General features: G+C 40.3%; 6 protein-coding genes across 11 annotated transcripts in view; 4 read left to right on the forward strand and 2 right to left on the reverse strand.

Annotated features, from left to right (window-relative positions):
- Window positions 1-6,923, reverse strand: part of cenpv (centromere protein V) — an 8,525-nt gene extending 1,602 nt beyond the window's left edge. The window contains exons 1-4 of the mRNA XM_062048218.1: window positions 6,768-6,923; window positions 3,429-3,521; window positions 3,249-3,318; window positions 3,061-3,175 (exon numbers count right to left, since the gene is read on the reverse strand). Of these exons, the coding sequence (XP_061904202.1) occupies window positions 3,061-3,175; window positions 3,249-3,318; window positions 3,429-3,521; window positions 6,768-6,772 (283 nt within the window). The 5' untranslated portion in view covers window positions 6,773-6,923. The remainder of the gene's footprint in view (window positions 1-3,060; window positions 3,176-3,248; window positions 3,319-3,428; window positions 3,522-6,767) is intronic.
- ubb (ubiquitin B) lies at window positions 6,521-34,957 on the forward strand. Of its 2 annotated transcripts, XM_062048216.1 has the most exons (3): window positions 6,521-6,687; window positions 7,145-9,205; window positions 32,761-34,957. In XM_062048216.1, exons 1-3 carry the CDS (start codon window positions 6,599-6,601, stop codon window positions 34,823-34,825), a joined length of 4,215 nt encoding a protein of 1,404 aa, XP_061904200.1. In that variant the 5' UTR covers window positions 6,521-6,598; the 3' UTR covers window positions 34,826-34,957. The 2 variants fall into 2 exon arrangements, with proteins under 2 accessions (XP_061904200.1, XP_061904199.1); XM_062048215.1 differs by lacking the exons at window positions 6,521-6,687; window positions 7,145-9,205 and adding an exon at window positions 32,160-32,315.
- Window positions 34,958-45,166: 10,209 nt separating this feature from the next.
- Window positions 45,167-87,204, forward strand: p2rx5 (purinergic receptor P2X, ligand-gated ion channel, 5). 4 transcript variants are annotated; one of them, XM_062048223.1, is made up of 14 exons: window positions 45,433-45,496; window positions 51,573-51,635; window positions 52,103-52,142; window positions 55,659-55,809; window positions 55,940-56,011; window positions 56,092-56,167; window positions 63,814-63,898; window positions 63,989-64,069; window positions 70,192-70,333; window positions 77,526-77,659; window positions 77,730-77,823; window positions 77,899-77,964; window positions 78,039-78,127; window positions 83,467-84,379. In XM_062048223.1, exons 4-14 carry the CDS (start codon window positions 55,672-55,674, stop codon window positions 83,726-83,728), a joined length of 1,239 nt encoding a protein of 412 aa, XP_061904207.1. In that variant the 5' UTR covers window positions 45,433-45,496; window positions 51,573-51,635; window positions 52,103-52,142; window positions 55,659-55,671; the 3' UTR covers window positions 83,729-84,379. The 4 variants fall into 4 exon arrangements, with proteins under 4 accessions (XP_061904203.1, XP_061904204.1, XP_061904205.1 ...); XM_062048219.1 differs by lacking the exon at window positions 52,103-52,142 and having other exon boundaries at window positions 45,167-45,496; window positions 83,467-87,204; XM_062048221.1 differs by lacking the exon at window positions 51,573-51,635 and having other exon boundaries at window positions 45,382-45,496.
- A 13-nt stretch (window positions 87,205-87,217) lies between these two features.
- On the reverse strand, window positions 87,218-90,015 carry emc6 (ER membrane protein complex subunit 6). Its single transcript, XM_062048224.1, has 2 exons — window positions 89,807-90,015; window positions 87,218-87,884 (listed from the first exon to the last, which is right to left on the reverse strand). The coding sequence occupies exon 2, from the start codon at window positions 87,850-87,852 to the stop codon at window positions 87,520-87,522; it is 333 nt and encodes a 110-aa protein (XP_061904208.1). The 5' UTR covers window positions 87,853-87,884; window positions 89,807-90,015; the 3' UTR covers window positions 87,218-87,519.
- A 2,109-nt stretch (window positions 90,016-92,124) lies between these two features.
- Window positions 92,125-114,064, forward strand: shpk (sedoheptulokinase). The gene is made up of 7 exons (XM_062048225.1): window positions 92,125-92,384; window positions 92,478-92,619; window positions 95,823-95,997; window positions 96,075-96,227; window positions 96,368-96,543; window positions 110,476-110,676; window positions 112,098-114,064. The coding sequence occupies exons 1-7, from the start codon at window positions 92,130-92,132 to the stop codon at window positions 112,484-112,486; spliced, it is 1,491 nt and encodes a 496-aa protein (XP_061904209.1). The 5' UTR covers window positions 92,125-92,129; the 3' UTR covers window positions 112,487-114,064.
- An 11,150-nt stretch (window positions 114,065-125,214) lies between these two features.
- The window catches only part of trpv1 (transient receptor potential cation channel, subfamily V, member 1), a 43,822-nt gene continuing 27,555 nt past the window's right edge, over window positions 125,215-141,481 (forward strand). For both annotated transcript variants that reach the window (XR_009826140.1, XM_062046409.1), the window contains exons 1-5: window positions 125,215-125,368; window positions 130,875-131,099; window positions 132,960-133,114; window positions 133,185-133,337; window positions 133,627-133,764. Coding sequence is in view for 1 of the 2 variants with exons in the window: in XM_062046409.1 (XP_061902393.1) it covers window positions 130,891-131,099; window positions 132,960-133,114; window positions 133,185-133,337; window positions 133,627-133,764 (655 nt within the window). In the remaining variant the exon portion in view is untranslated. The remainder of the gene's footprint in view (window positions 125,369-130,874; window positions 131,100-132,959; window positions 133,115-133,184; window positions 133,338-133,626; window positions 133,765-141,481) is intronic.

A 141,481-nucleotide genomic window follows, 5' to 3' on the forward strand; every position in this document is an offset into this window, starting at 1 on the left:
AAAGACAACATTTGATGTTCAAACTGATAAACTTTTTTTTTTTTGCAAATAATCATTAACTTTAGAATTTGATGCCAGCAACACGTGACAAATAAGTTGGGAAAGGTGGCAATAAATACTGATAAAGTTGAGGAATGCTCATCAAACACTTATTTGGAACATCCCACAGGTGAACAGGCAAATTGGGAACAGGTGGGTGCCATGATTGGGTATAAAAGTAGATTCCACGAAATGCTCAGTCATTCACAAACAAGGATGGGGCGAGGGTCACCACTTTGTCAACAAATGCGTGAGCAAATTGTTGAACAGTTTAAGAAAAACCTTTCTCAACCAGTTATTGCAAGGAATTTAGGGATTTCACCATCTACGGTCCGTAATATCATCAAAGGGTTCAGAGAATCTGGAGAAATCACTGCACGTAAGCAGCTAAGCCCGTGACCTTCGATCCCTCCGGCTGTACTGCATCAACAAGCGACATCAGTGTGTAAAGGATATCACCACATAGGCTCAGGAACACTTCAGAAACCCACTGTCAGTAACTACAGTTGGTCGCTACATCTGTAAGTGCAAGTTAAAACTCTCCTATGCAAAGCGAAAACCGTTGATCAACAACACCCAGAAACGCTGTTGGCTTCGTTGGGCCTGAGCTCATCTAAGATGGACTGATACAAAGTGGAAAAAATGTTCTGTGGTCTGACGAGTCCACATTTCAAATAGTTTTTGGAAACTGTGGACGTCGTGTCCTCCGGACCAAAGAGGAAAAGAACAATCCGGATTGTTATAGGCGCAAAGTTGAAAAGCCATCATCTGTGATGGTATGGGGGTGTAATAGTGCCCAAGACATGGGTAACTTACACATATTTGAAGGCACCATTAATGCTGAAAGGTACATACAGGTTTTGGAGCAACATATGTTGCCATCCAAGCAACGTTACCATGGACGCCCCTGCTTATTTCAGCAAGACAATGCCAAGCCACGTGTTACATCAACGTGGCTTCATAGTAAAAGAGTGCGGGTACTAGACTGGCCTGCCTGTAGTCCAGACCTGTCTCCCATTGAAAATGTGTGGCGCATTATGAAGCCTAAAATACCACAACGGAGACCCCCGGACTGTTGAACAACTTAAGCTGTACATCAAGCAAGAATGGGAAAGAATTCCACTTGAGAAGCTAAAAAAATGTGTCTCCTCAGTTCCCAAACGTTTACTGAGTGTTGTTAAAAGGAAAGGCCATGTAACACAGTGGTGAACATGCCCTTTCCCAACTACTTTGGCACGTGTTGCAGCCATGAAATTCTAAATTGATTATTATTTGCAAAAAAAAAAAAAAAAACTTTGTAAGTTTGAACATCAAATATGTTTTCTTTGTAGTGCATTTAACTGAATATGGGTTGAAAAGGATTTACAAATATGCTCCCTTGTGGCGTTTTGTAGCAGACATGTACCGTTTTTTCTGGGCATTTTAGATGCCGTCTTGCAATGCATCTACAATAGAATCCACTTTTGCGCGTTGAAGGTGCCCTAATGGAAGATGCTGGCCACTAACTGCGAACATCTCCTGGAATGTTCCAGGCGCAAGAAAATGCATATTGCACTATATATATGTTGCTAATGTTAATAATAACATATTGTATATGAACAAACCAACTTCATTAAAAAATAATGCCAGCAGATACCAAAACGCATCAATTGAAGTCATTTACAGCTATAAAATTATAAAATGATATTGCTGAATAAACAATATCTTTAATATTTTTATTTTAGACATATGCCTGCGATGAGGTGGCGACTTGTCCAGGGTGTACCCCGCCTACCACCCGAGTGCATCTGGAATAGGCCGGTACATGCACATGCCATTTCTAATACAAAGTAGCGTATAGTTCGAACTTAATCTGTCAGAGATGCAATCGAGGCGCTAAAACTGCGACAACATGGCGGTGAGAAGACGATGTCGAAGTGGAACTAGGTTAATTAGACCCGCCCACAAAACGGCGCATGCTGAAGAGACGGTCAGACAGCGCCTTGAAAATGATCTGTAAAACAAAATCCATGCAAAATTTTGACCAAAGAACCACCATCACATCTTATAAAGGCCACGAGGAAGTGTTTTGAATGTAGAAAAAAAAATCATAACCCTTTTAAGAGACGCAATCCTCTACACACACTTTTCTCCACAAAACTGAAAAAGTGGCTTAAGGAAAATCAGAAGTGTGAGCACTAGAACTGGATGTATAGTATGGACCAATGGGGCCAATTATTTTTAATGTGTTTTTATTTTTGTACTTGTCTTAATCCCTTTGTATGTGTTTTTCACTTTTCTCAACTTTTTTTTAAAAGTCTAACCAGGGACAAGGGATGCAAATTAGCCTGTGGCTATAAGTCTTATGTACTTTGACATCGGTTACCTGTGGGTAGCAATGTTTAATTGTACTGTCCCTGTCAAATAAACGCATAAATAAAAATATAAACATGTTTAGTAAAACACTTTTGCAAGCGCTATCAAGTTTCCACGTGTTTTAGTACACGCAAACCTTTAGTAAATCAGGCCCTAAATATAACGTTGATGGTTTTTGGATGTTTTTAGAGGACTTCATAGGCAAAATAGATTACTTAAAATTACCTGCATTGTTAGCCGCCTCTTGCTAGCATTTTTTTTTTTGCAATTTAGAATGCACAGAAAGAGACAGATGTGCGTTGTCTCACATACAGATTGTGGATAAAAATTCCCCAAAAACATTGCAGTTCCCCTTTAAGATGCTAATACAAATCCGATGTAGGTCAATGCATGCCAAGTTAACTTACCAAAACATCCACATTGTGGCTTAGTGTTACAGTTGTCAAAGCAAATTAGTGTAACAAATAATATATCTTATTTATAATGTATTTATTTTATTGTAGGAACAATAAAAAAGCCAGCTGCGGGCTGAAAATTGGGAAACTCTTGGCAAGCTCTTTGGACACCCCTGCTCTGCACAGTAAATCATTTTGGAAAAACAATAAATAGACACGGCATGTGAAGAGCGTGTGAGTCATGTGGCGTGTCAGCAGGTTTTGCTCGTACCGTATCCATCAGGGTTGGAGCGTGGCGTGTAGAAACTCTGAACCCCACAGTTTCTACAGAAGGTGTGCTTCGCTTTGTGAGTTTCAAATGTATAAGTGGTCAGATGATCCAAACCCTGGCGGGGGAAGGGGAGATATGTTGAAAACATTATGATTATAAATGAAAAAATTGGATGCTGCGTTTCCTACCTGCAAAAGTGTAAAGTTGTCTTTGGGGACAATGAAATGATGATTTTGTTTCTTTGTACAAATACTGCAGCTGAAGATAGGAAAAACAAGAATAATTGAAAAACATATTTGGATTATAGTTTTTTTTTTCCAATTAACAAATGCTATTGATAAACCTAATTCTGTACTGAATGTCCATACTTGCAATGGAACACATGGAGGTCTGGAGAGCTCCACACTTCAAACCTCACAGCTCCACAATGGCAGCCACCAGTATGTTTCACAAGATCCATCCTATAGGAGAAAACAAGAAAAGATTATTATTTCCTACTTAATTGCTCTGGTATTTTTCTTACATCTACAGTGTTTACAAAATAAACATGATTTTATTTACCTAACCTCAGAAAAACAGGTCTGAGGGAGTATGTTGCGAAACGTGTCGTGGGCTCAGACGCCCCACCCGGAACGCGTCACAGTTCGTCACAGTAAATACTATTTGCATAAGTAAGATGTCCTCATTCACGGCAACTGATCATGGAAATGTAAAAGCCTCCAACGTCTTTGTTGTCCACAGCCTTAAAAAAACTATTTTCATATGAAAATTCATGAACTTTTTACAACACAAAGGTAGCAACAGGCCTTTTCCTGGAACACTGAAGAGGCACTGATTATTTCCAGGCAAGGGTCAGGGCAAAGTACAACAGACCCGCACAAACACGTGCCTGCAGGGGTGAACTGGTTCAGCCTGACACACAACTCAGTCTGTGTGTGACGTGGCACATCACGGGTTGGGTGTCATATGACATGCTGCTGGAGGAAATGTTATGACCCAAATGCTGTACATAACTATGAGCTCCATCATATCAGCACAAATAGAAAACCCCTACTTTTTCAATTAATTGATACATTTTTTACGTGAATGACTCTAAAACCAATAGGCAATCAAAACATGTTGAACTCTCTGGAAAAAAATACACAATTTAGCTTTGTGTCATACGTGACAAAGCCAATTGATGTCATATCTAATCTGACCCCCTGGAGTGGAGATATGTGAATTTCTTCCGTGTGAATTTAGTCGCCAGAATTAGACTGTAAAAATAAAAGTGGTACCATTTTTCAGTTCAAATAATACGCTGAAAATACAGCAACTGTAGATTTTACAGCAAAAAAAAAACCTTTCATCTCCGTGACCAGAATTTTACCATGAAAATAATTTACATTTACAGTAATTCGGAGTAAAAACCACAGTCATTATTTTTAAGGCGAAATAACATTTTTTAAATCAAATTACAAATGTACATTCTAAATTTTTTTTTTTTTTACAAATATTAGTATTATATAATTCCCCCAGTTAAAACCTGTTTGAGGGCTCTAGCAAACTCAAACACTTACATCATTTGTACACATGTTCATCATGACAAGACGCGGGGAAATCAACAAAGACCATATACCTGTACAGTACAGTAAGACACACAGGTTGTCGGACATTTTGGTTTTTAGCGCTCAGTTTTGGGAGGATGTGGGCCGGTTAAATTTTAGTAATGTTTTAATCCAGGTTGTGTTTCTTTAGTCTGCAGAATGTGCCGTGGGCGAAATTAGAAAACGAGCTACGGGCCACAGCAGCTTGGACAACCCTGATTTAGAGTTTACACCCTCAGGAATTAGTTTTTCAACATTGCCCTCTAGACATGAAATAACACCCTTTAGTCAGTTTTACACTATTTTAATTCAATATATTAATACTGTCTGAGGCTGAGCCAATCAATGGCCATGATACTGAACAGCGTGCTGATTAGTCTGGTCTTGGTATATACTGTACAAGTCAACTCATGGGATTAATCACAAAAAATGATTGCATTAATCATGTACACACTTAGGCTAATGATTAACCGTGCAATTTATATTGACCATACAAGCTCTCTTATCTTAACCGTTAACAGTCAGTGATCAGGTCAATGCATTCGTCAGTACAAAAATGAGTAAGGAGACTCAGACTGGTGTGCTTGCTGGCAAATTTCACTCCAAAATACAGCCTGAAAGAACTTCAGATAAAACTGTTACCAAGTTTTGGGCAAGTAAATTACATGGATTTAAGTAGAACGTTTAAATACATCCCTGGATGACATTTTTAAAATAAAATTGCATTTGTGTACAAATATTGGGGTCTTTTTTCAAGCAAATTGTAATTATGCAAGCAAGTAATCAACTGTGGTTAATCATGATTATTCCAAATTCCAAAATGTGATTAGTCTGATTTAAAAAAAATAATCATTCGACATCTCTAATATATGTAAACACCAAAACAATCTGCAATATGGTTACGCCGTATTATTTAAAGAGCAAAGTGGTGGTTAGTTGTACAACTAACCACCACTTTGCTCTTTACGTAGTATCAACATTTCCGTTTTTCCTCGCCTTTTTGTCTTGTTTTTGGTTTTCCCATTTTTGCTATTGGATATTTCTTTGTAGTTAATACATTCTTATAATTTGCCCTGAGAAAAAAAAAAAAATGTGCGCCACAATTGGCCCCCGCGCCACACTTTCGAAATCCCTGCTCAAGATGACTGAATTGTGTTCATCATTGGGCTTTTGGTGCCTGCAAAACACGTATTACGTGTTGTAATTAGGCAACATATTCATGTGACATAAACGTGAAATGTGTAAAAGAGGCCGGTAGGTTTTCCCCTGCGCCTAAAATAATCCAAGCAAATGTTGCAACAGCTGCAAGCATGTGATATCCAGGCACGTTTTCCATCTGTTGACTGATCCGTTTTATTGAGATCAAGTTATATCTTCTCATTCTGCATTAGATGTCATTGAGCTAAATTTAAATGTATTTATTATAACAATATACTAAACCAGCTTTGGTACAGTACCGTGTATAATACATATTGGTCTCTTAGCTAATTAAACTGAAGAAAAAAAAATCAGTTTGGTGTCTTTTACCGACATGTTCAAATGGGTGTGGTTAATGAATATAACTCTTTATTCGACGTTTATTGTGTTTAAAGATAGTCATGTAATATTTAGGTCACTTCCTGCTCAGCAACCAATAGCAAACAAAACAAACAATCTTCTGTCCAATCAAACGTCGTGGACGTTGTTGTTGCGTGATCCTTCTCGAAAGTTCCAGAGAAAAGAACCGTAGTGCAATGTATTATTCCGCAAGGCCCCTCGCGTTTAAATGTCTCTTTCTAGTAACTATATTATACATATGTACAACTATACATGAATAAAACATTTTAAGGTGATAGGTGTCGAAATAATGAAAAATACAGCTTGAAATGGTGCGTCCAGAGAAAGATTTAACTATTTTTGGGTGCGGATGAATACAGCCAGATGACGTGGCAGCCTCTTGTATATAAAGGGGTATGCGCTACGTCGCCATTATTCGCATCACACAGAAAAACAGGATCACGACAGCTGCGGTTGAATTCTTCAACATTACTTCGTCGCAATCGTAAGTAATCAACTTTTGTAGTGCAAGGAATTTAAGCCGTTGACTAATGTAAACATAATTGTTTGAAGTTGTAATTTTACCTCATTACGTAAGCGTTAGTGGCTGTCTCGTTGTATAATGTACATTCTCAATTGAAAATTATGTTTAGACTTGAAATATGAATAGTACTTTAATTCCATCGTCGTTGGTACGGCGTTGGTTGGTAATGGTTGGCTGTTGGCTATGACTCGTCATTTCCAGTACTAGCATCCATTAGGGGTGACTGCGGCAGAACAAAAGGGAGTCAACAGCCATTTCAAAATGGCGCTGTCGATCGGAATCTTTGCTAAGTTATAACTTATTTCATGACCTACAACACAAAAACCGACAACCTATTAAAAAAAAAATTGCTGTATTTGTTAGAGCTGTAAATTGGTGATGTAAAATGTTTTGTACCTAATTCTTATTTTGTCTTTAGTTTAAACATGCAGATCTTTGTAAAGACTCTCACTGGCAAGACCATCACCCTTGAGGTGGAGCCCAGTGACACCATTGAGAATGTCAAGGCCAAAATCCAGGACAAGGAAGGCATTCCCCCAGACCAGCAGAGGCTGATCTTTGCTGGCAAGCAGCTGGAAGATGGCCGCACCCTCTCAGACTACAACATTCAGAAAGAGTCCACCCTCCATCTTGTCCTGCGACTGAGGGGAGGCATGCAGATCTTCGTGAAGACCCTCACTGGCAAGACCATCACCCTGGAGGTGGAGCCCAGTGACACCATTGAGAATGTCAAGGCCAAAATCCAGGACAAGGAAGGCATCCCCCCAGACCAGCAGAGGCTGATCTTTGCTGGAAAGCAGCTGGAAGATGGCCGCACCTTGTCAGACTACAACATTCAAAAAGAGTCCACCCTCCATCTTGTCCTGCGACTGAGGGGAGGCATGCAGATCTTCGTGAAGACCCTCACTGGCAAGACCATCACCCTGGAGGTGGAGCCCAGTGACACCATTGAGAATGTCAAGGCCAAAATCCAGGACAAGGAAGGCATTCCCCCAGACCAGCAGAGGCTGATCTTTGCTGGCAAGCAGCTGGAAGATGGCCGCACCCTCTCAGACTACAACATTCAGAAAGAGTCCACCCTCCATCTTGTCCTGCGACTGAGGGGAGGCATGCAGATCTTCGTGAAGACCCTCACTGGCAAGACCATCACCCTTGAGGTGGAGCCCAGTGACACCATTGAGAATGTCAAGGCCAAAATCCAGGACAAGGAAGGCATTCCCCCAGACCAGCAGAGGCTGATCTTTGCTGGCAAGCAGCTGGAAGATGGCCGCACCCTCTCAGACTACAACATTCAGAAAGAGTCCACCCTCCATCTTGTCCTGCGACTGAGGGGAGGCATGCAGATCTTCGTGAAGACCCTCACTGGCAAGACCATCACCCTGGAGGTGGAGCCCAGTGACACCATTGAGAATGTCAAGGCCAAAATCCAGGACAAGGAAGGCATCCCCCCAGACCAGCAGAGGCTGATCTTTGCTGGAAAGCAGCTGGAAGATGGCCGCACCTTGTCAGACTACAACATTCAAAAGGAGTCCACCCTGCATCTTGTCCTGCGACTGAGGGGAGGCATGCAGATCTTCGTGAAGACCCTCACTGGCAAGACCATCACCCTGGAGGTGGAGCCCAGTGACACCATTGAGAATGTCAAGGCCAAAATCCAGGACAAGGAAGGCATTCCCCCAGACCAGCAGAGGCTGATCTTTGCTGGAAAGCAGCTGGAAGATGGCCGCACCTTGTCAGACTACAACATTCAAAAAGAGTCCACCCTCCATCTTGTCCTGCGACTCAGGGGAGGCATGCAGATCTTTGTGAAGACCCTCACTGGCAAGACCATCACCCTCGAGGTGGAGCCCAGTGACACCATTGAGAATGTCAAGGCCAAAATCCAGGACAAGGAAGGCATCCCCCCAGACCAGCAGAGGCTGATCTTTGCTGGAAAGCAGCTGGAAGATGGCCGCACCTTGTCAGACTACAACATTCAAAAAGAGTCCACCCTCCATCTTGTCCTGCGACTGAGGGGAGGCATGCAGATCTTCGTGAAGACCCTCACTGGCAAGACCATCACCCTGGAGGTGGAGCCCAGTGACACCATTGAGAATGTCAAGGCCAAAATCCAGGACAAGGAAGGCATCCCCCCAGACCAGCAGAGGCTGATCTTCGCTGGGAAGCAGCTGGAAGATGGCCGCACCCTCTCAGACTATAACATTCAGAAAGAGTCCACCCTCCATCTTGTCCTGCGACTGAGGGGAGGCATGCAGATTTTCGTGAAGACCCTCACTGGCAAGACCATCACCCTCGAGGTGGAGCCCAGTGACACCATTGAGAATGTCAAGGCCAAAATCCAGGACAAGGAAGGCATCCCCCCAGACCAGCAGAGGCTGATCTTCGCTGGAAAGCAGCTGGAAGATGGCCGCACTTTGTCCGACTACAACATTCAAAAGGAGTCCACCCTGCATCTTGTTCTTCGGCTGAGGGGAGGGCTGTAAACTATTAAATGTTCTGAAAGTAAAATATTGTGCAGTGAAAAAGGCATTTGCTGTTATGACCAAAAGTTAAGTGCATGTTGCTTGAATAAATGATTAAACCTAAACATCTATTGTCTCTTTCTAGAATAGCAAACACTAAAATGGAAAGTTTATATTGGTAAGCTTCAGGTAAGTTTTCCAAATATCTGATTTATACATAGCAATTGCAAAAGTAAATCCTGGCAAAGTGAGTCCTCATAAAACAACAAATGTATTTTTTTCTGACTGCTATTTGGAAACTATTTTAATAGGTTAATAGAATGCAGGCAGTGCAGAAGAATGCTATTTGGCCCTTTGACTTCTTTATTGTCCCCCAATAGCAACATTTAAAATGCACAAAAATAAACTCTTGATTTCCCAAAAGCTGAACATTTTAAAAACCTCATTTTAAGTTTTACCAGATACATTAGGTATATTTGCGCAAAGTATCGCTGCTACTAGCATGAGCTTTACTTTGCTTGGAAATAGATTGTGATTGCACATCAGTTTATATTGTATATTGTGCAACATATTTTTGTACATCAAAACCAGGTTTGGTGGAGATGTTCTATCAGTCTATTTTATACTGCTTGTCACTTGTGGGTGTTGTGGGGTGTCCTAGAGCCTAGCCCAGCTGCTTTCAGGCAGAAGGTGGGGTTCACCCTGGACGAGTCCCCAGCTCATCACGGACAACATTCTCACACACTAGGACCAATTTAGACTTTCTCCCCCCTAATTAACATAGTAAACTTGGTTTATTTCTGCAATGGACAGCCATTGATCAGTCAGTAGTGATAATACAGTGAGAGTCATGTGAAGGTAGAATCTTTTAAGTGGTGGGATGCACTGTGAGCGTGGCCTTCAAGATGAGTGACTCATTGGCATGGTAAGTGCAGTAGTGCACTCCTAACAGGTTTATGTGTGGAACGCAACTCATCAGTTATCTGAACAGGAGATTTGGAGTAATAAGAGGTGTGGTGTTGTGGACGGACAAATGTGATTTTCAGGTGTCTTAAGCTATTGCAACTTCATTGTAATGTTTATTATGATTCTGACAGTAACTCCATGTTAAGCGGACAATCGATGTGCATAAAATAGCATCTGCTGATCTGATGCCATTAAGGCCGTGGCCAGGATTTGACAAATACTGAGGTCAAAAGTCAACCACTTCACCCTGTTCCCTTTCGTTTCCCCTATCCACTCTGTCCCTGCCACTCCACAATCGCTCTCCTGCTGACAATTGTATTACAAGAGCATTAAGTAAAATGAAATACACCACCTTTATATTAACATAGGAACATTTTAACAGGAATGACAATGTAATCAACACAATAAGCAGCACAAGAATAAAAGTAAAATTTAGGTAGAACAACACCATTACACAATACTTTTTGTACATTGTACATTGGTGTGCTGTTACATTTAGAAAACATAAGTTCCACTATGATTGCCAAAGAAAACCTGTGGGAGTTATTTAAAGTAGGTCATCTGAGCAGAGACAGTTTTTTTTTTTAACATAATCAGTTTGAATATGGTAGGGGTGTCAATTTACATCCAAATCGCGATTCTTATTAATCCCGATAATAGTGTCATAATTTAGAAAAATTTATTGAAACAATTTTTTGTTTGTTTTTAAGAATCAAAGTTTAAAAAGACATGTTTAGGCCATCTCCATGCAACCACAAATAACTTTTGTAACCTGTAACCTGTTTTGAAAAACTTTCAATATAATTATTATACCAAATGATACATTGCTAGAATCAGTTTGTCTCGATTCAGAATAGTGTTAAATTCGAGAATCGATTCTGAATCTTATCACTCCAGGATTTGAAATCGGATTGGATCAGCAGGTGTTCAAAGATTCACATTCCGAGTATGTAGTGCTACCATACTGTATATTGTCCTACAGTATGTGTATATGGTATTACAGTATGTGTATATTGTCCTACAGTATGTGTATATGGTATTACAGTATGTGTATATGGTACTACAGCGTGCATGTATAGTACTACAGTATGTGTATATGGTATTACAGACTATATATGGTACAGAATGTGTATATGGTACTACAGTATATTTATATGGTACTACAGTATGTGTATATATGGTACTGCACTGTGTATATAAGGTATTACAGAGTGTATATATGGTACTACAATGTGTGTATATGGTATTACAGTATGTGTATGTATGGTACTGCACTGTGTATATATTGTACTAGTGTGTATATATGGTACTACAGCATTTGGTATTACAGTATGTGTATGTATGGTACTGCACAGTGTATATATGGTACTGCACTGTGTATATATGGTACTACAGTGTGTGTGTATATGGTACTACAGTATATGGTATTACAGTATGTGTATGTATGGTACTGCACTGTGTATATATTGTACTAGTGTGTATATATGGTACTACAGCATTTGGTATTACAGTATGTGTATGTATGGTACTGCACAGTGAATATATGGTACTGCACTGTGTATATATGGTACTACAGTGTGTGTGTATATGGTACTACAGTATATGGTATTACAGTATGTGTATGTATGGTACTGCACTGTGTATATATGGTACTGCACTGTGTATATAGGGTACTACAGTGTGTGTAAATGGTACTGCAGTATATGGTATTACAGTATGTGTATATGGTACTACAGTATATGGTATTATAATATGTGTATATGGTACTACAGTATATGGTATTACAGTATGTGTATATGGTACTACAGCAGGCCTGGGCAATTATTTTGACTCGGGGACCAAATGTAGAGAAAAAAATGTGTCTGGGGGCCGGTATTATTTTTAGGAACACTAATACAAAACCTCACAATAATGTCTGATTGAATGCTAAAAACGTTATGACAGACCGCCTTAAAAACAGAATGGAGTTTCAAATTTTTTTACTGAATGAGACACCCAGAATGTACATGAAAATAAAGAATGTGAGATTTACAATATTAACTATGAACGATAAAACACTGAATATTGACAACATTTGAACGTCACACCCCCTCTTCATCCACATATACAAACACAGCAAAATATGATCGCCAAGGGTAAAAAAACCAAAAAAACACCTACTATCTGATATATCACTAAGCTGTAGAACTTTGTTGTAAAAATCTCCTTCCGCATCTGTCCCTGACACCCGCATTTCAGGTTCTGGAAACACTCCGTGGAAACGCTCCCCACCCACACTGCTTCGTGCCTTGTCTGAGCTGCTGTGACTTAGATGACCATAGTAACTAATTAGATGACCATAGTAACTAATTAGATTACCATAGTAACTAGTATATCATGCAAAAGTGCAGATTCCAACCATTGAAAGACTTAGTATAGTTCAAGAATTACGGTCATTAGAAAACATCACTGCACATCATAATGGCAGCTACACTTTCCAGCTTAAAGATCTAAAAAAAATGATTTGGGAATGTCCAACGGGCTAGATTGAAAAGCTTAACGGGCCGAATGTGGCCCCCGGGCCTTAATTTGCCCAGGTCTGTACTACAGTATATGGTATTACAGTATGTGTATATGGTGCTGCTATCGCAGCACTTGGCTTCTCTCTATGTCACTCATCATTTTTCCCCCCATTTCTCCTCATCCTTCTCTTTCTTTTTGTTTTCCCCCGAAGGGAAGCAAAGTGTGTGTACATTTCTTCATCTTTGTGAACAGACTAATCACCTGACTGGCATGACGAGTGACAGCCAGGGGTGTACTGGCACAAAAAAATTTGGCCCTGAATTTTTTGGTTCTAACCAGCCCACGACAATCCAAGTGCAGATATTGTGCCAGCTCACCCCACTAAAGTAAATATCATAAAGCCCTTAATAACACCACTATACTGAACAATATCCCTTTACTTTCTGGAGCTGGGATTAAACTAATGACAACTAGATAGTGGGTTGCTCACTTGCTTTTAAAAAGGTAATGGAGTAAGGATTTAAGATTTAGGACTGTTTTTTATTACTCACCCATACAGGTAAAACTACCAAACTACCATTGTATTGGCAGGCTGGCAGTCAGGTACTGCAGATACTCCATGGGGTCACCGGTGATATCATCTCCATCAAGGACTGCAGATACTGCATGGGGTCACTGATGATATCATCTCCATCAAGTACTGCAGATACTGCATGGGGTTGCTGGTGGTATAATTTCCAAAGAAGATGTTGTACTGGGCCTGTCACCTATCAAAACATCTCGCTATAGAAGATACAGCAATGGTGTAGAATACAATTGGACCAAATTACATGCAAATAGTCTGCATGCAATCAGAACTTTGACTGGTTGGCTGAAGTATTGAAAACAATAATATCAATCAATCAAAGTTTATTTATATAGCCCTTAATCACAAATGCCTCAAAGGGCTGCACAAACCACAACCTCCTTAGCTCTGATCCCACATCAGGGCAAGAAAAAACTCAACACAATGGGAACAATGAGAAATCTTGGAAAGGACAGCAGATGTGGGGACCCCCGGGTGACCGGTGCAATAGATGCCGAGTGGATACGGTTTATAATGTGAGAGTCCAGTCCATAGGGAGGTCAGGAGTGGATCCTCTTGCATGTAGACATGTCGGGGCAAAGAGACATCACCAATGCATAAGGAGTGTCCAGACTTTGAACAGCTGGAAACTGATCAGTTGCCACCTAAAAGCCTCTCCACGCAGGAGAGGGGGGCAGAGCAGAAAAGAGAGAAAGCAGATCAACTGGTATAAAAAGGTGTGTATTTAAAGGCTAGAGTATACAAATGAGTTTTAAGATGGGATTTAAATGCTTCTACTGAGGTACCATCTCTAACTGCCTTCCAGAGGACTGGAGCCCAAATAAAAAACCCTCTATAGCCTGCAGACTTTTTTTGGGCTCTGGAAAACACTAATAAGCCAGAGTTCTTTCAACGCAGATTTCTTTCTGGGACATATGGTACAATACAGTCAGCAAGATAGGATGGAGCTAGACGGTGTAGTATTTTATACGTGAGTAGTAAAACTTCAAATTTGCATCTTAAGTGCACAGGAAGCCAATGCAGGTGAGCCAATATATGTTCAAACTTTCTTGTCCTTGTCAAAAGTCTAGCAGCCGGATTTTGTACCAACTGTAATCTTTTAATGCTGGACATAGGGAGACTCGGAAATAATATCTTACAGTAATCGAGACGAGACGTAACGAACGCATGAATAATGATCTCAGCGTTGGTGGTGGACAAAATGGGACGAATTTTAGCATGTCATATTTAGATTTTTTCCCCCTACATTTAAAACACTTCCTTGTGGTCTACATAACATGTAATGGTGGTCCTTTGGTCAAAATGTTGCATAGATTATGGTTTTACAGACCATTTCGAGCTGCTTTCTAGCCTTCTCTTCAGAATGCGATATTTTGTGGGCTTATTTACGTGGCTCCACTTCGACTGCGTCTTCTCCCCGCCATTTTTTGTTGTAGTTTTTAGCACTTTCATCGCGAGTCTACAGACAGCTAAAAGTTCAAACTAAACTTTACTTTGTATTAGAAATGGCAACAGAGGAGGATACATGCGCTTGTACGAACCAGTCCGCCCCACAATAAGAGGATAGAGAAAAAGAAAAAGCTTATTGACTACAGCGCGGACTACAATGGCAAACTGGCGCAAAGGACTCTGGGTACATTTATACCATATATGGATAATCCTGTGATGTTTTTCCCAACCAGTGACGTCACAAGTTGTGCAAATTCCAAACGGAATGTTTGATGGAAGTAGTAATGAAGGCAAGATTATTTTGTAGATATCTTAGCAAATTTTTGGGACTTATGCAGATCAAAAATTCGCAACAGCAGGTACAAACAGGTTGAAAAAAGTTGGTTAAATCTTTCTCTCTCTCTCTTAAACGTGGACCAAAAGATACCAGACTGGAATGATTTTAAGAAAATGTGAGTGATGGAGTCATTTTGTGTTTATGGCAGGCAAGCATTGTTTTTAGAAGTAAAAATATGTTCTAAATTGAAATAAGGTGTTTACCACACTGTAATCTGAATGCTTAATGTTGTATTTTACAAAAATCCAAGATGGCCGCTGTTGAACGACGAGCATCTACTTATTGGCATAGTTATATTAGTAATAGTTCCAAATGAGATAGAAACATGAAAAAAACATGTTTTTTAATGTCTTATGGGGTAAGGAATCTTTTGGAACTATTAATTTTAAGTTAAACTTAACAAATGCGAGAATACAGGGTACTTTTAGAATGTTTATGTATATATAATTATGTATATATTATCACACTAACGTTATGCTTAAGGGCCATTGCTATAAATTATTGTCAATTGTGCTGAAGTGGTATTTTTGTATCTGTGCAAAGCTCGCAGTCCAAAAGATTGCCAGCCGACTTTATCAGACTTGGCCTGCTGGCTGCCAAGGCCGAACACCGCCGTGACGCAGACAGAGCAGAGACAAGGTGATATGACCTGTGTCAACTAATTTTTATTTATTCTATAATCATATATTGTGTCTAACTGGAGTTGTCGAGATTACTACCTTCCCTCAGCGACAGCTTCAGTGATGTAATAGGGCCCTTCCAAATAAATAGAGGAGGCGCGCAGGCTTGACTTTAAGAACGTAGTTTGGATCTGTAACTAGAATACAGCCCAAAACACGTGCCTCCTCGAGCTAAATTGAACTCTGTCTCTGCATGATTCCTTGCTTCTTGTCTGATTATTAGATGTCATCAGTGTTTGAACCTGACAATTTTCCACAGAAAATACAGAAACACATGGGTCGTCATGTCATTATCAAGCAAAAATTTGTCAATATAAAATATATATTCCTTTTAATCATTACCTAGCTGTGTTCTGACAAAATTGGTATAAAAACATTAAACCAGTTTTCACAAAAAACTCAAGATCTGAAAAATGTACTTACAGCTTCCATACATTTTGAAACAGAAATTCAAACATAATAAACAGGTCAAAGTAATGACACAATTTTTTCAACAACAACTTATTGTCCTTGAATTATTGTTTCAATTAATTTGATGTCAATATTTTACAACCAATTATGAAGTCTGGCACTTAAGAATAATCTCTAGTATAAGAATTGAGATGAACAATAGAAAATGTGATATGTCCCTTTTATGTAATCAAACTTATCCTTTCTGATCAATATGCACCATAAGAGCCCAATATGCAGCTGAATTGGCAACAAAGTGAGTTGTGGGTTTTACTTCCAATTCATCAGAAAATACCTAAAAAAATAACATTCATAATCTAGCTGCTTATTCTTGCATTCACCGTGTTTGTGGCATTTGCATGATTCTATGCATGGTAAACACAATTTTCTGCAGCTGCATAGCTTATTACGGCCCTATTTTAAATATCCACAAGATGTTTTTGTTGTGGTGGTAGTGAGAGCAATTTTGGTATCAAGTGACCCTCTGTATGTGTCCCTCCCATATCTGTAACAAGTGGAGTGGGAAGAGGGCTACAGCCGCTACACGCTTGGTTCCAGATACTTGTTTGGCAGTGAGCTTGCCTGATGTGGAACTGAATTGCATCTGATGTAGGTGGCAGAGCCTCCTGTGCATGTCCCGAACAAAAAACGTACATGCTCCATATGTAAAGCAGATGGATTTTTCAGCTGATTTGATGGTTATCTAATAAAATGCCCTTTCCCAGATCCTTCCACGTCTTGTGGTGTTCTTGGTAGATACTGTATACCATGCAGTTTTCTTACTGTGACCACTAAGGTGTGACACACTATCACATCCAGTAAAAGCATGAAAGGTCAGTATAGAAGACACATCACAGCGAGGATATTTAGGCCAAATCTAATGTACTGGATTATTTGGGGCTGTTTTTTTTTGTTTTTTTTAAAACTTTATTATTATTATTTTTTAATCAATCCAACAAAACAATACCATAATAACGCAATTCCAATTCCAAAATCCAAACCCGACCCAGCAACATTCAAACATTCAGAATAGTAATAAACAGAGCAATTGAGGTAAGGCTGAAACGACGCGTCGACGTCATCGGTTACGTAAATACGTCGACGCCGTTTTTGTGCGTCGACGCGTCGCATATTTACGTCACACTACCGTCATGGCGAAGCGCAAAGCAGACGATCAAAGCAGACGATGCGAGCGGTGCGAGCGAGGGGGAAAAATCACGCCAAAAGTCGTCAAAAGTGTGGAAGTATTTCAATACACAGCCTAATAATGTTGTTGTATGCACACTGTGTCGAGCGTAAATGGCCTATCATAGCAGCACAACGGCTATGAACGAACATTTGAAAAGAAAACCATCAACCATCAACTAGTCAATCGTCCGCGTGAGCATACGTTGTCATCATTACACAAAAACATGAATGTGTCATTTGTATCTGCTAAGGGTGTAACGGTACGTGTTTTGTATTGAACCGTTTCGGTACGGGGCTTTCGGTTCGGTACGGGGGTGTACCGAACGAGTTTCTAAGCTAAAGCACGCAGCATTGTCCCACCCACACAACCATCTGATTCTTCTTCTTCTTCTTCTTGTTGTGATTTTATGGCGGTTGGCAAGCAACCTTGTGGTGAGCATTACCGCCACCTACTGTAATGGAGTGTGGATCGAGGTGGATTCCTACTCTAAATTCTTTTATTTAACCCAGTGTTTTTAAAAAATGTGTGTATTGCTTTATAACCTGTGTGTTCTGAGTGCAATCCTAATATATCTTCCACTGCTAACCTAATATTCTCTTTCGCTAACTTATTTCCCAGTATTTCCCTTTCTCTATTATATTTTCTACAATGTATTAAAACATGCCTTACATTTTCTATCTGTTGGCAAGAATCACACAGTCCTGTAGCATGTTTCCCCATCAATTTCAATGAACTATTTAGATATGTATGTCCTAATCTCATTCTAGTAATAATGTCTTCTTCCTTCCTATTTCTATTGCCTCCTCTCATTACACCTACTCTCCTCTGGACTTTGTAATACTCTCTACCTTTTGTTTCCTTATTTCAATTATCCTGCCACTTTTTATTGTGTTCTATCTTAATGATGTTCTTCACTTCTTCTTTACTGTGCTTAATCTCCATGTTTACTTCTGTTTTAGTGGTTGCTTGTTTTGCGTACTTATCAGCTAATTCGTTCCCCTCAACTCCTACATGAGCAGGAACCCAAAGAAATGTTACCACACCTCCCGCTTTATTTATTCTGTAAACTGCCTGAACTATTTCATAAACTAAATCTTGTCTTGTTTCTGACGCTATGTTTTTTATGCTAGTCAATGCACTGCTGGAGTCCGAGCACACGACTGCTTTTCTTGCTTTATTTTCTTCTATCCAATTAATTGCCATATAAATTGCTACCAATTCTCCCGTAAAAACAGATGATTTATCACTAATTCTTTTATTTAATACTATGTTTCCTTGTGGAATAACAGCTGCTGCTCCTACCTTATTATTTATAGTTTTTGATGCATCTGTGTACACCATGATGTTGTCTAAAAACGTTTCCTCAATCCATTGTTCTATCTGGTAACTATTTAAATTTCTATTCTTTAGTAATTGCATGTTTACATTTGGGTTTTCATACATCCACGGTGGTATTGCGGGGATTGGTACTGTAGGGCTAACTTTAATATTATCAATTTGAACTTTATTACATCGGTCTCCTATTATCCACCCAAAACTATTCATTTTTTTCTTCTCTTTTTCTTGGCAGTTTAATAGTACTTGATGGGTTGGATGTCCTTGCTTGGACCCTTTTAAGTTTGCCCAATAAACTACTGACAGTTGATCTCTCCTCACATCTAAAGGTTTTTCATTCATCTCTACTTGTAATGCTGCAACTGGGGTTGATTTAGTAGCTCCACAACATAATCTTAAAGCCTGTGATTGGATCCTGTCTATTTTCCCAAGTAATGTTTTTGCAGCAGATTGATAAATAATGCATCCATAATCAATAACATATCGTATTAAACTGATGTATATTGCTTTCAATGTCTGCCTATCAGCCCCCCAGTCTTTACCCCTCAAAGCCCTCATTATATTCAACACCTTTTTACTTGTCTCCACTATTTTGCTGATGTGGGTTGACCAGTTAATATTTTTATCAAACCATATACCCAAATATTTAAATACTTGTACCTCTTCTATATTTTCTCCATAGAGTTTAATTTGGATCTTGTTTTGTACTTTCCTCTTTGTAAAATTTATGACTTTTGTCTTTCCAACAGAGAATCTTAAACCCCACGCCGTTCCCCATTCTTGAACTTTATTTACCGCTTTTTGAATATTCTTTTCCATATGATTAGTATTTCTACCTCTCTTCCACATCACTCCGTCGTCAGCAAACAGTGCCACATCCACTAACCCTTCCACTTCACTAAAAACTTCATTTATCATTATTGAAAATAATACTGGACTTATTATACTCCCTTGCGGGGTCCCATTTTCCACTTCATATACTCTGCTGTATTCATTCTCTATTTTTACTAATATTTTCCTACTTGTTAAGAAGTCTTTTATCCATCTGTACATTTTCCCTCTAATCCCAATTATATTTAGTTTTATCAGCAACCCCTGTTTCCACAACATATCATAAGCTTTCTCTGACTGTCTGGTTAGCTCTCTGCTAACTAGCCACCGCTCCGCAGCTGGTGGCTAACAGCTAGCCAGCCTCCAGCTACCCTGCCCTAGCAGCAACTACACGCAGCCGGCGCGGGTCCTTCCACCAACTCTTCTCTCCTCTCCTCTGTCATGCTGTGGATCGTCGCGTTGTGCCTGTCTCTCCATCTCTGGCCAACAAGTGTGCGGCTGTCTGCCAACGATCCCAGGCTAACATCCACCACTGCCAGCATGCGACTCAAATACTCCGCTCTGCAACTCCTCAAACTCAGCAACCACGTCACCACACCTCCAGACATCACAGCAGCCATCAAAACACACGGACTGTTTCCCCGACCCAGATACATCAATAGAAGCTCCCGCAGAAAGTTTATTTACTCCCGGACTGAACAACACTGCATCCCATCACTCTGGTCACGCAACCGACCCACCCCCAGTGACGTCACACGTCATCACAATAACAAACCACACGTGCGCTCTGCCTACCTGCAACCGTTAACCAAAGCACCCCCACCCATCCAACTTCACCCATCTCTTAAATTTGCTCTGCTCAATACCCGCTCACTCAATAAAAAAGGACCAATACTCAGTGAATTCATAACTGACAACAACATAGACTTTTTCAGCATAACCGAAACCTGGCAAAAACCACTGGAATACATTCACCTCAACAAAGCTACACCCCCAGGATACACCTACATGGATAAACCACGTGACGGTCGTGCTGGCGGTATAGCTACAATATACCGCCAACACTTGAAACCCACTGTTGTAACCATCACAACCCCCTCCTCCTTTGAGCACCAGTCATTCAAGCTGCCTGGCCCCAAACCCCTGGTCACTGCAATCATCTACCGCCCCCCCAAACCCAACCCTGCATTCCTTTCTGATCTTTCTGAATTTCTCACCCAACTCTGTGCCATTTCACCTTCAGTCATCCTACTGGGAGATTTCAACATTCATGTCGATTCCACCACCTGCAAAACTGCCACTGAATTTCTGGACATTCTCAACTCATTTAATATCACTCAACACGTTGACTTCCCCACCCACAAAAAAGGACACACCCTGGACTTAATTTGCACCACTGGACTCTCCATCAGCAACCTCACCAGCTTCAACCTCACAGACATCCTCTCAGACCACCTGGCCCTCACCCTGGACATAGACATCCCCACCCCCCTTATCAAGCAGCAACGCTCCATATCATACCGGAACATGAAATCAATCCACCCCCCCTCTCTTTCCGCCCTACTGATTGACACCACCTCCGATCATACCCTCACTTTGAACGCCTCCCCCACTGAACTGGTTAACAGATACAACAGCGCACTCTCCTCCTGTCTCAATCAACTCGCCCCCATAAAAACCAAAACTGTCTCCTACACCCACACCGCCCCCTGGTACACTGACCACCTCCGTCACCTTAAAGCCAAGGGCAGCTTGAACGGCTCTCAAAGAAAACCGGTCTCACTGTTCACCTGGACATCTACACACTACACCAACAGGAATACAGAGATGCCCTCAACAATGCAAGCACTTCCCATTACTCCTCCGTCATACAATCCGGCAGCAACAACCCCAAGATACTCTTCTCAACCGTAACCCAACTCCTCAAACCCATGGACACCACCACCACCTCATTCACCACCAGCAAATGTGAAGAATTTTTTATCATTTTTTCAATCAAAAATCAACACCATCCACTCTGAACTGGCCGCCTCCTCTCCCACCTCCTCCCCTACCCCCGATCATGCCCCCCCTTTACTCTCCAACCACCCACTCAACTTCTTCTCCGAAATCACCACAACTGACCTATCCTCCATAACTTCTGGTATGAAAGCCTCCACCTGCATCCTCGACCCAATCCCATCCACTTTAGTTATGGCCTGCCTCCCGTCACTCTCACCTCTCATCACCACTATAATTAACTCCTCCCTATCCACTGGCTCTGTCCCTCCTGCCCTCAAGCTGGCTGCCATCACCCCCATTCTCAAGAAATCCGGTCTCGACTCCAACTTCCCCAACAACTACAGGCCCATCTCCAACCTCCCCTTCCTCTCTAAAATTCTCGAACGTGCAGTTGCCTCCCAAATCAAATCCCACCTTCTCCACAATAACCTATACGAAACGTTCCAATCCGGCTTCCGCTCACTCCACAGCACAGAAACTGCCCTCCTCAAGGTCACCAACAACATCCTCCTCTCCGCCGACTCTAGTTCCCTCTCCATCCTCATTCTCCTCGACCTCAGTGCTGCCTTCGACACCATCAACCACTCCATCCTCCTATCACGCCTCCACTCCTCCCTTGGTTTATCCGGCACTGCCCTCTCCTGGATGAAATCCTACCTCTCTGACCGTCAGCAATTCATCTCAATCAACAACTGCACCTCCTCCACTGCCCCAGTCACCCACGGCGTCCCCCAAGGCTCAGTACTTGGCCCCCTACTCTTCACCATCTACCTCCTGCCCCTCGGTCAGATCCTCCGCCACCACTGCCTTCAATTTCACTGCTATGCCGACGACACACAACTATACCTTTCCACCACGACCATCACCCCAGCCACCCATTCCACCCTCACCACCTGCCTCACAGACATAAAAACCTGGATGCAAAAAAACTTTGTAAAACTCAACTGCAACAAATCTGAAATAATTATAATTGGCCCCGACTCCCTCACTCGCTCCACTCAGGACTTTTCATTAAACATCGACGGCTCCCTTGTCACTACCTCCACCCACATCCGCAATCTAGGTGTAGTCTTCGACCCTACCCTCTCATTCCTCCCCCACGTAAACCACATCACCAAAACTGCATTCTTCCACCTCAGAAACATTGCCCGTCTCCGGCCCTCCCTCACACCCTCTGCTGTCGAAACCCTCATCCACGCCTTCATCTCATCCCGGTTAGACTATTGCAACAGCATCCTCTACGGCATCACTTCCAAAACCCTCAATAAACTGCAATATGTCCAGAACTCCGCTGCCCGCCTGCTCACCGGAACCCGCTCCAGAGAGCACATCACACCTGTCCTTCATGACCTCCACTGGCTGCCTGTCAAATACAGAATCCCCTTTAAAATACTCCTCACCACCTACAAGGCACTCCATAACCTGGCTCCACCCTACCTCTCTGACCTCCTCCAGCCACACGTCCCGTCCCGTTCCCTCAGGTCTAGTGATGCTGGCCTCCTGGAGGTCCCCAAGACCAGGCGCCGAACCTGGGGCGACAGGGCCTTCTCCGTGGCTGCCCCCTCTCTCTGGAACGCTCTCCCCAGGCACATCAGAGATGCCCCCTCCCTCCCTACCTTCAAAACCACCCTAAAAACTCACCTCTTCACATTAGCCTTTCCAAACTGACCCTGCCCTTGGTGTTTCTTTATTATTATTTTTTTCTTTTCTTAGTTTCTTTTCCTAATAAAGTTGTTTGAATTCCCCCCCCCCCCCCCCCCCCCCCCCACACACACACATGTAAAGCGACTTTGGGTATTTAGAAAAGCGCTATATAAATCCCAGGTATTATTATTATTATTATTACTTTGTAATATCTGTATTCAGTTTTTAATATCTTGATTTATATCCACTTCCTTTAATGTCATGTCGGTACTTTCCCTAAATTGTCCCCAATCACCGTGATTATACTTCCATCTTCCTTCTTTTTTAGTGCTTTCTGTCCTTTGGTTTATGTTTATGTGAATGAAGATTGGGTAGTGATCACTTCCTATAGTGCTGTCTTTATTTACTTCCCACTCTACCTTTCCTGCTAACCCTTGTGACACCAGTGTTAAATCTATTGCTGTTTCTTTACCCGTAACTACATCTAATCTGGTTCCCGACCCATCATTCACACACACCAGTTCTTTTTCCTCCAAAAATGCTTCCAATGTTTCCCCATGCCAGTCATCCCTTTCACCCCACATTGTGCTATGTGCATTAAAGTCACCACACCAAATGATATTGCCACTCCAGTGCTCGACTATTTTTTCTAGTTGATGAATTCGTAATTTCTTGCACGGATTATAGAAGTTTAGCACTTTGTATCTTTCTTTATTATTCCATACTTCTACCCCTACTATTTCTAGTTCTTGTTTTTCTTTTAATATTGTATAATGCATGTCTTCTTTAATAAATATGGCACATCGTCCTCCTTGCCCATCATTCCTATCTTTACGTATTGTTACGTATCCTTTTATTATAAAGCTCAATTTTGGCTTCAGCCAGGTTTCTTGAATACATATTATATGTGGTTTATTTTTCATATTATTAATATATCCCTTTAGTTCCTGTCCGTTTGCTACTAAACTTCTGGCATTCCACTGAATAATTAACATGGCGTTGGATTGTGGTAACATGACTCTGTCTCGTCTACTCTCTGTAGTTCACCTTGCACCTGTTCCCAAGATAGTTATTTTAAATTTAAGAACTTTGCTGCTGATTTGACAATTATTTTGATCTTCTCAGTTTTATTTCTTGCCTGTTCTGTACAGTTTATGACATATGCCAGGAACACAACTAGCTTGTCCATAGAAAGTCCTGTATTTGTTGCCTCTTGTTTTTTATTACTTGAACTATTGCCACTTCTGTCTCGTTCTGAACTATTCTCACTTCTATCTTGTTCTGCACTTTCTTGATTTCTTACTTTAACTGCCTCTGCATATTTAATATTTCTTTCTACTCTGATTTGCTGTACCTCTGTTGCCTGTTTCCTAATGACACATCCCCCATACGCTGCTGTGTGTTTCCTGCCACAGTTACAACATTTGACCAGATCATTATCTCCACATTGTCCATATTCATGCTCCCCTCCACACCTTCCACATCTCAACTTAGCATGACACACACTGGCTATGTGCCCATAGCGTTGGCACTTGAAGCAGCGTACTGGGGGTGAAACGTAAGCTCTAACATAAAAGCTTAAAAACCCAATCATAATTCTCTGCGGGAGGACTTCCTCGACAAACTGTTCTAATACTGATTCGCTCTCCGTCTTTTCTCCATTTCTATATGCCATCATTCTTGTCAACATCTTGACAGTTCCCCCTTTTATTTGTCTTTTCAATTCTAAATTTTCACCTCTTGGAATTCCTGTCACTACTCCTCTTGCCCCCTTTCGTTCTCCCACTTCGATTTTTTCTGTTATTATCTTATTGCAGTTTTTGCAACCGCATTGCATTACTTTTTTGCTCTCCATTTTTGCATTTAATCAAAAGTCGTCCGTCCCTAAGCACCTTCGCTATCTCCACCTCTCCGATGTCCTTCTTTAACCCCTTAACCAGTGTCATTAAACTTATGTCATTCATGTCTTGACTTGATTTAAATGTATATATAATCCTATAATTATCTTCCATAGTCTTTTTCCTTTTTTCTACTTCTTCATCTTCTTAATGGGCTCTTTTAGCACTCGACTTTCCTTCATGCCCTCCACTCCCCTTCTTTCCTTTCTCCCCCCTAGTCCTATCCACGTCCATACCTTCCTCATACATCCCGTCACTATCCCCTTCCATCTCGATCCAGTCACAAAACAGTTTATGCACAACCGCCAAGAAGATTTGGATACTCTCACGTGTTTAGCTACCGCTCTTGGTTTACTTCCGCCTTCCGTCTTGCCGCCCACCCAAACTGGTCACCCAAACCATCTGATTGGTACACACGAAGCATTATCAGCCAATCAGCAGTGCGTATTCAGAGCGTTACCAGCCAATCAGCAGTGTGTATTCAGAGTGCATGTAGTCAGCGCTTCAGCGTGGAGCAGATAGGTGTTTAGCAGGTGAGCATCAGGCAGCGGACTCTCCCCAAATGATAATAAACACCTCCCAGTCAACTACTAGTAACATCACTATGAGCCCGTTGACCTTCTAGAAACTTAAACTGCGGCTCAGCTCACTCGCAGTCCTGGCTTGAGGTGAAGGCTAATTACCTCTCAGTTCCAGCCACATCGACCCCTTCTGAGCGCCTATTTTCAGCTGCTGGGAATATTGTAAACAAGAAAAGAACCAGAGCATGTAGACATGCTAACCTTTCTTCATTACAACTGTTAGTCACTCACTGGAATGAGTAGAATTGGTTATTGTGTACTGTGTTGGACTGGATGTTTATTTTGCACATTTTAAAAGCAATACTTAATGTTTACAGTGCTCCAGAATATTTAGATTGGCACTTTTTTGTATTGGATGTTTATCTTTATTTTTGCACATTTTAGCAAATGAGCAATACTTTCACTTTTGTTGAAATGTTTACACTGTTGTTACAGAATATTTCGTTTTACACTTTTTTGTATTGGATGTTTATCTTTATTTTTGCACATTTTAAAGCAAAATAAGCAATACTTTTACTTTTGAAATGCTTATACTATTGCAGAATATTAAGATTTGCACTGGATGTTGACTTTTATATTTGCACATTAAAAAGCAAATAAGCTACTTTAAATTTTGTTAAAGGTTAAAAGTTTTAAATGTTTACATTGTTACAGAATATTTAGTCATGTTGTTGTCAATGTTGACTGAGTGGCCATACTTCTTTTTTTTTGTAAATAAAAGCCATGCCTTTTGAAAAAACTGGCCTACATTTATTTTTTCATCTTCATTTTGAATAAAAAAAATAATCGGTAAAAGGAAAAATAATCAATCAATCAATCAATGTTTATTTATATAGTCCTAAATCACAAGTGTCTCAAAGGGCTGTACAAGCCACAACGACATCCTCGGTACAGAGCCCACATACGGGCAAGGAAAACTCACCCCAGTGGGACGTCAATGGGAATGACTATGAGAAACCTTGGAGAGGACCGCATATGTGGGTAACCCCCCCCCCCCCCCCCCTCTAGGGGAGACCGAAAGCAATGGATGTCGAGTGGGTCTGACATAATATTGTGAAAGTCCAACACTTCAGCAAAAGTCCAGTCCATAGTGGGGCCAGCAGGAACCATCCCGAGTGGAGACGGGTCAGCAGCGTAGAGATGTCCCCATCTGATGAACAGGCTAGCGGTCCACCCCGGGTTTGGAGCAGAGTAGAAAAGAAAAGAAAAGAAACGGCAGATCAACTGGTCTAAAAAGGGAGTCTGTTTAAAGGCTAGAGTATACAAATGAGTTTTAAAATAAGACTTAAATGCTTCTACTGAGGTAGCATCTCTAACTTTTACCGGGAGGGCATTCCATAGTATTGGAGCCCGAATAGAAAACGCTCTATAGCCCGCAGACTTTTTTTGGGCTCTGGGAATCACTAATAAGCCGGAGTTCTTTGAACGCAGATTTCTTGCCGGGACATATGGTACAATACAATCGGCAAGATAGGCAGGAGCTTGACCGTGTAGTATTTTATACGTAAGTAGTAAAACCTTAAAGTCGCATCTTAGGTGCACAGGAAGCCAGTGCAAGTGAGCCAGTGCGTAATATGATCAAACTTTCTTGTTTTTGTCAAAAGTCTAGCAGCCGCATTTTGTACCATCTGTAATGCTAGACATAGGGAGGCCTGAAAATAAAACGTTACAGTAATCGAGACGAGATGTAACGAACGCATGGATAATGATCTCAGCATCGCTTGTGGACAAAATGGGACGAATTTTAGCGATATTACGGAGATGAAAGAAGGCCGTTTTAGTAACACTCTTAATGTGCGACTCAAACGAGAGAGTTGGGTCGAAGATAATACCCAGATTCTTTACAGAGTCACCTTGTTTAATTGTTTGGTTGTCAAATGTTAAGGTGGTATTATTAAATAGATGTCGGTGTTGAGCAGGACCGATAATCAGCATTTCCGTTTTCTTAGCGTTGAGTTGCAAAAAGTTAGCGGACATCCATTGTTTAATTTCATTAAGACACGCCTCCAGCTGACTACAATCCGGCGTGTTGGTCAGCTTTAGGGGCATGTAGAGTTGGGTGTCATCAGCATAACAGTGAAAGCTAACACCGTATTTGCGTATGATGTCACCTAGCGGCAGCATGTAAATACTAAAGAGTGCAGGGCCAAGAACCGAACCCTGGGGAACTCCGCACGTTACCTTAACATAGTCCGAGGTCACATTGTTATGGGAGACACACTGCATCCTGTCAGTAAGATAAGAGTTAAACCAAGACAAGGCTAAGTCTGTCATCCCAATACGCGTTTTGATACGCTCTAATAAAATATTATGATCAACAGTATCGAAAGCGGCGCTAAGATCAAGAAGCAGCAACATAGATGAAGCATCAGAATCCATCGTTAGCAATAGATCATTAGTCATTTTTGCGAGGGCTGTCTCCGTAGAGTGATTTGCCCTGAAACCGGACTGAAAAGGTTCACAGAGATTGTTAGACGCTAAGTGTTCATTTAGCTGCTGTGCTACAATTTTTTCGAGGATTTTCGAGATAAACGGAAGGTGGGACACCGGCCGGTAGTTTACCAGGAGATCAGGATCGAGGTTAGGTCTTTTGAGTAGAGGATGAATAACCGCTTTTTTGAATGCTAGGAGAACAGTGCCAGAGGAAAGTGATAAGTTTATAATATTTAACACTGATGGACCTAGTAATACAAAAAGCTCCTTGATAAGTTTCCCAGGAGTTGGGTCAAGTAAACATGTTGTTTGTTTTGTCCCATTTACACATTTTGACAATTCCTCCAATGTTATTTCATCAAAGAGAGAGAAACTATTTTGGAGGGCGGTATCCGTCGTATATACAGTCGTATCTGTGTTAATAGAACCCAGTTGTAGCTGAGATGCATTGTCTTTAATCTCTTTTCTAATGACTTCAATTTTCTTATTAAAGAAATTCATAAAGTCATCTGCTGAGTGGGTGGAGCTACTGGGAGAAGTCCCTTGTTGGGTTAGCGATGCTACTGTACTAAACAGAAATTTAGGATCATTTTTGTTGAGGTGGATGAGATTTGAGTAATATTTAGCTTTAGCTGAGGTAAGCATGCGTTTATAAGTTATTAAACTATCACACCATGCTTGATGGAAAACCTCAAGTTTAGTCGCACGCCATTTGCGTTCCAGCTTTCTACATGATAATTTCTGGGCTTTAGTTTCTTCTGTAAACCATGGGGTACGCCTTTTAGGGGCCCTTTTTAGCTTTAGCGGTGCTAAAATATCAATGGTGTCGCGCAGGGCGTCATTAAAGTTGTTAGTGAGGTTATCAATAGAGCCCACATAATTTGGGAATGGTGCCATTACCGAAGGCAGTAGGTCAGTAAGAGTCGTCGTTGTGGCAGCATTAATGTTGCGGCTGCTATAGTAGTTATTATTATTATTATTAGTTTGTTGACAATGAGTCAGAACTTCGAATTTTATAAGGTAATGATCGGACATTACTTTAGTGTACGAGAGTATCGTAACTTTAGAGGTGGTGACACCCCTGACAAGCACTAGATCTATCGTATTACCGTTGCGATGCGTGGGTTCATTTATTATTTGTGTAAGACCACAGCTATCAATTATAGTCTGGAGCGCCACGCATGGAGGGTCCGATGGGGTATTCATATGGATATTAAAGTCCCCCATTATGATTATATTGTCGCCGTGCGTCACTAGATCAGCAACAAACTCTGAGAATTCACTGATGAAGTCCGAATAGGGCCCAGGGGGGCGGTAGATAACAGCCAGGTGGAGAGGCAGCGGTGTGACAAACCTCAAAGTGAGCACCTCAAACGAGTTATATTTATTATTTAGGTTAGGTGTAAGATTATAGTTTTCATTGTATATTAGTGCGACACCCCCTCCCCTTTTAAGAGGTCGGGCAACATGTGTATTGGTATAGCCAGGAGGAGATGCCTCATTTAGCGCAAAAAAATCGTCTGGTTTGAGCCAGGTCTCGGCGAGACCAACGACGTCAAGTTTGTTGTCTCTAATGACTCCATTAACTAATAGCGTTTTGGAAGATAATGATCTTATGTTTAAAAAGCCCATATTATAGGTAGTGGGCTGTTTTGAGGATTTTTTGTTGAAATTATCCGAAGTAGCAATATTAATAATGTTGCGTTTATTATGCGTATTGCACTTTAAATAGTTTCGACCATATCTAGGAATTGATACGACGGGGATATTCAGATTGTTTGCTTGATGTTGCGATAAACTGAACGCATCATAGTTAGCTACCTCAGTACAATGTATGTCTGCCTCTGACACGGTCACAAAAGAAAAAATATTATGTGAGTTGTTTTATTCTAAGAGAATTGCTATGTGTGCAGGGATTATCTAGCCTGACGCCGGCTAGTTCTAGTTTAAATGGCTTCTTACCCGGAGACTCCACGCTTCTTTGGTTAGCTTTTCTCTTTGTTGTTAGCCCAGCTCGGCATCCCCGCTTCTGCTTCCGCTCGCACCGCTTATGTCGTCTCCATTGGCGGTCACCGCTAGCACTTGACTCCGCTGCTACCAAGGCCGCTCGATGTAGCCCACGAAGTATTCCCATGCTAGCGAGGAGGTCCACCGTACATGCATCTTTCAGTCTATAACGACCCGATCCATCCACATCCAGAATTGTCTGTCGGTCGTATGTGATCACAGAGTGTTCACGCTTTGAGCCAGCCATGAAATTGACAGAAATGACGGGTGTTTTTTGCCAAATCGCTCTACACTCCCAAGAGCGTTAGCATAGCCGCTGCATTCCCATGCGCCATTTTGTCTAATCTATAGATTAATCGAAAAATAATCTATAGATTAACCGATTAATTGAAAAAAAATAATCTATAGATTAATCGATAGAAAAATAATCGTTAGCTGCAGCCTTAAATTGAGGACACAAACATGACACAAAACAATCCAAAACCAGTCAGACAAAAATGTATATTATCAACAACAGTATCAATATTTATAACAATTTCAACATAGCAGTGATTAAAAATCTCTCATTGACATTATCATTACAGACATTTATAAAAAATAAAAAAAAATTAAAAAATAAAATAAAATAAAAGAAAGAACAATAGTGTCACAGTGGCTTACACTTGCATCGCATCTCGTAAACTTGACAACACACTGTGTCCAATATTTTCCACAAAGATAAAATGAGTCATATTGTTGGTTCATTTAATAGTTAAAACAAATTTAAATAATGGATCCCATATTCTAATATATGACTTATTATTATCTAAACTAAATGCAGTTTTTTCCATTGATATCATCTCCTTAGCTTGGTCAGTATGTGTTGGACTATCAACATCTGTCCATTTTTTTAATATTACCCTTTTTGTTATGATGCATATTGAAAGAAATGCATTTTTACCCTTTGATGACACGTTACTAAATTGATGGAAATGGGGTTGTTTTGATGTTCCTGTCTTAATGGAAAGAGATGTACATCCAATTTTGTCCTAGTGTCCTAGCAGAAGTCCACAATGATGAAAATATGGTTTGGACTTACAAGCTGATCAGTACGTCAAGAATATATATATATTTTTATATTGCTAGGCTTTGCAAAGCCTTGATTAAGATGTTGGTATTTTTTAACAATGGTTGAATTTACCCTGTTGTATAGGTCTTCATGTGCTAAAGATTTTGACACCAACATTCATGGTTTGGTCCCCTCTAAAATTAACATTTAAACTTTCTCGCCTTTTTGTTCCTTTTTTCATTTTTGCTATTATAGATATTTTTTGTAGTTTTCTTATTTCCTTGTATACTTTATTGCCGCGAGCCAAGAAAAAAACTACCTCTGCGCCACAATTGGCCCCTGCGCTGCTCTTTGGACACCTCTGCTAAGATTACTTTAGTGTTCATCATTGTGTTTGCTGTGGCCCAATACATGTATGTGGTGTAATTAGGATGCATGCTCATATGAAACAAAAGTAAAATGGGTAAATGAGGTCAACAAGTGGTATGTTTTTTCCCCTGTGCCTAAAATAATCCAAGCAAATGTTGCAACAGCTGCTAGCATGAGTTATCCAGGCACGTTTTCTATTTGATGACTGATTCGTTTCATTGGGACCACGTTTTTTTCTTCTCATTCTGCATTAGGATATGTCACTGAGCTCAATTTAAATGTATTTACACTGGTAATATACTAAACCAACAGTACAGTATAGTATCCTACAGTATGATACATACTGAAAAAATAGAAAATTACAAAACAAATCAGTTTGAAGTCTTGTACCTGATCAGAAACCAATAGCAAACCAAACAAAAAGATCGCCTGTCCAATCAAACGTCGTGAACGTTGTTGTTGCTGCCATCATTCCAGAAAGTTCCAGAGAGAAGAACCGTAGTGCACTGTGGTATTATTCCGCAGGGCCACTCGTGTTTAAATGTCGTTTTTTAAATAAATCTATTATTCATATTTATAAACATACATGAATGAAACATTTTAAGGTGATGGAAGTCGAAATAATGAAAAATACAGCTTGAAATGGTGTGTCCAGAGAAGGACCGAACTACTTTTGAGTGCGGATGAGTACAGTCAGATGACGTGGCAGCTTTCTGTGTTATAAAGAAGTTGGTACTCTGTCGCGTCAGACAACGTCAGGAGAAGGTAAACTAGAGGACCGTAACTGTGGGTGAATTATTCTACAGCTCCACGTCGCAATCGTAAGTAATCTAATTTTGTTGTGGCAGGAGGTTATAATCTGTTGAATCAATTAAACTGAATTGTTTGAGGTTGTAGTTTTACCTGGGTTTCGTTGACGACTGTCCTGTCAGTGTATGTTTTCAACTTAAACATAAACAGTCTCCTAAATCCATCATCGTTGGTACGGCGTTGGTTGGTAGTGTTTAGCTGTTGGCTATGACTCGACGCTTTCTGTACTCGAATCCATTAGAGGAGACCGCGACTGAACAAAAGGTCGACAACAGCCGTTTCAAAATGGCGCTGTCGACCGGAATGTTTGCTAAGCTGTATTCTTTCTTTTGACCTCAAACACCAAAACGTATAACCATATTATTTATTATACTCAATAAAAATTATAAATCTATTGGTGCTGTACAGTACTTATGTAAAATATGTTTTTATTCATTGTCTTCATTTTGTCTTTAGACTAAACATGCAGATCTTTGTGAAGACCCTCACTGGCAAGACCATCACCCTAGAGGTGGAGCCCAGTGACACCATTGAGAATGTCAAGGCCAAAATCCAGGACAAGGAAGGCATCCCCCCAGACCAGCAGAGACTGATCTTCGCTGGAAAGCAGCTGGAAGATGGCCGCACCCTCTCCGACTATAATATTCAGAAGGAGTCCACCCTCCATCTTGTCCTGCGACTGAGGGGCGGCATGCAGATCTTTGTGAAGACCCTCACTGGCAAGACCATCACCCTGGAGGTAGAGCCCAGTGACACCATTGAGAATGTCAAGGCCAAAATCCAGGACAAGGAAGGCATCCCCCCAGACCAGCAGAGGCTGATCTTTGCTGGAAAGCAGCTGGAAGATGGCCGCACCCTCTCAGACTATAACATTCAGAAGGAGTCCACCCTGCATCTTGTTCTGCGACTTAGGGGAGGCATGCAGATCTTTGTGAAAACCCTCACTGGCAAGACCATCACCCTTGAGGTGGAGCCCAGTGACACCATTGAGAACGTCAAGGCCAAAATCCAGGACAAGGAAGGCATCCCCCCAGACCAGCAGAGGCTGATCTTTGCTGGAAAGCAGCTGGAAGATGGCCGCACCCTCTCCGACTATAACATTCAGAAGGAGTCCACCCTCCATCTTGTCCTGCGACTGAGGGGCGGCATGCAGATCTTTGTGAAGACCCTCACTGGCAAGACCATCACCCTGGAGGTGGAGCCCAGTGACACCATTGAGAATGTCAAGGCCAAAATCCAGGACAAGGAAGGCATCCCCCCAGACCAGCAGAGGCTGATCTTTGCTGGAAAGCAGCTGGAAGATGGCCGCACCCTCTCAGACTATAACATTCAGAAGGAGTCCACCCTCCATCTTGTCCTGCGACTGAGGGGTGGCATGCAGATCTTTGTGAAGACCCTCACTGGCAAGACCATCACCCTGGAGGTGGAGCCCAGTGACACCATTGAGAATGTCAAGGCCAAAATCCAGGACAAGGAAGGCATCCCCCCAGACCAGCAGAGGCTGATCTTTGCTGGAAAGCAGCTGGAAGATGGCCGCACCCTCTCCGACTATAACATTCAGAAGGAGTCCACCCTCCATCTTGTCCTGCGACTGAGGGGCGGCATGCAGATCTTTGTGAAGACCCTCACTGGCAAGACCATCACCCTGGAGGTGGAGCCCAGTGACACCATTGAGAATGTCAAGGCCAAAATCCAGGACAAGGAAGGCATCCCCCCAGACCAGCAGAGGCTGATCTTTGCTGGAAAGCAGCTGGAAGATGGCCGCACCCTCTCCGACTATAACATTCAGAAGGAGTCCACCCTCCATCTTGTCCTGCGACTGAGGGGCGGCATGCAGATCTTTGTGAAGACCCTCACTGGCAAGACCATCACCCTGGAGGTGGAGCCCAGTGACACCATTGAGAATGTCAAGGCCAAAATCCAGGACAAGGAAGGCATCCCCCCAGACCAGCAGAGGCTGATCTTTGCTGGAAAGCAGCTGGAAGATGGCCGCACCCTCTCCGACTATAATATTCAGAAGGAGTCCACCCTCCATCTTGTCCTGCGACTGAGGGGCGGCATGCAGATCTTTGTGAAGACCCTCACTGGCAAGACCATCACCCTGGAGGTGGAGCCCAGTGACACCATTGAGAATGTCAAGGCCAAAATCCAGGACAAGGAAGGCATCCCCCCAGACCAGCAGAGGCTGATCTTTGCTGGAAAGCAGCTGGAAGATGGCCGCACCCTCTCAGACTATAACATTCAGAAGGAGTCCACCCTCCATCTTGTCCTGCGACTGAGGGGCGGCATGCAGATCTTTGTGAAGACCCTCACTGGCAAGACCATCACCCTGGAGGTGGAGCCCAGTGACACCATTGAGAATGTCAAGGCCAAAATCCAGGACAAGGAAGGCATCCCCCCAGACCAGCAGAGGCTGATCTTTGCTGGAAAGCAGCTGGAAGATGGCCGCACCCTCTCCGACTATAATATTCAGAAGGAGTCCACCCTCCATCTTGTCCTTCGACTGAGGGGCGGCCTGTAACAATTCCAAGTTCTTATACCATAAAATATTGTGCAGTCTATTTGAGAAGGCCTCTGCCATTATGACAATAGTTAAGTGCATGTTCGAATAAATAAAGTTAAGTGCATGTTCGAATAAATAATTAAACCTAAATATCTGGTGTCTTTTCTATAATATCAAACCATTATAATGTGAAGTTTATATGGTAGGAATGTTGTACTTATCTTGAATCTTGTAATTTTTTTTTTTTTAACATCAAGGTTAATGTTTACAGTCAGCATAGTCAATTTAGCTGCATTGTTTTCACAAGTTTCCTGCTGGAATGGTCAGCCATTGCCCTACCACTCATACAGACCATGAAGATAACATCTTACAAATTATGAAACCTGTGTAATATACTAAGTGTGGACTTTGTGTGACGTGTTTGGTCGGTAAGTGAACCCTAAACTTAAAATTGAGGAACACCACAATAAAAAGGGAGGCTTACAGTAATGTGTTGGTTAAAATGCAAAACTATTACAACCTAATGGTGATGTATATTATAAATATGTCAGGGACTCTTAGTTGGACAATGTGCATAAAATAGTATGCTAATTTTTTGATGTTATGTAAAACTAATGTCTTTATTTATAAAATTGCGGATTACAATGTTGTACAATGCATCTGTCTCGTGATTCAATATACAATCGAGGACCATGTTAAATATAACAGATTATATTATTGCAATTATTTTTGTATGGTTTAAAGTGATTAATTATACAATAGAGGACTATGTTAAATATATATTCCAATAGATTATATTATTGAAATTATTTTTGTATGGTTTAGTAAGTCAAAAGTGGTTCATTTCTTCTGTTCTAAATACAGTATAACATGGAACTATTTCCATTGCGGATAAATATGAGATGGTTACCTAGCTGTGCTGTAACTACTGCCGCTAAGGAAAGTACCGGAAGCGGATGTAAAAGGTATTGTGAGCGACTCGACAGTTCCTGGCTATGTTTCGTCACAATGGAATTGAAATAGGTATAATTTGAAAAATGTTGTATTACATACGTAATAGAGTCTTAGTTTGGACACCAGGGTCAGTATGTGCTACTTGACTGGGCAAAAGTAGGAGACAAGGAAGACAGAGGAGAGTAGAAGACAGACAGATGAAAGAGTAATAGTAGGACATGTGAGTGTGATGAACATAATACAGTGAACCAAAAATAAATAGAAGACTCCTTTTTAAGAATAGCACAATATTGTGTCAGAGTATTTGCCATACTGTGTAATGGAAGCTATGATGCCAACATTTGTGCTAACAGCCACTAGAAGGCGTACTTGCTTAGTATTTGGCAGAGTCATGTATAAAGAAAGTATGGCCAACAAAACAGTCAATCAATCAATCAATGTTTATTTATATAGCCCTAAATCACAAGTGTCTCAAAGGGCTGTACAAGCCACAACGACATCCTCGGTACAGAGCCCACATACGGGCAAGGAAAACTCACCCCAGTGGGACGTCAATGTGAATGACTATGAGAAACCTTGGAGAGGACCGTATATGTGGGTAACCCCCCCCTAGGGGAGACCGAAAGCAATGGATGTCGAGTGGGTCTGACATAATATTGTGAAAGTCCAACACATCAGCGAAAGTCCAGTCCATAGTGGGGCCAGCAGGAACCATCCCGAGCGGAGACGGGTCAGCAGCGTAGAGATGTCCCCATCCGATGGACAGGCTAGCGGTCCACCCCGGGTTGGGAGCAGAGTAGAAAAGAAAAGAAAAGAAATGGCAGATCAACTGGTCTAAAAAGGGAGTCTGTTTAAAGGCTAGAGTATACAAATGAGTTTTAAAATAAGACTTAAATGCTTCTACTGAGGTAGCATCTCTAACTTTTACCGGGAGGGCATTCCATAGTATTGGAGCCCGAATAGAAAACGCTCTATAGCCTATTGAGGTGGATGAGATTTGAGTAATATTTAGCTTTAGCTGAGGTAAGCATGCGTTTATAAGTTATTAAACTAACACACCATGCTTGATGGAAAACCTCAAGTTTAGTCGCACGCCATTTGCGTTCCAGCTTTCTACATGATAATTTCTGGGCTTTAGTTTCTTCTGTAAACCATGGGGTATGCCTTTTAGGGGCCCTTTTTAGCTTTAGCGGTGCTACACTATCAATGGTGTAGCGCAGGGCGTCGTTAAAGTTGTTAGTGAGGTTATCAATAGAGCCCACATAATTTGGGAATGGTGCCATGACTGCTACCAAGGACGTGTGCAGCGGTGCCTAGATGCATGCAATTGATATCGTTTTGACGATAGTTTTTCTGACGAAATAAACCAAAAATAATACGTTCCATAGTACATACTCCAGCTCAAATTATTACCCTCATTTTGGCAAAATCTTCATTAGCTTTGGACCAACTATTGGCGTTGTTAGGCCTATTTTAGGGGGCTCAAGCTCCCCTAAAATGTTCTAAAGCCCCCCTAAATAATTTGGTGTTAAAATTTTTTTTAAAATTTTTTATTTTTTTAATTTTTACAAATACATGCCGACATATTCATTATAAAGTGGCCCGAATATGAGTTTAAATAAATAATCATATAACCTGTCATTATTCACTCAGTTTCCCCTCACTTCATAGTGTAAGGTAGAGAGCCCCTTTAGTGCGTCGGTATCCAATCCATTCCACTTGTTCATATAGAAAATGCCCACATCACTCAAATACCAGTCCGCATTTTCTCTGCGACCTTGCTTGCGGTCTGGCAGATGTACGAAGCACATTAGCACACAGCACTGCAGAACAAGAACCTTGTGTCTGCAATTGTAAATAATTTAGTTTTTAAGTTTTGTGTTTCTTGTACAATCTATATAAAGTAATATACATTAGCCTATTGTTAAAATAATGAAAACAACATCATTAAATATATTTGTTTTATTGTATTGTTACATTAATAGCTGTTGTAATATTATACATTTCATAGGATTTTCAGAGGGTGGAAAAACCAAGACATTTAATATAAAATGTAAAATTAATAAATACATAAAAAGAAAAAGAAAAAAAAATGGTTAAAAGCCATCGTCCCGGGGAGCATTTAATTTCGTTTTGTGCATTTTTTTTACCGTCCCCAGGACGACGGGACTACATTAATCTCAAGCCCTAGAAGTTACATTTTATTGTTTGCATTATTTGTTTCAGCATTGCACTTTGAAGATGGTCCCTCAGCTCTTTGACAGCTTTGGCTCTTTTTCAGATCAGCAGACTAAGTCTTTCTTATTTACAGTATATATAAATGTTTCTCATTTCTATTCAGACTTCCATATATATTTAATTTCCTAAACGGCTTGCCATAATATATATATATAAATATATTATATACAAGCCAAATTATCCCGATCCAGATATTACTTTAATTCAAGTAATTAAGTAATATTTCCAGGGCTTGAATTTGCAACCATTTTAGTCACATATGTGCCCAAAATGTCATATGTGCAACTTCAAAATATTTGGGAACAAACAATTATTGTATTGTGAGCGAAAGTTGTGGCATTAGCCTCTATGTTGTGAATTAAAGGCCTACTGAAACCCACTACTACCGACCACGCAGTCTGATAGTTTATATATCAATGATGAAATCTTAACATTGCAACACATGCCAATACGGCCGGGTTAACTTATAAAGTGCAATTTTAAATTTCCCGGGAAACTTCCGGCTGAAAACGTTTCGGTATGATGACGTTTGCGCGTGACGTCACGGGTTGAAGCAGACATTTTGGAATAGCACGGAGGCCAGCTTAAGTCGTCTGTTTTCACCACATAATTCCACAGTATTCTGGACATCTGTGTTGGTGAATCTTTTGCAATTTGTTCAATTAACAATGGAGACTGCAAAGAAGAAAGCTGTAGGTGGGATCGGTGTATTAGCGGCTGGCTACAGCAACACAACCAGGAGGACTTTGAGTTGGATAGCAGACGCGCAACCGTGAGTACAGCTTTGGCTTCCAAACATTTGATCGCTTGCCCGTACGTGCGTGCATGTCACGTACGTAACTTTGGGGAAATATATGTTTCTTGCCGACTCTGATGGCGGCCGGGGTGTCGTCGAAAGCTACAACGCCGTCCGCCGCCGCGCCGCTGTCCTCACCTGTCTGGGTTGACTTCCTCCGTCTCCGGGCCGCCGACCGCACCGGTCATCGTGGTGAAGTCCTTCGTCGCGCCGTCGATCGCTGGAACGCAGGTGAGCACGGGTGTTGATAAGCAGATGAGGGTTGGCGTAGGTGGAGAGCTAATGTTTTTAGCATAGCTCTGTCGAGGTCCCGTAGCTAAGTTAGCTTCAATGGCGTCGTTAGCAACAGCATTGCTAGGCTTCGCCAGGCGGCACAGCATTGACCGTGTGGTTACAGGTCCAGGGTTTGGTAGTATTGTTGATCTTCTGTCTATCCTTCCAGTCAGGAGCTTTTTTCTTCTGTTTCTATATGCAGTTAAGCATGATGCTATCATATTAGCTCCGTAGCTTAAGTGCTTCGCCGATGTATTGTCGTGGAGATAAAAGTCACTGTGAAAGTCCATTTCGCGTTTTCGACTCTCATTTTCAAGAGGATATAGTATCCGAGGTGGTTTGAAATACAAATCCGTGATCCAGAATAGAAAAAGGAGAGAGTGTGGAATCCAATGAGCCCTTGTACCTAAGTTACGGTCAGAGCGAAAAAAGATACGTCCTGCACTGCACTCTAATCCTTTACTCTCACTTTCCTCATCCACGAATCTTTCATCCTGGCTCAAATTAATGGGATAATCGTTGCTTTCTCGGTCCGAATCGCTCTCGCTGCTGGTGTAAACAATGTGCAAATGTGAGGAGCCCTTCAACCTGTGACGTCACGCTACTTCCGGTACAGGCAAGGCTTTTTTTATCAGCGACCAAAAGTTGCGAACTTTATTGTCGATGTTCTCTACTAAATCCTTTCAGCAAAAATATGGCAATATCGCGAAATGATCAAGTATGACACATAGAATGGATCTGCTATCCCCGTTTAAATAAGAAAATTTCATTTCAGTAGGCCTTTAATAATATAGAGGCTAATGCCACGACTTTTATTGTGTTTCAGTTTATCTTGAAGGATCATGCAAGTAATTGTTTCTTGTTGATGCTGTAAACAAAATGTCACTGTGCAAACCCATGTTTGCTGTTGTACTGAACACAGATTGAAACTAAACCGACTGAAATAATAATAATAACAATGAATAATTTCTAAGTCTTTGTTAACCGTTTGTGAAGTTTTGTGCTCGTGCGCTACGTTCGCTCGCATCCTGCATCTCTGGGGGCTAAGCCCCCCCTGTCCTTAAGAGCTAGTGACGCCCCTGGGACCAACAATCACGAAAAAAATCATGACTTGTGTGTGAAGTATGTTAAGTGTGGTGGCTGCCTCCAATGTATTTGTAATCACTGTATGTATAACTCATTATGTATTTTTCTAACTGATCTTTCTATTTTGTAACATGCTCTTTGAGTATGTGTTATTTTGTACTTATTTCTCCATATTTTTGCACAATAACTCAGATATGGTTACAGAATATGGAGTGATTTTTGGTCCAGAACTTCATCCATCCATTTTCTACCGCGTATTCCCTTCGGGGTCGCGGGGGGCGCTGGAGCCTATCTCAGCCACAATCGGGTGGAAGGTGGGGTACACCCTGGACAAGTCGCCACCTCATCACAGGGCCAACACAGATAGACAGACAACATTCACACTCACATTCACACACTAGGGCCAATTTAGTGTTGCCAATCAACCTATCCCCAGGTGCATGTCTTTTGGAGGTGGGAGGAAGCCGGAGTACCCAGAGGGAACCCACGCAGTTACAGGGAGGACATGCAAACTCCACACAGAAAGATCCCGAGCCCGGGATTGAACCCAGGACTACTCAGGACCTTTGTATTGTGAGGCAGACACACTAACCCCTCTTCCACCGTGCTGCTCTGGTCCAGAACTATTTTTCTTTATTCATTATCGCCCCTTTTTTTGCCACCTTGTGTTGTATATTGTTTAATGAGATTCATCTTCTCATCCATTACACACCTCAAATTAGGATTATTTTACTCATTCAATGTCCTTCTATTCGTATTTGTGTTTGACTTTATCTTCTACTGTTACCGAATTAAATTATTTAGTTTTACTGAGATTCAATGTATATTTATACACGTTGAAAAATCAAACCTAACGAGGAATCACCGCAAACACATACTGTTGGTCTGGGTTATTTTTATGCCTCATCCCACACTTAAAGCGCAAGTGAAGAATGTATGAAGAACGCACTACAGACCTGCTAAGTCCGAAAAAGAAATAGATAATACAGTATTGTCCGCTACCTGGTGGTTGTTTGAGCACACTGCAGCAAGTTCTAGATAAATTAACTAATCACCACTCCTTAATGCTTCAGCCACACACAGGATTCTCACAGGAATGAGACAAAAAACTTACAAAGACTTACAAAGTTGGTAGCAGTCATGGTCACATGAGTGCCTTTTGACCACTAATTGAAGAAATCGCCTGAAACTGGGTTGGCCATACTCTCTTTATACACGATCCTGGTATTTGGGGATTGCTATAGCCCATGATGCACTTGATATGTATATTGCCTTCACTTCATCAAGCTGAGCCTCAAATTCCTGTTAAATATTTTGATACCCCATTTAAACCCTTGATGAAATAGTGAGTTAAATGTATTTCCCAATAGACCTCACAATTCACTTTGTTGCGTCTGTCAGCCGTCATCAATAATTATAAAAAACACAAGTCACCGTTCTATTGACTTAACTGTAGATAACAAAACTGATTTTCTGTTCAGATAAAACACAAACTACATTATTTTGAGGCTGTCGCCCATTTTAATGACTCATTATTTTATTTAATGTCTTGTATTAGATACAAGATATAAATCTTCATCACTAAAATGCAATGTTAACATCCACAAAATACATTTTTAAAATGTTGTTAGTTTTTGATGTACCTATTTCTAAGCTGGTCAACATTTAATTTTATAATGTGGGATCTGAGCCGAGGATGTCATTGTGGCTTGTGCAGCCCTTTGAGACACTTGTGATTTAGGGCTATATAAATAAATTTTGATTGATTTATTGAAAATGAATGGATATAATCATATTAGTACTGCTGTCAAATGGTTAATTATTTTAATCAGATTCATCAACCTTTGGAATTTGAATTAATCACATGTTATTACTTGTTTGCATAATTTAAATGAACTCACAAAAAGAGGCCAACATTTGGACACACATAACATTGTGTAGTCAGAATGTCTTCCAGGAAAAATATTTGAATTGTGAAATTTACATGCACATTATTTAATTGTTCAAAATGATAACACCCACAAATAAGTAATTAAATACCCAAACAATAATAATAACAATGTAAACACCTTGTTAAAAACCCTCATTCTTATATTTTGAAAATCATGTCCATAAAGCGCTCTCTATCTCTCTCGCTCTCTCACTCATTCACTCATTAATGATCTTGCTGGCCAAAAAAGTAAACCATCGATTCTGATCAAAAGAGAATCCCCTGAAAAACAGAAAGAAAACTGGTTTTCTCACTTTAAAAATCTGTAAGGGGGCAACCAGCTTACACCCAAGAGAACAGACCCTTACCTCTCTTCCAGATTGCTGAGCTGCTCTACATTAGCGTGTCTCCATTCACTGTACAGGAGCTGCGCAAGGAAGTAGAGTCTCGGACAACCACCAAGTCTCTTTGCCTCGATAACATCCCGAGTCTCATCTGAATATATCCCCTTTTTCACGACCTATACTGCTCAGGTTCTGTAACCACACTTTTTCTGTTTTTTCGCCACCATCTGCCTGGATGAAGTCTGAGATTGTGCCAATTCCCAAAAATGTGCTTCGTGGACTTTCGGAAAGCAATCGACTTTCAATCGGGAAGCCATGTTCAACATCCTCCCCCTTTATGGCATCCCACAACCTATCAATGCCGCCATTAAAGCACTCTATTCCAACACTCAGGCTAGAGTTATTACAGCTGATGGTTAAACTGCGTTTTTCTAAATTGAGGCAGGAGTTTTACAAGGGTGCACACAAGCTCCATTCTTGTTTAACATTATATTGGACTATATTCTGTGCCTCTCTTTGGACACAAACACAAACACCTACAGCTCCACCCGAGACGGAGCAGAAGGCAACCTGCCACACACCTTACTGACCTTGATTTTGCAGATGACATCACTCTGGTCTCCTATCTTGTCACAAATGCTGGATCCCTTCTCCACTCACAGGAAAATGTTGCTTGCCTGATGGGACTCCATTGCAATGAAAGAAAGACTGAAGTAATCGTTTCAGTTCCAAAATGCTGCCTTTTGTCATCTTCTGGAAACAGTATAAACCAAGTAACTGACTTCAAGTATCTTGGATCATACGTAATGGATACTGCAAAAGATATGAAATCCTGCAAAGCCTCAGCATGGACAGCCTGCAATAAGCTATTAACTAGATCCACTCAACATCCATTGCACCACTGTGGTCCCCTCCAAGGTTTCTCATTGTATCTCATTGGGTTGAGTTTTTTCTTGCCCTTATGTGGGATTTGAGCTGAGGATGTCGTTGTAGCTTGTGCAGCCCTTTGAGACACTTGTGTTTAAGGGCTATATAAATAAGGTTATTACTCGCTGATGAACTTAAAAAAAGGCCCTAATATTTACTTAAGCCACCCCCCCCACACACACACATTCTTGTATTTCTTACCTTCTTGAGACCTCCGAAAAATGCCTACCTCTTTAGGACCACCCTTTCTAGATATATAAAGATTTGTATTTACAACATTAATAATATATACATACTATGCAAGTATAAAAAAGCTTGTTGTGAAAAATAAGTTGGAATTTCACAAGAAAAACTTAGAATTTTGGCAGTATCATAATTAAAGTCGTAATTTTACTCGACGCAAGTCAAAATTTTACAAGAAAAGATTAACATTTTGGCAATTGTATGAAAAGAGTCTTAATTTTACTCGACAACAGTCACAATTTTATAAGAAAACTTTAAAATGTTGGCAATATTATAATAAAATCGGAATTTTACTTGGCAAAATGATGACAAAAGTCATAATTTTACTAAAAAAAATGTCACTCTTTGACAAGAACAACCAAAAAATCATATAAAGTCATATAAAATCAGAATTTTATATGACTAATGTCGCCATTTTGCATTAAAAAGTAATAATTTTACGAGAAAATATTGCAATATATTACAAAAGCAGAAATAATATGAGAAATTGTTCCCAATTTTATAAGAAAAAAGTCGGCACATTGTGAGAAAAAGACTGCTTTTAGTCATTTTTGTTGTTGTTGACATTTTTGTCAGTAATTGGTTTTTAATCTTCATTATTTACTTCAAGTTATTACAGTATGTCTCTGTATACATATTTATTTTGTTTTTTTAAATAAATTTTGGCCAAAGGGGGCGCAATTCAATTTCTCACACACACTTATTACATATGTTGGTCAGAGGGGGAGCACTTAAAATGTTTACACACACATGTTATTTCATATGTCGACCAGAGGGGGAGCGCTTCACATTTTTACACACACTTGTTATTTCATATGTTGACCAGAGGGGGAGCACTTTTAAAAACGACACACTGTCAATGTGAAAAATCCCTCCTTTTTGGGACCACCCTCATTTTGATAGATTTCTCCACCAGGGGTGCAAATGAGATCTCTAATCTAAGGCCAATGACAAAGGAGTCACGGACCACAGATGGCACCTGTGCCGCACTTTGGACAACCCAGCTGTAAAAGCTAACTGTTAATGGCCACCATAGTTTTAGTACCGTAGTGTATTTGTTCATCCTATGGTCACATACGGAACGCGGGTTGTCTTACGTCAGCACCGGAAGTCGTAAAATCGGCTGTTCACCTGGCGGGTTTTTTCGGGGATGAATAGGGAAGTCCTTCTTCAGCTGCCGTCTTCTTTTATCATATATTGCTGCCTTTGCACCTGTCAATGTTTACTTTGGTATGCACATTAAATCAAACAAAAATCCTGACTTTGGAGCAATGCTCACGGACTCTAGTATTTGGCTCTCTATTAAATGCAATGGTTTTCCGTATTGGGACCATGATTTCCGTCCTAACTTGTTCACTGGTCCTCACATGGACTGTCTATAGAAGGGTAGAAATACAACACACACACACACACACACACACACACACACACACACACAAACACACACACACACACACACACACACACAAACACACACACACACACACACACACACACACACACACACACACACACACACACACACACACACACACACACACACACACACACACACACACACACACACACGCACACACACACACACACACGGCCCTGCTTGTATCTTCCTTCCAATAGAAACTTTATAAAGTTCACCCATGTCCAGTTTGAGTTAGATGGAAGTGAACACATGTTGACGTTGCTTTCAGGCATGTTTGAGGAGCATGCGGACTGACTGAGTGGTCCTGACGAGAGGACCAGCTGAGCAGGGGACACTCCGCTGACAACATGGCTGGCTGGGGCACCTTCTTCGTTTCTCTCCTCAACTACAAGACGGAGAAGTACGTGATCGCAGAGAACAGGAAGATCGGGATATTGTTTCGAATCTACCAGCTGGCGGTGCTGGGATACATCATCGGGTGAGCTGCACTCCATGTCGTTTTTTTTAGCCTTTTGCGCTACGTAACCTTGCACAAAGTGATTCAGCAAGTTAAAAATAGTTGCCCATTAGGCGGGTTTGCTTGGTTAGAGCGGCAGAGCAAGTGTGTCCTTTTTTGTTCTTTATTACGACTTTTAACTTCTTAAACTGAGAGTAAAGAACCCATTGTGATGTCACACCATAGACATAATGAAAGTGGAGCAGGTGACAGGAGACGTTCGGGAAGGGCTCTCCAGAGTGCGGCCCGGGGGCCATTTAGGCACATATCCCTTTTTTATTTTATTGTCAAAATAATTTAGATTTATTATAAATGAGATATATCATATATGAAATAGGTTTGTCATTTATATACAAAGCTAAAATGTGGGTGTTTTGTTTGTAGCTCAGCATGTATGGTGATATAGATCAGGGGTCCATCCATCCATCCATTTCCTACCGCTTGTCCCTTTTGGAGTTGCGGGGGGTGCTGGAGCCTATCTCAGCTGCAGGTACACCCTGGACAAGTCACCACCTCATTGCAGGGCCAACACAGATAGACAGACAACAGTCACACTCACATTCACACACTAGGGGCATTTTAGTATTGCCAATCAACCTATCCCCAGGTGCATGTTTTTGGAGGTGGGAGGAAGCCGTAGTACCCGGAGGGAACCCACGCAGTCACGGGGAGAACATGCAAACTCCACACAGAAAGACCCCGAACCCGGGGATTGAACCAAGGACTTCGTATTGCACTGACATGCACTAACCCCTCTTCCACCGTGCTGCCCTAGATCAGGGGTCTTCAACTAAAATTTAAATAGATCGAGATACAGAACATTTCCTCATGTTAGCGTCCGGGACACCCTCCTCAATAAAAAACACAAACCAGAAAAATGCAGGTCAAAAATTGACACCCCTCGGTTTGTATTGAGAACCAGGGGCGTAGGAACCGGGGTACACGGGGGGACATGTTTCACCCAATATTGAGGAAAGACGCCCACCTAAAAAATGTACAGCGGTCGTATACAGGCTTTTATTTTTAGGGCGTAACACCACATTATGTGACTTCATTCATTCTTTCTTTTTTTTCCATTCATCTCAGACAACGACACATAAAAAGTACAAGGCTGACAGCATATAATATTAGGTCATGTAGTGCAAAACGGACTGCAAAGTATGTAAACATTACGTTTCAATTCTGCCTGAAAGGGAGTGGAAAGAAGATCTTTTATTTAATTTATTTAACATTGAGCTTCACTGTTACTTTGTTCAAGGATTATTATACAAATGTTGTATCATAGTGGCGTTGCCACAGGTAACAAATCATTTTTACATTGTAACAACAATTTATTCATCATCAACCTTCAGCAGCTCTGAGTGCAGGCTAAGAGGACGACACTAGCAAGCAGACGGTCTGCTGATAATGTTGCCATAAATATTGCTTGTTTATAAGGCCTTGCTGTTTGTTTATTTAGAAACAATGTTTTTTGAGTTAAGTCATCTTAATTCTGCTAACTTCATCCGTTTTCCCAGGTAACGTAAATACTAGTTGTGTGAATGCCACATGACATTCAGGTTGTTCTACACCAGGGGTCCCCAAACTTTTTGACTCGGGGGCCGCATTGGGTTAAAAAAATTTGGCCGGGGGCCAGGCTGTGTATATATATATATATATATATATATATATATATATATATATATATATATATATATATATATATATATATATATATATATATATATATATATATATATATATATATATAAATATATATATGCATATATACATTGTCTTTACAATCCGTTTTGTCATTTAACATCAATTAACATTGATGTTCATCAACATTTAACATTGTCACGTTATCGATGGGAAAATTAATTTTTAGACAATATGATTTGCCTGAGCGACTAGGACACCAAGAGTAACAAGCGGTAAAAAATTGATTATAAAGGAAAGATTTAAAAATAAAAAATAAAATTAAAAACTTTTTTTTTTAATTTATTTATTTTTATTTACTTGGGACTTCCTGTGGGCTGGATTTTGGATGCTGGGGGGCCGGATCCAGCCCGCGGGCCGTAGTTTGGGGACCCCTGTTCTACACCATCCATCAATCCATCCATTTTCTACCACTTATTCCCTTTGGGGTCGCGGGGGGTGCTGGAGCCTATCTCAGCTACAATCGGGCGAAAGGCCGGGTACACCCTGGACAAGTCGCCACCTCATCGCAGGGCCAACACAGATAGACAGACAACATTCACACACTAGGGCCAATTTAGGTGTTGCCAATCAACCTATCCCCAGGTGCATGTCTTTGGAGGTGGGAAGAAGCCGGAGTACCCGAGGTAACCCACGCAGTCACGGGGAGGACATGCAAACTCCACACAGGAAGATCCCGAGCCCGGGATTGAACTCAGGACTACTCAGGACCTTCTTATTGTGAGGCAGACGCACTAACCCCTCTTCCACCGTGCTGCCCCTGTTCTACACCAAAAAGTATTTAATTTATTATTATTATTATTATTTTCAAATTATTGTTTAGTCATCCCCTTCCAGGTAGCAACATTTCACCACTAAAAAAGAATGAAACAGCAGCAGGACTTACTATGTTATTTTAAAAAGAATAATATTAGTGTGAGTAATGGTTACACTACAAGACAAAGACAGCACCTAATTATATTAGACCATTTATCAACATGTATAAAATTATATTACAAGTGATGTGCAATTATTATGTCTTATCAGTAGAATGGTAGTACATAGAGTATTGAGGCATGTAAATTAATGAAAGGTGGACAAACTGAGGAAGCTCAGCCTGTTATCACCTTTTAAACCGTTTATTTTAACAAGAAAATAACTAAAAAAAAGTCAGGGATTGAGGGTGTCAGGTGGCGTTTCAGGGTATAAGGAAATATTTCAAAATCATATTATTGATTATAATAAGAAAGGAGAACAGCTGATGCCTGATGTCAAGTAGATTTATTACGATACATTTAATTTAATATGACAAATATTTAATCAAGAGTACATTATTCTACGGTTTGGGTTATGTTTATAAGTTAAATGCTGATACAGTATATTACTAATGTTGTCTGTTGTAAACATGTTAATGCAATGCAGAAACCTCACAGGCTTGAGGCAGGGAGTCAAAGTGAAGGAGAGACAGGATCAAACAGACAGGTAAAAAAGTATAGTAGCGTAATAAACAGTGGATATTTAACAAAAGTTCACAAAAAGTGGAAAACGGTGTTGCTTGTAGTAAGTGCAGTTGAGTGGCGTTGTGTGACATTGTGACTTTTGCCACACCAAAAATTCATGGACACTCAAGTTCTGTCTAACAAAACTTGGAAGTTTTCAAGAAAAGTGGTACAAGGACTTTCCTTGGGTTCATTATGATGCAGTACAGAAGGGAGTTTTGTGTTTTTATTGCAAAGCAATTACCCAGGACAAACTCAGACTATTGTCTGTAAAATCAGAGCCCACCTTTATTACTTCTGGATTTACAAATTGGGAAAAAAGCATTCGAAAAATTTAAAGCACACGAAAATGGTCATACACATCGGCATGCTGTCTCTGTGACCGCACAACCTTATAAATGCACAGTTGTGACGTCTCCCAGTCACTCCCTGCAGCTGCTAGATGTTGTCCCATGTGGCTCTTTTGCTGTTAGGTGTTCTTTCCCCTGCACTTGTCATTTCTCCTCACCAATGCCAAAAGTTGTTTTTTTCTGCCTCCTCTGCAATTCTTTTACTGCCCTCTTCATCTTCCCAACGGTCACTCCTGTGTCCCTCAGGAGATGTGTGGTTGACATTCTTACAAAATTTCGGCGTCCAACTTCAACTGGGTAGTCTTCCAGCGAGCCTCTCTGCACTCGGCAGCCAACTCACCGTATTTGGCCTTTTTGCGCTCAAATCAATTAATCAATCAATCAATTAATCAAAGTCATTTATTGTATTTATCTATATGAGTTATTTATTTATATAGCCCTTAATCACAAGTGCCTCAAAGGGCTGCACAAAACCCCAAATATCCGCTGATCTGAAACCCACATGCAGGCAGGAAATAACTCAAAACCCAAAATGGGAAAAAGCAGAAACCTTAGGAAGGGGCCGCAGATGTGGGGATTCCCCTCCTGAGTGACCGGCTGCAATGGATGCCAAGTGGGTACGGTTATTGCATTATTCATGTAAATGTGAGAGTCTAGTCCATTAGGAAGGAGGTCCTCATCTACGTCACAGAGTAGTGGTATACCCCAGGTCATGACTTAGAACAGCTATGCCTTCTTTCAGACTGGTAACTCTCCAGGGATTATCCGTGGCCACCTGGTAACATCTCCATGCAGGAGAGGAGGCTAAAAAAGAGAAGCAGCAGGTCATCTGGTCTTAAACAGAATCTATTTAAAGGCTACAGAATATGGATAAGTTTCAAGGTGGAACTTAAATTGGTGGCATCTTTAACTGTTGCAGGTAGGGCATTCCAGAGTACTAGAGCCAGAATGGACCTGCAGACTTTTTTTGGCCTCTGGGAATTAGGAATAAACTGGGGTTCTTGGAACGTAGATTTCTGGACGGAACGTAGGGTACAATACAATCATCAAGATAAAATGGTGCTAGGCCTTTTAGTATTTTTAATGTGAGTAATAAATGCAGCCTCAATCTCTTCCTCCTGTGGAATTGTCAATTCGATTAGGTGCACCGACTTTGCTTTAGTGGACCAAACAACAATGTCGAGACGAAGAGATGTAGTGGTAATCTCTGTAGGAAAGCAAAGTTGTCTGCCGAGGTCCACCCTCATGTCCCTTGATCTGTTGTATCTACCATTCCCCGCCTTCCACGACAAGGTTGATGTGGTTCTTTACTGGTGGTGACTTTGGATAGTTTTCTCGGGATCTGGTCGCGGCGCCATCTGTAGCGCCCCTGAGAGTGTGCAATCTTACACACTGACATGATGTGCTGGAGACTTGCGTTTCAAGTAGGGATGTTCGATAATGGCTTTTTGCCGATATCCGATATTCCGATATTGTCCAACTATTTAATTACCGATACCGATATCAACCGATACCGATATCAACCGATATATGCAGTCGTGGAATTAACACATTATTATGCCTAATTTGGACAACCAGGTATGGTGAAGATACGGTACTTTTTAAAAAAATTAGTAAAATAAGATAAATAAATTAAAAACATTTTCTTGAATAAAAAAGAAAGTACAACAATATAAAAACAGTTACATAGAAACTAGTAATGAATGAAAATTAGTAAAATTAACTGTTAAAGGTTAGTACTATTAGTGGACCAGCAGCACGCACAATCATGTGTGCTTACGGACTGTATCCCTTGCAGACTGTATTGATATATATTGATATATAATGTAGGAACCAGAATATTAATAACAGAAAGAAACAACCCTTTTGTGTGAATGAGTGTAAATGGGGGAGGGAGGTTTTTTGGGTTGGTGCACTAATTGTAAGTGTATCTTGTGTTTTTTATGTTGATTTAATAAAAAAAAAACCAAAAACCAAAAAAGCCGATACCGATAATAAAAAAACCGATACCGATAATTTCCGATATTACATTTTAACGCATATATCGGCCGATAATATCCCGATATTATCGGACATCTCTAGTTTCAAGTATTGCAAAGGTGACAACATTCCTCGTTCCCAAGCCACTGGTTGAGGTTGCGAGGGCAGTGGTGTCATAGGTTGACCGAATTAGGAAACTGTGTAATTTTCCATAATACTGACCAGCTGATGTTGCGGTCGGTAACTTTCTCCCGAGCTTCCTTGTTCGTCCTGCGATACAGCACGCTTATAGCACGCTTCTTGCCTGGACTGTAGCAACAATCTCCGGGTGCATAGCAACAGCTAATTAATAAATTAATATAAACCATATTAATTATATTAATAATATAAATGATAAATTAATAAACCTCAATGAAAAAAAGCAATGGCATTTCACATTGCCATGTTTTATTAGAGCTACCGACTCTGAAGATAAGACAAACTAGTTTTGTGCTTCCAGGGAAAAGCATGAGTATAAATGAGCACTGATCCACTTTCCTGTTCTTACAGAGCGCCATGTGTGTTCATTATTCCACGGCGGGTGACCAGGGCAAGGGAGGGCAGAAGTAACAAGTGGGGACATATTGCTTTTTCCCCCCTTTCTAATGCTCACTCGGATCTGTCCTCTCTCTGCATTATCCTTCTTATTTCTGTGGGTAGCACTCGTTTTTGTAACTCGCTTCGTTCTGTCTTGTCTGTCTCTGCTATTTGAGTACCCATGTTTACCACCTGGAATGCACAGATTTGGTTGGCTGAGCAGTATCACGTGGGCTGGTTTAACTCGCATGCAATTGGTACACTAGGAAGGGGATTCATATGGCCCTATTTTTCGCGGTTTACCTGAGACATGAACGTGACGAACACGGGCAGTGCACTTTCCACTTTAGCTGCCAGACAACAGTATTGAATATCTTAAATTGTGTTTTGTGGCAATTCCAACTTTGACCACAGCTTCAGTTGTTATGTCGAGTGGCACTTTCCATAATTTTCAGCAGACTGCATTACAAAATGATTAACCCATTACCTTCCTTTCACACCAGATCCACCCAGGAATGGGGCAATATGAAACCCCTCCCAACTGTAAGTGTATACTATTACCTGAGCCGATTAACCTGTATCGTATAGTCTGTAAAAGCTGCACCGGTCAAAACTGAAGCGCTATGTCAAAACAATAAATACTTGAAAGTACCAGTAGAGTGGAAAAGCTAGTTGACTTTATATGCCTAATTGTGTTTCATTGTATCCATTAAACCATATCCAATTGTATTTACAATCCGCAAAGTATGTGAAAATACTGTCTTAACATCGTAAAATGCCACAAATTCAGTCAGCCATTTTGAATATTCCGCTCCAAATACCTTCGGCTATTTCCGGGGATTGACCTCACTGGAGGAACGCTTCTGCACTCTGACCATGTTATCAGATTAGTCATACTGGAAATACGCACAAATTAGAAAGGCACGTAGAAAGAGTTGTGCTCTCTATCATTTACAATCCCTATATAAGACATGTACACATATTTGTTTTTTTATGGATTCTAAGTCGTAAATAAATAAATAAATAAAAAGTCCGCTAGCAAACGAAATCAATGGGGGCTCTCTATTTTTCCCACGAAACTCTCTAAATAACCATTCAAAACCCGCAAATGACACTCTATTTACATCTCCTGACCTGAATATTAACCAAATATTAGAAATGTTGTTATTATAAACGCTAAAAGTGACAAAGTATTTTTAGCATTGGTAACCGAGAGCTAACTATAGTTAATGCTGCACTGGACTCAAGGAGAGACTTTAATGTACTTATAAAATGAAATTGAAGATGGCAGTAATGCAACATATGGATGCAAACTGCTGTAAAACTGTGAAGAAGAAGAAGCTTATGCAACACTGCAGCATTAATGTCTTGTTTGCTGCCGTTCTGCTCCCGCATTATCGCGTCTCGGCTCGTCAAAGTTATTCTAGATCATGGGTGTCAAACGTACAGGCTGGATTTAACCTGTTTAGGCCCACGGCCCGCAAAATGAGTTTGTTAAGTTTTTAAAATGAGATGCAATTTTTTAATGTAAGAAACTGCTGTTCTAAATGTGTCCAGTGGATGTCGCAAAAGCAATTCAAGTGTAACCCACGTCACACATGACAGTGTTTTAAGATGACGTGTCAGCTGACTTTAAGCGCTATGTGGATTGGCTGCTGCAACTCCAATCAGCGCAGGTGCAAGCAATCCTTTTGTGGCTGGAGTAATGCTGTAGCTACGCACAATACCTGTTTTCATTGTAATTTATCCACTCAACAGATAAAACAACGAAACGATAAGATGCTAAGACTTAAGTCAGTCCTTCATAAATAGTGGGGCGGCGAACATACTTTTTTTGCCGTACCAGAATATGATGAAGCGTATGTAGCTCTTGGCTTCACTGTAATCATGGTGGGAGACGAGGAAAGACCGGTGTGTTGTTTCCTTTGATGTTAATAAGCTTACAATGTTTTGCAGAGGTATAGTTATAACAATTTTAGAGACAAATTATACTATTTATAGTCACGGTGGAGAGTGGGGTGGGGGTGCGAAATATTTTCTTCTTACGAGGGGGGGCGTGACAGAAAATATTTGAGAAGCACTGACTTAAGTCAACATTACCATCATCCTTGTAGTAAGAGTTCCATCCATCCATCCATCCATTTCCTACCGCTTGTCCCTTTCAGGGTCGCGGGGGGTGCTGGAGCCTATCTCAGCTGCATTCGGGCGGTAGCCATGCAGTGCTCACAATTGGTTGATGGTGCGATGCGCACCATGAACTCTATTGTAAAGATGGGTGTTTCTACATTTGTTATTTGTTCATTTTATTTTATGCTAAAATCTACCATGTTTACATTGGTTAAGTTTGTAGTTATGTTACCTTTAATTCTGCAATTATGGTGTCATTTTGACAATTGTTCTGATTACCTGATAATTGTAATATTTGAGTGATGATACATTAATGTGTTGTGGCAGTTGTGGAAGTCACCAATGTGGCGGTTTGAGGAAACACGAGGTTGCTTTTCCAAACACGTCTTTAATAATGAACTGCCAACATGAGAATGCTAAACAGCAAGTGCTTAAAGTTTAATGGCTTTGTAGATACACTGAGACAGTCTAAGTTCATTGTGTTTTTCATAATGTTTTGAAACTGCACCAATTTTTGCTCAGAATTTTCAACTAACTTTAAGTGTTTTGCCAAGAGGATTATTTGTAATGTGTACATTTTTAGAATGTGCTTTTTCTATTTTTGGCCAAAGTAAGACAAAGAAAACAATTTTGAAGTTGTCTTTATTTTTGAGGTTTTTTTGCCAATAATAACCGCATGGGAATAGATTTTCCTCGATGTGGCCCCTGAGCTGAAATGAGTTTGACACCCCTGATTTAGATGATAAATTATGCCTCTCATCTGGATAATAGGAGGATTTAGCCTTGAATCTCAAAGTTTTTCCTCTGTGACATGAAATTCAAACCCAGAGATGGAGACAAACACACTACAAAAGAAGACAGTGTCAGACTCAGCAGCAACTTTGTTTAAAACCTTTGTATGGATTATGATTAAGATATGGACATCCTATTATTCGTCATCACAGTGAGAGCAGACATTGTACAGTAAGCAATTGTTTTATTATGTTTGTAGTTTGTATTTGTTGTTAAGCACTTAGCAATATTGCTACATGATGATTAGTGTTTCACTAAAGCTGGGTCTGTTTAGCAGAGCTTTTAAAACTTGTAGCTCACACTCCCTATATTCAGGATTTAAAAAAATAAAGTTCTGGACCATCATTTGTCTGAAAGTAGTGGTTATTTGCTCCTACAAAGTTTGCATGATTTGCATTGTTGTTGGTGATGAAATGATCTGTGGTTCCTACCTCTACGTCACTCGATCACGTGACTGGCTAGCTCATTATCTCCCAACATGGCTCGAGAATGTCAGTGAGATTGATACTACTTTGATCATATCTATTTACTCGCAAACTTTGGGAGTCTTTCGGGGTCATAAATCAGACATTTATGATAATAGTTTTAATATACAGGCAACTTGTTTTTCCCCTCTACTGGTACTTAAAATTTTTTTTTGACTATTAGTCCAGGTCTGAATGGGTTTGGCGTCTGGGTAGATGATATTAAAGATATGCAATTTCATGCAAGAGATAGAATTGCTCTGTCAAAATGGCAAGAAGGAATACATTTAGTATGCAAGCTGGGCCACATAAAATGATGTGATGGCCCAAATGAGTGTGACACCTTTGGTTTAGGCAGTCAATTGAATGATACGCAAACAAAGAGACTAGTTTACTACGCGCATTGTTTGGCCATACAATAATTGAGACAAAATCGTGCAGTAAAATTTTGGTTAAAAACGAATTATACAAAGTGTGACGTACGAAAACAAAGCTGTATTATTTCATTCTCCAGCTTTACGTAATGAAGTGGCGAGAGTGTGCATACAATGTGTGCCAACACAAGTGTCCACTCACCCAGCCAGATTCATGTTACCGTCTTCTTGAAACTCCACTATGTGAACCACTACACAAATAAAGAGGCTTGTTGGCGTTAAATCATTGTTTTGTGGTCCAGGTGGGTGTTTGTGATGAAGAAGGGCTACCAAGAGAAGGAAGAGGCTATCCAGTCATCCGTCATCACCAAGCTCAAAGGTGTCACACTGACCAACAACTCTGAGAGTGGACCTCACCTGTGGAGTGCCGAAGATTATGTCATTCCACCAAATGTGTGTTCTCTTGTCAAGTTAATATGCCTTGGTGGAGGCCTCAGAAGCAGACTAAATAGATGAATATTGATTGTCTACAAAGTGTAATTAATTTAACCTTTTGCATCTGAATGCTAATTTGGTTGCGTAGGGCGAGCAGGTTTTCTTTGTTGTGACAAATTACGTCGAGACCCCAAATCAGAGGCTGGGCTTCTGTGCTGAGGTGAGTGCACACAGGAGAGCTCACATAATATTTATTGGAGTAAATAATAATCATGATGTATCACAATGTTGCTGTTGCAGAAATACAAGGTGCCGAATGGGCGATGTCTTAGTGATGATGACTGCATCGAGGGGGAGACCGTTATAGCTGGTCATGGTGAGGAGTAATTATATTATACCCTCAAAATATTCATTTATTTCATATGTAACATAACACAATTGGAACTAACAAAAACTACATTTTGTGGAACTGGAAGTCAATATGTACTGTATGTATATTTTATATACAGTACATTTCTTAGGAAGGTGCATATTAGGGGGTTGCACTTTGGTGGTAATTGTCCAACTCAGATCTGGCCTGCCACTTAATTTTATGTGGCCCGTGAAAGCTGGGAAACAATATGCGTCAAAGTACTTAATCTTTTTGTACTAAATGTATTCATTCTAAAAACCTTTAGTAAGAAAAGATACATGTACATGAAAAATAGGAAATTGCAAGCCTTTTAAACTTTAATTGTTATGTTCTGTGTTGGTCCCCGTACCAAAGGTTGCATAGGCGGCAGGCGAAGTGCAAGTAAAAATGTATTAATGACAAAGATAGTGAGTAAACAAAGCAAATTGATCCAGCACTGTCCTCTCGTCTGGGCTGGCATAAGAAGCTTTCTTTTTCTTCTTAGGGATTGCCAGCACGTGAGAATCCTAATTGCAAACTAGGGGCGAGTGCTCAAGACAGAAGCAAGACGTCTGGGAAACAAAGGCAGACAGGAAGTAGAAACAAAAATAAAGACACTGGTCATAAAATTATACAAAAAATAAGAAGCTAATAATAATAACCAAACTGATGTGGGATCATGACATTAATATTATTTAATAATGCAACAAATAGTATGTTATCATACATTCCAAACACTTTTTTGTTAAACTAATAATAAATACTTAAATGTCTGCTTGTGATTTTAGAGCAAGTTATCCATACAATTGTACACTGTAAATATGACAATAGGTTTTACGGGCAAAAACTGGCAGCTCAGTTGCCAGAACTTTACCATAAAAAGCAGTGGAACCATTTTTTCAATTTCCAGTAAAAAACGCCTTAAATTTTACGGTAAAAACTGGCAGCTCAGTTGTCAATTTTTTACCTTAAAATCTGTGAACATACAGTGTACATAATAATAATTTAAAAAATCAAAGCAAAGGCAACTGTGTAATAAGCAAATTCTTATATATACACATGTATTATATTCATATATGTAATACTCACTTTTAGAAACGGCTCTTTGAAGGTAGCCATAACTGTGATGTGGCCCTCAATGCAAACAAGTATGACACCCCTTTAATATTACCTAATATTGCAACAAATATTATATTACTTTAAATTCCAAACACTTTTTTTTGTTTAAAATACAAATGAATACCTAAATATCTGCTTGACTTGTGATTTCAGAGCAAGTTATCCATAAAAATGTATACTGTCAAACAGTGGTTTCACCAAGTGCCAACTCAGAAAAAAACATAATGACCAACATTAAAATACAGTAGCATAGTAGGCGTGAGTGTTCATTAAAAAAAGGCAGAGGTTTTATTTAACAAGTATATTTAATATTTTTGGCCACTGTAACATTACACACAGCTTGAACAGTAACGCTGTGTTTGAATATATGAATGGCGGCGCATGGCTATGGCTATGCTGCGGCTCGCTAATGCTCTTGGGAGTGTAGAGCGATTTGGCAAAAAACACCCGTCATTTCTGTCAATTTCATGGCTGGCTCAAAGCGTGAACACTCTGTGATCACATACGACCGACAGACAATTCTGGATGTGGATGGATCAGGTCGTTATAGACTGAAAGATGCATGTACGGTGGACCTCCTCGCTAGCATGGGAATACTTCGCGGACTACATCGAGCGGCCTTTGTAGCAGTGGAGTCAAGTGCTAGCGGTGACCGCCAATGGAGACGACATAAGCGGTGCGAGCGGAAGCAGAAGCGGGGTTGCCGAGCGGGGCTAACAACAAAGAGAAAAGCTAACCAAAGAAGCGTGGAGTCTCCGGGTAAGAAGCCATTTAAACTAGAACTAGCCTGCGTCAGGCTGGATAATCCCTGCACACATAGCAATTCTCTTAGAATAAAGCACAACTCACATAATGTTTTTTCTTTTGTGACCGTGTCAGAGGCAGACATACATTGTACTGAGGTAGCTAACTATGATGCGTTCAGTTTATCGCAACATCAAGCAAACAATCTGAATATCCCCGTCGTATCAATTCCTAGATATGGTCGAAACTATTTAAAGTGCAATACGCATAATAAACGCAACATTATTAATATTGCTACTTCGGATAATTTCAACAAAAAATCCTCAAAACAGCCCACTACCTATAATATGGGCTTTTTAAACATAAGATCATTATCTTCCAAAACGCTATTAGTTAATGAAGTCATTAGAGACAACAAACTTGACGTTGTTGGTCTCGCCGAGACCTGGCTCAAACCAGACGATTTTTTTGCGCTAAATGAGGCATCTCCTCCTGGCTATACCAATACACATGTTGCCCGACCTCTTAAAAGGGGAGGGGGTGTCGCACTAATATACAATGAAAACTATAATCTTACACCTAACCTAAATAATAAATATAACTCGTTTGAGGTGCTCACTTTGAGGTTTGTCACACCGCTGCCTCTCCACCTGGCTGTTATCTACCGCCCCCCTGGGCCCTATTCGGACTTCATCAGTGAATTCTCAGAGTTTGTTGCTGATCTAGTGACGCACGCCGACAATATAATCATAATGGGGGACTTTAATATCCATATGAATACCCTATCGGACCCTCCATGCGTGGCGCTCCAGACTATAATTGATAGCTGTGGTCTTACACAAATAATAAATGAACCCACGCATCGCAACGGTAATATGATAGATCTAGTGCTTGTCAGGGGTGTCACCACCTCTAAAGTTACGATACTCCCGTACACTAAAGTAATGTCCGATCATTACCTTATAAAATTCGAAGTTCTGACTCATTGTCAACAAACTAATAATAATAATAATAACTACTATAGCAGCCGCAACATTAATGCTGCCACAACGACGACTCTTACTGACCTACTGCCTTCGGTAATGGCACCATTCCCAAATTATGTGGGCTCTATTGATAACCTCACTAACAACTTTTATGACGCCCTGCGCGACACCATTGATATTGTAGCACCACTAAAGCTAAAAAGGGCCCCTAAAAGGCGTACCCCATGGTTTACAGAAGAAACTAAAGCCCAGAAATTATCATGTAGAAAGCTGGAACGCAAATGGCGTGCGACTAAACTTGAGGTTTTCCATCAAGCATGGTGTGATAGTTTAATAACTTATAAACGCATGCTTACCTCAGCTAAAGCTAGATATTACTCAAATCTCATCCACCTCAACAAAAATGATCCTAAATTTCTGTTTAGTACAGTAGCATCGCTAACCCAACAAGGGACTCCTCCCAGTAGCTCCAACCACACAGCAGATGACTTTATGAATTTCTTTAATAAGAAAATTGAAGTCATTAGAAAAGAGATTAAAGACAATGCATCTCAGCTACAACTGGGTTCTATTAACACAAATACGACTGTATGTACGACGGATACCGCCCTCCAAAATAGTTTCTCTCTCTTTGATGAAATAACATTGGAGGAATTGTCAAAATGTGTAAATGGGACAAAACAAACAACATGTTTACTTGACCCAATTCCTGGGAAACTTATCAAGGAGCTTTTTGTATTATTAGGTCCATCAGTGTTAAATATTATAAACTTATCACTTTCCTCTGGCACTGTTCCCCTAGCATTCAAAAAAGCGGTTATTCATCCTCTACTCAAAAGACCTAACCTCGATCCTGATCTCCTGGTAAACTACCGGCCGGTGTCCCACCTTCCGTTTATCTCGAAAATCCTCGAAAAAATTGTCGCACAGCAGCTAAATGAACACTTAGCATCTAACAATCTCTGTGAACCTTTTCAGTCCGGTTTCAGGGCAAATCACTCTACGGAGACAGCCCTTGCAAAAATGACTAATGATCTATTGCTAACGATGGATTCTGATGCTTCATCTATGTTGCTGCTTCTTGATCTTAGCGCCGCTTTCGATACTGTTGATCATAATATTTTATTAGAGCGTATCAAAACGCGTATTGGGATGACAGACTTAGCCTTGTCTTGGTTTAACTCTTATCTTACTGACAGGATGCAGTGTGTCTCCCATAACAATGTGACCTCGGACTATGTTAAGGTAACGTGCGGAGTTCCCCAGGGTTCGGTTCTTGGCCCTGCACTCTTTAGTATTTACATGCTGCCGCTAGGTGACATCATACGCAAATACGGTGTTAGCTTTCACTGTTATGCTGATGACACCCAACTCTACATGCCCCTAAAGCTGACCAACACGCCGGATTGTAGTCAGCTGGAGGCGTGTCTTAATGAAATTAAACAATGGATGTCCGCTAACTTTTTGCAACTCAACGCTAAGAAAACGGAAATGCTGATTATCGGTCCTGCTCAACACCGACATCTATTTAATAATACCACCTTAACATTTGACAACCAAACAATTAAACAAGGCGACTCGGTAAAGAATCTGGGTATTATCTTCGACCCAACTCTCTCGTTTGAATCACACATTAAGAGTGTTACTAAAACGGCCTTCTTTCATCTCCGTAATATCGCTAAAATTCGTTCCATTTTGTCCACAAGCGATGCTGAGATCATTATCCATGCGTTCGTTACATCTCGTCTCGATTACTGTAACGTTTTATTTTCGGGCCTCCCTATGTCTAGCATTAAAAGATCACAGATGGTACAAAATGCGGCTGCTAGACTTTTGACAAAAACAAGAAAGTTTGATCATATTACGCCTATACTGGCTCACTTGCACTGGCTTCCTGTGCACCTAAGATGCGACTTTAAGGTTTTACTACTTACGTATAAAATACTACACGGTCAAGCTCCTGCCTATCTTGCCGATTGTATTGTACCATATGTCCCGGCAAGAAATCTGCGTTCAAAGAACGCCGGCTTATTAGTGATTCCCAGAGCCCAAAAAAAGTCTGCGGGCTATAGAGCGTTTTCTATTCGGGCTCCAATACTATGGAATGCCCTCCCGGTAAAAATTAGAGATGCTACCTAAGTAGAAGCATTTAAGTCTCATCTTAAAACTCATTTGTATACTCTAGCCTTTAAATAGACTCCCTTCTTAGACCAGTTGATCTGCCGTTTCTTTTTCTTTTCTTTTCTTTTTTTTTCTACTCTGCTCCCAACCCGGGGTGGACCGCTAGCCTGTCCGTCAGATGGGGACATCCCTACGCTGCTGACCCGTCTCCACTCGGGATGGTTCCTGCTGGCCCCACCATGGACTGGACTTTCACAATATTATGTCAGACCCACTCAACATCCATTGCTTTCGGTCTCCCCTAGAGGGGGGGGGGTTACCCACATATGCGGTCCTCTCAAAGGTTTCTCATAGTCATTCACATTGACGTCCCACTGGGGTGAGTTTTCCTTGCCCGTATGTGGGCTCTGTACCGAGGATGTCGTTGTGGCTTGTACAGCCCTTTGAGACACTTGTGATTTAGGGCTGTATAAATAAACATTGATTGATTGATTGATACTTTAATCAAGTGATTATTTGGCGTACCACAGTTTGAGAATAATTGCTGTAAACAATACCCATCCCTAACTATAACTCAAAAGGTTATGGGTGGAATTAGCCAACATTTTCAGGAAATGTCACAAATAAGATCAGGAACAAGTTATTAGATTTTGGGGGTGATCCGGACCACTGTCTGGATTCAGAATTTTTCAAAGGTTAAAGTACTTTTAGGTTATAGGCCATGGTGGAGGTCTGCGTTCTCTAACTGCTTAGTTAACTCCGCCAGGAGGTTTTGTATTTGCTAGGTTTTTTGTCTGTTTTATCTGTTGTTACCGCTTGTTGTCACTTGTCACTCACTAAATTGTATTGTAGAATGTTAGCGAATGAATTATGTTGGATTTTATTCTTTGCTTTGCATTAATTGAGCTTCTTCCAGCTCTGTGATGTCGTCATGGAGGAGTGGGAGAGGATTCCAGTAACAATCTGTGGTGAATTCCATGAATTCCATGTCCCAAGAGGATTAAGGCTCACACTACATACTCATGCCATGATCACAAGTGGGGCATGTTCATTGTAATGTGTACTCACCTGTGCTGCTTATTTAGACGATCATGGCTGTATGTTAAGTTATTTTCTGTACACTGACTACTCTTACTCTGTAGCAAAGGTATGCAACAGGGGGGTCTGCAGAGGTTCTGCAGGGGGTCGATACATTTTTGGTTGATTAGACTTTTCATCCCCCCTGCAATTGTTCCACAAATGTAATACACATTAACATTGATCCCATACATTGAAGTGTAGTTGCAAAATGACAGTGGGATGGCTGCCCAACTCACTGTAAAAACATCCATCCATCCATCCATCCATTTTCTACCGCTTGTCCCTTTAGTGGTCGTGGGGTGTGCTGGAGCCTATAATAATATTGTATTCATGCTAGCATTTATTTTTGAGCTTATTGCTACCTAAGAAATAGGATGCTAGTTGTCAGTTAGCAATTAGCGTGCCAGTTGCCAGCTAATGATTTAAGTCGCTAGTTGCCAGCCAGCAGTTAGGGTGCTAGTTGCCAGCTAGCGATTAGTGTGCTAGTTGTCAGCCAGTTATTAGCGTGTCATTTGCCGGCTAATGATTAAGGTGCTAGTTCCTTGCCAGCAATTAGCGCGCCAGTTGCCAGCTTGTGATTAGGGTGCTAGTTATCAGCTAGCGATTAGCACACTATTTGCCAGCTAATGATTTAGGTCGCTGGTTGCAGCCAGCAGTTAGATGCTAGTTGCCAGCTATCAATTAGTGTGCTAGTTAAAGTTAAAGTACCCATGATTCTCACACACACACTAGGTGTGGCGAAATGATTCTCTGTATTTGACCCATCACCCTTGTTCACCCCCTAGGAGGTGAGGGGAGCAGAGAGCAGCAGCGGTGGCTGCGACCGGGAATCATTTTTGGTGATTTAACCCCCAATTCCAACCCTTGATGCTGAGTGCCAAGCAGGGAGGGAATTAATTGTCAGCCAATAATTAGCGCGCCATTTCCGGGGTAATGATTAAGGTGCTAGTTCCTAGCCAGCAATTAGCGCGCCAGTTGCCAGCTTGTGATTAGGGTGCTAGTTGTTAGCTAGCGATTACTGTGCTAGTTGTCAAATTGGGATTAGCGTGCCAGTTGCCAGCTAATGATAAGGGTGCTAGCTGCCAGCTAGCGATTAGTGCGCTAGTTGTCAACTCGGGATTAGCACGTCAGTTGCCAGCTCATGATTAAGCCGTTAGTTCCCAGCCAGCAATTAGCTCACCAGTTGCCAGCTAGTGATTAGTGCGCTTTTTTGTCAGCTAGTGATTAGCATGCCAGTTGCTAGCTAATGATAAGGATGCTAGTTGTCAGCTAGCAATTAGTGCGCTAGTTGCCAGTTAGCTATGAGCGGCGCTATGCTGTTTTATTTGAATATCTTAGTACAGTATTGCACAATCACAAGGTAACTTTCTTTAAAACACAATCACAATTTTAGTATGGGGTCCCTGCACATTCTCTGGATCAGTTTGGGGGTCCCTGGCCTGGAAAACGTTAAAGGCTCCTGCTCTATAGAATACAGTTGCTGAAATATGAGGGGTCTTTCCAGCCTAAGACATATACAGAAGTGAATATTTGTAACATGTCTGCGTTTCGCATCAAGAATGTTTCCCCTCTCTTCATCAGGAATTAAAACTGGCTTGTGTGTAAACAGCACCGGGACGTGTGAGATCTACACCTGGTGTCCCGTAGAATACCGCAAGAGACCCATGTGAGTAAAAGTAGTGGGAGGATTTGTTCGGTCTGAGATTTTCACACGTTGCCATTCCTCTCATACATACGCCCTTCTTCTCTTTCCCAGAGAGCCTTTACTGAGAGACGCTGAAAACTTCACTATTTATATCAAGAATTTCATCAGGTTCCCAAAGTTTGAGTTCTCCAAGTAAGTGTGGGTGTGAGGTGCTGATGGGAGGCGTGCCTCTGGTCTCAAGCCTTCATCACCCAGATGAGCGAGTGAGCTGGGACATTTACAGTATGTCTCCCCATGGACGCTTTAAATAGCTTCGGGGGGAGAAAGCCTTCTATTAATACAAACACTATTCTAACGGTCATCTGAGCTGTCCTTGACACCCTAACTCTGGACAGGTGGCACATGAGAGGGGCTCCCCCGAGCTCTGCTTTCAAGCGCTGAAAGATTGCACTTACATGACAGCAGTTATTGTAATTATGCACCACAAGATCTCATTGAAATTCAGCATCTTCTGTCAGTTTCTTCACTACTTTCATATCTCAAAGGGATGTGCTTAATTGGTACTGGAAATTCAACACTTTTCCCACGTGTTTAAAATGAGAGTTTGGCATGCTAATGGTATGGTTGCAGCTATATGACACCCCATACGTTACCACTGATGTGGGTGTGCGCTGTTAAAGGTTTTTCGATCGGCATGGCATTTAGCTGCATACTGTTATTCACATGATACATACAGTGCACCCGGAAAGTATTTGCACTTCACTTTTCCCACATTGTTATGTTACAGCCTTATTCCAAAATGTAATAATTTATTTTTGTCCTCAAAATTCTACACACAATATCTTATAATGGCAATGTGAAAATGTTTTTTTTTTTTTATAGAATTTTCTGCAAATTAATTAAAAATAAAAAGAACACATGTACATAAGTATTCACAGAATTTGCTCAATACTTTGTTGATGCACCTTTGGCAGCACTTACAGCCTAAAGTCTTTTTGGCACACCTGTCTTTGGGCAATTTAGCCCATTCGTCTTTGCAGTACCTCTCAAGCAGGTTGGATGGGAATTGTTGGGTTTCATCCAGGATGTCTCTGCACATTGCTGTATTCATCTTTCCCTCTATCCTGACTACTGTCCTAGTTCCTGCCGCTGAAAAACATCCCCAAAGCATGATTCTGCCACCACCATCCCTCACTGTAGGGATGGTATTGGCCTGGTGATGAGCCGTGCCTGGTGTCCTTCAAACATGATGCCTGGCATTCACGCCAAAAAGTTCAATCTTTGTCCCATCAGACCAGAGAATTTTGAGAGATAGAGAAGAGCTTTCATAGAGTCTCGAAATAAGTGGTTCATAAAGGTAATACAGTCAGGGAAAAACGCAAGTGTGTAGACGGAAATTGCTCTTAAAAATATCCCTTCTTTCATTTTGTGGAATACAATCGTACCATGCTTGTGTCTGCAGCGATCACTTTGTAAAATGTTTGTGTGAACATTTGATTTGTTTGAGAAACTTTCAGTGATGCAATCCAGTTTATCCTCTACTATATCAGTAGTGTTTGAGAGCAGAACTAAACGTAAAGAAACAAGCCTCGATACACGCTTTGCGGAAATGCCTCCACATTACTCGACACACGCCTCGAAGCCTCCACACAGCTCTTCACAGTACTGGATTAAGCACACTACCGCCATCCGCAGGATATGTACGGACAGAATACCGGACGCTGTTTTACTCCGCTATGTACGTATGCTTCAAATTGCCTCTGAGTGGGGTGGCACCTGGGGTAGCCCATAGGATTCTAGGAGTGGCACATGTGATATCAGGCCACCCCCTAGACACGCCACTGAAAGTTACACGTTATTGTCGGTAGTAAGAGAATTAGGGTAGTTTTCACAAGCTTGAACAATAAATGCATTCATTAACTTTAAATACATTTATCTTCAACTTTCTCTGTTTAGTTACTTGTCATCTTTGTTTAGGTCACAGCTGATGAGGTGTTTAAAAAATTGAGCGCGCTCCACCCTAACAAGGCCACCGGCCTTGATAATATTCCCTCCAGATTCCTCAGGGACTCTGCCTCCATCATTGCCCCGATCATCACGCACATAATAAACCTATCAATTACACAAGGCCAAGTACCAAAAGATTTTAAGATAGCAAGAGTAACTCCCCTCTTTAAAAAAGGAAGCAAATTGGAACCTGGCAACTACCGACCTGTTTCTATTCTCAGTTCCATTTCGAAAGTAATGGAGAAAATAGTTTGTGAACAGGTCGATAGTTACCTTGCCCCTAATAAACTCATGTACAAATTCCAATCCGGCTTCGGAACTAACCACTCCACTGACACATGCCTTCTCTATCTGACCGACCACATCAAACATGAGGTGGACGCGGGTAAATACTGCGGCATGGTCATGCTGGACCTTCAGAAGGCCTTTGGCACCGTTAACAACGCTATACAGTTGGATAAGCTCAGAGCAATCGGATTTAACAAAACCTCATGGAGCTGGATTCAATCTTACTTGGAGGGGAGGGAGCAGGTGGTAAAGGTGAATGGCACCGTGTCCCCCCCCCTCTCGGTGAGCTGTGGAGTCCCCCAAGGCAGTATATTGGAACTTTTACTGTTCCTAATATACATAAACGACATGTCATCGGCATGCGACTGTGAATTGTTTTTGTTTGCGGATGACTCTGCACTGCTGGTATCAGACAAAGACAAGTCACAGGTGGAGAAAATCCTCAGTGCTGAGCTCTGTAGAACTTGCACCTGGCTCGCTGACAACAAGCTATCCATACACTTGGGTAAAACGGAATCCATCCTGTTTGGGTCCCACATCAACCTTAAGAAAGTCAATGACTTCACTATAAAAGTGGGTGACATTGTTATCACCAGGAAAGATGAGGTCACCTACCTAGGTTCCATTCTAGAGGCTAACCTTTCCTGTGATAAAATGGCAACCAAGGTAATCAAAAAGGTTAACCAACGAACGAGATTTCTCTACAGAATCTCCTCTCTGGTCAACAAAAGCACCTTGAGGATTCTGGCGGGAACTCTCGTTCAACCCTTTTTCGATTATGCATGCACCTCCTGGTACCCTATTACCTCCAAAATCCTCAAATCTAAACTCCAAACATCTCAGAACAAGCTAGTCAGGTTACTTCTAGACCTCCACCCCAGATCCCATCTCACTCCTACCCACTTCTCTAAAGTGGGCTGGCTCAAGGTGGAGGACAGAGTTAAACAACTTGCACTGAGCCTAGTCTATAAAATCCACTACACCTCCCTGATACCGAAGTACATGTCAAACTACTTCCTTAACGTAAATGACCGCCATAACCACAACACCAAGGGGAGCTCCACTAACCACGTTAAACCCAGATTCCGAACTAACAAAGGTCTTAACTAATTCTCTTTCTATGCCACATCAATGTGTAATGCGCTCCCAACAGGTATAAAAGAAAGAGCATCTCTATCCTCCTTCAAAACCGCAATAAAAGTTCACCTCCAGGCAGCTACAACCCTAAACTAACACTCTCCCCGGATTGCTAATAATCAAATGCTAATAATCAAATGTAAACAATCAAATGCAGATACTTTTTATTTTTCTTATGCCTTCTGATCTCTCTCTCTCTCTCTCTCTCTCTCTCTCTCTCTCTCTCTCTCTCTCTCTCTCTCTCTTTCTCTCTCTCTCTCTCTCTCTCTCTATGTCCACTACTTGCTGTCCATATCCTACCCCCCCCCCCTCCACACCCCTGATTGTAAATAATGTAAATAATTCAATGTGATTATCTTGTGTGATGACTGTATTATGATGATAGTATATATCTGTATCATGAAACAATTTAAGTGGACCCCGACTTAAACAAGTTGAAAAACTTATTCGGGTGTTAACATTTAGTGGTCAATTGTACGGAATATGTACTTCACTGTGCAACCTACTAATAAAAGTCTCAATCAATCAATCATACAGGTGCGTGACCAACTGTAGCGCTTCTGACAGGTGATTCAGATGCACATTTTTTAATGATATTTGAGATATTTTTCAAACTTATTATGGCCAATAATATGTAAATAATAGATTATATACAGTATATTCATTAATACAATATATTACTCACATTTGTTTTCATATAAAAAAAACAAGTTTTTTATTAAGAAATAAAAAATAAAACTTATTCTGAAGGTGTGGCGGCATTTATCTTGCCGTGGTGGGTGTGCCATGATAAATTACATCTAGGGAAATTCCTGCATGCTATTTGATAATTGAACAGAAACCTATTCAAAGTAACATTTCAGGAACATTTGTGACCTCTACTTAAGTGCTTTGTAGCCAAGACAAACATTTCCCAAGACTCGAACGTTTAGAGCACACACAGCTTGATGAGTTTTGCCAGACTTCCTTTTTGCCCTAGAGCTAGCTTGTGGTTCTCTGAGAATAAAATGCCAAAGATTATCTATATGCGAGAAGAGCACTCACTTCGTTAACCTTTTAACCATAGCTTTTGAAACAATTTTAACAATGCATTTTAACTTGTTTATTTACCTATTAAACCACTGTCTTTGACAAAAAGACAGGTGTGAGTTTGGCGACGACAGGTTGTTGAATGGTGAATCTCACGACTAGAAATCATAATCAAATAACTACAAAAGTACACTTCACCTAATGTTAGGTATAGAAAACATTCAAACCCTTTATTTATCGAATTAACAATACTGAACTTCAACGATTTGGTGTATTTGCAAACAGCTAAAATGATGTACAAAGCAAACTATAACCTGCTCACCGTGAGTGTACATCAATTCTTCTTAAGCAAAGAGGAGATAAATAACCATAACGACAAATCTAACTTAAAACATTTGTATGCACGTACAATACTTAAAACTTTTAACATATCAGTATGTGGAATTAAATATGGAAGAGATTATTAAAGAAATCAAACAATGTACTAATATGATCTAGTTTAAGAAACGGTTTTAAACTCAATGTGTTTACAAAGTACAAAGAAGAAGAATCCTGATAAACATTTTGAACCCTATTAAAAATTAGATAACATTATTCATCTCATTACGCGAATCACAACTTATTTAACTACCGTATTTTTCGGACTACAAGGCACACTTATAATACTTTCATTTTCTCAAAAATTACGGTGCGTCTTATAACTTTGTGCCCCTAATGTTCGTATTAATTCTGGTTGTGGTTCCCGCCTTTGAAGCAATTTTATGTGGTACAAGGTGTATTGATAAGTGTGACCAGTAGCTGGCAGTCACACATAAGAGATACATGTCGACTGCAAAAATGGCTCATCCTGAAGAGATGGTCAGAAAGCGACTTGAAGATGGTCTGTAAAACCTATTCTATGCAACATTTTGACCAAAGAAACACCATTACACCAAACACATGCTCAGTGGCCTTGTGGTTAGAGTGTCCGCCGTGAGATCGGTAGGTCGTGAGTTCAAACCCCGGCCGAGTCATACCAAGGACTATAAAAATGGGACCCATTACCTCCCTGCTCAGCATTAAGGGTTGGAATTGGGGGTTAAATCACCAAAATGATACCCGAGCGCAGCCACTGCTGCTGCTCACTGCTCCCCTCACCTCCCAGGAACAAGGGGATGGGTCAAATGCAGAGGGTATTTTAACCACACCTAGTTTGTGACTATCAGTGGTATTTCAACTTTATTACATGTTAACTAGACCACAAGGAAGTGTTTTAAATGTAGAAAAAAAAATATCATAATTTGACCCCTTTTTTACACCTTATAATCTGATGCATGTGCCTTTTGTTTAAAAATAGCCCTGAACAGACAGTCGGCAGTGCGCCTTATCATAAGGTGTGCACTATGGTCCGAAAAATACAATATTTATTATGAGAACTGTAGTATTGATTATTCTGTGATTTAAATTGTGTTGCAAGTTGAGAACAGGAAGTGAACAAATGTATTAGTAATTGCTATGAAGTGGAAAAAGGGTAGGATTAAAGCATCTTCCTACTCCTTTTGAGACATGTTGAAATGAGAAAATAGAAAATGATTAAATATGTAATGTCTCATGTTGTAACTGTATACATGTTTGAAATGCATTTAAACAACAGCAACAGTGTAAAATGTCATCCAGGACCTTCGTAACCCCTGTTGCACCGTGCTGCCTATGATGCTGATGATCTAATCAATTACATTTACATTTTGGTGTCAGTGGTTTTATGTTCCGTCAGTGTTTAGGCTGAAATGGACTTGTTTGTGGGTGTGTGTTCCATTCTTAAAAAGCATGAAAATATGACATGCCTGTAATGACGGCTGTCTTCACCTCCCCAGGTCCAACGTTCTTGACACGTCTGATGACAGTTACTTGAAGACATGCTCATACGATCCCGTCACTCATCCTTACTGTCCCATCTTTCGCCTTGGAGACCTGGTTAAATGGACCGGAAATTACTTTCAGGACATGGCTGCTAAGGTACACAATGCCAATAATGTAACAATTAACTAAGCATTGCTTCACAGTGTAATGTTGTGTTGTAGACAAGCAAAATATACTCCACAAGACATTATTTGCATTTTTACAAGCGTTCCAGATTATTAGTGAAGAGTTCAGATGCAAAAACAGACATGTCGATTTTCTTTGTTTTGAGTAAATCAATGTTTTTTGTGGAACTATTCATGAATCAGCCATCCTGTGGATTGCAATTGAACCATTTCTAACAACCAAAATAAAACTCCCAATTTGAAAAATGCACATCTATTACAAAAATGGAACTTTAATAATTTTGTAAAAATTTTGCAGCAAAAACAGACTCATGGTGCCTTTTCTGGCCCTACAAATGAGTGAAAACAGATTGGTTTTCTTCAAAGAAATGCTTATTCCATCCCTGTAATGAATTCATTTAATCCAAACAGGGGACAGGGGTTCCGGGGTTTACATGGACCGCTGCATCATGACATCATGACATTGAAAGCTGCATCAAAAGACAACAACAGCAGACTAAAGGCACGATTCAGTTCGTCATTAGAGAGAGTAGTGGCGACAGACGAATCCTGTGCATTACCTGTATGTACACAGGCAATACATGGAATTTTTTGCACCTGAACTCTTAAAAACACTCTTAGTACCGTAGTAGTTTGTTACTTGTACTGGTGAGAAGTGGATAGTAATGTGCTACATTTACTCAAATAACTTTTTGGCTAATTTGTACTTGTCAGAGTAGTTTTGATGCAAAGATTTTTTACTTCAACTCTGTTACATTGAGTTTTATCTCTATTGTTTTCATCATTATATTAATGTATAACCTTTTGTATTGTTTTGGCTGGTTAGAGAGACTTCCTCAAGCGGGTACTGTCACATGACTCCATTTCACCAATCAAATGGAGCCCGGCAGTCACATGACCACAGTTAAACTTTGGTGTAAAAGCATGCAGAACAACCATTGACGGAAGAGACACTTGCATTTTCATCATTATTCCCATATCCTTGTTAATCTTACTGAACAACGTAACTATCTTTGAGTGGAGTATTAGACTCCTGTTGTTTGGATTTTTTAATTTGTCTTTCTCAAATTGCTGTGTGGAAACCAACTTTCTCTTATCTCGCATCTGACTGCCGATTGGTCAGCTACTGCATGCTGGCAATGATTGTCACATTGGCAAGAAGGCAGCCCCAAAAAAACAACCAATGAGCTTGTGGGCGGTCGAAATGGACAAAAGTTCAGCCTGAGCGGCCATTTTTCGCCTGGTGCTAGTGTTTGACATGTCTCAATTTAATAGTGAAATATTATTTTGGAAGTTAAAAAGCAGTGTTCGTAAGATATGACAGCCATGGAGGCTCATTCAGTCTCTTTATTAACCAGAGGTAACACAATCCAGTGAAAAGATTCAAAAGGCGTGGCGAAGTTGGTAGAGTGGCCGTGCCAGCAATCGGATGGTTGGTTGCTGGTTACTGGGGTTCAATCCCCACCTTCTACCATCCTAGTCATGTCCGTTGTGTCCTTAGGCAAGACACTTCACCCTTGCTCCTGATGGGTGCTGGTTAGCGCCTTGCATGGCAGCTCCCGCCATCAGTGTGTGAATGTGTGTGTGAATGGGTGAATGTGGAAATAGTGTCAAAGCGCTTTGAGTACTTTGAAGGTAGAAAAGTGCTATACAAGTATAACCCATTTAAAAGAGCGGTCGCTGCTAAGCTAACAAACCAAGCTCAGCTAAAATGCTGCTCTGAGCGTGCTGTCATTGACATTACACGACAACAGGCACGCCTTTTAAAGACACACACATACACACACTGCTCTCATATAAAGCGCCTCAACTGCATATTCCAAATATTTAAAAAAAAGTTGTTTTAAGTAGCGCATTAATTAGTTTCCTAGTAATTAATTACATTTATTAAAAAGTAATTATGTTAGTAATTCAATTACTTTTTTGGTAAAGTAACAAGTAACTTGAATTAATTACTTTTTAAAACTAATTTTCAGAACAAAAAGTGCATCGAACAAAAACTGTCTTTTGAAAAAGTGCAGGGGACATGGCCTCATATTATGTACATGTAGAAAAAAACATTTTGCCTTTAAAACAATGACATGTGTCAGGAAGTGTTGGTGACAAACCCCAATATGCAGAGATGGCAGGCTTGAAAACATGACTTTTAATGTCAAAAATAAAATGCAGGAAAACAGGAATCAGGAACCAGGAAACAGTATACAGGAAACAGCAAACAACACTCCAGCACCAGGGACGTGCACATGATTATAGAGGTTCAGGGGCTCAAAGTCAGAAAAGGGCAGGAATTTTTTTTTTGGGTCCTTTACACAATATGGAAATTAATGTAAAATTAAATTTGCTAATAGGAAGCTAACTACTTAGCTGTGTGTCCTTTGTAGGTAAAAGTGATTGCCATTTCTTTTGTGTCAACAAATTATGGTCATAATGAGTTAATTCACATTATGACCATATGACCATAAAGGCTTGGAAGACATGAAAAGCAACAAAATAAAAAAACTAAACTATTTATTGTTAAAGATAAGCACTTTAATATTGAACATTGAACAGTGCAACATGAACTTTGAAAAAAAATACAAAAATAAATACCCAAATGGAAAAAACTTCAATGTGAAAATCTGTCCTTCTTCCCTTAACTTGATGAAAACACCATCAAGTTGTAACTTATGGTCTTTCCCACTTAATGCTCAGACTAAACAACTGAAACGCAATACAGGGCCAAAAATATTGACAAGGGGCCAGTAGAGGGCTGTATCCTTTCTTTTATTGGCATTGTGCTGCAGGCATAATCAACATGAATCAAGTTTAAATACAGATGGTAATATTCCTAACAGATAACCTACATCGTATATGCCCAGAATGCTGAAATTATTATTATTATTATTAATAATAATAATAATAATAATAATTATTATTATTATCATCATTATCATTATCATTATTATTATTCTTATTATTGTTATTATTATTATTTTGTTAACCCACGCAGTAATAGCCATTGGCGTTGTTAGGCCTATTTTAGGGGGGCTCAAGCCCCCCTAAAATGTTCTTAAGCCCCCCTAAATAATTTGGAGTTAAAAAAAAATAAAAAAATAAATCTTTTTTTTTTATTTTTACAAATACATGCCGACATATTCATTATAAAGTGGGCCGAATATGAGTTTAAATAAATAATCATATAACCTGTCATTATTCACTCAGTTTCCCCTCACTTCATAGTGTAAGGTAGAGAGCCCCTTTAGTGCGTCGGTATCCAATCCATTCCACTTGTTCATATAGAAAATGCCCACATCACTCAAATACCAGTCCGCATTTTCTCTGCGACCTTGCTTGCGGTCTGGCAGATGTACGAAGCACATTAGCACACAGCACTGCAGAACAAGAACCTTGTGTCTGCAATTGTAAATAATTTAGTTTTTAAGTTTTGTGTTTCTTGTAGAATCTATATAAAGTAATATATATTTGCCTATTGTTAAAATAATGAAAACAACATCATTAAATATATTTGTTTTATTGTATTGTTACATTAATAGCTGTTGTATTATTATAGGATGGCTTGTTAAACATTTCATAGGATTTTCAGAGGGTGGAAAAACCAAGATATTTAATATAAAATGTAAAATGAATAAATACATAAAAAGAAAAAGAAAAAAAATGGTTAAAAGCCATCGTCCCGGGGAGCATTTAATTTCGTCCCGTGCATTTTTTTTTACCGTCTCCGGGACGACGGGACTGCTTTAATCTCAAGCCCTGGAAGTTACATTTTATTGTTTGCATTATTTGTTTTAGCATTGTATTTTGAAGATGGTCCCTCAGCTCTTTGACAGCTTTGGTTCTTTTTCAGATCAGCAGACTAAGTCTTTCTTATGTATAAATGTTTCTCATTTCTATTCAGACTTCCATATATATTTAATTTCCTTAACGGCTTGCCATAATAAATATATAAATATATTATATACAAGCCAAATTATCCCGATCCAGATATTACTTTAATTCAAGTAATTAAGTAATATTTCCAGGGCTTGAATTTACAACCATTTTAGTCACATATGTGCCCAAAATGTTATATGTGCAACTTCAAAATATTTGGGAACAAACAATTATTGTATTGTGAGCGAAAGTTGTGGCATTAGCCTCTATGTTGTGAATTAAAGGCCTACTGAAACCCACTACTACCGACCACGCAGTCTGATAGTTTATATATCAATGATGAAATCTTAACATTGCAACACATGCCAATACGGCCGGAAAAAAGTGCAATTTTAAATTTCCCGGGAAACTTCCGGCTGAAAACGTTTCGGTATTATGACGTTTGCGCGTGACATCACGGGTTGAAGCAGATATTTTGGAATAGCATGGAGGCCAGCTTAAGTCGTCTGTTTTCACCACATAATTCCACAGTATTCTGGACATCTGTGTTGGTGAATCCTTTGCAATTTGTTCAATTAACAATGGAGACTGCAAAGAAGAAAGCTGTAGGTGGGATCGGTGTATTAGCGGCTGGCTACAGCAACACAACCAGGAGGACTTTGAGTTGGATAGCAGACGCGCAACCGTGAGTACAGCTTTGGCTTCCAAACATTTGATCGCTTGCCCGTACGTGCGTGCATGTCACGTACGTAACTTTGGGGAAATATATGTTTCTTGCCGACTCTGATGGCGGCCGGGGTGTCGTCGAAAGCTACAACGCCGTCCGCCGCCGCGCCGCTGTCCTCACCTGTCTGGGTTGACTTCCTCCGTCTCCGGGCCGCCGATCGCACCGGTCATCGTGAAGTGAAGTGAAGTGAAGTGAAGTGAATTATATTTATATAGCGCTTTTCTCTAGTGACTCAAAGCGCTTTTACATAGTGAAACCCAATATCTAAGTTACATTTAAACCAGTGTGGGTGGCACTGGGAGCAGGTGGGTAAAGTGTCTTGCCCAAGGACACAACGGCAGTGACTAGGATGGCGGAAGCGGGGATCGAACCTGCAACCCTCAAGTTGCTGGCACAGCCGCTCTACCAACCGAGCTATACCGCCCGTGGTGAAGTCCTTCGTCGCGCCATTGATCGCTGAAACGCAGGTGAGCACGGGTGTTGATGAGCAGATGAGGGCTGGTGTAGGTGGAGAGCTAATGTTTTAGCATAGCTCCGTCGAGGTCCCGTAGCTAAGTTAGCTTCAATGGCATCGTTAGCAACAGCATTGCTAGGCTTTGCCAGGCGGCACAGCATTGACCGTGTGGTTACAGGTCCAGTGTTTGGTAGTATTGTTGATCTTCTGTCTATCCTTCCAGTCAGGGGCTTATTTCTTCTGTTTCTATATGCAGTTAAGCACGATGCTATCATGTTAGCTCCGTTACATTAGCTTCACCGATGTATTGTCGTGGAGATAAAAGTCACTGTGAATGTCCATTTCGCGTTCTCGACTCTCATTTTCAAGAGGATATAGTATCCAAGGTGGTTTAAAATACAAATCCGTGATCCACAATAGAAAAAGGAGAGAGTGTGGAATCCAATGAGCCCTTGTACCTAAGTTACGGTCAGAGCGAAAAAAGATACGTCCTGCACTGCACTCTAACCCTTCACTCTCACTTTCCTCATCCACAAATCTTTCATCCTGGCTCAAATTAATGGGGTAATCGTTGCTTTCTCGGTCAGAATCGCTCTCGCTGCTGGTGTAAATAATGTGCAAATGTGAGGAGCCCTTCAACATGTGACGTCACGCTACTTCCGGTACAGGCAAGGCTTTTTTATCAGCGACCAAAAGTTGCGAACTTTATCGTCGATGTTCTCTACTAAATCCTTTCAGCAAAAATATGACAATATCGCGAAATGATCAAGTATGACACATAGAATGGATCTGCTATCCCCGTTTAAATAAGAACATTTAATTTCAGTAGGCCTTTAAAAACATAAAGGCTAATGCCATGACTTTCATTGTGTTTCAGTGTATCTTGAAGGATCATGCAAGTAATTGTTTCTTGTTGATGCTGTAAACAAAATGTCACTGTGCAAACCCATGTTTGTTGTTGTACTGAACACAGATTGAAACTAAACCGATTGAAATAATAATAATAACAATGAATAATTTCAAAGTCTTTGTTAGCCGTTTGTGAAGTTTTGTGCTCGTGCGCTACGTTCGCTCGCATCCTGCATCTCTGGGGGCTAAGCCCCCCCTGTCCTTAAGAGCTAGTGACGCCCCTGGTAATAGCAAAGTCACAATAAACTTTATATCTAAAACTCTACTGTGAGAAAAATGTGATCCGCCGTAAACACAGTGCATTTTATTTTGAAAATTAACCCGGTGTTTTATTTTGTATTTTGTTCACTACTTTTTGTCCCGCACGATCCGCTCTGCTCTGTGCGGACTTGATGTGCCGTGCTCAATTGATGCGCCGTGCTCCGACGTCCGGCAAAAACAGAAGCTGACACATTGAATAATAGAATAATACAGCGTTTTTCTGAAATATTACCCATATTAGATGCTGAATAAGTGAACGGCGACTAGACCATAACTCACAGGTTCAAGTTGCTCCACTGTCACGTCTCAGGGGCGCAGTTGGCTCTCTCTCCTCTCACTTACTCACTCACTCGCCCTCTCTCTCTCTCTGGCGGAAGCGGCAGGCTCAAACAACCCGGTATTAAAAGAAAACGCAGAGTTTTTGTACCGCTGTTTTTTTTTTTACATCTCTGACAGGAATTTATTAATGTTGTTTAAAGGGAAAAAAACAAAAAAACACACACACAGGCAGAGGGCACTTTTTAAGACGAGGCAAAAAAGGGCAGGGGCTCGAGCACCCATAGGGCCCTATGTGTGCACGTGCCTGTCCAGCACTGACCGGAGGGCGAGGCAGGTATAAATAACAGCCGACTGATTGACACCAGGTGTGGCCCGGCTGCCAATTAGCCGCAGGTGCGGGGAAACAGTGCTCAGGGAGACAAGCAGGAAACGGAACCAAAATAAGAGCACTGACGGGAAATAAAACACAACCACTGAGGAAAAACTAAAACATAACCAAACTGTCAGTGACAAGCCTGAAAACATGCACATGCAACATGGCCAATTCTGCCAATGATAAAATACTGTCATTTACAAATGTAACTGACATATACCTTTGTTTTAAATGTGTCATTTGAGCAACATTCACAGACGCAGAGTTGATGTATTCCTTATTCATTTCAGGGTGGCTCTGTTGGTATTCTAATTGAGTGGTACTGCGATCTGGATAAGGACTACTCGAAGTGTAACCCAGCATACAGCTTCACCCGCTTAGATATGAACTTGAACAACTCGGTCACATCAGGATACAACTTCAGGTACGTCCTCTCACTACTTTTTCTTCTTTCTCTCCTCAGTAACCCATGGAATGTTACTATTGCCTTGCAGGTACGCCAGGTATTTTAAGGATCAACACGGGGAAACCTTTCGCACTTTGTATAAAGTGTATGGAATTCGCTTTGACATCATGATAAATGGCCGGGTAAAAGCTTTCATTGGAGAAGTTTGTGAAGAGCAGAAATTCTTGTAATCATCATTTTACTCTTGTTTTTTTCAGGCCGGGAAATTCAATATTGTTCCTACAATAATCGCCATTGGTTCTGGTGTTGCTCTCCTGGGAATAGTGAGTCATTTATATTGTACACTAAAATACACCAATTGCTCTATTGTTTACAAAAAAATCTAATTTCCTTCCAGGGAGCTTTCGTCTGTGATATGATACTACTGTACATGATGAACACCAGCTCCTTCTACAGAGAAAGGAAGTTTGAAATCATCAATTTCAAGTACGACTTTGCGCAAATGTGGAATAGCATTTTTTTTAAAAACATTTAATCATTGTATGGACATTTTTCATGTTTGGCCTGGTTACACAGAAAAATATTTCTAAATTGTTGGGGACACTTTGAAAACGAAAAAAAGTGAAATGAAAAAGTTGACAAGAAACATGTAATGTAGCAAGAATTAATAATCTTAAAATTGCCACATAAAAGCAACAGTTGGAGATAACCCTAAAAGAAAAAATACCATAACACGTTGGAATTTTATTTGTTAGTTAAATAATTATATAAGCATTTTTTTTCCAAAATAAACATTTTAATGTTCGCTTTTTACCCCCAACAAATATATATTTTTTAACATACAAACATCATACTGTTTCCCTGGAGGTGTCCTGATTTGATATTGGGTATCTGTTCAATATGAGCAAAAAAAATAAATATTGGATCTGAAATCTCTGATACAAGCAGCCCTGAAGTGCGTTTACCTGTGCAAAGCTGGACAGCCAGTTAACATCTAAATGTCCTACGATAAGCACACAAAGTTGGTATTTTCTTATATTTTAGTGAAGTCATTTACAAAAGGTAAACATTGTAGGCTATAGGCTACTACAAGCGAGCAGCTACACCACAGCTAAGCCCACAATAGCACACATGCTAAACATACGTAATAAATGTCCTAAATTGAACAATATTGCAGTCTAAAACATGACGTGTCAATATAAACAAGTATAAAACATAGTTGCATATAACTTACATATACAAAGTCCTCAAGGCAGAAGCGTATCAGAAAGTGTCCAGTAACAAACGTGTCCGCATCATTCAACTTACTGCATCACGCCTTTAATTTAATGCATTATTACGACCACTAGGTGTACTAAACACAAATTAACACTGCACTTCAGAAGCATAAATCTGTCATAAGGTTAGTGTTTTTTATACCTACCGTTGCTCTCTGAGTAATTTCACTTGATCAAAACGTTCATAACATTCCACACTACAAAATAATAAAAGTATCTCCTGTGATTTCTGCTGATATCATATTGCATTTATATCGATATCGGCCAACACGCAAGGTTCCACTATTGGTCTCGTATCGGAAGTGAAAAAGTTGCATCAGGACATCGATTGTTTCTTCTCTCATTGAAGCATCATATTTTGCCTTTTAGCTGAAGTTGGCTTAGAAGGTTCAAACACTTTTACATATAGTTTTCCCAAACTGCTGCGCTTCCCCTGACCTCCTCTGGTGCCCCCCAGTGGTCTTACACTTTTTAAATTGTTGACCTTTGGTCTGGCATGTACAGTACTTGGTTTTGTAAAGATATAATTAATTCAATGAGATATTGTATATTATTAGATACTACACTGATATGCTTTGTTACCTATAACTAGGTGTGGGGAAAACATTTATTTTAGAATTGTGATTCTTATTTTTAACGAGTCTTAAAGGGGAACTGCACTTTTTTGGGAATTTTGCCTATCATCCACAATTATTATGAGAGACCTGACAATTTTTTTTGTATTCTAAATATTAAATAAATGTGATCAAAAGTCCGCTTACAATGGAGCCTATGGGAGCCGCTCTATTCTGCCTATAAACCCCTTAAAACCACCTCCATTAAAGGGGAACAGCACTTTTTATTGGAATCGTTCACAGCCATTATGAGAGACAAGAAAACACATATCTTTTTTTTTAAAACGATTTTAAAGATGATAAAAAACGCTTGAAAGATGCGGCTAATGGTGCTTAGCCTTCAAAGCCCTCTAAATCAATTTCAAAACCCTCCATTAATGTTTTATATACACAGTGCAAGTCTATATATAATGTAGTACCAGACACATTCATAACAATATGTTTGATAATTTTAATCATTCCCGGGACTGATTTTTTCCGAGCATTGATTTCTGTTTCCACAGCAGCGCATGTCTGACTTCTGACAACAAATGTGTGTTTCTGCTTCTGGAATAAAACACAAGTGCGTTTTCTAATCATGGCAGACTTGGTAACAGACAACGAAGACGACTATTTTTTGACAAATGAGGATTTACAACCTTATACTTTTGTAGCTAAATATACTGCTGCTGATATAAGCAAGCATGGAGAGTGAGACATTGGAGCAGACGGAAGCTGGTAGAAGGGATGAAAGTAGGGATGCCCGATAATGGCTTTTTGCCGATATCCGATATTCCGATATTGTCCAACTCTTTAATTACAGATACCGATATCAACCGATACCGGTATATAGAGTCGTGGAATTAACACATTATTATGCCTAATTTGGACAATCAGGTATGGTGAAGATAAGGTCCTTTTTTAAAAAAAATAACAAAATAAAATAAGAGAAATAAATTAAAAACATTTTCTTGAATAAAAAATAAAGTAAAACAATATAAAAACAGTTACATAGAAACTAGTAATTAATGAAAATGAGTAAAATTAACTGTTAAAGGTTAGTACTATTAGTGGACCAGCAGCACGCACAATCATGTGTGTTTACGGACTGTATCCCTGCTGACTGTATTGATATATATTGATATATAATGTAGGAACCAGAATATTAATAACAGAAAGAAACAACCCTTTTGTGTGAATGAGTGTAAATTGGGGAGGGAGGTTTTTTGGGTTGGTGCACTAATTGTAAGTGTATCTTGTGTTTTTATGTTGATTTAATAAAAAAACAAAATTTAAAAAAACTAAACGATACAGATAATAAAAAAACAGATACCGATAATTTCCGATATTACATTTTAAAGCATTTATCGGCATACAAACATCGGCATTTATAGATGAAAGCGATTTTGACGCTTCAAATATGGAACTTGGAGCCAAGCTATTTCGACATAAATGGATTGCTTACCAAAATCAACAGGAAACGTCCGCGGCCATGATACACACAGCACGTCATGCGTGTTGTTACAACTACAGTACATACGCTGTCTGGCTGGCTCAGCTGTGTACAAACAAAACATGAAATGTGTGCTAATACTTTACAGATACTGGAATATGATTGTTCCTGTTTTTCAGTCAGTACAGATTGGTGTCCTATCGCAGTGTTGTGCATTACAAACTCAAACACGTTTTGTGTTGTTGTAGAAGCTATCTTATCTCTTTCCGTAGCAAGCTTTTACGGCTAATACCGTAGCATGGCGATATGTTACTACGCTAGAAAAAGAGTTCCTCAGTGTTCGCTCTTACAATAACAATGTTGCTACAGCTTGGTTATTATATAGGTTACAAAACGTAAATGAAGCACTGTTGATGGTTTTTGAATGCATTTTAAAGTGATTTAAAGGCAGAATTAATGGCTCCCATCACCTGCATTGCTAGCCACCTAAAACGAGCCGATATTTATATGTTAGAAAGCGAAAGAAAAAAACCAAAAACTTTTGTCTTCTGGTGTCTCATAATAATTGTGATAAGCAAAATTCCCCAAAAAGTGCAGTTCTTCTTTAAGGTTTTATATACATGATGTATGTATATATGTATAGTAGTAACAGGCACATTTATAATAACATTTAGTATTTACGTATTTTGATCATTTTATAATAACTTTTATAATAACTTTACAGTACAGATAAAATAATCTTATAATTTACAATAATTTCAAAAACGCATCACAATGTTTGCTTTTTTTTTTCATCACTGATTACTACTCACTGCAGACTTCATGAGAGCTAACAAACATAATAAAACACCACATACTGTACAAGGTCTGCTGTCATTAGAATGTCGACTGCTAAAATGTTCATACAGTCCCATTTAGATTAAAAACGACCATAATCCTCGCGAAGAAAAGGGGCGGGGGCACGGAGGGGACCAACCGTCTTTTCGTGTCGTTCTCTCAATTTCCGGCTCCAAAATGGCTGTCAAAGTGTACCAACTGTCAATGTGTACATCCTCAGACTTCTTCTGTCCAGGTGAGATGCATGATTTATGATCTACAATAAACGTCCAGGGAGCAAAGTAGTGAGGAAACACCTCGACAGTCCATCAAGTCGAAATTGTACACAGGCTTGTGTGCCGCTATAAATAGTTTGTCTGTCGTAGCGCTTATAGTAACAATATCACTAATACTTGGTATTAGTGATACACAAAATATTAGTGATACACAAAATGTAAATGGAGTATTGTTGGCGCTTTTGGAATGTTTTTTTATTGGGTTTTATGGGCGGAATAGAGGACGTCCTATTGGCTGCGCTGTAAAATGACTTTATTTACTTTTATCTAAGAGTTACAATGAATTTAAAAAATCCATCCGTCGTTATGACTTTCATAATTATTGTGAACGATAGGCAAAATTCCAAAAAAGTGAAATTCCTCTTAAATTCATTTAAAAATATATATATACATCTAAAATATTTTTTTTAATCTGTCCTGTCCAGCTACTCGGGCAAATCATATTGTTGACGTAGATGCACATATCTGCTGTACAGATTTAATTTAGAAAAGTGTGGGATAATTCTCTTGTTGCCTTATTTCTGTTTGAATTTATTAAATGTTTAGATAAAATGTTATTAAACAAAACTTGTTTTCTTTTGATTGATATAAACATTTATCAGAGCTGTTTGTCTATTTGATGGGGGAATGTAGTTTCCTAATCATAGAACTGGCACCCAGTGTTATTAAAAAAAGTATTGATATTGAGTCTCGAATCGGTTTGACTCGAGATTTGATTCTAAGTCAAATCGTTACTCCCAAGAATCCAATCAAATCGTGTGGTGCCCAAAGATTCACAGCCCAACCTACAACCACAATTTGAACCTAAACACAATAACATAGCTAAAAGCATAAAAGTGAGCAGCATCTAAAGTTTATGCTCCTAAAGAAGGGGTTTCCAAAGTGTGGCCGGGGGGCAATTTCCTACCCGCAGCTAGATTGTATTGGTCCTGAATTAAATTAATTGATATTATATATATATCAGCGATCCTCAAACTGTGGTACGTGGGCTCCATCTAATGGTACACCTACGACACACTTAATTAAATGTTCAAACACAGTGTTACTCTTCAAACTGTGTGTAATCTTAAGATTAAATATACTTGTTCGATAAAACCGTTGCCTTGTTTTTGATGAATATTTAGACCTACTACGCTACTGTATTTTAATGTTGGTTATTTTGGTGGTACTTGGAGAGCCATGTGTTTTCTGAGGGGGTACTTGGTGAACAAAGTTTGAGAACCAGTGATAGATATTTTTAGATATTACACTTATTTGCTTTGTGACTTAAAAAAAACATAAAGCTAAGTTTTGTTCAGATAGTGTGCTGCAAAAGTTTGGACAGCCATGACTTAATGTATGTATTGTGGATTTTAAAGATCCCAGCTAACTTACGAATTGTTGAATTCAGGAAAGAGCGGACCAAAGACAAGGCGGACAAGCCAGGACAACGGGAGAAGAAATCCAGGAAATCTGCAGCAGAGAAAGTGTCTGTGAACGCCATCAAAACAACAGAAGACATCGTGGGCTCGTCCGTTAACGCTGACAAGAAATCATCAGCGGACAAGCGGGGTCCCACCATTCCACGCAACACGGGCCAGCGCTACACCTCCACTCTCTCTCCTCAAGGTGCAGAACCAAAGCATCACATCACATTCTCTTCACTCCACTGAAAAAGACAAAACGACCCACAGTGGTGCTCTTGGTCAGTTAGGTTGCAAAAGGTGGAAGTGTTGACCTGTCGGTTCGTCCTGACTGAAGCTGCATGGTCCGTCCACACAAACGCATGTGTGCCAGGACACTGATGCATGGAACCTTGCAGATGTTAGGGATAAGCTGTCCTAAATGTCATTATTTTACCAAACTTGGCAGCCATTTACACATTTAAGTCAGTCCAGCTTATGTGCACCAGTGAAATGAGCACAGCAGCTCTGTTAGATAAGAATGTACGATATCAGACTAGAAATCAATCAGCTGACGAAAACCATGTCAAAAAACTGCCGTATTTAAAACATAACTTTATTATCACCCATTGTTATACCAGAAATAAATGTGCTTACAAGGCCTAGTTTTGATTATGTCGACAGCTGCTTATGTTGATGGCAGGAGTATGGACATAAACAGGTTCCGCAGTAGTCGTAGATCAATTTGCAACAAAGTACATATTTGCAGGGTGTACTATGGCACAAATGCATATATTCAAGAAATCACGTTTTATTTCAGTGGAATATTAACATGTTATAATATATATAGTGTAATATAATTAATTTACTGCAAACAATACTTCAATATATTATATTAAAAATTAAATTTTTAATATATTAAAAATGCATTTATTCAATTAAAAAAAATTGCATTTTTAAAAGAAAAGTACTTTTTTTTTAAATTAAAAATATTTTTAATTTAAAAAAATATTTTTTATTATTATTTAAAAATCAAACAATACTTTTGTTAATTTAAAAAATAGCTTTTTTCCTTTGTGGGAAAATCTGCCCATTTGTGCTTTTGCTCTCCAAAAAATAGTATTTTTTTCAGAAACTCTTCTCATTTACACTAGTCGTGATTTATAGATCTGTTATAATAAAAAACGTACACATACTCGTATAATACGGAGTACAGGTTAGTATGTGTGTGGTTTGACAGGCTTAGAGCTTTAATTTGTGCTCTCCGTCCACAGGAAAGGAGCACGAGATGCACAGCTCTAATACACGTGCATGTTTTTGATTGCAAAGTTAAAGCATAAGCCTGCACGTCGATTCAACCAACATTACAGATCATTTTTATTAATTAGTGCCTTGACATTTTACAATGAAGATGTTTAATACATGTGTGGAGCATATTTATTCTATGCATTTGGCTTGTTAGCTTTATTTGACAATGAAGATTAAAAAGATGGGAAGGGTTGGTGTAGTTAAAATTCATTTAAAAATTACAAGTCACTTTTATTGCAAATATTGATCTGACATCAGACAAGTCAACTTCATACTAGGGTTTGGAGGGGTGGTGCGAGCTGGCGTAGTGTAGTTACCCCAGACTGTATTATATTAGTGAAATATAACATAACCGGTGTCTCAATTCTTCACGTTTATTTACTATTCGTGGGTGGTCTACTGTAACTTGATGCAATTATAACTCAACTCCTTGTGTGCAGACTTTACGGACAAACTGCCTCCATATGACAGGACTAAGTTCTCTTCTTGAAAATGCCACCGATCCCTTAAAGGCCTACTGAAACCCACTACTACCGACCACGCAGTCTGATAGTTTATATATCAATGATGAAATCTTAACATTGCAACACATGCCAATATGGCCGGGTTAACTCATAAAGTGCAATTTTAAATTTCCCGGGGAACTTCCGGTTGAAAACGTCTATGTATGATGACGTTTGCGCGTGACGTCAATGGTTGAAACGGAAGTATTCGGACACATTGTATCCCAATACAAACAGCTCTGTTTTCATCGCAATATTCCACAGTATTCTGGACATCTGTGTTGGTGAATCTTTTGCAATTTGTTTAATGAACAATGGAGACTGCAAAGAAGAAAGCTGTAGGTGGGATCGGTGTATTAGCGGCTGGCTGCAGCAACACAACCAGGAAGACTTTGAGTCGAATAGCAGACGCGCTATCCGACGCTAGCCGCCGACCGCATCGATGATCGGGTGAAGTCCTTCGTCGCGCCGTCGATCGCTGGAACGCAGGTGAGCACGGGTGTTGATGAGCAGATGAGGGCTGGCGTAGGTGGAGCGCTAATGTTTTTATCATAGCTCGGACGAGGTCCCGTAGCTAAGTTAGCTTCAATGGCGTCGTTAGCAACAGCATTGCTAGGCTTCGACAGGCGGCACAGTATTAACCGTGTAGTTACAGGTCCAGTGTTTGGTTCGGTGTCTCCTGATAGTAGTATTGTTGATCTTCTGTCTATCCTTCCAGTCAGGGGCTTATTTCTTTTGTTTCTATCTGCATTTAAGCATGATGCTATCACGTTAGATCAGTAGCTAAAGTGCTCCGCCGATGTATTGTTGTGGAGATAAAAGTCATTGTGAATGTCCATTTCGCGTTCTCGACTCTCATTTTCAAGAGGATGTAGTATCCGAGGTGGTTTAAAATAAAAATCCGTGATCCACAATAGAAAAAGGAGAATGTGTGGAATCCAATGTAAGTTACGGTCAGAGCGAAAAAAGATATGTCCTGCACTGCACTCTAGTCCTTCAGTCTCAGGTTCCTCATCCACGAATCTTTCATCCTCGCTCAAATTAATGGGGTAATCGTCGCTTTCTCGGTCCGAATCGCTCTCGCTGCTGGTGTAAACAATGGGGAAATGTGAGGAGCCCTTCAACCTGTGACGTCACGCTACTTCCGGTACAGGCAAGGCTTTTTTTTATCAGCGACCAAAAGTTGCGAACTTTATCGTCGATGTTCTCCACTAAATCCTTTCAGCAAAAATATGGCAATATCGCAAAATGATCAAGTATGACACATAGAATTGATCTGCTATCCCCGTTTCAATTTTAAAAAATGATTTCAGTAGGTCTTTAAGTAAACAATAAAATCAAAAAATATTCCACTGCAATCATACTCTATGGGCTGTTTTACTAGTTTACAGTTTTTACAAACAAAATTACTGTTGGATATTTTGCTTTTTTTAAAAATATTAAGTAGGTTACATGCATGGAGGTAAGTTAGACTTGCTTCAAACTGTATGAACTGCATTTTCAAAATGTAGGAATTTATTTTGGTTATGGTGCATTTGTTATTGAATATACAGAATTTATGTTATGAGTGATATCATCACTTCAGGCTTTTGCCAAGTTCCAAAAGTTCATTTTAAACAAATTAGATTAATACAGTTGGGGAACATAAAATTTGGTGTCTGATAGATTAGACATTTTTAAGGTAGATTTTGGTCACTGCTTGGGAATATGCAATCAGTCTATCCATGACCTCGCTTTATTTTAATTCTGTTTTTTTAATGTGCGTCGTGTCAAAATCACCTGCTCAAAATGAAAGTAATATTCTTTACAATAGAATATCTTGATGTTGTGTGCTAAAGCCCTACTGTGACAATTTAATTTAATGTATTCCTGTTTTTATTTATTTGAACTGTCTTTGTTGGAAATGAATGACTTTTTGATGATAAGCAAAACATAAAAATGATAGGATGATGTAAGCAAACAAGTTGTTGAGAGGTATTTATTTCAATTAGTAATCACATTTTATGTATCTAACATCAGTACTGCACATTAAGTGTAGATGGAGGTGGTGTGCTCCGTAGATGTAACACTATAACCACACAAAAATAAATGTTACGGGCACTATGAGTAGTAGCAAGTGTGGGAGGACAATTGGAATTATTAACACGCTCCCTCTTATATCAGCAGGTCATAGTGGAATAAAATTCTAACTATTTTGGCTCATCTACAGATCAAATCAAGTTGAATTAGTTCAGGAGCAAGGGGACGGGTTTAGTATACGTGCACCATTCCATAAAGGAAAGTCCAGAACAGGACGTAGGTGAAAAGACCTCCAACGAGGCCCCCAGTGAAGAGTAGCCGCCTGGACTTGAAGCATTTGTTCCATCGCCGCCCAGCCTTGAGAATGAGCAACAGAGACAAGAGGAACGAGGACAAAACGTAAAAAACGAAGCCATACAGTCCCGTCAAACCCAGGATACCAGCTGTAGCTCCAGACAGCGCTGACACGGAGGTACGACAATAGTCCAGCACGGCGGCGTTGCCCCTCATGGCCACTTCGCTGATGAACTGCGGCCCCTCTCGCTTGGCGACAACGGCTGCCATCTTGGCTGTGGTTGCCGGTGGCAGGAAAATGCCTGCGGAGATAGGAAAGTGTTTACTCAAACGCTACCTTTGAAAACAATCGACCAATGTGCTAACAAAAGGTGACACAGTGGTACCTCGACTTAAAGGGGAACTGCATATTTTGGGTAATTTGCCTATCGTTCGCCATCATTATGAAAAAAATGACGACTGATGCATTCCAACTCGTAAATAATCCTAAATAAAAGTAAATTTACAATGGAGCCAATGGGAGGTCCTCTATTACGTCCATAAACCCAATAAAAAAACATCCAAAAGGCGCCCAAAAGCTCCATTTACATGTTGTGACTTGAATATGAACCAAGTATTAGTGATATTGTTATTATAAGCGCTAAAGCAGACAAACTATTTATAGCAGCGCCGTGATCACCAGCTTGTGTGACTATGTTGTCATCATTGAGTGGTAACCTGTTTCCTTGCTTGTGTAATTGTAGTCTGGATCATAAATCATGCCTCTCATCTTGATAGTAGAAGAATGAGAACGTATTATGACAAGCTGGTACATGTTGACAGCCAATTTAGACCTGGCAATGGCAAGAATGACACGTAAAGACGCTTGGTTCTACCCCACTTTTCTTGGCATGGATTATGAGTCATTTTTCATCTAAACAGGAATATAACAAGATTCTATCAGTCGGCATTCTATTGACAGCAGACATTGTACAGTAAGTGATGTTTTATTATGTTTGTTAGCGCTCATGAAGTCTGCAGTGAGTACTAATCAGTGATGTTGGAAAAAAAAAAGCGAACATCTTGATGTGTTTTTTTCAATTAATACGCACCCTATGTTTAAAATGAGCAAATACGTAAATATTAAATGTTAGTATAAATGTTCCCATTACATTACATGTATACTTACAACATGTATAAAAAAATCCTTAATGGAGGTGTTTGGATGTTTTAAGGGCAATATAGGAAAAATAGACCAATTGGCTCCATTGTAAGCTGACTTTTGATCGCATTTATTTACTATTTAGAATGAATATAAAATAAAAAAGTGTTCTTGTCTTACATAAGGATTGTGAATGATTGGCAAAAAAAAAAAAAAAAAAAGTGCAGTCGCCTTTAAGAGTGTTTTGTGGTAAGAGCTGTATCTCGGCCAATTGCTTTAAGCTGCGAGCCAAAATTTAAATCAAAAGCATCCCCACCATTAGTTGGTGTAGCAAATGTCACAGTCGCCCCTTAATATCGTTTCACCTCATCGCAGATTCCATCCATTTTCTACCGCTTGTCCCTTTCGGGGTCGCGGGGGGTACTGGAGCCTATCCCAGCTGCGGAAGGCGGCGTACACCCTGGACAAGTCGCCACCTCATCGCAGGTTTTATAATAAAAACATTTTTTACAATGTTCTACAACATTTTCGCCCTAAATTTAGCATTTCCAAACATAAATATGGCTATATGAACTTAAAAAGTCAATACCAAATTAATAAGGCCACTGGATGAGACCAGATCACGCTGTTCAGTATCGTTGCCACTGATTGACTCAGCCTATAATAATATTACCATATTGGATTAAATTAGTGGAAAGGTGACTGAAGGATAGTATTTCATGTCTAGAGGGCTCTCACAATGTTAAAAATATACTTAAATGTAGTAAACAGGTTTATTATGAAGGCTATGAAAATCTTCGATTCATATTCCTACTTTGCGAAATGTATTTTATCGCAGTCATCTCCGGACCCAATTTAAAGCGACACATCTCCGGACCCAATTTAAAGCGACACACAAGGGATCAAAACGTCATAAAATCCTTTTAAAATAATATTTCAATAATCAACATGAGCCCTTTGTAGAGCAAGAGCGGGGTATGTTTAAGTACTGTTTCACACCATGTCTATCTTATTTCAGCATACATTTATAGCATCGCTAGTGTTAGCATGCTAACGAATTGCTAAACGATGCGAGGTTCTTACCGGAGGTCAACGAAGAGGATTATTTTTGCTCCTTTGACGGCGCAATCAAAAACGCATCATCCGTAAAAAGTTACGTTGCCGACTTGAAAATGAAACAGCTTGGACGAATGTTAGCCAGAATTGCCAGGGAAACGCAAATGTATTCGAGTGTTTATGATACTCGGAGCCTGATAGCGTCCATGCTATTCGCAAGGGATTGTGGGTAGAGCCAAGTCATCAAACAGGAGGTGGTCGATGCTGCATTCTTCTCATATTTGTGATATTTGAATGTTTTATAAATTTGCTGAAAACAAAAGTAGCTTACCGACAAGGGATATATTAAAAAAAAATCAGGGAGTATTATCGCCACATTTTCAACCACTTTCACTCTTCTGTCATTGCAATGAATGACGCACGGGGGCGCCACTGACTCCCATAGTGTAATTTATTTTGTAAAATGTTTTTACAAGGCACTTACTGTAACTTAAATATATATCTGCGACCTGACAAAAAGTAGTATTTCATATCAATTAAAATTAATAACTGAAGCTATTGAATAAATTACTAATGCACTGAAATTACTAATGCACTGGAGCATAAAAGATATGCAGTTGGTATCTTTATTGATCTAAAGAAAGCCTTTGATACCATTAATCATTCAATTCTACTAGATAAAATGGAAATATATGGAATTAGGGGGCTGGCTGGTGACTGGTTAAAAAGTTATTTTAAAAAGTTTGTAAAAATGGGTCAATTTTTCTCTGATACTCTTGGCATTGCTTGTGGTCCTTGTTGGGGCCAAAACTGTTTAATGTATATATTAATGATATGTTTAATACATCCAAAGTACTGAAATGTATACTATTTGCAGACCACACAAATATATTTTACAGTAGTGATGACTATAACGAGCTCATAAATACAGTAAACACAGAACTAAACGTAGTAAAAAAAAAAATGGTTGGACACAAATAAATTATCTTTGAATATAAATAAAACTAAGATAGTGATGTTTGGAAATCGCAACATAACGTCTGAACAGAAAATAAGTATTGATGGTATCCAAATTTAAATCGTAAATGAGAATACATTTTTGGGAGTAATAATTGATAGTAAACTATCATGGAAAGCTCATGTCAGACACATTAAAACAAAAATCTCCAAAAGCCTCTCAATTATAAACAAAGCAAAACTATACCTCAATGAAAATGCCCTCCGTACTCTATACTGCACCTTGGTACTCCCATACCTTACATACTGTGTTGAAGTATGCGGGAATACTTACCACAACACAATTCATCCTCTAATCATATTACAGAAAAGAGCAGTGCGGATCATTCACAACGTTGGTTATTTAGAACATACTCATAATCTGTTTATGCAATCAAAGTTGCTCAAATTTGATGACCTTGTTAAATATAATACATTAATAATCTTATATAAAGCATTTAACAAACTATTGCCGCCTAATCTACAACGTTTTTTTATAAGATGAGTGCAGGCTCATAACTTGAGAGGCTTTGGATATTTCTTATTGCCGAGAGCTCAAACCACTCGTAAACGTTTTTGTGTGTCTGTATGCGGAGTAAAACTATGGAACAAACTGGACTTACAACACAAGCAATGCCAAACTATTAATCAATTTAAACTATTATACAAACATGGGGTCTGGTTCAAATATAGAGATGAGGGTCTTTAATTTGACCTGCTGATGTACTCTGTGCTCAATGTTTCCTTACCATTATTGCTATGTTGTCTATTACCATTGTTAGTGTATTCATTATTCCTACATTGTTGATACAAATTATTGTTACAGTGTAATAATTATTGTTACCTGTGGTAATGCCACTATGATACAACATCTGTATTATAATCCTTGAACAAAGTAAGAGTGAAACTCATGTGAATAATCACTGAATGGAAAACTGGGGATGGGATTAAATACATTATCTTCTTTCCACTCCCTTTCAGGCGAAACTGGACAATCATGCATTACATACTATACATTACCTTTTTCACTATATTAATTTATATTACGTGTTGTCAACTTTGTACTTTTTTTGTTATTATTTTTTATGTCATTGCCTGAAATAAATAAATAAATGAAAATGAAATGAATGAAATCATCAGTATTGTGAATTGATGTATTTGATATGAATTTAGTAGTAAAAAAGACTGATTTATGTGCTATTTAAGCACATGTTCATGTTTCTGTGCGGATCTGTTTCAAAATAAGTACTGAGTTGTTAAGTAACGTTTTTTATGTAACCTTTACTTGACACTGTTATTCAAATAAAGATTACAAAAAGAAAACCATGGTAACTGTCGTAAAACAAGTTTGCGCATGCGTGGACCGATCAATAGTTCTGCAGACATATGCTTCTCGGACCGATCGAGTCTTCCTGAACCTGTCGTGTCTTGTCGTGACAGTACAACGAGTACTACCTGGTACCTGGCCGTCATGTCTGCTTACATTCTGGGTTTGGATTTGGGAACCACATCGATTAAAGCAGTTTTACTAGAAAAACAGACCAGGGCGGTTGCTGCAAGTCAGAGTTTACCATCTGCTTCTGATATTGCAGATTTTAGCGGCATAAAAGTAAGTGCACAACTTAAATAGCGGCTGTGAACTTCTCTAACAAACATGTCAACACTGCTTCCTGTTTGGTTACCTGCTGTCCTCCACGCACAGGCCAAGGAGCAGGACACTGGACGGATTGTGGACACTCTCAACCGCTGCATTGGACTTCTGCCGAGAGACAAACTGCAGAATGTGGCCAAGATTGGAGTATCAGGACAAATGCACGGTGTTTTATTTTGGAAAGCTAAGAGCGGTAAGAACAGCTGTTTGTGTATTATTGTGGCTATTGGACTCACTTGCTCTGTGTTTTTATTCTGGTGTAAGAAAAACTCCTTCATTGATGTGCATATTTGATCGATAGACAATTATACCTCAATTATTCCATTTATACATTTACACACCAATGCCTAAAAAGGAGCAGGGTGAAAGAAAAATCTTATATTTTCCTGCCCCCTTCAACATAATACGTATAGTCTTACTTAATGGATATCATATAAACCAACAATTACATCCAAATATAATGAAAACAAACAAAAAACACACAAAAAAACACAACAAGTGCAAAACTTCATGAAGTACAAATCGAACAAAACAAAAAAAGTAATATACACCTCACGGGATGATACAAAACAAATACAAAACCAGGCAAAAAATAAGTAAAATAATAAATATAAAGCAACATTTAAACACTTATGGCTGTCCATATGATCTTATTGTTCTGTCTTTATATATTTTTTTCAATTGGAATATATTTTTACAGTCTTTTATCTCATTGTAAAGAGAATTCCATAGTTTAACCCCCACCACTGATATACACATTTGTTTTAAAGTTGTCCTTGAATACTGATGTTTGAAATGACCTTTTCTTCTATGCTCTTCATTCTCAGAAGTGATGACAAACATTTTTTTGTAAATTTGCTGGTAATGTTTTACTTTTAGCCTTAAACATGACACATAATGTCTGTAACTTTACTAGCTCCTGTAATTTCAATAAACCAGAATTAATAAATAATATGTTAGTGTGTTCTAAGTAATCTACTGTATGAATAATCCTTATAGCTCTTTTCTGTAGTTGATACAATGCCTTTTTGTTACTCTTATGTGTTCCCCCACACTTCCACACAGTAGCTGATATATGGCAATATAAATGAAAATGACTAGTGACACCCCCCCACAAAATTGCTCAATTGCATTAATGAAGTAGCTTTAAAAGCTTCTAGCTGCTGTTGTTCCAAAGAGATATTAGGATTAGTTTTTCTTTTTTGATTAAAATAATGGAGTAAAGGCTGCACAATACAACAGGGGTTAGCAAGTGGGCCTCACAATACGAAGGTCCTGGGTTCAATCCTGGGCGAGGTATCTGTCTGTGTGGAGTTTGCATGTTCTCCGGGTGCTCCGGCTTCCTCCCACCTCCAAAGACATGCACCTTGGGATAGGTTGATTAGCAACACTAAATTGGCCCTAGTGTGTGAATGTTGTCTGTCTATCTGTGTTGGCCCTGCGATGAGGTGGCGACTTGTCCAGGGTGTACACCGCCTTCCGCCCGTGTGCAGCTGAGATAGGGTCCTGCACCCTCCGCGACCCAGTAAGGGAAAAAGCGGTAGAAAAAAATGGATGGATGGTGTGAAGGTCGACAAAACAGCATCATTTTCTAAATTAATTGCACATTTGTCCATAATGCGTAAATGGCTATTAATGTGAAATAAGGCAGGTTTAGAACAAACATTTTGTGTAATTTTTAATGAGAAAAAAAACATACATTGTTCCGCCTGGTATGTTATTTAAAATCACAACATGACTATAAACAATATTCCCCACATGTCCTTGCAATTGATTATACTTTGACATGGACAACAGTTAAAGGTGTACTAGATTATAGGCAATGCACAAGTTCTTACTTTACTTTTTACATTTATGGCATTTAAGTTAAAGTTAAAGTACCAATGATTGTCACACACACACAAGGTGTGGCAACATTTGTGCTGTGCTTTGGAATATATCCAGTCGGTGTAATAGAAAGTCTGTCTTAGAATCAGCGTTGTGCAAAATTCGGAATTTTTCAATTATTTGTGCAGTCCCAGCCTGGTGAGTCATTTTCATAAGTTTCTACAACTCAGCAAGTAATAATATGGCATATTGTTGTTGACCAGTAGATATTAAGTCTCATGAATCTAATCATGATTTATGATACTAAACCCACTAAGTTGTACTAGATCTAGTGTTGCATCGCCAAAGTTGCCTAAAAAGCACTATAAAGTATAATCACAAATTTATTAAGATTACATGTACGGTAATAAAAAGCATCATGTCATAATTGAACAAACAAACCTGTAGCATATACCATGAATGCAATCTTACATCCATGACTTTACTAAGTGACTCACTAGTTCACTATATTAGAGTTTTTACAATTACAATATTTGTTATCAAATATAGCCGTCATATTTCATGTATTCATGACATGCCTTATAGTTGTGTAGTGAAGAGATGATCTCAAGCCAAACAAAACATGGAACTAATGATACAAACTATGGATGTTGTACATTAACATATATTGGGGTGGTGTAGCTCGGTTGGTAGAGTGGCCGTGGCAGCAACTTGAGGGTTCGATTCCCCGCTTCCGCCATCCTAGTCACTGCTGTTGTGTCTTTGGGCAAGATACTTTACCCAACTGCTCCCAGTGCCACCCACACTGGTTTAAATGTAATTTAGATAATGGGTTTCACTATGTAAATGCTGTATAAATATTATTCATTATTTTGGAATAGCTTGTATTGATATGGTGAATATATTTTCTCACAAAAAACCATGAACTATTGATGATGTGGTACAGTCATGCAAAAGGTGTGACTTTCAATTTATAGCATCTAATACATAGAAACCATTGGTAAGTTTTCTTGTATTTTTACAGAATTTCTATGTCGGAAATACCTTCCAAAGTATTAAAACAATTTTAAAATCTTTTTAACTTCACCCAAACCCCCAAAAGAGCCCCTTAACCCAGAGCTTCCCCTATTTTTTTTTTTTTTTAACCTCACCGTGATCCCTGTTAATGGTTACCTGGAAGGCAGCACAGGTTGTTGTAAGGTCATTCACAATGAATACACAATTTCAAAGGTGAGTAAGGAGACTTTGATAGGGGTGCTCTGTGACAAATTTCACTTGAAAATACACCTTGACTGGACTATGTAAAACTGTTACCAATTTTTGAGCAAATAAACAATGTGCTTTAAAAAAAAACATTTAAAAAATGTTTCTGGGTGACATTGTGACAATAAAAATGTATTTGTGTCCAAATATTTGGGTATTTTTAGGTTAATTTAAATTATGCAAGCAGTTAATAACCTGGGATTAATCATGATTCTTTCAAAAGTGTGATTAATCTAATTAAATTACATTATCATTTGACAGCACTAATTTGTACAAATGCTCGTATGAATGTTTCGTTCCTTTCAGGTTGTGATTGGTCCAATGGCAACTTCATCACAGCCGGTCACGTCAGTCAGCTGATTACCTGGCAAGATGGCCGATGCAGCAACACTTTCCTGTCTTCCCTTCCGAAACCGGACTCGCATCTCAGCGTATCCACAGGATTTGGTTGTGCAACAATCTTTTGGTTCATGAAACACAGGTGAGCACAAATCACACAAGTCGATATTGTTTTTGCTTCCCTTTTTAAAATATTTTTCTTTTTCTATTCTTCTGCAGGCCCGAGTTCCTCAAGGACTTCACAGTTTCAGGTACTATCCAAGACTATGTGGTAGCCATGTTGTGTGGCTTGGACAGATGTGTCATGACGCCTCAGAATGCAGCCAGCTGGGGTTTCTACAACACATCTACCAGCATGTGGAATGTGGATATGTATGTACTAAAGTTCTGTTCACAGTATTATTAATGATTAAGTGTGTGCATGTAACTTTATTCCTAAATGCATGGTATTAGTATCGGCAAGCTGAGCGTGTTACACATAACAGCTGTTTGTGTGTGCATGCATTTTCTAGTCTGAATGCCACAGGCTTCCCTTTGCACCTGCTACCTCAGTGTGTCCCTTCTGGTGAGCTGGTGGGTCACACATGTCATGACTGGCATGGCATCCCTGCTGGTACGCCAGTAGGGGGCGCTCTTGGAGACTTACAGTGCGCTGTCTACTCCTGCCTGAGTGCAAAGACTGATGCAGGTGAAGCAGGAAGTCATAGAAATACAGTGGAACCTCTTAAGATTTACCAGGACTCTCGTTCTAATTTTACAATAGAATTAATAAAGAGAGTTAATCTCTTCCAGGGTCAAACTGTCGCTATCATAACACCATTATCTACCGTGCAATGTGAGAAGGTGTAAAAATAGTACTTATAGATGTATAAATAATAACAAACCCTTATCTCCCTTGTTATCATAACCCTAAATAAACTAAACACACAACCCATTGGAGTTTGCTTTAAATGTGGCGACTCCTCCCTTTACTTTGGAAGTACAGCAGATACTAATAATAATGGATTAGATTTATATAGCGCTTTTTCTAGTGACACTGAGAACCCAGCGGATTTTTACCGCAGCTGTGACCGAGGGTTTACATGGCTAAAGATTGTACTCATGTGAAAGATTCATTCAAAAGGGATGTACGCTTAGGGAGACACAATTACATGTCCAAATTCCTTGTTGCACACTTCTAAATATCATTATCACTTGAGGGCTAGAGGAAAAGGATTGGCTGAGGATGCTACACACATACAGTACACTGAGCAGGACGACACAAGAAGCTAACCGCTAAAGCTTTAAAGGGGTCATATGATTTTTTTCTACATTTAAAACACTTTATTGTGGTCTACATAGCATGCAATGGTGGTTCTTTAGTAAACAAAAATGGTATAGATTATGTTTTACAGAACAATTTCCAGCTGCTTTCTGACTGTCTGTTCAGGATGTGGCGTTTTGTGGATGGTCTTGTTTATATACCTCCACTTCGACTGCGTCTTCTCCCCGTCAGCAAAGTTGTAGTTTGTAGCACTTCCATAGCGAGTCTACTGACAGAGATTAGTAAGAATTGTACGCTACTTTGTATTCGAAATGGCAACAGCGGAGGATGTACGTGCATGTACGAGCCAGTCCGCCCCACAACAAGAAGATAGCAAAAAATAAGGATCTTATTGACTACAACACAAACTATAATGGCAGACTTGCGTAAAGTACTTTGGGTAAATTTCTACCATGTAGATATCCGCTGACATCACAATTTGGAAAAACGTCGCTAATGAGGAAAAATCCAAACGGCTCGTTTGAAGGAAGTATGAAGGACGGCTAGATTGTTTTATAAATATTTCCGCCATGCCTCCATGGTTTGACTTAACATTATATTTATTTTATGCAGATCCCCAAAACACAAAAACAGGTACCAATAGGTAAGAGAAGTTGGTTTTGCATAATCGGTCCAGTGTTTCCCATAAACTGCCAAGATACCTGTGGCGGTGGGGGCGTGACTATGGGCGTGGCTATGGGCGTGGTCACCATGACATCATCGAGTAATTTGCATAATTTACTACAATGATATGATTTTTTCTAAAAAGGCTCAAAAAATGTATACTTACTAATTAATAATAGCAGTTTTGTTTTAAACGTCCATCCATCCATCCATCCATCCATCCATCCATTTTACAATATAATTACAACACTTTATGTACGTATTTATATACAGATTTGAACAATAAGTTATTCACTGAAATATATTTATTAATTGTGGTTCTTACAAAAAATATATCTTATAAAATATAAAAGCTAAAATGTCTCTTTAAGCTCTGCCCCTTTAATTAGTGCATACTAAATAATTTAACTTTAGCCTACTACTACAACCATATTATTTACCAGCAACATAAAGTGAAACAGAGGCAGAGGTGTCCTGCCACAGTCAGTAACAAATAAACAGAAAACAGTAGTGGTCAAATACAAATAAGGCAACAAGAGAAGTATCCTACACTTCTCTTTTGTAAAGTAAATCTGAACAGCCTATATGGGCATCTACATCAACTATATGATTTGCCTGAAAAGCTGGACAGGACAATAAATAAATAAATAAATAAAATAAAATATTTTTTTATTTGTGGCGGACGTAATTCTTTCGTGGCGGGCCGCCACAAATAAATGAATGTGTGGGAAAGACTGCGGTCCTCTTTAATGTAAAGTAAGGGGGATTAATCCAGATGTCTATATTATCGATAACTTGTATAGTGTCAGTATATAGCAGTAGTAGGGATGATGTTTGATAAGAAATTATCGAGTTCGAGTCTATTATCGAATCCTCTTATCGAACCGATTCCTTATCGATTCTCTTATCGAGTCCAGATAGGTTGTTGTATATGGAAAAAACCACACAATATTTGGTTTAACAAAAGCTCACTTTTATTATATAAGAAAACAATTTAATCTAATAAATAAATATATATTGACTGTTACCCCCCTAAAAAAATAAAATAAAATAAATAAACATTGACTGTTGTTACCCAAAGTATATTAAGTGGGATTTTTCAGAAAAACAAATATATACAGTAACACAAAAACAACCTGTCTCTGTGATCACTATAGGTGTATAAATAATAATGTAGTGTTAAATAAAATCAGTCCCTTGGGCACGAAACTGGAAATAATACAGCTCTCCAAAAAGTGCAATTCTGCTGCTATTTGACATAACTGTTTATGATGCTTTGACATTTTTGCACTGTAAAGAAAGAAAGAAAATTCTATGAAGAGAAAAGTTGTTTGCAAATGTGGTTACAATGCTAAAAAATGAAAAGTTAAAGCTAAAAAAAGAAATACACTTTATTGAGTTAACATTATTTCTTTATAGGGGGAAATATGTTATGAGCTAGCTAGGGAATATAACAACTACACTACCCATCATGCAACGGGAGTGACGAGCTTGCGTGGTAGCCCCGAAAAATGTTGTTGCATGTCGTCACCCGTGAAAGTAAACGTCAAGAACTCAGCCAACACGCCTCGTCTGCATTATTTATAATTAGACAGACAACACATATACAGTGTGAAAAACAAAAGTTAAAAAAAGGGAGATGTGTTGTATGTATCTGTATGTGCTGCGGTTGCTTTAAGAACGTTGCACCAGCTGCCGTAAAGGAGGTGCGTTGCTAGCCTGGTTGCTATGTTTCCGGTGGGTCGTAAAAGTGTTCTTCATGAGTTTGTACCCTGCTCAAATCTCTCAGTAAAGTTATTCATTGGATTATACCTTTTGTTTTGAACTTTATTACACCTTGGGGCGCTTTTTCTCGTCCATTGTTTTCCTGCTTTCGCTATCTGCGCCTAATGACTGAGCTACGTGACTGATTTATTGTGATGTCACACGGAGCATTTCTGGTCGGGACGGGATTCGTTCCGAGGGATTCGAATAAAGAACCAACTCTTTTCTTTACTATAGTGGTCTCGATAACGGGTACCGGTTCTCAAAAAGAGATTCGAGTCCGAGGACTCGGTTATTTTCTTATCGAACAACCGGGAAAACCGGTTTCGAGTATCATCCCTAAGCAGTAGTTCTCAAATGGGGGTACGCGTACCCCTGGGGGTACTTGAAGGTATGCCAAGGGGTTCGTGAGATTTTTTTTAAATGTCTGTCAAAAAGAACTCTGAAAAGAAATGGAACAATGCAATATTCAGTGTTGACAGCTAGATTTTTTGTGGACATGTTCCACAAATATTGATGTTAAAGATTTTTTTTTGTGAAGAAATGTTTAGAATTAAATTCATGAATCCAGATGGATCTCTATTACAATCCCCAAAGAGGGCACTTTAAATTGATGATTACTTCTATGTGTAGAAATCTTTATTTATAATTGAATCACTTGTTTATTTTTCAACAAGTTTTTAGTTATTTTTATATATTTTTTTCCAAATAGTTCAAGAAAGACCACAACAAATGAGCAATATTTTGCACTGTTATACAATTTAATAAATCAGAAACTGATGACATAGTGCTGTATTTTACTTCGTTATCTCTTTTTTTCAACCAAAAATGCTTTGCTCTGATTAGGGGGTACTTACATTAAAAAAATGTTCACAGGGGGTACATCACTGAAAAAAGGTTGAGAACCACTGGTATATAGGATACTAAAATAATTCGATTATTTTTTTTTTGTTCTTTTTACTAAAAAATAATGTTTTGGTGGTTTTTATTATTATATACTCAGTGAGTAAGTCTCTGGATGGAGGAAGGGTTTGAGGGCAAAACCCAAATGATTTAAATGGGAGGCAATAGTAGTTTTGGTTTTTGTTTAGTTATTGTGTACTTTGTGCCACTTTGTTTTGTGAAAAAAATTGTACGTAGCATTTTATACCACAAATGTAATACAGCATCTGATTTACAGCAACTTTAGAAAATTCTAAATGTACTAAGATAAGAAAAATGTGTTATTGTGTTTACTTTAGTTACTTGCTGTAAAACATTTTTAGTTCTATGATTTATTGTCAAAGAAGCGGCTCAAGACTCAAAATTGGATCGGATCTAAGGCCAAAAAATCCAATCGTTATGGAGGCTAAAAGCGTTGATCCAGACATCCATAGTATAGGTTCCACCGGTGTAATATTATGATAACATAATCACGGTTCAGTACATACTTCGGTTTTATGGTCACAATTCAGTTCATTTTTGGTACGGTGAGGGAACAAAATTCAATACAAACTGCTCAGTTTTTGATTTTAAAATGAAATGCATAAAGAAAACCATACTGATACATTTTGTGAATTAAAGATGCTAAAACCAATCCAATGTCGGTCAATCTACCATATCATAACATACATAAATTGTGTTAAATGTGTTCAAATTAGTGTAATATGTAATATTATATTGGAGTAACAGCACATTTTTATTTTGGGGAATAAACCATGGGGCAACAACACAAACCACCTGCGAGCTAACAATGCTCCTCAGGTCATACTTTGAAAGTTCTGAATTACTTTATTTTTAGTAAATGCTAGTGCAGCATTAATAATTTCAGCTTGTACTAAGGGTGTAACGGTACATGTATTTGTATTGAACCGTTTCAGTACGGGGGTTTCGGTTCGGTTCGGAGGTGTACCGAACAAGTTTCCACACGGACATATTAAGTACCGTACCGCACGTTGTGTAAACAATGCACACCGAGGCACAACACACAGCATGCTAGCAGCAACCGGACTACGACAACATGTAAAAGCCAGAGCTGGAAGACCCTCCTGCCTCGTTAAGATCTCCCGTTTGGGAACACTTCAGCTTCGCGGTGCGATACAACAATGGAGGACGGAGGTTTGCCGACATTGTTCAACAGCAGTAGGGTATGCTTCTGACAACACGTCAAACATGCTAACCCATTTGAAGCGTGACCACCCCCAAGTGAACATCGCTTCAACGAAGATAAAGACGAGCGTGGTGCAAACACCGCATTCAAGCAGCCTCTCCTCGGCGAGTCAGGCAGGGCTAAATCAATAACAAATGCTGTTGGTGTTTTTATAGCAGCATATTTAAGACCATATTGCATTAAAAACTAGATTTTGACCCACTGAGACATTGTAACTGCAAGCAGGTCTGCTCTTTCTGCAGACAATGTGGATAAACTGATTTTTCTGGCAAAAAACATGAAGATTGATTTAAAGTCACCAGGGTTAAAGGCTGGGGGGGGGGGGGGGGGGGGAGTTAATCTGGGTCTGAGTTGACTTGAAACTGTTTAATGTTGCACTTTTTATAAGTAGAAGAAAAGTTTTGTAATTTTATTTAATCCGAGCAACAACTTGAGGCAGTTTAATGTTGATTAACGTGGACCCCGACTTAAACAAGTTGAAAAACGTATTCGGGTGTTGCCATTTAAAGGTCAATTGTACGGAATATGTACTGTACTGTGCAATCTACTAATAAAAGTCTCAATCAATATATCAAAAAAAGCACTTTATATGTAGAAAGGTTTTGTTAAGAAACCATTCTGAGCCTTATCTTATTTAGTTTTTATTTTATATATGTTGACCACATTAACCCTGGCAATCGACCCTGTGTGTATATGTATGTTATTATATGAAACCGAAAACACGTACCATGACACCACTAGTCGGTACTCACCATTAATTAATGCTAATGAAAGATGCTTGATTGAACAGCTACAAATAGAGTGATGGTCTGGCAGCCATTAGCTTGTTCATTTAGATAAGCGCTATAACCACACTCCCATTTGTTGTGGTACCACCTCTATCCATCAAACGTCTCGTAGTCGTATATGGCTCTGCTGCTTTGCGGGCCACTTGGTTGTCCTTGTTAGCTTTTGAAACAATTTGTACATTGTTCATCGTAGCTTTGTGTTAATAGCTACTAAGGTTGTGTGATGTAGACAATATAAGTTTGGTTGTCGAAAGAGCTTTTAATACTATCGTTATATTGTCTGCAAATTTGACCGCAAATGAACGCATCTTCAAAACAATGTAGCATTCATGTCCCTCCACAGTTTAAAGCCACAGTTTATATATCAGTATCCCTCGCCTCCAAGGTGGCAAATAAACTGTTTTTTACAAGTATCATCCCTGTAGGACAAGGAATAACTAAACATGCTACACTACACATTGTAAGAAGACATGCTAACCTTCATTCTTGCGTTTAAAATGTTTACATTTTTGAGGACGCTATAACGTAACTACAAATCGGAACTTTATTAGGCTACCTGTGCTGCCTGGTCAGAATTTATCGGGCACCACCAGCTTGTGTGTGCAGTGCGTGCACAGCAGTGTGTTGTTACAGATTAGCATAGCAGCGTAGAAAACTTCACTTCATAATATTGGTAAGTGGAAGTTCAAAGATTTGTGGCTCCAGAACGATCAATTTAATGCATGGTTGAAACTGGTGGAGGGAAACATATATTAAGTGTTTTCACAGATGTCACAATTTGGGTTAGGACCCGGTTGTGGAGCCATCGAGGAGGGAGGCGTTTGTAAACATTGTGGTGAAAGTGAATGGAATGATAATATAAAAGTTCAAAGTGCGGGATAAGTCTGTGTCAAAAGCTGCCGAAACGGCACAAACATTTGTACAACTTTACAAATATCAACTTAACCCCCTAAAGCAGTGGTTCTCAAATGGGGGTACGCGTACCCCTGGGGGTACTTGAAGGTATGTCAAGGGGTACGTGAGATTTTTTTAAATGTCTGTCAAAAAGAACTGTGAAAAGAAATGCAACAATGCAATATTCAGTGTTGACAGCTAGATTTTTTGTAGACATGTTCCATAAATATTGATGTTAAAGATTTCATTTTTTGTGAAGAAATGTTTAGAATTAAGTTCATGACTCCAGATGGATCTCTATTGCAATCCCCAAAGAGGGCACTTTAAGTTGATGATTAGTTCTATGTGTAGAAATCTTTATTTATAATTGAATCACTTGTTTATTTTTCAACAAGTTTTTAGTTATTTTTATATCTTTTTTCCAAATAGTTCAAGAAAGACCACAACAAGTGAGCAATATTTTGCACTGTTATACAATTTAATAAATCAGACACTGATGACAAAGTGCTGTATTTTACTTCTTTATGTCAGGACTGGGTCCTTGGCGTGGTTTGTTCTCCCAGAAGGCAATGGAAAATTGGCGCGTGCAAGACGTGAATTTAAATACATTTTTAATTCTAACTCAAAAAAAGTACAAACAAAAGGCGCTCACAGCGGAGATAACAAACTTGGCAATAAACACAAAACTTGCACAATGGCAGAAACTATGATCAATGAAACAAAAACACTAACTGTAGCATTAATAAACAAAAAACTTACTTTGACAAGAAAAGGGCATGGATCGTAATGGTGTGTAGAGAGTGTGTCAAGAGTGATGTCGCCAGGCCGACTGCCTGGCAACAATGGCCTTAAATACTAGTGACATGATTAGTGAAAACGTGAGACAGGTGCGTGACATGAGGATGTGAACCAGGTGAAACTAATGGTTACTATGGTAACAAAGCAAAGGAGTGAAGACAAGAACTAAAAAGTGTCCAAAAACCAAGCAAAACAAAAACATGATCAACACAGACATGACAGAGCCCCCCCCTTACGGACAGATCCCAGATGTCCAAAAAAACCAGGATCAAGAGTCATGGGAGGGCTGGAGGGGGACATGGCGGTGGGTCGCCAGGCCAAGTGGCCCCGAATCCACCGGGGCAGAGTCAGGTGGCGGCGACGCGTAGAGCGCCGCTGTACCAGGCGAGGTGGGCGACCTGGGAATGGCCATATCCATGGCCGACGAGGAGATCGGCGCACTTGGCGTGGCGGACGACCAGGTAGTGGCCACATTCGTGGCCGACGAGGAGGCAGGCGCGTCGTCGTCGTTGCAGGCGTGGAAGCAGCCGATGACGCAGGTGCAGCAGACGAAGCAGGCAGCGAAGCTCGGCGTGGTGCGTCAGGCGGAGAGTCTCGGCGTGGCGGGTCTTGGCGAGGGTCTTGGTCTTGGTCTTGGCGGGGGTCTTGGTCTTGGTCTTGGCGTGGGGGGTCTTGGTCTTGGTCTTGGCGTGGGTCTTGGTCTTGGTGGGGGTCGGGGTCTTGGTCTTGGCGGGGGTCTTGGTCTTGGCGGGGGTCTTGGTCTTGGCTTGGGGGGTCTTGGTCTTGGCGTGGGGGTTCTTGGTCTTGGTCTTGGCTTGGGGGGTCAGGGTCTTAGTCTTGGCTTGGGGGGGTCAGGGTCTTTGTCTTGGCGTGGGGGGTCAGGGTCTTGGTCTTGGTCTTGGCGTGGGTGTTGGTCTTGGTCTTGGCGTGGAGCTAGTACCGGAGCTTGCCGTCGTGGAGCTGGTACCGGAGTTTGCCGTCGTGGAGCTGGTACCGGAGCTCGGCGTGGTGGGTCTTGGCGTGGTGGAGCTCGTGCTGCGACGGGTGCCAGCTGTGGTGCTGCGATGGGTGCCAGCCGTGGTGCTGCGATGGGTGCCAGCCGTGGTGCTGCGACGGGTGCCAGCCGTGGTGCCAGGCGTGGTGCTGCGACGGGTGGCTCTTGGCGTCGTGGAGCTGGTACCGGAGCTTGGCGTGGTGCTGCTACCGGCAGCACTGGAGCTAGCCTTGGACTTGGTGCTGATACAGGTGCTAGCTGTGGCTTCGGTGGAGGTGGCCTAGCTGGGGGTTGCGGCTTAGCCGGCCGAAAAACCGGTGGTGGCGGCCGTGTTGGAGGCTGTGGCTTGGCGGGCCGAAAGACTGTTGGTGGCGGCCGTGCTGGAGGCTGTGGCTTGGCATGGTGATGCTGAGCCACCCCACCTGAAAAGTTCCCAGCCCTAGCCTCCCCCTCAAGGAGCGTATACCAGACGCGCTCCCCGCTGTCTGGAACCGTTTTTTGGGGTGGGTGGAGGGAGGTCAGGAGGGGGGTAAAATCCTCCCCTATAAATTGTCCAAAATGTCTTTCTTTTTGTACCTGGGATTGAGTGGGTGAAAAAATGTTTTTGTGTGACTTGGGCGTGGCTTGAGTCCTGGGGGGCGGGGCATGAAAACTGGGTGACTGTGATTGACAGGATCTGATTTCTAAAAACATGTCTTGGTAATATTTAATCATGGATTTAGAGTCTTTGGTTGGATGTGGCTGACAAGAAAAAGAGTTCAGGGGAAAAAAATCCATGACGTCACCCACTGGCAGCGGCGTGACGTTGTCCTGGGGAAGCCGGACTGGCTGCAGCTCGTTTCCGCCCGGAGGGGGAGGAGCTTGCGGGAACGATGCGTCCTTTCCACTGCTTGTGGAAGCCCTCCCTGACGTCCTTCGTCAAGAGCGGCGCTTCCGGGACTGCGGTGACGCAGCGCCATCCTCAGACCAAATGGAGTCTCTGTACTCCACGGAGGAGTAGCGCAGCGTTTCCTCCTCCATGGCGCGGAAGACCTTCCACGCTGCCTCGTCCAAAACGTCCAATTTTCTTGCGGGAGTACTTTTAAGCTGGCGACATACTGTCAGGACTGAGTCCTTGGCGTGGTTTGTTCTCCCAGAAGGCAATGGAAAATTGGCGCGTGCAAGACGTGAATTTAAATACATTTTTAATTCTAACTCAAAAAAAGTACAAACAAAAGGCGCTCACAGCGGAGATAACAAACTTGACAATAAACACAAAACTTGCACAATGGCAGAAACTATGATCAATGAAACAAAAACACTAACTGTAGCATTAATAAACAAAAAACTTACTTTGACAAGAAAACGGCATGGATCGTAATGGTGTGTAGAGAGTGTGTCAAGAGTGATGTCGCCAGGCCGACTGCCTGGCAACAATGGCCTTAAATACTAGTGACATGATTAGTGAAAACGTGAGACAGGTGCGTGACATGAGGATGTGAACCAGGTGAAACTAATGGTTACTATGGTGACAAAGCAAGGGAGTGAAGACAAGAACTAAAAAGTGTCCAAAAACCAAGCAAAACAAAAACATGATCAACACAGACATGACACTTTATCTCTTTTTTTCAACCAAAAATGCTTTGCTCTGATTAGGGGGTACTTGAATTAAAAAACTGTTCGCAGGGGGTACATCACTGAAAAAAGGTTGAGAACCACTGCCCTAAAGGAGTGTTATGTTGGTAAAGTGGCGCCAATTGCTGAAGGAGATCAATAAGAGATTTTTACTGGTGAAATCATACTATTACACAAAGTTAGCACACACTAATTCCTCTGTGGTAGTAGTGTGCTCACAGTATTAAAACTATAAAAAAGAAACATAATTCTCCTATTTCTATTATTTATTCCAATATTTTTAAGTCAGCTTCTCATGCCTAATTTTTTCTCCAAGTCATTGCAGCAACTGACATTAAAAGCTATAAAGTTTGTGTGTTTAATCTTTACACTCAGTTTATGGTTGGGTGAGCAAAGCAAGGAAGATTTGCGAATGTCATCTTGTCATGCTTAATGAAAAACTATTCCTTGTTTATTAGCAATATGTTTTCAAAAAAGTCACACAAACAGGTACAAATGTATTCATGCATACCAGATTAGCTGAGCACATTATTCACATCCAAATTCTGTTCTGGGCTTGCGAGCCATAATCGCCTTCTTTCTTTTTAGACAATCGCTCTGTCTGCACTCTGTTTTTCACAACTTTGTGCAGATACAGTAGTAGTAGTTTTTATCTGTTTGCTCAATTCTGACAGCAGCAAAAACAATGCAAAAGCTAACCATTTAGCTTTAGACAGACAATATATATTGTTGTGCTGTCTCTACCATTGCTGATGTTGATGTTACATGAAAACACTTGATATGAAGCACACTGCACTTTTTGCAAGAAAACACTTCTATGGCAAATCAGAAAAAATGACTGTTATGATGTTTGCTAATATTTCAATTAGATTACAATAGAGAAGCTTCTGGTGAATTTAGTTTAACCATTTTGTTTTTCAATGTGAAAGAGCAATGAATGAATTAATATACTGTACTTACAATTAATTCTGGCCCTTGATTTTCCTTTAAGTCTTTGTAGTTTTTTGTCTGTATGGATGTGAAATGGTCCTAAATTATATTTATTATGGTCTTAAGAAAAGTCTTAATAAGCCATTTGACATTGATTGCTGAAACCTGCATAGACCCTGTGTTTACAACCTCAGGAAGTAAGTCCTTGGACACAGGAGGGCTTTAAGGGCAGAAACCAAGTTATTTAAATCAGAGTGAATAGAATGACATAATTTATATATTTAGTTGATACTGTTACAGCACCATCCTGTTTTTGTCTGATTATAATTGTGATCAAAAATGTAATTATTCAATGATCTTGAAAATTCTAAGTATCAGTATCAGCATTGGTTGGACCCTGTAACTACTTGATATTAGATTGATACCCAAATGTGTAGTATCGCCTAAAACTAATGTAAAGTATACAAACAACAGAAGAATATGTGCTTATTACATCTTAACAGAAGTGTAGATGGAAACATGTTACAACAGAAAGTTACCGTAAATTAGCAAGTAGATTAATAATAGTTCTGATAAAATAATACAACCGGAAATGACGTAATATGTTAATGCATGCGTAACAAGCCTTAATGAAATAGTTCTATTATAATTTACATACCAAATAATATTTTGTGATGCCGTTATCGCAGGAGGCTGCAATATATATTGCGATATAGATTTTAGGCCCTCTCGCCCATCCCTACTATCTACATTAAATTAATAATTCAATTATTTTGTTTTCAGAAAATGCCAAGGACCAATAAAAACAACAGGCCGTAAATGGCCACTCTTTGAACTTCCCTACCTTTGCAGCTTTAAACTTTCGAGGTTCCACTGTGCTGTACAGTGCGTCCGGAAAGTATACACAGCGCTTCACTTTTTCCACATTTTGTTATATTACAGCCTTAAGGAATACGTTCATTTTTGTTCTCAAAATTCTACACACGATATCCCATAATGACAATGTGATGGGTTTTTTTTTTGGGGGGGGGGGATTTTTTAGCAAATTTATAATAAATAAAATACTAAGACATCACATGTATACATAGGTCTTCACAGCCTTTGCTCAATACTTTGCTGCCAAAGGTGCATCAACAATTACAGCATCAAGTCTTTTTGTATACGATGCCACTGTCACGGCGAGGGTCGGCTTACAGAGGTTTGTTCTCCCGGAATGCAAGACTGACGGCTCCGGATGAAGGCGTAAAGGTAGGATTAGATTTATTTAATAGAAAACACCCAACTGCCAAAATACAGGCAGTCCACAGCATACAGCAAACAACAAAAAGGCAAGCGTGCCTAACAAACATAAAGCTTAGTCTTAGCATAGGCTATGGCATGGAACAAAAACTTACTTGGCAAAGGTGTGACGCAAACAATGAGGCCAGGCCGACTGACTGGCAAAGACAAGCTTAAATAATGCCTCTGATTAGTGCTCGGGAAGCAGGTGAGCGGGCGAGCACTAATCAGAGACAGGTGAACACAATGAGTAACCATGGTGACAAAACAAACAAGGAAGTGCAACCAGGAACTAGAGTCTTAAACAGAAAATAACATAAAACATGATCCATACCACAGATCATGATAGCCACAAGCTTGGCATACCTATCTTTGGGCAGTTTCACCCATTCCTGTTTGTAGAACCTCTTACGCTCCATCAGGTTGGATCGGATGCCATTTTCAAATCTTTTCAGAGATGTTCAATCGGATTCAAGTCTGGACTCTGGCCGGGCCACTCAGTTGTCCTAAAGCGATTGCTTTGATATCTTGGCTGTGTGCTTATGGTCCTTGTCCTGGTGAAAGATGAATTGTTTCCCCAGTCTGAGTTCAAGAGTGCTCTGGAGCAGGTTGTTTTTCCAGGATGTCTCCGTACATTGCTGCATTCATCTTTCCCTCTATCTTAACTAGTCTCCCAGTTCCTGCCGTTGAAGAACATCCCCACAGCATGCACAGCACAGAGATGGTTGTCCTTCTGTAAGGTTCTTCTTTCTTCGCAGAGGAATGCTGTAGCTCTGACACAGTGACCATCGGGTTCTTGGTCACCTCTCTGACTAGGACCCTTATCCCCAGATTGCTGAGTTTCGACAGCCGGTCAGCTCTAGGAAGAGCCCTGGTGGTTCCAAACTTCTTCCATGATGGAGGCCACTGTGCTCATTGGGACCTTCAAAGCAGCAAATATTTTTCTGTACCAGTTCCCCAGATTTGTGCCTCGAGCCAATCTTGTCTCAGAGGTCTAGAGACAATTCATTTTACTTCATTCAAGTGTGGGACCTTTATATACGGTGTGTGCTTTTTCAAATCATGTCCAGCCAACTGATTTTACCACAGGTGGACTCCAATTAAGCTGTAGGAACACCTCAAGGATGATCAGTTGAAACAGGATGCACCTGAGCTCACTTTTGAGCTTCATGGCAAATGCTGTGAATACTTATGTACCTATGTGATTTGTTAATTTCGTATTTTTGATACATTTTGCAAAAAAATCTAAAAAAATAACAACTTTTTACATTGTCATTGTGGGGTATTGTGTGTAGAATTTTGAGGACAAAAATGAATTAATTCCATTTTGGAATAAGGTTGTAAGATAAGGTTGGAAAAAGGGAAGTGGTGTGAATATTTTCCGGATGCACTGCATATGCTAACATTTCAACCAAATGTAACTTGCATTATGTTGTTTGTTTAACCCCTTTAACACTCATGCACCCTTCTCTTTAACTTCCCAGTTTTTAACATAAGCACCTCAGCACAGTTGACATTCGTTATGCCAGCTGACTTCAAACCTCCCGACTTTCCTCAGCCGCACTCCCCCACCACATTCTTCCCGTACTTTGGCTGCTCGTACTTGGTGGTGGCCGCGTCACTCAATGGAGGCAACGTGCTGGCCACGTTTGTGCAGATGCTCACTGGCTGGATGAAAGAGCTTGGTATGTTTTGTTTAATATTTATCATGTGCAAACACCAGTGGGCTCGGTGGGAATTCACAAGACTTTATATCAATTTATAGGTATAAATGGGAATAAGTGTGTACATAAAAGGAACGTACATTAATTGTTGCAGATAATCTTGGCTATAAAGGTATGAACTGTACACTTCACATATATTAGTCATGTTTAAAGGAATTTATTGTTTTTTCAATTTCAAATATTTCAAATTAATTTAAATGTAAACACTTTGCAATTGTTTTAAGCCACTTTAAGATACTATATGTTGTTTCAGCAATACTTTGTTGACCACATATAACAAGAAAAACACTTAGTGGACATAATTTTTAACAATTTAGGACAGAACAAAACAGGCAACTTTATTTAATTGTTGTACACACTTCTTAAACTCAAGATGACTAACAGGAGTGAGTTTTTAGCAAATAATTGGCAAATACAGTGGTACCTCCACTCAAGAGTGTTTTGAAATAAGAGCTGTCTCTCGGTTTATTCTTATGCTTGAAGTTGCAAGCAAACATTTGAGTTACAAGTTATTTGGTGGATCAAATGTCACAGTGAATCCTGTAAGATCCGCCCAAAACATCTGGTCCTAAAGGCTAACATTAGCTTATTGCTTGAGATGGACACAATTATTGTTTTCGAGTGAGTGTGAAGGACAGTGTTGAGAATAAGAAATGGATAATATTTATTGAATTAAATAAATAAATCATTGAACACATGACCGATTGTGTAATCGACTTGGTGAAGCAGTATAAGCGTATCACTGCTGGTCTGCACCATACTGAAGCAGGAGAAGTTTTAATGTCAGCCAAGGACGTAAAAATAATATCTAAACATTTATCCATTAAAATATGGCGAAGCTGCTGATGGTGTTTTTGACTGCTAGAATGAGATACAGTAGAAGTCCACTTTCCAAGGTAAATGCTGTACATTATTGTTATTATCATAAAAGTACTGTAGTAGTTTGTACTACATCCTATAGTATTGTTTTTATACAATATTTCTATCTAAAAGTTTTTTTTGTTTTTTTAAAAAGCATGTTACATGTTAAAATGGTGCTGTTTTGGAAGGGCAACTACCAATAAAATTGATATCAATTTAGGGAGACGTTGATTTGAGATACAAATGTTTCGAGTTAGGAACCAATTAAGCTCGTCAGTTGAGGTACAACTGTACATGAAATACAGCAACACGATATTCATGCTGATACCATAAATGCCAACTAAAACTTGTATTGTTAAAAAATATATAATAATTTATGTAACATGACTGAGATGTTTTACTGTGAAAAAGAAAAAAAATAATGGTGACCTAAGACTTTTGCACTGTACTGTATATTACATAATCTAGCCTTTCCAGGTCAGTCACTCCCATTGCAGTAAAAGTATTTTGTACTTTGACAGGCGTGGAGCTGAGTGATCAGTCTCTCTATGAGAAGATGATTCAATGCGCGCTGAACCAAGAAAGCAGCGACCTCCAAGTGTTTCCGACCATCCTGGGAGAAAGACACGCCCCTTTCTGTCTGGGTCAGATGAACAACATCTCTACATCCAACCTTTCTCTGGGTCACGTGACGAGAGCGGTATGCCGCGGTATCGTGGATAACATCTGCGCCATGATGCCCGCGGAGCATCTGCGACAGGCGGGGATCAGCAGGATTGTGGGAAGCGGGAGCGCCATCACTCGCAATGAGGTTCTCAGACAGGAAGTGGAGAGAGCGTTCACTCAGTCTGTGATATACAGACAAAATGCTGACTCTGCTGTGGGTGTGGCTTTGGTCTTCTGTGACTGACTTGGATCCACTGAGGATGCTTGTGTCTGAGTGACATCTTTCTTGTCAAGCTGGGAAACTAGTGGTTTTGTTTAATCGAAGGGTTAAATGGGCTAACGCATTGGTCTTTTTTTAATCTATGGCACATTCTAGAAAAAAATTCAATACGGACCACATAATAGTGTGAAAGAGTATATAAAATAGAACAGGTAAGGAAAAATATTTGTATGGCATATATTGCAATACTTTTTCCAATGATAAAATATAGATTTAAATTTATATCGATTGAATTTTTCTTTAGTAGTGTTCCGGGCCAATTGTAATGCGCACCTCTGCGCCGCAAAGTGTCTGTGCACTGCTACCTGACTGTGCAGGGTAAGTGATGAGCAAGGCAGTACCATAAGCTGACAGCAGGCCTGGAATTTTGTCATTTTAGGGGAAAAACCACTTGGCTTTTGGTGTCATCAACCTTTTGAGGGCCATCCATTTCTTCCGCTTATCCGAGGTCGGGTCGCGGGGGCAGCAGCCTAAGCAGAGAAGCCCAGACTTCCCTCTCCCCAGCCACTTCGTCCAGCTCCTTCCGGGGATCCCGAGGCGTTCCCAGACAAGTCAGGAGACATAGTCTTCCCAACGTGTCCTGGGTCTTCCCCGTGGTCGGACGTGCCATAAACACCTCCCCAGGGAGGCGTCCGGGTGGCATCCTGACCAGATGCCCGAACCACCTCATCTGGATTTTCTCGATATGGAGGAGCAGCGGCTTTACTTTAAGCTCCTCCCGGATGACACCCTATCTTTAAGTGAGAGCCCCGCCACTCGATGAAGGAAACTCATTTCAGTGCTTGTGTACTGATGTTAAAGACTATATACACTTTATTACACATGTACCATATCACTATATCCATGATTAAATGCTTTATAATTCCATGACAGTTTTGCAGCGGTACACGCACATCCATGTGCTTTATATAGACACTTCAACATGCAAAAGGGTTTCGTTAGTGCATGCTGATTTTAGAAGTAATGTACACTTCACAGCACATGTAATACATCACCATGTTGCTCAACATGTTATAATTCTATCAGTGTTGGGTTTCAGCAGCACAGGGGTGCATTCGCTCTTTAATAATGTTCCCAGGATTCTGTGTACGTGCAGGCAGGTTTTAAAGATAATGTACATGTGATTTTACGTCTAAAGTCGATCAAAATAAACGTAATAGGAAGTGTAATGCCACCAAGTCAGATATTGCTGCTTTTTTCAGGCTTCTGATTGGACAAAATGTGCATGACAACAGGAGTCCGCGTTTGTATGTAGACATAGACACTTTTGAAACTACACTTGTGTGGATGGAGATTGTCTTAACCCCAAATAAGTGTTTTTGAAACTCTCCGTGTTTGTGTGGACATGGCCTACACATCAGTGCGCTTTTTAAAATTTTTTTTTACTATTGCCTTGTACCTAATAAAGGGACCTTCTGCATGCACATCGCCTACCTTCTCTGCATTACTCATGCTTCTCATCATCTGCAGACAGGAAGTGGCATGTTGCTAGCTGCACATACACACACGCGCATGCACGCATACACACAACGAAACTGAACAAATGGGAAGTACTTAAAAAAGAATGAGCTTAGAACAGTGGTTCTTACATTTTTCTCAGCAAGTACCACCCCTTAGAAAACACTTGGCTTTTCAAGTACCACCGCAATGAGCAACATTAAAATACATTAGTGTAGCAGGCCTAAGGTTTCATTTGAGAAGCATGTTTTAATATTTTTACATATTTTTGGCCACACAATTTGAACAGTAAAACTGGGTGTGAATATAGAAACAGAAAATACTACTTAGATCAGGAGTCACCAACGCGGCGCCCGCGGGCACCAGGTAGCCCGTAAGGACCAGATGAGTCGCCCGCCGGCCGGTTCTAAAAATAGCTCAAATAGCAGCACTTACCAGTGAGCTGCCTCTATTTTTTAAATGTTATTTATTTACTAGTGTGACAGTCCTAACTGTCGCGCGGGTTCTCAGGACGATCCAGGGAAGACATTGTCAGATGGTTTAGACTTCTTTATTATTTCAATCACAGAGTCTTTTGCTGCTTTACAGCAGCTGCCTTTTTTCTCACGTGAGCACATGAATGGTTTCCTCCCGTCCGCCGTCTGCTTTTCAGCAGCACGTCGCCGTCGTTTGCGTGGCAGCAGAGGATGGTTTCCTCCCGTCCGTCGTCTTTCTCCGTCTCCTCCCTTGATGTTCACGTCTCTCGCCCTTTTATACGATCCGAGAGGGCGATTGCACTGTCCACAGCTGCGCGCTCCACGCACCTTATGCTGATTGCGGCGTCGTTCCCATTTATTTTTTTACTTTGCTTCTTATAACTGTCAGAAAGACAATTTTAGAGAAAAAAATACAACCTTAAAAATGATTTTAGGATTTTTAAACTCATATACATTTACCTTTTAAATTCCTTCCTCTTCTTTCCTGACAATTTAAATCAATGTTCAAGTAAATTATTTTTTTTATTGTAAAGAATAATTAATAAATTGTAATTCTTACTTTAATTCTTATTATTCTAACAAAGTGCAGATTGGATTTTAACCTATTTAAAACATGTCATCAAAATTCTAAAATTAATCTTAATCAGGAAAAATTACTAATGATGTTCCATAAATTCTTTTTTGAATTTTTTCAAAAAGATTCGAATTAGCTAGTTTTTCTCTTCTTTTTTTCGGTTGAATTTTGAATTTTAAAGAGTCGAAATTGAAGATAAACTATGTTTCAAAATTTAATTTTCATTTTTTTCGTGTTTTCTCCTCTTTTAAACCGTTCAATTAAGTGTTTTTTTCATCATTTATTCTCTACAAAAAACCTTCCGTAAAAGGAAAAAAAATGTACGACGGAATGACAGACAGAAATACCCATTTTTTATATATATATATATATAGATTTATTTATTTAGGTATTATTGTTTAAATCACACTTACATGTAACTTACAAATGACAATATATATATATATATATATATATATATATATATATATATATATATATATATATATATATATATATATATATATATATATATATATATATATATATATATATATATATATATATATATATATATATATATATGGACGGTGTGGCGAAGTTGGTAGAGTGGCTGTGCCAGCAATCGGAGTGTTGCTGGTTACTGGGGTTCAATTCGCACCTTCTACCTTCCTAGTCACGTCCGTTGTGTCCTTGGGCAAGACACTTCACCCTTTGCCTCTGATGGCTGCTGGTTAGCGCCTTGCATGGCAGCTCCCGCCATCAGTGTGTGAATGTGTGTGTGAATGGGTAAATGTGGAAATACTGTCAAAGCGCTTTGAGTACATTGAAGGTAGAAAAGCGCTATACAAGTATAACCCATTTATCATTTATATATATATATATATATATATAAAAACAAACAAACACTTAAAATGTAAAGTGTTTTGTGTTTAATATAAATGAACTCTGACCTAGTATAGTTCAAAGGTCAGTATTGTGCGCATGACCAAAACGTAGCGTTTGTTGCGCTCTTACAAACAAGCTAACGCAGCGAATATGAGAAGAGTTACCCCAAAAAATGTCAGAAAAAAGAAAGAAAACATATATTTTTCACGACGAATGGGAGGTATAGTTTTTTTTTACCACTGTGAAAGGATCCTGCGTGTGTTTAATTTGCGGGGCAACTGTGGCAATAGCAAAGCGGCACAATGTGGAGAGACATTTCACTATGTGTCACACAAGCTATGCTAACTACCCACCAGGCAGTGCACTGCGCGCAGAAAAAGCCCGCGAGTTAAAGGCAGCTTTGTGCAAACAGCAGTCTTTTTTCACTAGACCGGTTAAAAACTCCCACAAAGCAACCGAAGCCTCGTTTAGAGCTGCGCAATTCTTGATGAAGAAAAAGAAGGCATTCACAGACGGGGAGGTTGTCAAAGAAGCAATGATGATAATTGCTAAAACTGTGCTTGAAGACGAGAAGTATGGAACCGATGTACTCTCCAGTCTCTCCGATGTTCAACTCGGGGCAACTACAATGGTAAGAAGAGTGTCGGCGATGTCTGGGAACTTGACCGATCAGCTGGACCGTGATCTGGCGAGGTGCCGGTGGTTCAGCATCCAGTGTGATGAGTCGGTGGACCGCAGCAGTACGGCGCAGCTGATGGTCTTTATCCGGATGGTGTTTGATGATTTCTCCACAAAAGAAGAACTTCTGACACTACTGCCCTTGAAGACAACTACGAGGGGAGTTGACATTTATAACGCAGTGAAGGAGTTTTTGGTGGAAAAAAAGGTGCCGCTAGAAAAGCTGGTATCAGTGACTACGGATGGGGCTCCTGCTATGATCGGCCGACACACAGGATTCGTTGCTCACTGTAAAGCTGACCCAGAGTTCCCAAACTTTCTGCAGTACCACTGCATCATACACCAGCAGGCCTTATGTGCAAAAGTGATCTGCTTTGAGCACGTAATGACTCCCGTCGTAAAGATCATAAACAGCATCCGCTCCAGAGCTAAACAGCACAGAACATTCAAGGTACTTTTGGAGGAGCTGTCAGCTGAATATGGTGACCTGCTACTACACACAGAAATCTGATGGCTCAGCAGGGGACGAATTTTGCAACGTTTTTTGCCACTTTTGGGTGAAATCAAAGAGTTCATGCAGTCCAGAGGTGAGGACACCGTGCTGCTGGAGGACACTGAGTGGATACTTGACCTTGCATTTTTAACGGACATTACTGGAAAACTGAACAGTTTGAACTGTGAGCTGCAAGGCAAAGGTAAAACTGTCGCCGATATGATAAGTGCTTTAAATGCATTTAAAGCTAAGATGAACCGGTTCTCTGTACATTTACAGAGAAAAAAAGTGCTGCACTTTCCCTCTGTGCAGATGGTGCTGAAAGACAATGCTTCTGCATCTGAGGCTTTTGACAAAGTTGCAGAAAAGTACTCTCAGGTCATAAACAGAGTTGGGCAAGAGTTTGAGAACAGGTTTTGTGACCTGGATCAGCTTGAGCCATGTGTGTCGTTCATTTGTAATCCTTTCATGAACGTGGACATACCATGCATTGCTGAGCAGTTAAGTGCAACATTCAGCCTGGATGCTGAACAGGTGGAGATGGAAATTGTAACACTGCAAAATGACCTCCACCTCAAAGCCCACCAGGCTGCACCAAACTTTTGGTGCCTTGTTGACACAGAAAAGTACAGTGGTGTATGCGCAGCAGCTATGAAGGTTGCAAGCCTGTTTGGTTCAACTTATCTTTGTGAGTCAGCCTTTTCTGACATGAACTTTATCAAGAACAAACACAGAACATGCCTCACTGATGCACATCTGCAAGACTCACTCAGAGTTGCAGTGTCAAGTTACACACCAGAGTACAACACACTAGTTAACAGCATGCAATGCCAGGCTTCCCACTAACTGACAAAGAAACAGATAACAGATTTGGTATCCAGTTCAAAGTGTGACATGATTTATTTAAAAATTGGAGAGTTGACCTTTGTATTTTACATGAGTTATTATTTGTACAAACATGGTGCAAAGTAATTCATGATTTGTTAAAACATTTCAGTGGCTAGCTAGTTAAAATGGGATATTGTGATTTCACAAGACTGTTTAAGAAGTGATCATTTGAAAATGTTCAATTTGAAAAATGTGCACTTAGAGAAAATATAAAAATAAAGTGTTGCATATTGATATTTATCTGTTTCTATATATATTTATTGTGAGAAATCATTAAGATGATCAGTGTTTCCACAAAGATAAATATCATTAATTATTAATAATAACATAGAGTTAAAGGTAAATTGAGCAAATTGGCTATTTCTGGCAATTTATTTAAGTGTGTATCAAACTGGTAGCCCTTCGCATTAACCAGTACCCAAGAAGTAGCCCTTGGGTTCAAAAAGGTTGGTGACCCCTGACTTAGATAATGAGCAAAATCTTTGGCGCACCACTAGATGGGCCCTGCGTACCACAACCACAGTTTGAGAATCATTGGCTTATAAGACAAAACCGAACAAACGGTACTTAAGTTGTACATGGAAAAAAACAATAGAAAACAAATAGCGTTAGATCAACTTCATATTGCAAGAAAGCATTTGAATGTAAATTTGCAAGCTTTCTGTTTTTCACCCATGGACTGCTGCTTTAGCCATGTCATTCTGTACAGATGTTAAGTACAATATCACATAGCGTCCAGAGGGGGCGCCGTTGAGTGTGTTGTGGGGATTAACAGTGTGGATTAACAAGCACGAGTAAAGGAAGCTGTGTGAAGTTTACAAGTCTCTGGAGTCTGCTTTCACGGATATAAACACTACTACAACATGGTGTCAGAAGTAAGCGAACCTACTGTGGGTAAAAAGTAGGTGTAGTTGAGAGAGAGAAGTGAGCTGAAATAGTCCAGCCGAGGTCGTCATTGTTTACCTGGCCGGCGATAGGCTAAGCTACGCTAGGCTACGGTGAGCACGGAGAGCAGCGGATCAGCATCGCGCCCGGATAAGGACGGGAGATGACAGATCAAATATTCTCCATCGCGCCTCCTGGCAGCTTCAACTTCGAGGAGCCCAGCTCGTGGCCGCAATGGTTGAGACGGTTCGAGAGGTTCAGGATGGCATCAGGATTGAGCGGAAAAGAGGACGGCTATCAGGTCAACTCCCTACTGTATGTGATGGGTGAAAAGAGTGACGACATTCTCACTACGTTACCACTAAGCGACCAACAGAAGACAGTCTATGCAGAGGTGACAAAAGCCTTTGATGAACATTTTGTGGGTAAGCACAATGTAATTTATGAACGTGCTAAGTTTAATAGCAGACATCAACAACAAGGCGAGTCTGCAGAGAACTTTATCACAGATGTGCATAAATTGGCTGAACACTGCAAATTTGGTGCCTTAAAGGAGGAAATTATAAGAGACCGCATAGTGGTCGGGATAAGAGACTCCAGGCTGTCAGAGAGATTTCAAGTAGACCCAGACCTGACGCTGGCAAAAACAATAACCCAGGTCAGGCAGCAGGAAGAAATAAAGAAACAACAGCAACTGCTACGAGGGGGACACACAGAAATTAAAGGTGCTAATGTGGATGCCATAAACACAAATAGAGGGAAAACACAATATAGACAAGGTCCCCCACGCAGACCAGAGCCGTTTAATTCCAAGCCAAGCACTGTAAACAAGACATACTATAATGAGAAATGTACAAGGTGCGGAAAAACGCCACAACACCCCTGGAAACTGTGCCCAGCCAAAGAGGCCGAGTGTCGAAAATGCAAAAAAAAGGGACATTTCGCTGCGGTCTGCAGATCATCTCAAAGAGTGGAAGCTATAGTGGACAGCAACACAGAAGAAGACATAGCTTTCATGGGGACAGTTACCACAGAAGGAATTGAAGAGGAATGGTTAAAAGAAATCAGCCTTAACGGTAAGAAGGTAACATTTAAACTGGACTCAGGAGCCTCAGTTACAGCTATTCCATCTGCCATGTACTTGAGAGCACGTGATGGCAGGCTGAAGACACCACCTAAAAATATTAAAGGTCCAGATAACTGTCCATTGAAGGTTTTGGGCATCATGAAAGCACACATTAAAACAGAAAAAAGAGAAATAAGGCAAGATGTATATGTGGTGACAAACCTGGTGATGCCACTAATGGGACTTCCTGCTTTAATAAAGCTGAACCTGGTCCAACAGGTAGCTTCAGTACAGGAGGAGAAACAAGAAGCGAGGCATCAATACAGAGCTATGTTCCCAAAAGTGTTTTCAGGGCTTGGAAAGCTACAAGGAAACTACAAGATAAAACTGAATAATGGAGCAGTTCCTTATGCTCTCTCGGCCCCACGCAGAGTTCCATTACCTATGAAAGAACAAGTTAAAGAAGAGTTAGACAGGATGGAAGCAATATGGGTCATATGAAAAATTGAGGAGCCAACTGAATGGTGTGCGGGGATGGTAGTGGTCCCCAAGCCAAATAAGAAACCTCGCATTTGTGTGGACCTTACCCGACTTAACGACAGCGTGTGCAGAGAGAGACACATATTGCCTGCAGTTGATGAGACACTGGCGCAGCTGGAGGGGGCAAGAGTCTTTTCGAAATTAGATGCAACATCTGGTTTCTGGCAAGTTCCTCTACATGAAGAATCACAGCCTTTAACAACTTTTATTACCCCCTTCGGAAGATATTGCTTTCAGAGGCTCCCCTTCGGCATTTCTTCTGCGCCTGAGCATTTTCAGCTGAGAATCTCACAAATAATCGCAGGGGCAAAGGGCGCTCTGTGCCATGCAGATGACATCTTAGTCTATGGAAAAGACAAAAAAGAGCATGATGAAAGGCTGCAAGAAGTACTGAAAAGGTGTGAAAAAGCGGGCCTCACCCTCAATGAAAAATGTGAATTTTCAGTGGAAAAAGTGACATTTCTTGGACACCACATAAGCGCATCAGGAATCGAGGCTGATCCAGAGAAAATCAGCGCCATTAAAAACATGCCAGAACCTCGCAATGTAGAGGAGGTCCACCGGTTCATGGGAATGGTGAATTATGTGGGCAAGTTCTCACCCAGCCTACCAGCTCTCACAAAACCACTACGTGACCTGTTAAAAAGTGACAGCACATGGACCTGGGACGCACAACATAAAACAGCCTTTGAAAAAATTAAAAAATAGCTGAGTTCTCCTCCAGTCCTTGCACAATGCAGTCCTAAGAAAGAAACATTGGTATCGGCAGATGCGTCGTCATACGGACTTGGGGCGGTCCTCCTGCAGCAGCAGACAGATGGTAGGTGGAGACCTGTTGTGTACATATCACGGAGCCTGACGCCCACAGAGATCCAGTACGCGCGAATAGAAAAAGAAGCACTAGCGGCAACATGGGCCTGTGAGCGACTCAGCTCATATCTGCTAGGTTTGGAATTCACAGTGAGAACCGATCACAAACCTTTAATCTCGCTGCTTGGCTCTCGGTCTTTGGATGATCTTCCTCCAAGAATTCTTAGATTTAGGCTAAGACTGTTGAGGTTCAACTATAAAATCATACATGTCCCGGGAAAACAACTCGTCACTGCTGACACTCTTTCAAGAGCTCCCCTGGGAATGGAGGCCAGAGAGGCCAATAGCAGTTTGCAGAAAGAATGCTGTGCATACATTGATCACATTCTACACCATCTCCCTGCCACTGACAGTAAACTAGCTTGCATCAAGGAAGCTCAGAGCACAGACAGTGTTTGCAGGCAGCTGAAAACATTGACGGAAAAAGGCTGGCCCTCTCACAGGAGAAGCGTTCCTGAGCATCTTCTGCCATTCTGGTCAGAGAGGAACGACATCAACATGGCAGAGGGCTTGCTTCTTAAGGGAACGAGGATTCTGATCCCTGGATGCATGCAGTAGGAAATGATGGAAAGGTTGCACGAAGGCCATCAGGGCGTGACTAAGTGTGTGGCAAGGGCACAAGGATCCCTATGGTGGCCAGGGATAACAAGACATATTAAAGAGATGGTGGAAAGGTGTGAAATCTGTTGCCAATATTCACAGACAAAGACAGAAGCTTTAATGACCACGCCCCTACCAGCACGACCATGGGAAAAAGTGGCGGCTGATATCTTTCAGTGGAAGAATGGACATTATATCGTGGTGGTGGACTTCTACTCCCGATACATTGAAGTAGCAAACCTCCCGACCCTGACAACATCTACAACTGTGGAGCGACTCAAGGTAATCTTTGCAAGATTTGGAGTGCCTGAAATCTTGGTGACTGACAACGGGCCACAGTTCTCTTCCACAGACTTTGCCACTTTTGCCCAGGACTATGGTTTCAACCACACGACCAGCAGTCCTCGCTATCCCCAGAGCAATGGGGAAGCATACACAGCTGTCTGCACGGTCAAACAGCTGTTCAACAAAAGTCCAGACCCTCAGAAAGCTCTTTTGGCTTACAGAGCTACACCACTGGTTTACGGGCTGAGTCCAGCGCAGCTGCTGATGGGGAGGAGGATAAGATCAACAGTTCCTACCGCTCCACAAGCATTGAAACCAGCCTGGCCAAACCTCAGAGCTTTCACGGAAAAAGACAAAGAACTAAAAGTGAAGCAGAGAGAGTCATTCAACCTGAGACACAGGACAAAAGACTTACCAGTTCTGGTTCCAGGACAGAGAGTGTGGATTAAAACAGCGCAGACCACAGCTACGGTCCAGGGACCGGCTTCAACACCAAGGTCGTACAATGTGGAAACAGACCAAGGGAGCTTAAGACGAAACAGGGCACACCTGACAGTGCTCCCTGAGAGAGGTCTGTACTGCCCTGATGAGACAGAGACTGTCCAAAGGCAGACAGATTCAGGTGAAACAGTGACCAGGTCGGGAAGAGTTTCCCGCCCTCCAGATAGACTGGATTTATGAACATTCTAAATTGACCAGAGAGTTTTCCCTGGTCTTTGGAAAGAATGGTGTAGACCTAACAGTTTGTTGTTCCTAAAAACATGTGTGTTATGTTGGGTACTGATGTTATGGAATGTGAATTGAACATGCTCAGTTATTAATACCTGGTGATTAAGATAGAAGTAACTATCATTTTGGAATTATTTTATTTTGAAACAGTTCAATCTTTAAAATAAAGAAAAGAAGTTTACAAGCTAAAAGGGGGGGATGTACAGATGTTAAGTACAATATCACATAGCGTCCAGAGGGGGCGCCGTTGAGTGTGTTGTGGGGATTAACAGTGTGGATTATCAAACACGAGTAAAGGAAGCTGTGTGAAGTTTACAAGTCTCTGGAGTCTGCTTTCACGGATATAAACACTACTACAACACATTCCTCCCTGTTTTCCCCTATTGCCTGGTACCTAATAAAGGGACCTTGTGTTTGCACATCGCCTACCTTCTCTGCATTAATTATAACTAATGTTTCAAATCATTGTCAGAGACAGGAAGTGGCATGTTGCCAGCTGCAACAGTCAGGAAGTGGCATATTGCTAGCTGCACACACCCACACACATGAAATGACACTAAGCAAATGGGAAGTACTTAAAAAAGAATGAGTTTAGAAGACAAAACAGAGAAACGTGTATCATGGTGGGGCGGTATAGATCGGTTGGTAGAGTGGCCGTGCCAGCAACTTGAGGGTTCCAGGTTCGATCCCCGCTTCCGCCATCCTAGTCACTGCCGTTGTGTCCTTGGGCAAGACACTTTACCCACCTGCTCCAAGTGCCACCCACACTGGTTTAACTTATATATTGGGTTTCACTATGCAAAAGCGCTGTGAGTCACTAGAGAAAAGTGCTATATAAATATAGTTCACTTCACTTCACATCAGTCAAAGTTTATCAATGTAGCCCTTAATCACAAGTGCTTTGAAGGGCTACACACACCACAACGATATCTCCTGATCTAAAACCCACATCCGGGCAAGGAAAAACTCCACAAACCCAAAATGGGAAAAATAAGATACTTTGGGAAGGGGCCCGAGATGTGGAGACTCCGCTCCTTGGTGATCTGCTGCAATGGATGGCAAGTGGGTACAGTTATTGAATTATTATTGATAATGTGAGAGTAGTAGTAGGAGATGTTCTTTCATGTCTTAGAGGAGTGGTCCATCCCGGGTCACGACCTAGAACAGCTAGCGCCTCCTCCAGACTGGTACCTCTTCAGAGATTGTAGGTGTAGTCCTATGTTTAAGTTGTACATGACTGTTTTTGGACTTGTGTTGTTTTTTCCCCATTTGTGTGGGGTTTTACTTCCTGTACAGTACTCTTATTGTGTAGTTTCACTTACCCTGTCTTTCCTATTACTGACTACCACACCTGTCCTTGATTGGCAACCAGGACACACCTGGGCCCGGTTGCCATTCAGTCTCCCATTTAGTCTTTCAGACAGCGGCGGTTGATTGTCGCATGTCAAAGCTATGCTCTGTTGTTTCGTTTTCTTAGCCCCGCATGTCGCTAATCTTGATTTTCAGCAAGGGAAATTCAGTCACTTATGCATTTACTTTAGCATTCACCTTCCTTTGCTCCTTTCCCCCACTCCCCCGTGAGTGTGTTTCTTTTATTAAATAATATTATTTTTACTCACCTCCTGCCTGCCGTCTGCTGCATCCTGGGGTCACGTCGCCAAAACTGCTTTCCACGCTTTTACTCCTGACAGCTATATTACAAAAAAACTTTCTCAACTCATAACTTCATACAGAAATGTCTAAGTAATTCAAATCCATCCATCCATTTTCTACTGCTTGTCCCTTCTGGGGTCGCGGTGGGGCTGGCGCCTATTCCAGCTGCACTCAGGCGGAAGGCAGGGTACACCCTGGACGCGTCGCCCCCTCATTGCAGGGCCAACACAGATAGAATTTTTTTTTAAATATCCAATAAATCGCAATTGTTTTCTTTTTGAAAATGTGACAAATTTTAAATTGACTTCTCTAATACCCATACCTAAATTTTACACCTCAATAGTTTGTTTGTCATTTTTAGCCAGAGAGGAAAATATTACAACCACAGTAATACACACTTTTAAATTCGATACCTATCTGACAGTGTCAATCACAAATCAGACTTATATTGATATGTTAAACCATGTTTGGCCATGTTTTAATGAAGGGAATGTGTGCGGAAGCCTTACACCGTATGCTCGATGCTACACAGCTGGTCAATACATCCTCCTTTCAAGCACTCACATCTCCACTGATGTGCTCTGATATTCTCCAGGGCGGGTCATTCTTCCCCCCGCTGGCTTCTTCTCACTTATCTTGTCTGCGTTACATTAAAGCAGCATCTTCGGGCACACCCAGAACCTCTGCAGGAGACCCTACTCACTGTGTGTGTGTGTGTGTGTGTGTGGGTTGTTGTTTCTTTGTTAGAAGAGGACAATCATAAGCTGAATTGTGGACATCTGTGGTGAGTCAAATCTCCTTTTTTGTTTCAACATCTTCAATGGATTACTTTAGTTTCATTTTGTATCGTGCGTGAGATTCTATCACATAAAGACAAGAAAGTGTTGTTTCTATTATGTTGAAAAGCAGCCAGTCAATAATTGCAGTAGGAAGTATGAATAAATAATACAGCACAAACTACTTTAGGTCTAATGTTCTGGTCATAGTCTGACATTAAATATGCATTTTTTGTAATGGAAAAATGTTTTGCTTCTGTTTTTCATCTTTTTCCACCAGATTGCTTTTTGTTCCTCATGTTTTCACACTGAGTCATTCATTCCTACATTTTGAACAGAAAATAGTAACAAGTTCCTGTTATTATTATTCTTCACCATTTATTTTGACATTTTTCATACATTTTGAAATAATATTTTTTATTCATTGTTAGTTTGTAAATATAAGACATGTAAGGTCATCAGCCCAGCTAAATTGTGCGCTGCAGTCATGACATCTTTTTATAAAACAACTCTTTGTTAGTCACTGCGGGCAAACATCACATGTCTACTGCAAAGGTGGTCATGTTTTAGACACAGTGTCATGGTAACTTCTGGGTGCACTTCTCCAAACACAGATTACAAGACTAGACTAGAAAAAAATGAGCATATCGGCATTGCAATACATACACTTGACGGTACAGGGAAATCACATAAGGCATGTAATCATTTTAAAAATAATCAATTTAAACCATGCACAGTATACTGTACACTAATATGCAACTACTGACATGTGTGATGAGGACAAAAAGTGTTGTATTTACATGTTTTGTGACTGCTTTACATTCCTAACAGATTACATGATGTACAATGGCAGTGGTGTGCACGTTCTACAATGATACTTTCTATGGATATATATCACCTTTATTTAATTCAGTCATCTAAAGCAAAGCAAAAGCCTGATCCAACCCAGTAAGTGACTCGAATCACTTAAATCAATCAGATTATATTATTGGTAAGTAATAACGTTACGTTTTATGTCACGGTAGTAGTTGTGACCCCAGAATGCAGAGACGGGTGGCCTAGTGCAGGTAAAATGTATTCAGTAGGAAAAATAGTGCAGCAGGGAAGTGCACAAAAAGGAACAACTATGCAATATGGAAATATAAAGCACAAAGCAGTAATTATTAGGCTGGTATAAGAAGCAGCCTGATTGGCAACCAGGGACAGGTGAGGGAGCCAGTACTCAGACTAAAGTGGTGGCAAGTGGAGAAAAACAAGAAATGAAGACAAAATAAAAGCGCTGGGTAGGAAATAAAACAAAATGCATGAACCTAATAATAACTTTTATGTAAGATCATAACAAATATAGCACATACAGGCTGTTAGAGCGTGGTTATTTTGCTGTATAAATGTACAATGTACAAATGCAATACAATATAGTACACATTATTATAATGGAACTCTGTCTACATACATTTTTGAATGTTTTGTTTTTCACATTCCTTTCACATGAAAAATGTCCTCCCAGCTAAATCATATGAACACATGATACCCAGTTTTTTTTTTAAACTATTCATCAAATAATCAGTTTTGCTTTAAACTTCAGCTATTAAAATCTTTAAACATGAAAATGTTGAGCTATATCTGTCAATATGAATTATAAACATACTTTATTTATTGGTTTGTTAACAATAAATATATTACATCCATCCATCCATTTTCTACCGCTTGTCTCTCTCTGGGTCCCAGCTGCATTCAGGTGCCATTAATTAATTAATTACCCTTTTGAGTGGAGGTGGACCCAAGTTGCCTCTTTGGACCGGGCCCAGTTTAGCTTCATGGGCGCAGGCACTTACCATGAAGCCCCGCCCCCAGGCCTTGACATGTCGCAAAAATAAAACTAATACATTATTGCATCCATCCATCCATCACTCTTACACTTCTCCGAAGTTGTGTTGCGGGGGCAGCAGCCTAAGCAGAGAAGCCCAGACTTCCTTCTCCCAGCTACTTCATCCAGCTTTTCCAGGGGATCCAGATGCGTTAACCAGGCCAGCTGTGAGACATAGTCGCTACACCATGTCCTGGGTCTTCCCCGTGGTGTCATACCGGCCCTAAACACCTCCCCAGGGAGGCACTGGGGGGCATTCAGACCAGATGCCCAAACCACCTCATCTGGCTCCTCTCAATGTGGAGGAGCAGCGGCTTTACTCTGAGCTCCTCCCAAATGACAGAGCTTCTCACCTTATCTTTAAGGGTGAGCCCAGCCACCCAACGGGGGAAACTCATTTCGCCCGGTTGTACACGTGATCTTGTCCTTTCGGTCATAACTCAAAGCTCATGACCATCGGTGAGGATAGGGATGTAGATCGACTGTTAAATTGAGAGCTTTGCCTTCAAGCTTTGCTCCCTCTTCACCATGACAGACTGATACAGGGTTCGTATCACTGCAGACGCTGCACAGATCCGCCTGTCGATCTCATGATCCACTCTTCCCTCACTCGTGAAAAAGTCCCGAGGTACTTGAACTCCTCCACTTGCAGGATCTCTTCCCCAACCTGGAGATGGCACTCCACCATTTTTCAGGCGAGAACAATGGAATCGGACTTGGACGTGCTGATTGTTATTCCAGGCGCGTCACACTCAGCTGCGAACTGATCCAGCGAGAGCTGAAGATCCTGGCCAGATGAGGCCAGCAGAACCACATTATCCGCAAAAAGAGAGCTAATCCTGTAGCCGCCAAACCGCATCTCCCTTCAACACCCTGACTGCGCTGAGAAATTCTGTCCATAAAAGTTATGAACAGAATTGGCGACAAAGAGCAGCCCTGGCGGAGTCCAACCCTTACTGGAGACGGGTCCGACTTACTGCCTGTAATGCGGACCAAGCTCTGACACTGATCATACAGGGATCGGTCCTATACCTCATACTTTCTGAGCACTCTCCACAGGACTTCCCGAGTGACACGGTCGAATGCCTTCTCCAAGTCCACAAAACACATGTTGACTGGTTGGGCAAACTCCTATGCACCCTCTAGGACCCTGCCAAGAGTATAGAGCCGGTCCACAGTTCTACGACCATGACGAAAACCACATTGTGCCTCCTGAATCTGAGGTTCGAATATCCGGTGTAGCCTCTTCTCCAGTACACCTGAATAGACCTTACCGGGAAGGCTGTGGAGTGTGATGCCTCGATAATTGGAACACACCCTCCGGTTCCCCTTCTTAAAGGGAGGAACCCCCTCCCCGGTCTGCCAATCTAGAAGCACCGCCCCCGATGTCCACGCAATACTGCAGTGTCTTGTCAACCAAAGCAGCCCCATGGAATCCAGAGCCTTAAGGAACTCCGGGCGGATCTCATCGGGGCCCTGCCACCGAGGAGCTTCTTAACTATCTCAGCCCCAGAAATAGGAGAGCCCACCGCAGAGTCCCCAGGCACTGCTTCCTCAATGGAAGACGTTTAGGTGGACTTGAGGAGGTCTTCGAAGTATTCTTTCCACCGATCCACAACATCCCCAGTCGACGTCAGCAGCACACTATCCCCACCACACACGGTGTTGACAGATCACTGCTTCCCCCTCCTGAGGCGGCGGATGGACGGCATCTTTCACCGTTGGTGTCCATCAGTGGGTTCTGGGATTACCGCCTTGGCAGGCAATGACCACAGCTCCGATTGGCTGCCTCGAAAATAGATGCATGGAACATGGTCCACTCGGACTAAATATCCAGCGCCTCCCTTGTAACATGTTCTAAGTTCTCCCGGATGTGGGAATTGAACCTCTCTATGATGAGAGACTCTGCCACACATTCCCAGCTGACCCTCACTATGCGCTCGAGCCTGCCAGGTCTGTCCGGCATTCTCCCCCATCAAAACATAAGACCACAAATCCGATGATACATCCACAAAGTCGATCATCGAACTGCGGAGCCTTTATGTTTGAACATTGTGTTTTTTAAGGACAGTCTGTGACGAGCACAAAAGTCCAATAACAAAACACCACTAAAGTTCAGATCAGGACGGCCCTTTCTCCCATCCACGCCTCTCCAGGTCTCACTGTTGTTGCCAATGTGAGTGTTGAAGTACCCAGTAGAACAAGAGAATCACCAGAGGGAGCACTCTCCACTACTGCCTCTCGGGACTCCTAAACAGGGCAGGTACCATGCTGTTTGGTGCATAAAACAAACAATGGTCAGGACCCGTCCCCCCACCCGTAGGTGGAGAGACACTACCCTTTCGTCCACCAGGTTAAATTCCAACCTGCAGGCTCTGAGCCACGGGGCAACAAGTATTGCCACCCCAGCCCCGCCTCTCACTAGCAGTGAGAGGCGTCCATCCCCTTTCGAGATGACTGGTTCCAGAGCCCTTGCTGTGCGTTGAAGTGAGACCAACTAGATCCAGCCGGAACTTCTCCACCTCGCGCACCAGCTCAGGCTCCTTCCCCCCAAGCGAGGTGACGTTCCACGTCCCAAGAGAAAGCTTCTGTAGCCGAGGATTGGACCGCTAAGGGCCCTGCCTTCGACTGCCGCCCAGATCGCAATGCGCCCAACTTCTACGGGTGGTGAGCCCATTGGAGGGGGCACCCACGTTGCCTCTTCAGGCTATGCCTGGCTGGGCCCCATGAGGGCAGGCCCGGCCACCAGGCGCTCGACATCAAGCCCCACCTCCAGGCCTGGCTATAGAGGGGGGCCTTGGTGACCTGCGTCTAGGCAAGGGAAACCTAAAAGTCTTTGAAAACATTATTAATGAGATATAATATTAAATATTCCACAAATCTTGCACGTCACCTAAAACATAAAGCTAATATATAGCTAATATAGCATATACTAACATTCTGTGTTTACTGTGTAGTCATCAAATAAACTCAATGCATTGGTACTTCTGCACAATCTAGTAAAAATGAGTACAAGAAAAAATACAAACATATTGTCTTTACAAAATAATAATGCACAGTTTTGATATGCAACATTGAAAGGTAAAATCACATAAATAAACAAATGTTTACATTAATCGCAATCTGACAATTTTTTTTAAATCATCTGCAAGATTACTGGAAATTTACTGAAAAACAACTGAAAAAACATGTATTAATATCAAAACAAACCTGTGCTTGAACGTGTAGGACATGTGCTCCCAACATCCTGGTTATATATTGTAACTCTTATAAGGCTCTTATTGGTTTATTTAGGAGTGCCTATTAAAGTTTATACTATTGCTGTCAACCGACTAAAATGTGTAGATTAATCCCATGCGTGATGTAGTCAAAAAGATTAATCATGTTTAATATCCAATTAATCTTGTTTTGTTTTCATTTTTTTAAATTATTGTGTTTCTCAATGAGGTCTTGTACAATGCATCTTAAAATTGTGTGATTCCGAGTTACTGTGTGCTACTCATCACAATTACTCATGCAAATTAATTACTCTTGATTAAGTAGTTTATACATCACAGTGGTCCCATATTTAATGCAATATAGTGTCATGTTTATTCCTTATAGCACCTCTACCTGTTTTTCCATTAACTCCTTGAAATTTGTTTTAGACATCTGGGCACAAAAATGAAGAAATCAGATTCTTCTGTCTTCTCCCTGGAGGCTGACGACAGGACGGAGGCGGACAAACATCGCCACAAATCCCCAAATCAAGATGCTCTAGTGTCGGTTTTAAGTGTGGGCCACGAGGCGCCCTTAGCCCCCATGGACACTGACTACCAGGAGGAAATGGAGAAGACCAAACCTCAAATACGCTTCAACCTCAACTTTGGCAAGTAAGCTTCGCCATGCTGATTAAAAATCATAATAAAATCCCTGGCTACTACATTAGAGCAATGCTATAACAATCATGTGTAATGTTTTGTAGTTCATTATGTACTAGGGGCGGGCGATACTACTTTGGTATCTATTAGCTATGAAGTATATACAGAGTCAGTATTGCCAATACTAATACTTTTTACTTTACTTTTTTTTATCTTTCAAAGATCTTTTGAAGATCTTTGAAAGATTTTGCCTTTAATTTATTGACAATAATTAAAACAGAATAAAACACATGATAAAGATTTGATAAGAAACAAAGAAAAAAAAGTTATCTATGATTTACAATTTAAGAATATATAGATAAAACAAGAAAAGCATTTGGAGGGTTCTAAGTTCTGAATCCAAATCCGGATCAGCCCCAAAATGTAATCACTTGTTCCATATCCCATTGTTATGGTTCAATGGGACATTTGCTATGCCAACTAATAGCGCGGATGCTTGTAACTCAAATTTTTGGTTGCAACTTAAAGCATACCAATTCGTGAAGAGACCACGTATCTGAAAACACGCTTAAAAAATGTTGTCTATCATTCACAATCTTCATTGGAGAAAAGAACACATATGTATTTTTTTTTTGTAATTCTACTGTGTAATAATCGGTTCTTACCAGGTAGCTAGCAATGGTGCTAATGGGAGTAATCCATTTTGCCTCTAAATCACTCTTAAAAACCCATCCAAAAAGAGCCAACAATACTCCATTTACATCTTGAATCCTGAATATTAACCAAGTATTGGCAATATTGTTATTATAAGTCTTTACATAAAGAAACTATTTTTAGCTGTACCATAATCCAAGAGCCTGTGCAGCTGCAGCTTTTACGTACTGAGCTGCTGCTTATGATCGCCTTTTAGCCGGTGAAGGTCAATTGTAGATAATAAATCATGCCTCCCACCTGGATAAAAAAAGGTTGTGGACATAAACCAAGAAGTTGGTCATCTGTGACATTACACTATAGATGGCGAGAAAGACACAAAAAGACTGTAGTTTGCGGCACCGTTTGTTTGTTGTTGCAAGGATTATCATTCATTCTTCATCTAAATGGTAAGATTTGAACATCCCATCAGTCGGCATTCCAGTGAGAGCAGACATTGTACAGTAAGTGAATATTTAATTATGTTGTTGTCGCTCATGAAGTCTGTCATGATTAGTAGTAGTTGTTGTTGAAGAGAAAGCGAACATTGTGATGTGCCTAAGATTAATACGCCGCCATATGCTTAAAATGAGGGAAAATAGGTAAATATTACATGTTATTATGAATGTGCCTGTTACTAGATTACATACAGGTACATACTTCCAGTGTGTATATAAAACGTTGATGGAGGTTTTTGGATGTTTTTCAAACGCTTTATAGGTGGAATAAAGCGACTCCTATAGGCTCCATTGTTAGGGGATTTTAATTTATATTTATTTACGAGATAGAATGCATAAAATAGGAAAAATATATGTGTGCTTATCTCACATAGGGAGTGCAGTTCCCCTTTAATTTGTGGGCACTCTTAATCTGAGGTATCACTGTATTTTATTCTTGCATTTAAGTTATGATAATGGTTTCTCACACATGTTTGGACACATTTTTACAATAAAACCATATAATTTTCACTCTGATTTGAGGTTTTAGTGTGTTTAGCACACACACGGTCAACATTTAAAAAGAACTGTACTGAGGTTGTACTACATCTAGGAAATCAACTGAGGCAGGATATACTGTTTTAAATTTGCAACATGAAGAAAAATACATATAACGTTAAATCCTTATACAAATGTTTACAGTTGCACAATTCAACTTTGTTGCCTAATAAATTGATGTTTACAGAGGAATCGAAGGTGAGGATCCAAACAAGAGAGAAGACAGTCAGTCCTTTAACATCGACAGGTTGTTTGACGCAGTGGCCAGCAGGGACGTTAGAAGGTTGGACGGCCTGCATCAGTACTTGCATCAAAACATGAAGAAACTTTCAGACACTTTGTGTGAGTGTGACTGCTGCTTTAGTGTTGTCATGACAATACACTTCCTAGATTAATGGGATTTCTCTCACAGATCAGTCGTACGGTAAAACTGCCCTGATGAAGGCTCTGCTGCACCTCCAAGACGACGAGAACCCGATGGTTGAATTATTGTTGGACATCTCGGAGAGGATAGGGGACATTAAAGAGTTTGTGAATGCAGCTTACACCAGTACGTACTACAGAGGTAAATAATATGCTTGCATTTATTTAAATAGGATGCAGAATTGTAATAAAGATGTATATTATAATGTGTATACAGGGGTTCTCAATTATTTTCTGTCGCCCCCCACCCCATTTAAACGCTATTGAAAACCTGATAATATCTATTGATTTATCTGTACAAACCACTGCATGAGTTTCCGCATTTTGCATACTTGTGAAAATTGGTGAGTAAAATGATATATGTGAACGCCACTGAAAATCTCGCCTGCCACTTACACTCCCCGCCCCTTTATCGGTTTGTGATTGAACAGGGCAGACAGCGTTGCACATCGCCATCGAGAGGAGGAGTCTGAAATATGTCAAACTTCTGCTCAGTAAAGGAGCAGACGTTCATGCAAGAGCCTGTGGAAAGTTCTTCCAGCCTCATGACGGCCCAAACTTCTACTTTGGTAAAGTCACGTAAAGTTTATATAAACAGTTTGTGCACTTTTATGTACCGGTACATCACCTGAAACCTCGTTAACACCTATATATTATTACAGCACTTAAAATACTTACAGTGCATACAGAAAGTATTCACAGCGCTTCACTTCTTCCACATTTTGTTATGTTACAGCCTTTTTCCAAATTTTAATAAATAATTTTTTGTCCTCAAAATTCTAGACAATACCTCTCAATGACAATGTGAAAAGTTTTTATGTTTTTATTTTGCTAATTTATTAAAAAGGAAAACAAATTCACATGTACATAAGTATTCACAGCCTTTGCTCAATACTTAGTTGTTGCACCTTTGGTAGCAATTACAGCCTCAAGTCTTTTTGAATACGATGCCACAAGCTTGGCACACCTATCTTTGGGCAGTTTCTCCCATTCCTCTTTGCAGCAGCTCTCAAGCTCCGGTTGGATGAAAAGCGTTGGTTTTCATCCATTGTAGAATTTTGAAAAGCTGTGACTACTTTCCGGATGAACTGTACTATAGTAGATTTTAAAAGCTTATATTATGCATTACTCTATTACTGTATATTGATATTCCACTATAACAAACTTTCCTGTCATAATCTCTAATCATTCAGGGCATATGGAAATTATTAACAGCGGTATACTTCACTCTCATTCTGTTATCCATCCATCCATTTTCTTCCGCTTGTCCCTATGTTACTGCCTAATTCCAAAATGTAATAAATACATGTTTTTTCCTCCAAGTTGTACACATAATAATCTATCATCATCATCATCTGGTATCACTCGAGGGTAGGATTTTTTTCCCTACTTGTGCACTCGTAGGTGACTCACAAGGCCAGCTCCCTTATTCCTCGTTTGGATAAAGATGTTGATTAGAGGTGTAACCACTATACAGCTGGCGAGTGTTTAACAGCTGCCAGACCACGATTCCCGTTAGGATGGCGGTATATGGGACAGGATGTCATGATTTGGTCTGCAGTCTGCTCCTCTGCACCACACTCACATGCCGCAGATGAAGCCATACCCCATTTGAACATAGTTGAGCGGTAGTAGTATTCACTAATTCCCGATGGAAGAAAGGAGCTGGCTTTCTTTCTTCTCTTCTTCTGACGGCGCCCCGGCGTATACTTTCTTTGTGATGGCCTCTGTCTAGAGCAACTAAAAGCCTCCTGGCTGCACAACCTTTGGCTAGATTTTCCCAGCTGTCTACATCAATGCCGCTTCTCTTGAGATCATACTTCTGGTTGTCTTTCTATCCATTGCGTTGACCTCCCTGTGTCCGTTTAACAAGGTGTGGGAATACAAAAGTTGCTTGGGCAGTCGATGATTGGACATGTGTCACAAATGCCCTATCCAACGCAGCTGATTTTGAACAATCATTGTCTCAATAGTCATACAGTTGGCTTGTTCCAAAATGCTGATGTTTGTTTGTTTGTCTTGCCAACTGATGCCTAACATCTTGCGTAGACAGCACTGGTTGTACATCTCAAGACTTTTCAGGTGGTGCCCATATGTGGTCCATGTCTCACTTGCATACAGCAGCGTAGGGAGAACTCGTTTTCTGGCACAATTAAGATGATGCTTCACTTCCGCGTCAATGTCGGCATTCACTGGAAGGTGGCTTCCAAGGTACATTTTCCAGAACTGCGTTGTTAATTTAGAATTGTGGATCTAAATGAGGTTCAAATTCAGAAGCTTTGGGGGGCCTTTGGAACATTCCTTTAGTCTTCTTGATGTTTAGCTCAAGGCCAAGGGCATCATAGGCTTTGATGAAAACACTCAAGATGATTTTAAGGTCTTCAGCTGAAAGAGCGCTTACAACGTGGTCATGGGCATGCTAGAGTTCTATGACAGAGGTTGTAGAAGTCTTGGTCTTTGCTTTTAGCCTGCTTAGGAGAAACAACTTCCCGTCCATTCTATAGACAATACTGATGCCATCAGGTAGCTTGTCTTTGATTATATGGGGGATCACAGAAATGAAGATGGAGAACAAGGTAGGTGTAGATACACATCCTTGAATGACTCCAGTGATAATGTTGGATGCATCAGAATGACTTCCAGTCAGTGGCCTTCATGTCATCATGTAGTAGTGAAATGATGCGAATGGATTTCGCAGCACATCCGCATTTGGACAGTATGGTCTACAGTGCCTCACGATTCACCATGTCGAAAGCCTTAGATGTCTCTATGAAAGCTGTGTACTGTGGAAGATTTTGTCCTCAACATTTCTCTTGCAGCTGCCTTGCACTGAAAATAATGTCCACGGTGCCTCTCGATTGTCTAAATCCACATTGTGTCCAGGATAGTTTCGTACACAGGAAGGAGGCGGCTTGCTAGAATCCTGGCAAGTATTTCACCTGCAGTTAAAGTTAAAGTACCCATGATTGTCACACACACACTAGGTGTGGCGAAATTATTGCAAGAGGGAGGTCCTCTATAATTTTCACAGATGGTCTTGTCCTCTTTTTTGAACAGGGTGACAGTGCATCCGAAAGTTTGCTTGCATCACCTCATTTTCTCAGATCTTTGTAATTGGAAGATACAGTTAGTAGGTCAGGGATGAACATTCTTGCTTAAATATTTTGGCGGAAATGCCGTTTGCTCCAGTGGCTTTGTTGTTTTTCACATGACTGATTGCTTTCTGTAGTTCTGCCAGAGAGGGAGTGGCTGCTAACTCTTCTATAATGGGATATCATATGATTTTTATCAAACACCCACTCTTCAAATGCTGAGTTCTGGTTTTAACAGGTTTTGAAAATACTCTCTCCAACGTTGATTGATGGCAGCACGATCCGTGGGAAATTTAGAACCATATTTAGACCTCAAAAGGGTAGGACCGTGGCTAATTGGTCCATAAATGTCTCTTGTTGTGCTCAATAAGACACATGAATTACCACTGTCCGCTAATTGCTGCGGCTCATCTGCTTTCATGCGCCACCAGTGGTTCTTTATTCTTCTGATATTTTACTACACCTCAGCTTTTATTTTCAAGAACATCTTCTTTTTGAAAATATCAGATGTATCCTTTTGCCAAGCTTGAAATGTTGCCCTCATTTTCTCTATCGTCACGCATATGACGGTGTCGTTCTCATCAAACCAATCTTGGAGAATGCGCTTTTAGAAAAACAATTGTTTTGCTACAGGCTTTGAGAATAGCAGTTTTGAGCGTTAGTCAGGGCTCCTTTATATTGTCTGGATACTGATCTTTGCAGATCTGACTTCTGAGAATAGTACCTCGTGCATCCTGTTTAGCAAGATCCTTCAGTAAGGCGACGTTCAGCTTACGCCTACAAAACTTGCGGTAGAGCGTCATTCTGCTGGCGATGTTTATGTTCATCATAGATCGGATCAAACGGTGGTTTGTCCAACAAATATCTGCAGTAGCTCTTGTAAGAAGCTTGCTATTGCGATTGCTACAGAATAAAGAAATAACGCACACACAGGCGACAGTCTAGAAAATAGTCCTCCCATCTTTATTCAACAGAGCCCTTTTATACACTCTCCTAACGTCATATCGTACATGCTGTTCCGCACACTAGACATTACATTGTAAGAAAACTGATCCATTTTAAGAATTACTTGTCTGCACAAAATATTGTCAACAATTGAACTTGGCACTTAGCATCAAGGGTTGGAACTGGGGGTTAAATACACCAAAAATGATTCCCGGGCGCTGCACCGCAGCTGCCCACCGCTGCTGCCCACCGCTGCTGCCCACCGCTGCTGCCCACCGCTCCCCTCACCTCACAGGGGGTGATCTAGGGGATGGGTCAAATGCAGAGGACAAATTTCACCACACCTAGTGTGTGTGTGACAATCATTGGTACTTTAACTTAACTTAACTTAATAAACTCTGTTATACACAAGATGAAAACTAGATGTGTCTCAGTATAGGTCATACATGGTTGAGACATATTTTAAGCCACCACATATACCGCCCCTTTTTTTTTTTTTATTACCGCAAATAATTTGAATGTCCACACGTTTGCCAACCACTGCCAATCACTTCTTGTTCGAGTTTATACTGATGATCCTGTTGTCCTGATTGATTGCACGTTTCGAGTGCAGTTTGCATTGTTCGTGTTCACGAGCACCTGGTCGCACCCTCCGGCAGGAGTTTTTAACATGGCTGTGCAGCACTTTGGAAACATTCTTGTTGTGTAAATGTGCTATATAAATAAAGTGGATTGGATTGGATTAGGAGTCTTCCGGAGACGTCCTCACTGCTTGACACATCCTGACATATTTCCTAAAAGTATGGCTATTGCTAGGTTACAGTGACATGCAGTCACTGGAGGCAGGTGAGGCGGGGCCTCACGTGCCATCATGAGAGAAAAAAAATGTAAAAAGAAAAAAAAAAAATTCAATTGTTATATGTATCCAGTGATTATACTATAAAGTTATTTTCCATTTAACTTCACCAGTTTTAGATTATTTTTATTCAAAATCGCTGAATTTTCACATTTGCCGTTCAAATACTGAGAAGAGACGGTGCGATGATCAGCAGCCAGTTGAGGCACGTCACTGCGTTGTGCCTCAACATGGATTGCGGACTCGGCTAACTGCTGGCCTGCTGTGCAGTGAGATCGTATTGCTATATGAACTATATTATACATTTCCATAGTTTAGTTAGCTGAGGTATATAATGTACAGGGTATTTTGTCAACAACTGTATGTGTGTAAGTATTTCTTGTGCTGAGCGATCATAAAACGGCTGCAAAAGACGCACTGGCTGAGGCTCGCAGTAATCCCGCCTCCTGGTGGTAGAGAATGCACCCCCACCGTAGAATGCACCCCCTGACGGGAGTGTTATATCAACTAAAGCCCACACTTAAACTTTTCACATGCAAGATTGAATCTATTTAAAAAAAGTTATTTAATAAGAAGCCAAAAAGTGCAAAAACAATAATGTTTGTGTTGGAGGAGTTGTGAATGACAGCTGGGCCACAACATTAGGTACACCTGCAGACTGCAGCACGGATTTCATATTTCATTCATTCACAACTCCTCCAACACGAACATTATTGTTTTTGCACTTTTTGGCTTCTTATTAAATAACTTTTGTAACCTATTTTTATGGACTTTCCTCTTTGTGATGTTAAGTTCCTGTTATACGCTGTTATACAGTATATGCCTTGAGCTCTTATTTTGAAGGCGCTAAGAGCGGAAGTGATGACACGTTGGAGTGGAGCGGAGGTTTTTGAAAGAAGGTAAATAAAGTTGTCCTCGTGTAAACTGGAGCCTCCGTGTTTGTTATTTTGTAGTTTCATACAGTATAGGCGACATTTATAAACCCTTGGTTACACTTTTTTTTAAATAGATTCAATCTTGCACGTGGAAAGTTTAAGTGTGGGCTTTAGTTGATATAAAACTCCCGTCAGGGGGTGCATTCTACGGCGGGGGCGTTTCTCAAAGTGTGGGGCGCGCCCCACTGGTGGGGAATAGAGACATGACAGGTGGGGCGCGAGGAACGGGAGGAAATTTCACTTTAATTTTTTTTTTTTTTTCAATTTTATTCTTAGATCATTTTTTTTACTATGCTTTCATTTTCTATACACACTGTAAATCACTTTGTGATTCTGTCTGTGTAATCCGCTATATAAATAAATGTAAATTACTTATTTTTCCTGTAGGCTTTACATTTCTAGGTAGGAGCGAAAGTTTGACAGACATAGCAACAGTAACTAATGGGGGCGGGGCTAAGCGGAAGCTTTGTGAATGGCGAGTCACTGTGCGAGGATTTGCTGTTTTGCAAATACATAAAAAATAGAGCCAATGCTGATGAGCTGTTCAATATAATGGACAGTTTCCTCAAAGAACACGACCTTAAATGGGAAAACTGTGTGGGCTTCTGCTCTGATGGCGCACAGACCATGGCAGGGTAAAGAAACGGGCTGCAGGCTCTAATAAAGAGGGTTGCGCCAAATGCGCATCGGACACACTGTCATTCACCGGAAAGCACTCGCGTCAAGGCAGCTCAGCCCCAAACTCAATGAGGTTTTAACAGTGGCAGTGTCAAGCCTGCAACCCCGATTTGAAAAGCTGTGCAGTGCAAAACAGGCTCATTGCAGCCACTAATGCTGGAGTACTGTAAAACTCATGTTCACTTGCCCTGTCTTGCCAAATGCATTAGCTCCTCCTTTTTTTTGTGCAAAGATTGCAAAGTGGCACTTTTATTTTTTATTTATTATTGAACTTGATGCAAGTTATTTGATTTATTATTGAACTTGATGCAAGTTATAACACTTTTATTTGATTTATTATTGAACTTGATGCAAGTTATAACACTTTTTTTGATTTATTATTGAACTTGATGCAAGTTATAACACTTTTATTTGATTTATTATTGAACTTGATGCAAGTTATAACACTTTTTTTGATTTATTATTGAACTTGATGCAAGTTATAACACTTTTATTTGATTTATTATTGAACTTGATGCAAGTTATAACACTTTTTTTGATTTATTATTGAACTTGATGCAAGTTATAACACTTTTATTTGATTTATTATTGAACTTTGGCGACTTATATGGAGCTAGGAGCTAGCATAGGAGCTAGGAGCTAGCATAACAAACACTGAGGTGTTTTTATGCAGGATTAATTTGTGGCATATTAAATATAAGCCTGGTTGTGTTGTGGCTAATAGAGTATATATATGTCTTGTGTTTATTTACTGTTGTAGTCATTCCCAGCTGAATATCAGGTCACCCCCGGCTCTCACAGCATCTTCCCTATCTGAATAGCTTCCACTCCCCACTACTCCTTCACTTGCACTTTACTCATCCACAAATCTTTCATCCTCGCTCAAATTAATGGGGAAATTGTCGCTTTCTCGGTCCGAATCTCTCTCACTTCATGCGGCCATCATTGTAAACAATAGGGAACTTTGCGTATATGTTCAATTGACTACGTCACGCTACTTCCGGTAGGGGCAAGCCTTTCTTTTATCAGATACCAAAAGTTGCGAACTTTATCGTCGTTGTTCTATACTAAATCCTTTCAGCAAAAGTATGGTAATATCGCGAAATGATCAAGTATGACACATAGAATAGATCTGCTATCCCCGTTTAAATAAAAACATTTCATTTCAATAGGCCTTTAACTTCACTTCCAGCTTTAAACTCCTCTGGAATTCCTCTTGGCTGCCTAATTGAATTAATACAAACACGTGAATTTGATGTGGACCTAGTCCTATCTGCACATGTTTTAAAGCTTTGCTTTTCAGGAAGGACTATGGGTAACATGGTTAGGGCTCTACAGCACACTATACATTTGTCTTTTGGTCATTACCTTTGGATTGGATTGATCGATTAATGGATTACCTGTGCTATATACCACACCCATTTATACCACCCGTTACCTCTGGCTATTTCCCGTTTACTCTACTCTTCAGCATTGAAACTTCTTGGCTAAAGCCCATCTCTTACTGGATAATCAAGATTATTTGAATTGTGGCTGCTATGAGTGAAATTGTGAAAGTGTCATAGTCTAAACTAGACTTGATTGTTCCCATTGTTAACCCCACAACAAATGTAGTCACTGGTAATGTTGTTGAGACTCCTTGCGTTGTTATTTCATTTGATGCTTTCAACCTGGCTACTACGACTTCCGGCAGGGGAGTCGTCACATGCTTGGATACTTTCATGCTTAATGGTTCCGTTGGTAGTGGTAGTCATATGTTTGCAAAACTGGATCCCTCCTT

The sequence above is a fragment of the Entelurus aequoreus genome, linkage group LG05 (assembly GCF_033978785.1).
Source record: "Entelurus aequoreus isolate RoL-2023_Sb linkage group LG05, RoL_Eaeq_v1.1, whole genome shotgun sequence".
Classification (NCBI taxonomy): Eukaryota; Metazoa; Chordata; class Actinopteri; order Syngnathiformes; family Syngnathidae; genus Entelurus; species Entelurus aequoreus.

Bases quoted from the DNA above. Each gene is read 5' to 3' on its own strand.
- p2rx5 (XM_062048219.1), top strand. From the start codon at position 45,366: ATGGCTGGCTGGGGCACCTTCTTCGTTTCTCTCCTCAACTACAAGACG. The intron at 51,636-55,658 runs GTGGGGACATAT...TTTGTGGTCCAG, and splicing joins AGGGAGGGCAGAAGTAACAA to GTGGGTGTTTGTGATGAAGA. The intron at 56,012-56,091 runs GTGAGTGCACAC...TTGCTGTTGCAG, and splicing joins GGCTGGGCTTCTGTGCTGAG to AAATACAAGGTGCCGAATGG.
- emc6 (XM_062048224.1), bottom strand. From the start codon at position 87,852: ATGGCAGCCGTTGTCGCCAAGCGAGAGGGGCCGCAGTTCATCAGCGAA.
- ubb (XM_062048216.1), top strand. From the start codon at position 6,599: ATGCGCTACGTCGCCATTATTCGCATCACACAGAAAAACAGGATCACG. The intron at 6,688-7,144 runs GTAAGTAATCAA...TTTTGTCTTTAG, and splicing joins AACATTACTTCGTCGCAATC to TTTAAACATGCAGATCTTTG. The intron at 9,206-32,760 runs GTAAACTATTAA...TTTTGTCTTTAG, and splicing joins CTTCGGCTGAGGGGAGGGCT to ACTAAACATGCAGATCTTTG.
- shpk (XM_062048225.1), top strand. From the start codon at position 92,130: ATGCGTGGACCGATCAATAGTTCTGCAGACATATGCTTCTCGGACCGA. The intron at 95,998-96,074 runs GTGAGCACAAAT...ATTCTTCTGCAG, and splicing joins TTTTGGTTCATGAAACACAG to GCCCGAGTTCCTCAAGGACT. The intron at 110,677-112,097 runs GTATGTTTTGTT...GTACTTTGACAG, and splicing joins TGGCTGGATGAAAGAGCTTG to GCGTGGAGCTGAGTGATCAG.